Below are 120,103 nucleotides of genomic sequence, written 5' to 3' on the forward strand. Positions count from 1 at the left end.
CATCCTGCTGCCGAGGGCATTGTGTATCCCCCAGCCGTAGCCCCTGCGCTAGCATGCATGAGGTTGCCTCCCTCTGCTTAGGAGACAGAAAGTATCCTTGTGGATCAGGAGGACGTGCTTGGCACGGAACTCCGACGATAAGCAGTGGCCTTCAGGCAGGCACACTCACTCGGTCCATTCTGTGCCCTTGAGAGCTTGGGGAAGGGGAGGGGGTGGCAGAGGGGAGCTGCAGCTGTCTTCACATAGAACCAGGCTTCAGTCTCCAAGGCTTAACCTTGTTGAACTCCTAGGTTGTGGTCCCCTACCTCAGTGGTCCCCTACCTCAGTGGAGACCTCCATCTGTGCACTGGCCAGAGCGTAAGGCTCCTCTTCCAGTCTGTCCTGCACGCGAACATGCCTTTCTCACCAGCGTGTCTGGCAAACTAATATGACCCTCAACCCAGTATGGCTTGACGAGCCCCATACCCCAGCATAATGCACAGCCCAACATGACCTACACCTCAGGATGCCCCACAGCCCAACATGTCCCTTGCCCAAGTATGCCTCCCACTATAGCGTGCCCAACATTCCCTGTACCCTCTACATACAGCACACCCCAGCATGCCCTGCACCCCAGCATGCCTCTCCTCCCTCCTTGGGACTAACATCCTGGGAGACTAGGCTGGCTGCCAACTGTACCACCCAACAGTAGCTCAGCACAGCAGTGCTGCTCAGCCATCTCTTCTCATTGTCCCCAACCACCAGAATAAGTGCTGGAAATGACACAGCCTCCCTGGGAGTCTTATAAACTTGCTGTACCCACTGGCCTGGCAATTCTACCCAACATGTGTGGCCCAAGAACAGTTGAAGTCTCTGGTCTCCCAAGACCCGAGCAAAGAGGACCCCAAGCTGGACCCCACTCCCTAGACCACAGGAAGGATGGAAACCATGAAGAGAATAGACATGCATAGTGTGGGATGAGAAGCTGCCCAGGAAGCTATGTCCCAAAAGGTGTTGCTCACAGCCTCATGCATTTGTCACAACCACATGCATTTGTCAAATCCCGAGATAGGGGCACATGTGAAGCAAAGATCCTACCCCTGAGCCCCAGCCCTGGAAGGCTTGTGGGGTCACACCATCTGCAAACAGATCTCAAAATAAAATAGAAATATAGTGGAAGCTCCCGGGCAAAGTGGGGATGACGTCCCCTCTCTGAGACAGCTTAACAGCGGATCCTGTGAGGCCTTGCCAAATAAACACGGGACAGGTTAGGGAGAGGCCCCTGTGGGTAAAAGCACCTGCTGTGAAAAAGAGAAGACAAGAGGGCAACTCCTCAGGACCTATCGAAAGAAGCCAGGCCTGGGTGCATGCTCCCGAAATCCCAGCACTGGCAGAGATGAGCAGATCCTGTGACCTCTCTGACGAGCCAGCCTACCGGAAACATAGCTAACTTCAGGTTCTGTGAGAGATGATCTCAAGGGACCAAGGCACAGAGGGACAGAAGATGTCAATGTCTTCATTGCTACTCACGTGCGCCCACAGGTGCCCAGGCATGGGTGCACACACACAAGCATTGGGCACATTTGGGAGCCGTGGTCAGAGTTGAATCTCGGGAAACATGGACGAGTGTTTCCTTTTTCTTTTTCTTTTTCTTTCTTTCTTTTTTGATTATATAAATTGTCCCATTTATTTCAGGCTAGGGATGTGCCAAAAGGTAGCGCTTCTCCAGGCCTTTCCATTCCTTTGGTCTTCTAACTGTAGGCTTGATGACGACAGCAGAAGTGAGGCCGTTGGTCCAGGCCTCGCCATATCCTGTTTCCATGCAAGAACCACACTGCTGGGTGCCAATGGCTCACCTTCTCATCTTTATTTTGCCACAGAAAAAGCAAGCATACTTGTTGTGCTGGCTGATTTCAATCTACCATTTTCTGGAGGAAGACACCATAACTGATCCCCCAAAACAACAACACAAACCCCTTATTTATTTTCTGTGTATGAGCATCTCCCCTGCACTTATATATGTACATTCCTGGTGTTCATAGGGGTCAGACGAGGGTATCAGATCTTCTGGAACTGGAGTTACAGATGGTTGTGAACTATCATATGGGTGCTAGAAATCAACCCCGGGTCCTCTGCGAGAGCAGAAAGTGCTCTTAACTGAGCCCTTTTAGCCCCTGTATTTACTGATAATCTCAACCTTTTTGGTGCAGCCAGCCATGTTGTTACGGCCTGGGCCTGAGCCTGGAAAGCAATTTGGACAATCTCTTAGCATAAGTACTTCCCATTCCAGGATACCAAAACAAAACTTCATCGGCTCCTCTAACTTTGAATTCAGCTGGGTGTTCTGAATTTTCACCAGCTAAATTTAGTGGCCTTAATCCAATTTACAGAGAGAATGTGGTCTTGAGGCTGAGAGTCAGATTTGGGTCTCCACTCTCAGCTGGAAAAGGCAGGGGAACTGTGGGAAGCCCTCAGGACTGGTGGCCAGGGATGCCCCAGCTGCTCTTGGCCCTGGAGGTTGGGGGTGGGGGAGCACAGATGGCCCTGAGCATCGGGTGGAGCTGGCCCCTGCCCCAGGGCTGCATTTCAAGGCTGAGCCCTGTCCCTCCCTCCAGTGAAATAATCTCAGCTTCTTGATGTTTCTTTCCCTCTCCCCTGCCCACACTGACAAATCGGGAACGCTCCGGCTGTGGGAACTCCTGCTGGCCCTCCAAGGCCATCAGGCAAACAGTTCTCCAAGCTCCACCCTAAAGGAGCTGTCTTTGCCATGCCCAGAGTGCTCACCTGCCTGCCCACTGCCTGCCGGGGACCCTGGAACACCTGGCTGGAAGCCATAGCCTGCACCTGAGCTGGGAGTTATGGACACAGACACACCTGCATGCCACTCACAGGAACACACATCATACCTGCATACACATCATACATGCCACACACATCATACATGCACTCAGGAAAATAGAACACATACACACGAATATGCAAGCCCCTCACAGGTGCACATGTCACACATGGACACTCATGTATACATCTGCCAGCTTGCATGTTTGCTTGACTTCTTTTCTGTCCACATGGATCCCCACACCAATCTCAAAGCATATCCAGACCCAGGACTCCAGCTCCGAGTTGGTCACTTCCACTGATTCCTGGAGCCTGGGAGTCTCATGGAAACAAGCTAAGATCCCCCACAGTCAGGAGGGGTCACCGCTTTAGGCCCCACCAAACCCTGCCCTTGTCTCCTTGACCAGCTGGGCAGAGAGGAATTCTAAGCTGACTATTGCTCTTCTTTGGACTCTGGCTCACACCTGGTTCCCTCAGCATTGCCTGGGCCTGTGAACCCTAGTCCTGGCCCCTTCACCATTTGCTAGAAGGAAACTGAGTACCAGTGCCGCAATGCCCATGTCTCCTGGCTCCAGCTTCCAAAGGGTCAGGAGACCTTGACCAAGGGAAGAAGCCGCTTGGCTTCACCTAGCCGGCTTGAGGACTGTCATCTCTCCAGGGAGTCCTCGGGCCATGCCTCTAATGGGACGCCTACCCTGGGCCTCGGTATGGCTGGAAAGGCTGAGGGCCTCCTGAATCTGGAGCAGTCTAGGAAGGATCTGGTTCCTCCGTTGTTGGACTCAGGGACGCTGTCCTTGAACAAGGAATGGCAGGTTCTCTTTCCAAGTCAGATCCAGGTGAACTGCAGCCCTAGGGTCACATACTGTTCTGTGAGTCAGAGAGACCAGTGGACATGTAGTGAATGGGGACTCAGGCTTAAATTTGGGGCAGTGGCAGCGCACACCTTCAATCCCAGCGTTCAAGAAGCAGAGGCAGGCAGATCTCTGTGAGTTTGAGGCCAGCCTGGTCTACAGAGTGAGTTCCAGGACAGCTAAAGTCACAGACAGAGAATCCCTGTCACAAAACAAAACAAAACAAAAAAACAAAACAAAAAACAAAACAAAACAAAATGGGGTATGAGAAATGACAAGAAAACCAGACTTGAGCAGTGTCAGGATGGGTGGGCATGGAAAATGAAAGGTGTTCTAGGGTCTCACTGCCCTTCAGCCTTCCACAGTCTGGAAGGCTCGATGGAACAGTATAGAAAGGCCAAGCCCCATGATGCAGTAAACTTGGCTGAGGTGAGCAGTGGCTGGGACAGGTGCCCAAGGTTTTTGGGGAATCACCAGAACACTGGGGTGATGGTATATAAGAGAATCATTAGGTTTAAGGAGGAATTCAGGGAGTGTCTGGCCGTCTGTGGCAAGCTACAGCACACAAGGCAGGCACAGGAGGGACCTGCTGCCATCTGGCCTATGGCCCATTCTCATACATTGCTCTGGAATCCCAGGCTGGGCAAAGGTGGCTCATTGCTGCCCGGGCTGTACTCCGAGGCTGGTGTCTTGGGTGGCATCTGCAGAGTAAGGCAGCACTGTGGAGACCAGCCCCCACAGACCACCCTGCTCTCCGTACCCCACCTACCCTCCTTTCTAAGTGAAGTTGCTTGGTAGGGCGTTCAACAAACATCCCCTAGAAACAAGTGATGCACCTCATCATGGCATTCTCACTTCAGCTCCCACCTTCCACCTACTTGTCCCCATGTTTCAGGGTCAGGGTATGATGACACCGCAAGGCAACGACTGGCCAACTGACCATGGGAGGTCAACCTCCCCACATGGTCACATCCACAGCTCCTCCAGGGCTCTCTCTCTCTCTCTCTCTTTCTCTTTTTTTAAAAGATGTATTCATTTATTATGTATACAGTATTCTGCCTGCATGTACACCTGCACGCCAGAAGAGGGCACCAGATCTCACTATGGATGGTTGCTGGGAATTGTGCTCAGGACTTTTGGAAGAGCAGTCAGTGCTCTTAACCTCTGAGCCATCTCTCCAGCCCCCTCCAGGGCTCCTTTATAAATGTGTATGTCCCTTTTCAGTTTGTAAAATTGTAAACACACACGAAGAAGAATACCAGGGTGGTGCTCTCACAGGCCTGCGAGGAGATGTTATTTTCACTTTTCCTAAAACAAGTGCACTATGGAGAGTCTGATTGTACAGAAAAGAGATAATTACTTTCAACTGTGTTGCCTTTTTTGTCCAACTTGTGTTTAGGACACCTTTTCCCCACCCCATCCAACCCAACCATTGTGTGTGTGTGTGTGTGTGTGTGTGTGTGTGTGTGTGTATGTGTGTGTGTAGGCCAGCGGTAATGTTGGCTCTCTGCCTCCATTGTTTTCCACCTTATTTCAGCCCCTTTTCACTTACTTTCTCTACATGTGACCCCTCTGTCAGGGCCTGGTAGGTCCTGCTGGCAATTGCTTTGAGTTTACCGTGGAGAGATGTGAGCCAGACGTTTGAAATAGCAGCGTGGAGATGGGGGGGGGTGTGGTGCTACGGGAGCGGCCCCAGACATTTTGAGCATCAGAATTCCCCAGGGATAACTTTGGGTCATGGTCTCTTGCAGGACACACTCACAGGCATCTGTCACTTCAAACAAGCTGCCGGCAGGCTTTCCTTAGCTTCTGCCTCTGGTGACCTTCTGTTTATCAGGTCTGCTGGCACTATCTCCAGCTTGACCTAAAGCAGTTTAAATGATAATTTCAGGTTCTAAGTGATGTTTTTGGCTTAATGTGGTACCACATCCTGATCTAAGTGAATTTTAAAAGTATTTATTTTTGATTATGTATTTGAGGAGGGCAGAAGAGTGTGTCGGATCTCCTGGGGCTGGAGTTACAGGCAGTTATGGGTCACAGAAATCAAACTCTAGTCCTCTGCAAGCATGTAACTGCTCAGCCAGCCAGCTCCTCAAATGAGTTTTAAAGGAAATTTCATGGTAACAGGTTGTTTCAGCAATGGCTATCGGTTCACAGTTTACAACTTTTGTGCAGTTGTATTCTCTAAGATCTGTTTAAATTGTTGCAGAATAGCTAACCCATGCAGAACCACATGCTATACCTACTTCTGTCTGCTGAGGAAGCCCACTGTCTGCACCTGTTGACCACAACCCCAGCCAGCCCCACCCTTTTAAGGTTTCCCATCTTCTGTTAGAGCTCACTCCAAAGCTTCTTATTTCCTGGCCAAGCATCCCATCATCTTTCTTGCTCATTACTCTTCCTTCTCGGGGGGGGGGGAGGGGAGGAAGGGGAGAGCGTGGAGCAGGCCACACAAGTGCATGAGCACGCCAGGGTGTTGAGAGGGCTTTTCACGCTTGTCCAGGGTTGAGGACAGCACTGGTTTACTGACTTGCCCCAGTGGAAATGGCTTCTCTGTTATTACGAAGCACCAGAGGCACCTCATGAGCACGCCCAGCAGAGGCCGACTGCGTTGTCTGGATCTTTGTCCACGTGGGAGGGGCTCTACATCCCAGGTGCCCTCTTTGTGAGTGACTGATGTGAACCTCAACTTGAGCTTCTCAAATCCTTTCTAGATGGATGAGAAGGAGAGGAAACTAAAAGGGAAACGAGGAGAACTAGTCGCTCACTGTGCACACCAAACTTTATGGAAGGAAGGGCCCAGACTGGCCACTCAGGGTCATCCTAACAGTTGGCAGCAGATGGGTTAGCTACCTTCCGTCCATCAGTCTAAAGCAAACCCGGCTGGCCTCACCCTGGTAGACCTAGGCAGCCAGTGTTTCTCATTTGCAAAAGAGGAAACTGCTCAACGGCCCGAGGTCTCTGCAGACGGAGCCCAGACAAAGAAGTGTTTAACAGCTTCATTTACGTCCTTGAGTGTTAAGAGAGTTTTAGGGCAAACCTGGAACAGGCTCGGCCACTCCCCCAATATGCCAATCAAAGGGACCAGTAGTGGTGAAGGGCAGAGAAAAGAGGTCTTGTCAGAGTGGACATGCTGGGAAGAAGAGATAACGGGGTTCAGTGACCCAAGTCATCTTCAAGGAGCAAGGGGGAGCTTTAAGATGTTTTAGAAAAGGGAAAGGAAAGAGGCGCTAGGCATGCATAGCTGATGAAGCATGTGGCCCTGGTCAGCCCAGGGGTCTGATTCGTCAGAATCTCAGTTCTGTAGACGTCACTTCAGGGAAACAGTGCTCACTTCAGGGAAACAGTGCTCACTCCTGTTCTGGTTGCTTCTGCTGTCATGAAAACTGTTCTCTCTGGGGAGTGTGGTAAGTCCTGCACGTGTTCTGCAGGGCTTAGTTTTGTTCTGTTTCTAAGATGTTTAGTGCCAACACCCCTAGAATGCAATGTAGCTACAGGAGTAATGCAGGAAGGAAAAGCTAGAGAGAGGACAGCAAGGGACAGTGGAGTGAGTTAGTGACACAGTGTTGTGCTCTCTCTAAAGCTCCTACATGTCTCTAAGATAGACATGGTGGCCCATGACTATAATCTCAATACCTGAGTGGCCAAAGCAGGAACGCTGCCAGGAGTTTGAAGCCATCTGAATAGTATTGCTTCAAGTTTCAGGCCAGTCTGAGTTATGCAACAAGACCCTATCTCAAAAAAGAAAAACAACCCTGCTTGGTGGGCTGGAGAGATAGCTCTGAGGTTAAGAGCACTGACTGCTCTTCCAAAGGTCCTGAGTTCATTTCCCAGCAACCACATGATGGCTCACAACCATTTATGAGACCTGGTGCCCTCTTCTGCCCTGCAGATGTACATACAAACAGAACATTGTATACATAAAATGTTTTTTTAAAAAGCTTGGTGTTGTGGCCCATGCTTTTAATTCTAACACTCAGAGACAGAGTGGATGGATCTCTATGATTTCAACACCACGCTTATTTACATGAAATTGCATTTAAAGTGTGTATCACCACAACCAGAGTGAATCCTATGGGCACTTAATTTGTTCTGGTCTTTTTCATATCTCTTTTATTGTATAGCAGGAACAAGTACAGATTTTTCAAAAGCAAACAGAGCAAGGCCTGGAAGCCGTGGCCCCACTTAGAGCCTCTTCACACCCAGCTTTCCATGAGCTTAGCTCCTCCACCAAATGGGAAGTGACACTAGCTGTTTCTTTACACCTCACCAAAAAGTCTAAAATGGGTATTTAGTTTAGTTTCTCTAAACTGGGTGTTTCCATGAGCAGCCACTGAGAGCAGAGGTAAAACCAGGCCACAGCATGAGTCTTTACTTCCTCCAGCAACCACCTCTGCTTAGTTTCCAGGAGATCAGGTGTCTCTGCCCCAGGTGTGGGAGGTGTAGGCCTCAGCTGCCCTTTAAGAACTCCATCTGGGTCCAGAAGGACATTCCTAATGACCTTTTAAAGATCTCAAGGTCAGGCTGCGTGCCTTTAATCCAAGCACTTGGGAGGCAGAAGCAAGTAGATCTCTGTGAACTTGAAAGCAGCTTGGCCTATATAAGAGTTCCAGAACAGCCAGGGCTACACAGAGACCCTGCCTCAAAAAAATTTCAGGGTCAAGATGTCTTGACATGTCAGATCGCTAAGGGAAGAAACCCTGAGACCAAGGTAGAGAAAGTCAATTGGGTCATGAAAGCTGGAGGACGACCAGAGACTGACTCAGGAGCCTTCTTGGAATCAAGTTTTCTCTCCAAAGATACTGGTAAACCTGGGGGTGGGTGAGGTGGCAGGGATCTTCATTCTTCATTTGTCCTCACTTTTTTTTTTTTTTTTGAGACCGGGCCTATTATCTGGAACTCGCTCTGTAGATAAGTAGATGAGGCTGACCTTGAATTTACAGAAGTCCGCTTGCCTCTGCCTCCCAAGTGCTGGGAATGAAGGCGTGTGCCATCACTGCCAGATTTGACCTTGGTTAAGTCAACCGGAGACCTCCAGCTAGCCAGTAACCTGGGTTACTCCTGTACTTGCAGTCCCACAGGTATCCTCCAGGTGGCACCCTAAGCTCTCAGCTCACCATCCCTACCCTCCTGTCTCTCCTCTCCCTTCCTCTCCCTGCTTCTTTCTCCATCAGTTTACCAACATGTCCCTAACCAGGACAAGCACATGAGAACTGTCCCTGAGGCAAGCAGCCTGCTGTATTAGAGTGACTCCAGCCACCCACCTCCAGAATTGCAGTTTGTAATTCTTAATTTTGTCAGCTTCAATCTAGGATCACTTGGGAAGAGAGTCTCAGTTAAGGGCTGCCTAGAGCATGTCTTTGGGGATTATCTTGATTACATTAATTGTGGAGGGAAGATCTGTCCACTGTGGGTGGGACCATTCCCTGGGTTTGGGTCCTGGGCTGTATAAGGATGAAAGCAAGCTGAGGGTAAGCATGCATGCACACTTTTCTCGGTTTCTGATTAGTGGTGCAGCAGGACCAGCTCTCTTACGCTTCTGCTGTGACTTCTCCACTGTGATGGACTGGAACCTGGACTCTGTTGAAATCACCCCCTTTTCCCCTACATTGTTTTTGTCAGGGTATTTTGTCACAGTAACTGGAAATGAAACTAAGACACAGTCCCACGTGGAGACTCTAGACAAACAGATAGCATGGGCGGTGCTCCTGAGAGGACCCTGGCTGAGAGGAGGAGCTTACAATGTCATCATGGTCAGGGATGGAAAAAGAGGAACCCTGGGGCTGTGGGCACAGGGAACCACCAGGATTGAGTTCTCAGTTCTGGTGGTTGCTGGTCCAGGGCGAGGCCCTCTAAAGTAAGGAGAAGCAGGCAATTGCCAGCATATTCCAGAGGCCCCAGACACAGTGGCCCAGGGCTCAGCATCTTGTGGGGTTGGCAACACCAAGCCACTACTTTGGTCCTGCCTGACTCCTGCTCTTGCACGACTAAGTGGTTTCTTGCATGTCACCTCAGAGTGGGTATCCTAGTTCATCATGCCTGGGGAACTCCAGCTCAGGCCAGGCCCCTGCCCCACCTCTTCTATTCTGGGTGCTTCCGGGAGTGTGGCTTTGGGTGGGCAGGCCAGGGCTTGCCTGTGGAACACCTGAGGCACCAGTTACCTAAGCCCACTTGTCTATCTCTGTTTCTCCTTTGGTTCCAGTATTGAGTGGGTCCCGCCCTGGTGAGTGACATGATCACTCTGGAGTCTTGTTTCCTCTTTTTCCTAGTTACACTCTTTCTGCCCCAAAGCCCATCATCTGGCCCGGCCCAGCCCGTGAGGCCCGGGAGGCAGGAGCAGCAGCCAGTGCAGGCACACTGCTTGTCCTACCAGCACGGGAACCACCACAGCTTCTCAGGCCCCTGGACTGCATCTATCTTGAGACTACCACCGTGGCACCTCTACTGGCCATCACGCTGTGCAAACATAGTGTCACACATGCAGTCACGTACACAATCACACAGTGTCATGGTCACAAAGTGCCATACAGTCAAATACACAGGTTCACGCTGTCACATGCATTCAAAGTTTCACACGGTTATATATCTGATCACACATTGTCACACGGTGTGACCTGGAGTCACACACAGTATCACACTGTCACACATACAGTCACACACATTGTCCCGAAAGTATTCCCACGGAAGTCCACAACACTGGCCTCCCCTTCCTACCAGGCGTAATGCTGCCACGGGTAGTCTTCCTGCTCATTAGAGCAGCAGCGTCCACCCGTGTGCGGCAGGGTTTTCGTGTGACACACATCTGTTCGTGCAAACATGTGCATGCACCTGGCCCAGAGGAGCTGTCCTGAGCTATCACTGTGTGAGGGGACTGGAGGACTGGCCAAGGTTAGAGGCCGTCTGAGCCTGTGCTGACTGAGCATCTTGGCACTTCTCCGTCCTTCCTACCTCCCCGAGGTGCAAGCACGGGCTTTACATCCGGTGCCAGAGAAACCCCATGTGGGAGGTTCTATAGTGATTTAGTGCGCCTCTCGGACACTAGGAATCTATAGGCATCACATGCAACAGAGGCGTGCCCCTCGGCAGCACATCTTGGCTAATGGAAGACAATAGGGACCACTCTCATGGAGGTCCCCTGCCTCAGCCTGGAACAAGTCACCAAGCTTTCCCAGTCAGCTGACCAGAGGAGACCAGAGCTGACATAGCCAGTCACTCAGACACTGCCTTCCTGACTAATATTCTGAAAAGTGACTCAGAGTAGAATGGGTGGTAGGACCTTCAGGGAGTGACATACTTCTGACTCAGGAAGGAAATTGCCTGGATCTCGGGGGGGGTAACTATAAAACCATGACCTCAGTCTGAGGTTTCTACTACTTCCTGAGATCCACCAGTGGCCAGCCGTGGCCTAAAGGCACGGAGAAGGCAGGCTGCAAGGTGGGTGGCGGCTACAAAGCTGTAGAGGAGGCCCCAAGCCAAGCTCCACTGTGCATACAAGGGCAAGGTGGCTGTGCAGCAGCCAGGCAGACCACCCCTCTGGACTGTGGTTGGTGTCCAGAAGGGTGAGGATGTCCCAGAAACTAGAGATAGTAGCCAGCTCTTGAAACCAAAGAGCAGCACAGCTTGCCATGGCCATCTAGGCCCAGAGTTCAGATCCACTTGGCTTCCCAAACCTTCAGGACAAAGTAGGTAACCGGCCCACCTTAGAAGGGGTTGCTATCCTCTTTTAGAGCTTTTCCTCCCGCCATGTCCTGCAACCTTCCCCTTTGTGCCCCGCTGCAGTGGAAAAGCCCTGCAGACACCGGCCTGCAAAACTCTTCCAGGGGTTCCATCAGTGAAATCTCTAGAAAACCTCAGGGTAACTGTCATTGCTGCCACCTGGTTTACTGTCCCCACCCACCCTGGGAGGGGACCCTGAGACACTGCACATACCAAGACCTTTCGAGCTTACAAATGCACCAAACGATAATGATGACAAAACACTGGGGAACTGGGAGAACCAAATTCAAATCTGTCCAGACTTATCTCCAGCCCCAGGGTGCTCTAGCCTCTACATTTCTCCCTGCGTTGACATGTCTAGATCTGAGGCTGCATGGTCAGTGAGAGGCTCCAGTTGGGCTCAGGGTCAAGGCTTGAGAGACTCTGGATGAGGGCCCCTCCAGGTCTGATGCTCCTCCGGTCCAGATCTCATCAACTTCCAGATTCGTTGGTCCTTCAGCTGTACCAGATGCTCCAATTTGATCACCTTCATCTGCAAAATCTTCAGGAGACACACAAATCTGAAAGTATCCAAAGAAGTCCCCCTACCTGCCAGTTAGGCCGTGGGCAGCTCCATCCTCTAGGAATGAGTGCCCAACCCCAGGTCTCACGGTGGGGTCAGGGGTGGGGGGAGGGAGTGCACAGGACCAAAGGCCCTTTGTGGGGACACTGGGAAAGATAAAACACCAGGTTCCTTGGGGAAGATACTACAGTCAATGAGCCTGAGGAGCTCAGGGGGTAGGCAGGCCATGGAGGAGGGCTGGTTTTTCTTCTGCTCCCTGCTAGGATCTTCCTGGCCTCTCTGCCTGTTTCTCCTGTATCAGCCAGAAGGGCCTCATGTAGAACAGGGCAGGCAGGACAGGGACTGAGGCTTCTTGGTTGCACATTTGTCCAGCCAGCAGCTGACTGATAGGTGTGTGGCTGTTGTTCTGTCTGCTCACCATGTACTTCCAAAAGTTGATGGCTCAAGAATAAGTGAAGGGAGCTAGAGATAGGTTCAATGGTTCAGGTTAAGAGTGTATACTCTTAGCTGGGCTGTGGTGGCACACGCCTTTGATACCCAGCACTTGCGAGGCAGAGGCAGGCAGATCCTCTGAGTTTGAGGCCAGCCTGGTCTACAGAGTGAGGGTTTTTTTAGAAACCCTAAAAAAACCTTCAAAAACTGAGAGTGCATACTCTTGCTGGGTTTGGTGACGCATGCCTTTAATCTCAATATTAGGGGGGCAGAGGCAGGTGTATCTCTGGGTTTGAGGCCAGCCTGGTCTATATAGTGAGTTCAAGGACAGTTGGGGCTATGTAGAGAGACCCTGTCTAAAAAATAAATATTTTTTTTTAAATGGGGGAGGCAAGTATGTATATACTGGTAACCTCTTGGAGGGGTTCAGACTTTGGTACCTACCACCACATCAGGCAGCTCAGAAGCACCTGTAACTGCAGCTCCAGGAAGCCTCCGTCTTCCAGGGGTAGCTATCTCTACTTAAGTGCGCAAACCTTCATATACACAAAAATTTACATTTTGGAGGGCTGTGTCTCTCTATGTAGCCCTTGGCTGTCCTGGAGCTTTCTATGTAGATCAAGCTGGCCTTGAACTCACAAAGAATTAACTCACAAGTCATGTGTCACACCAGGCGGTAGTGGTGCACGCCTGTGATCCCAGTACTCTGGGAGGCAGAGGCAGGCAGATCTCTGTGACAGCCAAGGCTACACAGAGAAACCCTGTCTTGAAAAACAAAACAAAAAGAAGGAAAGGAAGGAAGGAAGGAAGGAAGGAAGGAAGGAAGGAAGGAAGGAAGGAAGGAAGGAAAGAAGGAAGGAAGGAAGGAAAGAAGGAAAGAAAGAAAGAAAGAAAGAAAGAAAGAAAGAAAGAAAGAAAAGCATGTGTCACCATGGCCAGCTACACATAACTTCATAACTTAAAAAAAAGTTAAATAAAAAAGAGTAAGTGAATGAAAATGTAGCTACAAAAGCTAGGGAAAAGCACACATCTATACTCCCAGTCCCAGAGAGGCAGACAGGGTAATCACTGAAAATTCAAGGCAGTACATAAAACCAGACACCTTCATTCAGCGACAAACTGAAAAGCCAGGGAGCTGTGGCTAGGACCAGCAATGGATTTCATCCCATGTGGCCTAGCCACAGGCTTGATACATCCTGTCTATCACCATACATTTCTCCTAGGACTACTTCTGGTGTCTCTTCAACTCCAAAGCTGTGTGTCTCACTTACTCAGTCCTTAAATGGCAAGGTGTCAACCCTTAAATGGTAAACTGAGAGCGTCAACCTTTAAATGGCAAGTTGGTCTGCTCCTCTCTGGCTTTCCAAGGAAGAATTACAGTTCACTTGGTCAGCATGTGAGCCAGGGAGACAGTGGGGAGAGCTGTGCTGTGAACCTGCAGGGCTGACAAAGACGACAGCTTCAGTTCTCCTTACTGCTTCCTTTCTACTTCTGTTTTGTAAGTCCAAAGCCACAGTAATATCACATCACTTTCCTGTTTTCACAAGAAGGCAACTCATCAAGATTTGGGTACACATCAGGAAGTGAGTTGGCATGCAATTGCCAATAGACCCTGTGACTCTGAAGTTCCTTGGCCCAAATTGTCCATTCTCCCCTACTGTCTTAGCTCATATGCTCCAAGGATACAGGGAGAGGTAAAGAATTGTAAGGGGCACTGGAAGGTCCTGGGAAAGAGCAGTATGGGGCTAGAGAGATGGCTCAGGGGTTAAGAACACTGGCTGTTCTTTCAAAGGTACCAGCAACCACATCCATCTATAGTGAGACTGGGTGCCCTCTTCTGGTATGCAGGCACTCATGCAGGCAGAACGCTATATAAATAATAAATAAATAAATTAAAAAAAAAAAAAAGAAAGAGAAAAGAAAGAGCAGATGTATCCCTGCAGAGTATGTCAGAGAGCAAGGCTTATACCACACAACTAGCTGTGTACACAGAAGCCAGGAGTACATCCACAGAACCAGGCATGCATCCACAGTACCTGGCATGAGCACACAAAACTAGGCACACACCACAAAAGCAAGTGTGCACTGCAGAATTATATATGCACTACAGAATGAGCTATGTGTCATAGAGCCAGATGTACATGGCATAGCTAATAGCGTGTCCACAGAACCAGATGTGCACCAAAGCTAGGTATGTACTGCACATCTAAATGCTCACAAGGATCCCCAGGTGGGTTGTTTCCAGGGCCCCGGCCTGGCCTTTGAAGATGGAGAAAAAACCCAAAGCCCAGTTCAGGCTACTGGGGGGGGGGGGGGGCAGGCAGGAGCCTCTCCAGCCAGCATCTTATTCCTGAACTGAAGCAGGTGTTCACCCAGCACCTGCTTCCAGAGATGGGCCTCGGTCCCTACTGCCATCCAGTACTCCTGTGCTGCACTTGGGTCTGGTGTGGGCAAACCATTGAAGCAGGTGGTAAGTACATAGGGGTCCACCGTATCTTTTCTGCCTCTGAAAGGACTGAAATATTCCACTGTTTTCCTTCCTTCCTTCCTTCCTTCCTTCCTTCCTTCCTTCCTTCCTTCTTTTTTTCTCTCTCCTCTCTCTCTCTTTCTCTCTTTCTCTCTCCCTCTCTCTCTCTCTCAATCTCTCTTTTGGTTTCTTGAGACAGGGTTTCCCTGGGCAGCTTTGGCTGTCCAGGGTGTACTCAAACTCACAGTGATCCACCTGCCTCTGCCTCCCTTAGTACTGGGATTAAAGGTGTGTACCACCACTGCCAGACCACCAACTGTTTTCTAAATAATCCAAAGAATGTTGATTCTCTCCGGTCAGGGCCCTGCACTTCCCATACACCCCTCACTGGGTCAGTGCCAGCTCTGCAGAAACTCAGCCGAGGAGTGTGAAACTGGGGAAATGTGTCCCTCCGCACCTTTGTCTTGCAGCTCGGAATGTCTAGGCAGCAAGGGAGGCCCAACAGTACCATACCTTGACTGTCTCCCGCAGAATGGCTATTGCTTGCTCCTTATCCTCCAGCTGCTGCTGGATGCTGGTCAGGTCATCCCAGAACCCTTCAACGGGGTCCCTGAAAAGTAAACACTGACCTTTAATCCAGGATAGTGATCATAAGGAGGTGGGCAGGGAGAATTTGAAAGATAAGGATCCACCCTCTGCAAGAACAGCAGCTCATTTTCTCCGAATCCTTTTGATTCTGAAGGGTCTTCATGCTGACGTAGGTTGGAGGACTCTGTAGGCCTGTATGACAAATAGATAGTGTCAGTTCAGGATCTTGCTTCTGGTAGGCACCCACTAGTGACAGTACATACGGATGAGGAGAGGGGGCATGGGCCATAGCAGGTAAAGCAATCTCAGAAGTTCCCATGGAAAGAGCTGGTCCTATCCTGTTGCATAGCCCTGGAAACCTTGGAAATGGCGCTTCTGTTTGAGTAATGGCTTCCCTGCATGGCTCACAGGCTTCCCCTTGGATGGTTGCTCGCTGGGAATTGATGAAGTCAGAACCCCTAAGTTTCATGCCTCAGAAGCCCACTAGCCCCTCTGGGCGCAGGAAGCACCGGGGCCTATATACCTGTCCTCTTTTGAAGGTTTGCAAGCTCCCGATCATCCCGCGCCCAGCTTTCAGGAATGTAGTGTTGTTCTCCACAGCTCTGGGACTCCGACAGGCTATCCACATTAGGATGCTGAGTTTTAGAGGTATGTGGGTAGGAGGTAAACCCTGCGGAAGGACGGGCAGCATCCACACCAAAGAGTCGTGGATCCTGCAAAGTTCAAATGTTGGGAAGGGAAGGGTAGCAAGGCCGAGCATGTCTGGTCTCCATTCTGGATGGGGCCAGTGGGTAAACTAGAGAGGGGAGGGTTTGGAGCAACAATTAAGTGTTTTCACCGCCCCAGGCTAGGTAGGTCAGGCTGGGAAGGAGATGAGGGGTTGGAAGGACTAGATAGGAGTCTAGGTGGGACTTCATTTTATCTGGACCACAGGGACATTCATTTCTCTGTTTTATTCTCACACAGACAAATTACCCGACTGTGTGCAAAGGGCAACAGACACAGCACACTTGCAGGCTGAACTGATGTGCAGGCACTTACAGCCGTAGCAGCTGAGCTTACATGAAGAGGGCTGGCCTCCACCTTCTCCCTCAGCGTACACAGGATAGATTCGATAACTCCAGGCCTATTGGACACCACCTTTTGGATATCAGCTTCTGAGATACACAAGTGCAGCTTTCGAAAGACTTTCCTGTGAAGAAAGTAGGGGTGTGCTCTGAAAGCAGTACGTCCAAGGGCTGGGCATAGCTCTCCCTGCAGTCCTGTCCTCCATGCCTTCCAGCCGCTGGACAACATCTAGCTTTCTTGGAGAGGATAACAAAGAGCTCCTTTCTGCTCAGCACCCCCGGGGCCCATGTCTATCACATTCCTGGCCTAGTAGGCCTGTCTCAGGAGATCCACACAGCATCCTGGCCGCCCACACACGCTCCCCACCTTGCTCTGCTCAATCACTTCTGCTCAGGGCCCTCAATGATTTGACTACACTGGATGTGTCTGCCCTACTCTCGCTGGTTGTTCTTGATATCACACCAAACATACAGGCAGGAGCTTGTCTGAGGACAGTTTAGAAGGTGGGGTAAACCGCGCTTCCACTGATCTGTAAGGGAACAGGCTGTGGCAGCGGCCCCCCAGGCTGACGTGATGGGCAACCCTGGTTGTGGTACAATTCTGTCGGCAAGGGCCCATAGTAAAGCAGTCAGAGACCCATAACTGGCGAGGGCATCCCTGGGGGCCAACCTTGGTGGGGCTGATCTCCCAGGCCTTGCCTGTTGAGAAGGCTCCAATTGCTTAGCTTCTGGTCTGTACTGCAGGCTGGGACGTAGCTGTGCAAGTCCACCAGCCGAGGGCGGAAGTGCTTCACAATCTCGGCCACCAGCACTGCGGGAATGCAATGTGAGCTTGGCTTGCCTGGTTAAGACCCTGGGTTGCAGCTGTAATCCCTGGCCACATGAGATGCATGGATTGGAGTAGGAAGGGCACGAGCTCGTCCCGGGGAGCCCATGATTGTCCCCGAGAGTGCTCGGCACCGACCTAGAGTCCAGGACAGACCATGTGGTAGGACGGTCTGGGGAGCTAACACAGCGTGAGAGCCCAGGAGAAATGCAGGAGGCTATGTCTGCCACTACCCTTTCTAAGCAGCTCGAGTCTGGACTCCAGAAACGCCCCGTTCTCCCACCCCAACCCATACTAGGGGGCTGGGCGCAAGGGCGGTCCTCAACTCTGAGCCCTCTTCATCATCTGCCCCATTGCCCCTCGCCCTCACTCGCACCACCATCACTGAAGTCTCGAGCCAGGTGGCGCTTGGGGCGGCTGAGTGGGAGCTTGTCCAGCCAGGCGCAGAGGTTATGAATTTCCCCAGGCGTTGGCAGGAACTCAGGAGAGCTCTGCTTAGAAGCACTGAGCATGATAGAGGAGTCAGTCTGCAGCAGCGAAACACAGCGGAAGTTGGTGGGTTTGGACCGTTGCTGGGAGGCTGGACACAGCCGGAAGGGGCGGGGCCCGCATCTCACCCGGCCCGCCCCCATCCCAGGGAGAACTGGTCGTCCTGTATGTCAGGAGACAGAACCGAATTAAGGCGGATGGCTAAAATTAAGGGAGAAGATTCGTGAAATAGTTTGATCCGGTGTGATAAAAAAACAAACTGACCTTTAGAATGTGGTCTAAAATCTACTGATAAAAAGAATCTTTATTAATGAATAGTGTTTATTCTGAGTTTCAACAACCATTCTGTCCCAACCCGGAAATGACCTGTCTCAACACCCGAAGAACGTGGGCTTTTCCTTCCTAAATCTCATACACGAATGGGCTGTAGGTACAGGAACTGTGCAGAGCTGCCCCGGCCTTTGGGAGGGCGGGGGGAATCACTGCGTGAGGGCGGGTGCAGAGGTTGCTGGGAGGGGACTCTTGGCTTCCTGCCAACACCGGAAGACAAGCATGCTCACTGCAGATGATGCTGTCCCACCATAGCAACTGTAGACATGGCCTAAGCTGGCCAAGGCCAGTCAGAGGACACGGGTTCAGGAGGGCAGCCGGACAGCAAGAGCCACAGAGAGATTATTCCTGAGGTAGAAACGGTGTGTGCAAGTCCAGCTTGAGCGGGAGCTGTTGCTGAAGAAACATGTCCGCAGGAGCGCTGGTATCTCCAAACTTCCACAAGCCTACGATGGCCCTGGGGTGCCGTAGCATTCACCTCTTCTGAATGGGGACCTTCAGAGGAACCTTTGGCGCACCAGCTCCCTGCCAAGAAGAAAAGGCAATTGATATTAAAGAACATCTGATCTGCTGTAAGAGGTACAACTGATTATTCCCGTATACAGGTCTTTAAATTTAGATCCTCACTTCCCCTAACAGCAGAATTTATGGCCCCATCTACACAAGATGACTGTGCTAACATTTCATTTACGGTGTAGACTTGCCATATAAGGACAATTGATAGGCCCTGAAAGCAGCAAGCACCAAAGCGTTCTGGCTGATTATAAAGCAGATATCAAGCCTGTTACTGAGGATTTTCCCCATTTTCTATTCAGATGTCAATAAACTTTAGCAGTTAACAAAACAAAAACACCCACTCATCCTCCAGAGCAGTGCTCACCTGAGTCACTCCAGTCCCAGGCTTGACTGGTGGTGTTGGGGGCGCAAAGGTTGGCTTGACCTGGAAGGAACCAGACACTGCTGATGAGGGGCATCTCCTAAGAGGCCAAACACTGTCCTCAGCTTTGTCCTCCTACGGCTGTTCTACTCAGCTCCAGACTAGTCGTGAAGGCTTCTGTCTTCACACAGCCCTGCAGGGAAGCCCTCCATGGCCGCACCACTCACACTCTAAAGCCTAAACCTGGCAGGATTCCTCTTGCTGCTTAGTTGTCCCGACCCCTCTTGCAGTCTTGCCAATAGCCCACATTACCCTGGGGCTCCTACATTAACATGGGTCTTTAGCAGCTCAGAAGGAAAAAAAAAATCACTACTAAAACACATTTCTTTGTATTTCCACCTTCCTAGAGAAGATGGTAATCTGGCACTGGTGAGCTTCAGCATATCTGGAAGAATTTGCCCAGCTTTCTTCCAGGGTGAGGCACATTTTGACCTTCCTCCTCATTCCAGCTTCTTTTAATCCTTGCCCAGAAATCTCTGTGCATTACCCTATTCTGCCAGTCAGGACTGCTCCTAGGATGTTTTGTTTTAAGATTTATTTATTTATTATTTATACAGCACACCAGAAAAGGGCACCAGATCTCACTATAGATGGTTGTGAGCCACCCTGTGGTTGCTGGGAGTTGGAACTCAGGACCTTTGGAAGAACAGCCAGTGTTCTTAACCTCTGAGCCATCTCTCCAGCCCAAGTTTTTCTTTTTTTCTTTTCTTCTTTCCTTGCTTTTCCTCCTCTGCCTTCTTTTTTGAGACAGGGTTTTTCTGTGTAGATCTGGCTATCCTGGATTCACTCTGTAGACAAGGCTGGCCTTGAATTTAGAGATAACTTTCTCTACCTCCTGAGTTCTGGGATTAAAGGAATTTTTCAGCTCTTTTTTATTTTCAGCTCTTTATATAAGCCTAAAATAAGTCCCTGGCCAGGCACAGTGGTATACATTTTTAATCCCAACACTCAGGAGGCTGAAGCAGGCAGATCTATGTGAGTCTGAGGCTAGCCTGATCTACATAGAGAGCTTCGGGCCAATCAAGGCTACATATTGAGACCCTAGCTCAAAAAAGAAAAAAGAAAGACAAATAAATAAATAAAATCACCCCTCCGACAAAAAGAAAAACAGAAAATCACAGGTGTCAGGGCTCACACCTTTAGTGCCAATACTCAGAAAGCTGACACAGGAAGACTACTATGAGTTTAAGGGACAGCCTGGGCTACATAGTGAGTTCCTTATCAACTTAGGCTATATGGTGAGACCTTATTTAAAAAAAAAAAAAAAAAAAAGACAAAACAAAACCCCAGGGGCCTGTATGATGGCTGAATGGGTTAAGACATTTGCTGTGCAAGCATGGTGATTTGAATTCAATCTCTGCAACATATATAAAAGTGGATGGAATGAACCAATGCCACAACGTTGTCCTCTGATATCCTCTTGTATGCTGTGGCATGCACGCACACACCACACACAAACACACGCACACACTCCACCTCCCACCCTAATAATAATAATAATAATAATAATAATAATAATAATAATAATAATCAGCAAGGGCCATTGAGATTGGTCATCCAGTAGAAGTGCTTACAGAACAAACCTGATGACCTGAGTTTGAGCCCCAGAACCCAAGTAAAAGTCAATTTTCCAAAGTGGTCCTCTGACCTCCACATGTGCACCATGGCACACATACCCACACACATCCTGCACATGATAATAATTTAAGTAAACCAAAAATGGAAGACAAATTAAATCATGATAGCAAAACGCAGTGACAATTGTTAGAGGTCAGGTGTCAAAGTTTCCAGAGATGTGGGATGTTAAGCGTTTCCAGATGACTTCGAGACATTCATTCATTTCTTTCCCTAGGCATCAATTCATTCAATACAAAGATAGCTCCCAGCAGAGAAATCATAGATATTCAGACCCCCATTTCATCTTGGTTACTTTCTATGATATTCTTTCTAAAAGTATCACCCACATCCACTTACATTCAAAAGAGAAGTAGACAAACTAACTGAGGGACACTCAGAAAATTGTGAACTAGCACTTTCGACATGAGAATTGTGGATTGAAAACTACAAGTGCCCAGAAGAGCAGATAAGATCCTCAATAAGGCCTAATACAGAACAAGGAACAAGAACTTACTCTTTAGGTCCCACACAAGCTACCCAAGTGGGATTTTCCTGGAGCCCACTACTTTGTGGCCTTCCCAGACTTCACTTGCTCACCAAAAACTCCCTTAGCCCTGCCTCAGAGGAGCACAGATGCCTGCCTGGGAGGATGGCCCGAGGCGGTCAGTGGGCAGCTGACCTGTGCAGTTAAAGCCTGTGTCAAAGCTCGGGGGCCATTTGGGGCTTGTTCTGCTGCTCCCTGGGACAGGCAAACCTATGCACACACACACAGGTTCTCCACCCATCCAGCCATGATTCGAGAGTAGCCACCTAGGGCTCAGGCTAGGGTAGTGTCCCATGCTGCTCTCACAGGTAGGAGCCCACTTTTAGGGCTAAGAAAAGGGGTTCCAGTTCACCTACAGATGAGGAGCCCTGCTGAGAAGGACTCTAACACTACGGGGACAAAAGGAATGGAATGACTCTCTGCCAAAGCTTTAGTCAGTGGCATTTTGGGACCTTCAAAACTCCAGTGGCCTCCTCCCAAAGGGATGTAGGATGGTTGGTCTCTGGAGCATAGGGCCATAGACTTGTTGGAGAGGATGGTCTCAGAGTTAAGGCTGTCCCCTTACCTGCTTGGGTTTCGGGAGGGGCTTAGTGGGTGGAACAGGTCCAAGCTGTTGGGAAAAAAAGAGAATCAGTAACCACAGACTAGACCAGTTCAGATTACGGCAGTACCTTCTCCCTCCCTGAAAATCAACCCTTAGGTTCAATTTAATATGCTGGCTAGGCAGGGCTAACTTATTTTCCCTGTGCAGAAGCTGTTTCCCTAGGGCTCCAGGGCCATAGAATCAGCCACCAGATACCACCTTCTAGGAGGTTTGTTTCCATGTCCCCGGAACACACATGGCTGTTTCCCAATATTTGGTACCTTTTGGGCGTAAACCGGAACTGGGAGTGCTGGACTGGACATGGCACCTGGAGGCTTCAGGAAACAGAGATGTGAGCATAGGCCCAAGAAGCAGTGCTAAGCCCCCAACCCATGCCCATCAGGTCCCCTGCTTTAGGACCCAAGGCTCTTACACTTCCCAGATGGTTACCCCCTGCCCTGCCCCACTTCCTGCTCACCCCAGGCTAGATGCATGGCCCACCACTTTCCCCAGCTACGTCATCACATTTAAGGAGCAGCAAGGGTGTTTTCTTCTCACAGCTCTGGGCTGAGAGCCCCAGAGCCCCCAAACCCATGAGTTCAAGTCCAAACTCCAAGTATAGATCCTTAGAAGACAGTTCTTGATTTAGTCCTTCCCCATCCCTTACGGTGATTATAATACTTCTCTGAGGCTCCAGGCTACTGCTCAAGATTTAATTTGTACAAAAAGGCTTCACTATCCCTAACTGACCCCTTCACTATCACTAATGGGTCCCCCCCTGGGGCGGAGGGATGGAGAGCCCCAGTTTTCCTCATTTCGGCCCCATGAACCTGACAGAAGACAGTACTTACTGCAGGGGGAGGCCTCTTTGGTGTCACTGTGGGTCTTGGGGGCTGGTTGGTAGAAGCCATCTCTGGAGGGCCTGGAGGCCTGCTCTTATCTGGCAGGCTGCTGTCCCCCGTGTAGAAAAGAGGGTTCGAGAGCCCTTTGGTAGGTTTGGGTGCCACACACCTGGGGAGAAAGAGACCAGCAATGGTGTAGTCACTTCTAGCCAGAGAATCCAGGACTTCTGGGCATGCCTTCCAACTCAGGCTGCCATCTGTGCCCTGGTACACCCCACATAGGATGCAAGCTATAGTCACAGGCACACGTGTGAGCATCGGAGGCCAGGGAGCAAGTCTCTTGACAGCTATGCTAGGAAAGTACTTGGAGGACCTGGGAAAAGCTGTCCTTTAACAGTCAGCTTGGGATTTAAGGTCTTGGTGTGGGGCAGAGTGGGAACATAGTGAGATATATGTGGCCATGGCTAGGTGTGGAGAGGCTATCTCAACTCTAGATTTATCATAACCCTATCTGTTGCCCACACTGTCCCCTTATAGCCTAGAAAGAGAAGAAGAAGAGGATAAGAAGAGGAGGGGAAGGGGCAGGAGGAGGAGGAGGAGGAAGAGGAAGAGGAACAAATTATGGGAATCTCCTGAGCTTCCCACCCAGGGCTGTCCAACCCCAAGTCCCCTTGAGTGCTTCTGCCTGGGCCTGCTGACAGCAGCAATGGTTTTTCTTTCTTAAATAGCAACAAAGCCATTTCCCGTATTGGAAGTATGTGTTTCACATGTAGATATATCACAACTGCCATGTCCTCACCTCCTCTGGACTTGTCTCGGGGTCTTTCGGTAGATGAGACTTGTCAGGATGACCACTGCAACCACGAGGATCACCACGACCACGATTACACTGACTATGAGGCTCCTAGATGCTGTGGGACGCATGGCCACATGATCATCCAGGACTGGGGAGGAGCTGAATCAAGAGCTGGGGAGGGCCCTTGGGAGATGCAGCCTTTCAGTCCCCCTTGACCACGTCCTGGGTCCCACACCCCACATATGGTCAAGTGCCTGAGGACTCCAGCAGAGGGCTCAGTACATTTCACCAGCTCTTCTGGCTCTCCAGCAATGGGTTAGAAGACGTGGCAGTGGTGAGTCCCAGCCCCACAGTGCCACCGTCGAGGCCTAGCCAGTTCCCCGAGGCTGTGTTGCTGTGGACAGCCGCAGGCTCAGTGGCCACTGGGAAGGAAGACACTGTGGGGGTTGTGGAGAGTGGCCCTAGATACCTGGGCCAAAGCTACCTAGGCTTGTTTTGAACAGGACACTGCCCCGTGTCACCTTTGAAGTGAGATATATGATCCCTCCTAACCACCTTCAAAGCCGGCACCCCACAAATACCAGCTCTTGTAGTCTTCAGGACCTTACCTGTTTGTTTTTCTGGTACCTCTGCCAGCCGCTCTGCACAGTAGGGTGGGGCCCAGCCCGCGTGGCAGTGGCACTCCCCCTTATGGTTGCATACCTGGCAGGGAGAAAGTTGGCCTCGAGGACAAGTACACCGTGTGGCAGCAGGGCAGGATACGGCATGCAGAGTCCCTTCCATCCACCCACGTATGTCAGCCTTGGGCTCCTAAAGAATTCTCCCCAGTGGCCACAAGCTCAGTGGAGGGCACTTGTCCCACCTCAGCCCCAGAGAGGCCTTGTGGTAACCTCCATCAGGAGGATATAGGCTTGTTCAAGCCCACATTACTGTACCCATAGCTCTTTCTGCCACAAGTTCTAACAGACAGGTAAATGGCGGCAACCACCCAGCTCAAGGGCACCAGACAGTGGGTATACCGGGACCTGAGTCCTGAGGCCGCACGTACCCCATGGTTGTTACACTTTGCAGAGCAGCTCTCAGATCTATATACACGGAGGCCCTGGCAGTGTCCGTTCATGCAAACCTGGAAGGTAGAAGGGGCTCTTGGGTAGCTGGCCTAGACCCAATCCCAACCCCATTATCCTCAAATCCAAAGGGAAGTTCAGGTCAGGTAGTATGATCACACTCCAGGATACCTATGCTGTCGCGCGCGCGCGTGTGTGTGTGTGTGTGCTTGTGTGGAGGGGGCTTCAGCCCTGAGGTGGTACAGCAATGGCTGATGCCTTGGTCACTGTGGGTATGGTGGTCTCTAGACAGGTGTCTGCACTCGCCAGGCTACCTTCCTTCTCATTCTGACCAGGGCATGACAGAGGCTCCATGCACATGCCTCCACCAGCTAACACTGTCTGTCTAGACATTAGCAGAGACTCATATGGGTGCATTTGTTTTTCAACAGCCCTGACTGGCTTTCAAGTGCTCCTCAGCTTACCTTCCCCTCCTCACACTTGGTGCCTGGGAGTACTGGCTCATAGATGCCAGTGTTGCTCTCTGTTTGGAGAGCATGGCAGGTTCCATACTGGGAGGAGAAAGTGCAGGAGGAACGTTCAAGTGGCTTCTGGCCTCCCTCACAGTACAGCACCCCACATCGGTTGATCCTGCAGACAGAGGGCAGCCTGTGGTTCCAGGTGTCCTGGGCATGTGCTCAGGTACCTGAGTGCTGCAAGAGACAGTCCTAGGACCTTTCCTTCCTCAAGGATGACAGGCTCAATCTGATGACTTGAAGCAGGGCAGGTTCAAGGAGAGCCACCTGCCTCCTTTTCGGGAAGTCTCTGTGGACCCACCTGGCCATTGAACACATGCTACATGCAGCTGCCAAACGTTTGGCCTTGACGCTTACCTGCCAGGGACTATTCTGCCATTGCAGCCCCGAGGGATGGTAAAGGTAAAGCAGGAGTCTGACGCAGCCCGGGCACCTGTGGGGCCAGGAGAAGTTAGCCTGGCTTAGGTCATAGACATTCTACAAGCTGGGCCTCATCCTCTGTACTCATGTTTGCCTCACCTGGCCCCCACAGATTCTGGCACTGCTGTGTCAATGTGGGGCAGCTCCCATCAAAGCAGTAGCCCCCCGGGCAGGGGGTGCCATTCTCTTGGAAAGCATCTTCAGGACATACTGGATTCTGGCCATCACAGAACTCCTCCAGGTCACAGTTGTCCTTCATGGGACGACACAGCTCGCCTGCTGGCTTCACCTGGTCCCACAGAGAAGTTTACTGTGGGGTAAGCCCACATGATGCCTTTACAGATGTCCCATTGCCTTAGGTTTAACTGGGGCAGATCCTGGGGGAAGTCCAACTTACCTTGCACTCATGACAGCAGGCACCATAGGCACACTCTGCCCCCTTGGCCAGCTGGCAAGTGGTGGCATTACAGCAGGGGTTCTTACATTCCTAGAAGGACAATGATTTGAGCAGCTATACCCAGACCTGGCTCCAGAGCAGACTGGTTTTGAGTGACCACTGGGCAAGAGACTGCAGCCAATTTATCTCCAACTCCCTTATAGGTTAGTAGGGGCTCAAAGGGAAATGTAATGACTTGTGATCCCAGGGGCCACATGTGGGGTGAGCACACAACACCAGGCCTGAGAGGCTAGCCTAATCAAATGAACCTTTGACTGAGGCCCCCACACTAAGGCAGAGGCTGACCAGCAAGGGGCAGGGTTGGGCTGAGACAGACCTGAGGTGTACCACAGTCACACTGCTCTCCGTGCTCCACAAATAGGTTTCCACACACAGGGCCGCCCACGAACCGGTTGACATCTGGGACATTGGTCAAGCAGCCTGTCTGGGGCTTTGCCACAAATGACTCTAGGTCAACCTGGCTACACCTGCTGAATATCCTGGGGAACTTGGAGCTAAGGGCAAGAGATCTCACCGTTAGGAAGAGCCACATGCCAGCCTGTCCCTTCCCACCCAACATGACCCACAGGGCCTTACCCAAAGCTTCCAGTCATGATGCAGCCACCACCGTCAAGTGGTACAGGACAGTAGCAGCCTGGAATGTTCTCATCATGGCTCATGCCCAGATTGTGGCCCAGCTCATGGGCCATGGTAGCTGCTACACCAACGGAGTGCGAGGTGTGGTCCTACAAGGATTTGTTCATTAGTATTATCTTGCTACCATCTACCCACATGCTCTCTGCCACCCCTAGGTGCCCATAGGCACGATACTGCTTCCTGCTAACAATCTAACATAAAACCAGGTTTCAAGTTCATCCCCAGAGTAGGTTGCTGCTTCATGGTGTCTTAGGGACCTAGGCTGACACTTTTGCCCCACAACTCAGGCTCTATGTTTGACTGTACTGCCACTAGACAGTTTGGCAAACTTGGGCGAGAGTTCCTTTTACCTGGTTCACAGCTCCTGAGTACCGGGAACACAGGGCAGACACCTTAGCCAGTCCAACAGTGGTCCCAATGAAATCAACCCCCCTAGAAACAGACATGACATGTATGTTCTTGACATGGTTCCTGGTCCTGCTTCATCCCTGCACAGCTTTGCTCGGGGGTTCTGCCTTGGAGGCCAGCCTGTACAGAGGCCAAATCTCTAGGGCTTGGCTCTGTCTCCCTGTGGCAGATGGGTGTGCCCACCCACTCACGTGATAAGTTGCACGTTGTCGTGTGGGTGCCCTCGCAAGTTCTGTTCCCTCCAGGACAAGAAGTTCTCCAGTGTAACATTGGCATAGCGGCTGATGTAGAACTTGTCCCTGTTCCATATCTCCAGGCCCACCAGGACCACACGGACATTGAGCACCTGATAAAGCTGCAGAATAGGAGAAGGCCCTTGGAGTCAATCCAGGAGTGTGGATGGACGGGGGCATTACATACATTTTGCCACTAGTAGGTCCTGAGCTCAGTAGAGAGCCCTGACCCAGCCCCCCTCTTGATTGGCTATCTTGCCCTTCCCACCCTAAACAGCTGCACCCTCTCTTCAAGTATCAGCACCACTAGAGCAACCCACCTTGTCCACATGGTTTACAACCTCTAGCACTCGCTGGCGCACAGCTTCTCTGCTCCCCAACATCTGGAACTAGAAATATAGGACTTTTAGGCTGGGGCTTGGCAACCTCATCCCACCTCATCCAGCCCACTCAGCCCCTGCATCCCATACCTCTTGGCTGTCCGTGACCACATACAACTCCACATAGCGGGTGTCTCTGGGTATTAGCCAGTTCTAGGGAAAGAAGCCAGTCAGAATTCTTGGCCTTGATCTCAACCTACCCCAGAGCCCAACTCTATGTTGGGAGGCAAAGTCTAGACATCTCCAATGCAGTGGGCTTTCTCTGTAGCTGCAGGGCTGAGTCAGACCCACCCACCGGGCATGGGGCCTGCTTCGGGCCTACAGAGAGCCATGCTTATATGTAAGCATGGGGTCTGTGACTGGACTGGTCAGCAGGGGATGCTGCTACTCACCCGGGGCTGAGACCTGTAGATTTCTAAGGCCCGGGGCCCCAGCTCATCCAGACTGGTTTCGCTGACTCCACAGGTCCCGGCCTTCTGTTGCAGATGATTTGCCTGGTACACTGCATGCTGCCCCTCTTCATCACCATCCAGAGGCTCAATTAAGTGGACAGTGGACCCAACTCGGAAGAAGCCCCTGAGGGAGAGAACCAGGTGAACACAGGTTATGGTCAGCTTGTTCCTACCTGCCCATCTATGAGGACAGGTGCTCCGTGCTTGCTGACTCAGAACAGCCACCTCCCACCCTTGTGGGAGACGACCAGGCTTGTGGGTACAGGAGGAGAGAAGGCACATGGTTTAGTACAGCCAGTAATTGCTAATGGAGCCTAAGCAAGAGCCCAAACCCTTCCAAACACAGAGCAGGAAAGACATTTTTTTTTCAAAGTCTCAGGCCGAGGCCCTTTTTTTCACTGCCTCAGTTTATCCTTATATAGAATGAGACTTCCTGCTTGGGTCTGCAGTACACACCTGAGGCCAGCACAGGTGCTAAGGCTGGCATCTGAGTCCTGGTACTCTTCCACATGGCCCTGGTAAAGGCAGTGGTCCTGAAAAAGAAGTGAGGGAGGGTCATAGGTCTTGCTGCCATGATCTCACTGGCCCTGGGAAGGTTGTGTTGGCTCCATACCTGTGTGTGCAGCTGCTCTGTCACCTCAGAGCCATTGGCAGCTGAGTAGGTCTCTGTGTAGCCTTTGCTCAGCAGGTCCCTGAAAGAGAATCACCGAAGTTCCCTGGTTCCACCTCGCACTGAGCAGCAACCAGAGGGCACCTGGGCCGGGATTCTGGCACACAGAAGCCTGTGTACTTCCCACTGGACTCAGGGACTACTCCAAGGGCCAGAATCTGCTTACCTATTCTTCCGAAGGTGCAGGGTGAAACTATGCTCTCTGGTCCCAAGAGCATAGCTCAGACTCTCTGGGTACAGGTCCTAGAAAGGGAACTCAGGGTGAGTGGCCTCAGCTTAAGGCCAGGGATTTGCAGAGCAGAGAGCCTTCCTAGGAGAGCTTGGGGATTCATTAGTTTCAGGCAGGGAAGCAGGTGGCTAGGACCAGGCTGAACTGTTTGGGAGGGACAGGGAAAGCAAGTCTCCCAGATGAAGCAGAAAACATAGAGTTCCATGGTCTCTTGAGCCATTTCCCCATCTGTTCACAAGGACAATGATGATGATGATGATGATGATGATGATGTTGATGATGTTGTTGATGATAACATTCCTTCCCAGAGAAAGCAGGGTAGGAGTGGCAACCATGGCAAGATTGCCACTAAATCCGGGGCAATATGGGGGTGGTCAAGTTGCACAGAGCTCCGTAGTTACCACTATTGTACAGCTGGCTATGATGTCCACCTCAAGATGCAGGGCAGGTGTGTGCTATCGACTCTATGACCCTTCACTCATACACCATTTGTACAACCAGCTAGCCCTAGGGACAGCATACAGCAGGAGAGACAAAAGCCCAGGAAGGGATGTTTCCTGAAGAGCCAAACAAGGACAGGGCTAGAAGTCTTCCTGGAGGTCTATAGGCGAGTCTCAATTCTCAGCCCCAGGAAGTCCCAGGCTGAAAGAACGTTCACATAGCTTTAGGGTGAGCAGCTGTTAGCTAATCTACTACAAACCGCTGCCAACTGAAACTGGGGAGTGGCCTGGGGCGGCACAGCTGCTGTACCTTTCCTGGATGAGAGGCCTCTCCAGGCTGGGCCAGTGGTCTCCAAAGGAGAAAGGCAGTAAGTGGGTTCTAGTGCCTACTTTTAAGGCTGTAGACTCTGGTTCACGGTGGTAGGGGGAGGAAGGAAGTTGTGAGCTCAAGAAGGAGGAACTATAGTCATGCCCAGAAGCACAGTCAGATTTAAGTTCCGGAGCTGTGCAGGGCAGCCCCTAAAGTCTACTGGTCCTTTTACAGAAATAGGTTATGTGGCCAGGCTAATAAGCAAACTTACCTCGTGGGAGGGCAGAGCTCTGCGGGAGCGGGATGCAGCTAGGCGCCGAGGCCATACCACCTCATACTGTTCCACATGGGGCAAAGGAGGTCCAGGGGCTACTACTACAGGAAGAAGAAATGGGGTCAGAGGCACAGCAGGGACTGCCCCCCTGAAGCAGTGTCTGGCCTATGTTTTCTCTCTTTCTGGGGGATCACTACATAGCTCAGTGCCAGCAATGGGATCTGGCCCCATGGTCCAGGGAAGAGCTTTGTGCCTAAAACACGACCGGATACACAGTACCCGGAAGGACTCCATCCACTCATCCCATCCTTCCCCAGTGGACCTACCCAGGGAGGACACAGAGGCCCTTTGGTCTGCCTGCCAGATATCTAGAGTTGACCTGATCTCATCTTTAGTTACATGGTCATATCTAATTGATGAAAAAAGCACCCCTTCCCTTATGCTTTTCTCTCCCAAACAAAAACTTCCTATTGAACAACAGATGAAGGACCCTCTGTTGGCAGGTCCAGTTTTAGAGACCACCTATCACAAAGAACTGTCCTTTTCAGCATAGACAAGACTGCAGCTGCTTTCTTCTTCTTTTGTTTTTCAAGACAGGGTTTCTCTGTGTAGCTGTCCTGAACTTGCTTTGTAGACCAGGCTGCCCTCAAATTCACAGAGATCCACAGGCTGCCTCTGCTTCCCTGAGTGCTGGGATTACGGGTGTGGGCCACTGAGCATGGCTACAGCCACAGCTTCTTAACCCCAGAGTTTCAGGACTGAGAGGTAAGAGAGACCCCTTCAGCCAGGGGCCTCCCAGAACAGAGGAAAACCAGTAGGTTCCAGTAGGTGGTAGGACCCCATGTCACTAAGGAGGTGGGACCACTGCACCTCTGGCTTTCTGCCCCTGCACAGCTAGGGGGCTCTGCATCCCCCAGGAGCCCACAGATGAACCTTGCTACCGGGGATCCTACAGCAGCCAGGAAAGCTGCCCTGTGGGTGCCACACCTAGTGCTGTCACTGTTCCCGTAACTACCTCAAGGGAAAAGTCCCAGGAGCCAACTTCTCTTACACTTCACTTTTGAAAAAAAAATCTCAACTCTGACCTTTTCTGTATCTACCTATTTTCTCCACACCGAGGGAACAACTCCAGGGAGGCAAGGTGACCTGACCATTGTAAGTGGCTACTAGGCAGACACCAAACCCTGAACTGGTTCCTTGAAGTCAAATAATCATCACTTACCTGGTGTCCATAGGACACTGAGTAGCCAGAGGCCAAGCATGATGGGATCTTGGGCACACTGATCCTAGAGGTTCCACAAAATACTGTCTTGAGCAGTACTGCTCTGGTACTTCTTTATGAGAGTCCTTCCTAGAAATCAGGACTGGCCAATCACTGGGCTTCGGGGTGGGGCTGGGCGGGGCTGGGCGGGGCCAGATGTGTACACCTCTGAACCAGCACTATGCTGGCAGCAACCTGACCCGAGGGCAGCCTGGAGTTACAGAGGCAAGTAGCCTCTGGGTAACTTTGTGTCTCCAGATGGTCTCCCATGATTTTAAACCAAATTAACAGGAATTAGAGATGATAAATGGACCAACTTGAGCAATTTTGCAATTCTATAAGCTCCCAGTCCTGGTGGGGAAACCATAGACTTTCCTCCCAGCCCTGCCAGAGTTTGGGAGTGCCAAGTGGGTGGAATCTAGGTGGAGGAAGATGACTTTTTGGAGGGGAAGTGACTTGTGAACCTGAAACTTCAGAAAGTGGGAACCCTTTATCTGCCTCTAACTGGAAGGTTTATTAGGCCAGTGCAAGAAGGGGCAGTGTGAGCCAGCCCGTGGAAGCTGATACTTCCAAAGCTCACGCCTAGTTCTACCAGGCTTCTGAGGCCTCACTGGGGAGGGAAAAAAGGGGAGAAATTAGAAAGTTGGGTGTCTAGGCCCAGGTGACCAAGTGACAATAAGCAGAAAGTCTATCTGACTGATCCCTGGAAGTTCTATCCTAACCTCCCGGAAGGGGTCCTGATGTACCAGGCTCCTTGTACAGGCCTGGATTCTGTCCTTCGTGTCCCAAGGGTAGGACTGTCCAAGAGCTAGGGCTTTCAGCACCCCTACCATAGCCTGGTTCTCCGCTTCTCTAGGTGGGTCTGTTACTATGGGAACCCAGGACTCTTGGGAATGTGGTCAAGCCTGTTTCTCATCTGTGCAATGTTCCCTACTAGAAGCCCTCCTTGTGGGCACAGGTGTGGTTAGACCTCACAGACCCACCCCACCAGGGGTAGTAACCTAAGGAGGGAGACACCTAGACTACCAGCTGGGTATGACCGCTCATCAGAAAGGGAAACTAGCAGGGCTGGGTTGGTGTCTTGGATCATATCTTGAGGACCGTACCTAAGGATTAAGCTGGGGCACAAATGACACTGTCACACCACTGCCCTTGTGAATGAGATAAGGTCATACATGCAGCAATAGCATAGGAATCTCACCAACAAACTGCTGCCTGAGGTATCAGCCTACAGTGCTTAGGGCTAGAGCAGACAGCAGGCTACAGAAGGCAGCAGGCAGAGCTCTTCGGTAAAGCTGATAGGATCTTAAATACTCCTACACTGCAACTTAGGTGACAGTGAAGGTTCACTGGGTTTTTGTTTGTTTTGTTTTTTGAGACAGGGTTTCTCTGTGTAACCCTGGCTGTCCTGGAGTCACTTTGTAGAGCAGGCTAGCAGCAAACTCACAGAGACCACCTCTGCCTCCAGAGTGCTGGGACTAAAGGTGTGTGCTATCACACCTGGCAAGCAATGTGTTCTTAATCAAGGGCTCAATCAAAAGCTTTTGCCAGTGAGACCGTTGTCTTCTAAATCCAATCATCCACAGTGAAAGTGAAAGAACAGGGTATAATCGAAGGCCGGGAACAAGTAGGGCCAATTCTGTCTTGCACTGGCAGAAATGCATTGGAAATGATGGGTACTCACTCCATCACACAACACAGACTCAACTTATTCCCAACTTCACCAAGCAGGCACTCTGGAGGGCTTGGAGCTGGGCCCCATGCAGACCTGGGAACTGCAGGTCAAAAGCCAGAGACATGGGTTTCTGGGCTCCTGGAGACAGGCCAGTAAGCTACTCTGCTCAATCTAGCATTCATTCTGACAACACTGGGTTGGCAGATGGATGCTTACTCAGGCAAGCCTGTACATGCTGCAGACCAGAAGAGAAAAAATAAAAAACAAACAACAAAACAAAACCGTGGTTGAAGAAGCAAGCACTCCAGGAGGGCTTGGCTTAGCTAGCCAGTCCTGACTGGGTCATCTGGGCTTATCTACATAGGGCTAATGGCCAAGAGAGCTGCCTCTAGGTTCATTCTTACACCTCTAAACACTTCCTCACTCCCGAGCCCACATGGAGCAGGTGTTCAAAACAAGACTCTGAAAAGGACACATCTATTTACAGGAAGGGTGGCTTAGCTAGAGCAGGACACCCTGGAGTAGGGGACTGTCATATGAAGGGATAGACATACTGTCCACTCCAGGACTGATGCAGAAAACCACTGAGACAAGGCAGCTATAATAGAACTTGTTAGCTACTCTGCTGAGTAATTTCAAATGGACAAAGGGCATCCAGACCCTGGTTCAAACAAGAGTAGCTTCCAGCTTGAAGCTTAGCCTGACCCCAAGGATACTCCTCAGAGGATACACCTTAAGAATTCTTGGAGGGGAGGCTGGAGAGATGGCAGAGCGGGTAAGAGCACTGTCTGCTCTTCCAAAGGTCATGAGCTCAATTCCCAGCAACCATATGGTGGCTCACAACTGTCTATAATATGAACTTATTCCCTCTTCTGGCAGGTGCAAATGCAGATAGAACATTCATATATATAAAATAAATAAATCTTAAAAAAAAAAAAAAAAAGAAAAAGAATTCTTGGAGGAAGGGCTGGGCATACACTGGCCAAGGGAGGGTAGCTTCAGTCTGGAATAATGCTGCCCCCTAGTGCCAGACACACAGGCAGCTCCAAAATGTGTAGAGAACAGTCCCAACCTCAGGCTACACGGCATCTTAATTATATTGCACCTTGCACACACAATATGCATAGTTTTGTCTGAGGCTAAAAGCACCACCCCTCACACGGAGCATGTGCACTCTGGTACAGGCAACTTCCATTTTTTATTCTTTTTCTGAGTACATGTACATGTGTGTGTGCATGTGCTTGTACATGTGGAGGCGAGAGGCTAACACCAGATTGTTTCTTCTATCACTCTCTACCTCATCTTAAATATTCATTTATTTATATATTCTGAGGTCTCTCACTGAACCTGGAGCTCACGAGTTATCTAGACTAGCCCAGTGAGCTCTGGGAATCCGCCACTTCCATCATAGAAACCACTGAAATCCAGCCTTTAGAGGGAAAGGGGAGTTAGGGAAACTGCAGGATATGCACTGGGAATACAGAAGTGTTCCATTATACTCAGCATTTTATGTAGGTGGTGTGCTGGCTAGATTTACATCAATTTCATACACAACAGTGTCATTTTAGAAAAGGGACCTCAAATGAGAAAATGCCCCATGAGATTACCCTGTGGTGCATTTCCCTGACTGAAGGTTGATGTGCCAGGGAGGAACCAGCTCACTGTGAACAGTGGTGCCTCTGAGCTCGTCCTGGTCCTGGGTATGATAAGAAAACAAGCTGAGTAAGCCATGGGAGAAAGCCAGTAAGCAGCACTTCTCCATGGCCTCTGTATCCCTTTCTGTGTCTAGGTTCCTACCGTAACGTTCCTGGATGATGGGCTGGACTACAAGCTGTAAGATGAAACACAAACCCTCTCCTCTCCCAGTTCTTGATTATGGTGTTTGTTTTGTCACAGCAATAGAAGCCCTAACTAAGACAGGTGGTAAGGATCTGGCTTCAGGTTCTCATACTTGCACAGAAAGCATTTTACTGACTGAGCATCTTTTCAGGCCCATGGAAAGCATCAAAAAGGAAATCTAGCACCTTGGAAAAGAAACTCATTGAGCCAAGATAGAAACTCAAATTATATTTAAACAGTAATAACACACAAAACCCACATTCCAGGAACACAGTATTTAAAACTGAGCTCATTGTGCAGGGATGGCCACCCTGGGTACTGGTGCTGGAGGGCCCCTTGGGACGGACACTTGGGGGGCAACCTTCTGACTCCTCTCTGCAGACAGACGCTCCAGGCGTTCCGCATAGAAACCATTGAAATCCAGCCTTTAGAGGAGGGAAAGGGGAGTTAGGGAAACTGCAGGATTGGGCAGAGCCCAGCCCAAGCTGAGGGAGGGGCATGCTGTATCTGCCAGTGGATGGGTACATGAGTAGGTCTCAACCCTGGTGGGCCTTATTGCATGCTATGGGCTCGGGTTCCCATCATCCAGAATTTCCTGCAAGTCTGAGGGTGCCCCAGGTTTGGGAAGCCTGGCCATGAGTTTTCAGTCTAGTGACCCCAGAAACTAGGGCATTGTAGGATGGCACAGGATACTAGATGGTCCCAATGTACAAACTTTTTAAAGGGCAATTTAGTGATGGTATCCAATTCCTGGATGAAGCCAGAGCCCCTTCCTTCTCCCAGCGGTAAGCAAACAACCCCTTACCAGAGTATTCACAGCTGACCTCCCTCTTCCATGGTCTTTGCCCAGATTGGGGAGCCTACTGCTGGGACTATGTGGAGCAGGGGTACAGTGGAAGCAGATGGCAGGGCTGGGCTTCAAATACAGGAAGTGTCACTTACCTGGAGATGACACTGGCCATGCCATGTTCACAGTCACTGGTGCTGTAGACACTTAGTCGGGCCAGCAAATCAAGAAGATGGGCAGAAAAGTTTTTGTCAAAGTTATTGATGGTGGCCTCGAAACCAGAGGCCAGCTGAGGTGTATCCACGTGCTCAGACAGGTGCTGAAAGTAAACCCCCAGGAACTCAGCATTGGTTACTACGGAGACACTTGGCCTCTCTGGAGCCATAGCATGCTCTTCCTTTGTAATTTTAGTTTTGAGACAGATCACTGCTGCCATTGTTGAGGCTAGCTTGTGATTCTCCAACCACAACTTCCTGAGTGCTGAGATCATATGCACAAACCACCACTTCTGGCTCTCTTTTGGAGACAGTCTCATGTTGTCTAGGCTGGCCTTGAACTCACTTTGAATGTCTGGTCCTCCTGCCTCTACCTTCCAAGTTCTGGGACTGCAGGTCCATGCCACCATACCCAGCCTCTAGTTTTTAATGGAAAAAACAAAAAACAAAAAAAAAAACCAAAACAAAACAAAAAAACAAAACAAAACAAAACAAAAAACCAAAAAAACAAAAAACAAAAACAAAACAAAACAAAACAAAAAAAACCTAGTTCTGCCACGTTTCCTTGTTATACAAGATGGGAAGTTGGGGCATCATAGCACAGTATAGATGTCTTCACAACACTCTGGAGGCCAGATGTCTGGAGACTCAGTTTTAAGAAGAAGGAAGACTCTAGTGGCTCTATTTGGAACCTAATATCAGACCTGTGTGTTCCCTGTCATAGGGAAGGAATGGGTGATAGAAGGTCTCTGTTTTATTTTGAGTCAGGGTTTCTCTGTGTAGCCTTGGCTCCCCTGGACTTGCTTTGTAAACCAGGCTGGCCTTGAACTCAAATCGATCCACCTGCCTCTGTCTCCCAGAGTGCTGGGATTAAAGGCGTTCAACATCATGCCTGGCTTGGTCTCAAACTTGTTATAGAGCTGAACCTGGTTCCGAACAACTGATCCTCCTGCCTCTACTTCCCAAGTACTAGGATTCCAGGTATAAGTCACCACAGCTGGCTTTATGTTTGTCTTATTTAAGGTTTTATTTTTCTTAAGTATGCAATGCTAATACTGACTAGCAAGAGGGTCTTTCTGGATAAGCCACATAGCCACATACCTTCCTGGTGGGTTCCTTCCGAAGGCGATCTTCAATCCGTTCAGTCTCTGTGGGTGGCCCCTGCATACTACCCTGCTCCAGTGTCAGCCGGCCTAGCTCACTGTCCAGTTTCATGCTCTGTGTAAATTTCTAAGGGTGATTCATGAGGAAAGGTATTGGTTAGTTCCAGACACAGTGCTCTGCAGAAGATGACAAGTACCACCAGGTACACAGTAGCCAGCCATACAGAGACACAGAGCTGTAGACAGGATGTTAGTTCGCAGCATTCCCAAGCGGAAGGGGAAGGGGAAGGGGAAAGAGAAAAGGGAAGGGGGAAGGGGAGAGGGAAAGGTAAGGGGAAGGCCAAAGGGAAGGGTAAGAAGGGAAGGGGAAGGGGAAGGAGAGAATAGTCATTTCTCAGTGACTATCAACTGATTTTCCTAAGAACATAGTTGTTTCATCTCTCCCTATGTGAGAATTAAAATGGCTCATAAACATCTTAGGAATGAGCTTCACAGTCCTGCCCCTTCGATTACCACATACACCTCCTACCTCTGACTGCTCCAAGGTGCTGCCTGAAGGGCACCTGGCTCCCAGCATCCTCTAGCCCAGAGACCCCAGGCTACCCTTCTGTCACCTGATATTTTCTGCAGTATTTTGGACAACTGCTTGTGATAAGTTTGACCAAACTTAATACCCAGTTTTGACAAATGAATGCAAAAACATTTAGAAGAAGCCTAAGACAGAGACCAGCACAAGAAGTACTGTGAAAAATAAGGCAAGGCCCCTAGAAAGCTTCACAGGAGAATGGGTGGCCACAAAGACCAGGAGCTCTGCATGGACAGAAAAGCATTTGGCAGCAGCCTAGACACTGTATATACCCACGCTGTCTCCTTGTCCTCACCTGCATACAATTGGTAAACATGACACACACAGACATGAGCTTGGAGAAAACCTTCAGCAGCTCAGGGTTCGTCAGCATACAGTCTTTCAGGCAGTTGTCAAGGAAACTTGTGTGGTGGCCAAGGACATCGTCAATATTGGAGGCCTGCAAACAAAGGCCTGAGCTGTCACTGAAGACACTGTGTATGTGGGCTGTCAGTTCTGGCTTGGCACTCTACTTTCTGCCTGTACATTTCCACTGTCTCAGTGGGCCTGTGTCTCTTAGAGACTACTTGTCTCCCTCCCTCCTTTCTCTGTCTCCTCCCTCATCTCTCTCATGAACATGGGCAGCAAGCAGGCAGATGTGAGGCTGTGCACATCTTTGTGGCCACTGTGACATGTGGCTAGTGCATGATGGTGCTCTGAAATACACTCTGGCTGGGGAAGAGCCTTCCAGATGCTATGATTTGTAGAGCAGAAACTCACAGATTTCAGGTTTTTCTCAAGGATGTGCCAGGTCGGTTCCATTACTTCAAACATCATGTAGTATTGAATATTCTGGACAAAGTTGAGCATTCGCTGCCGCAGGGTAAAAGCACCAGCAAACCTGAGTGCATAGAGAATGGTTACTGAGGTGAGGCAGAATCAGCCCAAAGCACGTGCAATACATGACTCCCACCTCCAACTCAACAGCAGAGTAGACTGTCATGACCCTAGCTCTCATGTGCTGACACAGGAACAAATGACATCAACAAGGAAGATGCCTCAGTGCTTAGGCCTGAGGACATTCACTCGGGCGTCATCAGGGTGTCAAGTAAATGTGTTACCCAGCACGACTATCATTCCTCCGCATCCTGAAAAGCCTTGCCATGGAGAGAAAGAGCAATATTTGTAGCTAACCCACCCACCCAGAGCAGGTATAAAGGTCTCAATGATGTGTCCTCAGTTGGTGGCTATCTGGGGAGGCTTAGGATACGCAGTCTTATTGTAAGAAAGGCGGGCTTTGAGGTTTCAAAAGACTAGAAGGAAATAAAAAAATCTAGCCGCATTTGAGACCTCTTACTGTCTCCTGTTTTCTCTTCAGGAAGCATGTGCTCTCAGCTGCTGTTCCAGCTGCTTGCTGCCATTCTCCTGGTGATGGCTGTGATGGACTCTTATACCCTCTGGAACTACAAGCCCAAAGTAAACTCTTTTTTATAACTTGTCTTGGTTATGGTGTTTGATCACAGCAGTAGAAAAGTAGCTAAGACATCAGGTAGGTAGGAATACCAACAACTACCACCCTGGCTGGCTCTATACACTTGTGTTTTACTGGGACAATTTTCCCCCCAGATCTACTTTCAATTATATATGTGTAAGTTCTGTGTGTGGTATCTCCACAGGAGCGCAAGTGTCCAAAGAGGCCAGAAGAGGATCCCTTGGAGCTGGAGTTAGAGGCACTAGTGAGCTGTTCAATGTGGGTGCTGGGAGCGGAACTCTGGTCCTTTCCAAGAGCATTACATGTTCTTAACCCTTGAGCTATCTCTCCAGTTCCTTGAAACAAATTTTTGAGAAATCTTACCCTCAACCTTTCCTTTAAACATCAGCCATCTCCATGCACTAGTGTACAAAAGGTCATCAGAACTCTTTCCAGCACTTATTGTTCTATGTACCCAGAAAAAGGGAATACAGAGAAAGGCTTGTGTGCTGCAGACAGAACCTGAAGTCAGTTCTGAGGATATAGTGAGTATACAGCTAGTGGGAAAGTCATGATAACAGGTAAGCTGAAAGTGACTTTCTAGCAATGTTTTCCAAGACCCAAAACACAGAGCTACTTTTCTTAGAATGACAGAAGGACTCACCACTTAGCAGAGTGCAGCGCATGCTGCTTGGCGGTCTTGTTGCTAATCCAGACACTGCAGAGCTGCCTCTCCACGTGCTTGCAGTAGAACATGTGCCGGAAGAGCATCTGGTAGCGTGTGAGTGCCTTCCTACAAAGAAGGGCATGTCAGGAACCTGGGCAAGGCAGCGGGAGCTTCCGGCTGTCTGCAGGGGTGGCACCAATAGACAGTAAGAACAACCTAGCATCCTCCAATGTGAGGCCGCCCAAGCAGGCATTTCTGACTCCCACCCAGCTCTGCACTGAGCTAGAAAAGCAACTAAGTTTCTTAAATACTAGTAGAGCCCCGGTGTGGTGGCCCATGCCTTTAATCCCAGCACTCGGGAGGCAGAAGCAGGTAGACCATTGTAAGTTCTAGGCCAGCCTGGTTTACAAAGTGAGTTCAAAACAGCCAAGGCCACACAGAGAAACCCTGTCTCAAAAACAAAACCAAACCAAAATAAATAAATAATGAAGGAAAGAAATAAAGAGAGAGAGAGAGAGAAAAAAGATACTGGTAGAGGTTAAACACCAACTGAAAAGCCTTAACTAAAGTTAGGTTAGGGTGTAGCTCAGTGGTGAGCACTTTCCTGACCATAAATGGCCTGGGTCACACAGGCCTCACCTGTTGATAATTAGTGACAGGGGCCACTTGACCATGTAGTCGAAGGAGAAGGCCTCCAAACCACTCAGTGTGAGCTCCGTTGGGTCTGCATGTGTCACTGCTTTCTCCTGCTTGGTCTCAATGGCCAGAACCCGCAAAAGCTGGGTGATGAGATCATGAGGCATCAGGTCAATCTTTGGAGGAAAAAAAAAATAAATGATGCATTCATAATTGTTTTAACCCTTACCTACCCCTGAATGGAGTTGGAAAGTAAGTAAATTTCTTAGATATTATTAGAGGTTAACTACTTACTAATAACCCTTACTTAAAAAGTTAGGTTGGAGCCAAATTAGGTTAATTCCAGTACTTGGGAGACAAAGGCAAGTAGAGCTATGTGAGTTCAAGGCCAGCCTGATCTACATAGGACAGCCAGGGCTATGTAAAGACCCTATCTCCAAAAGGAAAAGTTAGGTTGGGATGTATGTAATGCACTGGTGAGCACTTGGCCTGGCAGATGTGAGATCCTAGGTTCTATCCTCAGCATCACACAGGAAAAAATTAAATCAAAGCACCTTCCATTAAAATAAAGACAAAATATAGGAAGCTTACTTTTTTTTATAATTTTAATTTTATTGTATGTACATTAGTGTAAAGGTGTTAGGTCCCTTGGAATTGGCATTACAGGGAGTTGTGAGCTGCCATGTGGGTGCTGGGAATTGAACCTGGGTCATTTGGGAGAACAGACAGCGCTCTTAACCATCTCTCCAGCCCCTAGGAAAAAAAAATTTTTTTTTTGGAAGCTTACTTTTTAAAGACTTATTTTTATATTGTGTGTATCTGAGAGTATTTACATGTATGTGTGTAAACATGTGCACATCTGGTGGTACCTGTGGAAGTGAGAAGAGGGCATCAGACACATTGGAACTAAAGACACAGGCTACCCAATGTGGGACCTGGGAACCAAATTCCAGGTCCTCTGCAAAAGCAATGAACACTCCTGTGCTGGCTAGTTTTATGTCAAACTGGTACATGCTAGAGTCATTTGGAAAAAGGAAATCTTAAGAAAATGCCTCTAATTTGTCTATAGGCAGGACTATAGTCCATTCCTTAATTAGTGATTGATGCTGGGTTGCCCAGGCCACTGCAGGTAATACCACCTTTGGGCTGGTAGTCTTGGGTTTTCATAAGAAAGCAGGTTGAGCAAGCCATGAGGTGCAACACAGTAAGCAGCAGCCGTCTGTGGCCTGTTCACCAGGTCCTGCCCCATCTTCCCTCAGTGACACAGTGTGATGTAGAACCAGAAGTTGAAATAAACCCATTGACTCAAGCTGGTTTTGGTCATGGTGTTTATAGAAACTAAGATAACTGTGAACCACTGACCCATCTCTCCAGGCCTAAAATAACATTTTAAATGTTTCTGCTGTTGTTACTATAAACAAGAAACAGAGAAACTGAATAAATTTTAAGAGTGAAGACTTTTTATTTAATTTACCTGTGAAGATGAAGCATATACTTGGTGAGATATATGACAGTAATTATTATGGTCAAACAGTAATATTTATAACATTAATTATTAAAATACTTACAATCACATGTTAGTATGATAATGGTTCCTATAAGATATGAATGATACAAAATATGAAAGACAAGAAAAAACAAAGCATAAAGAATAAAGAAAGAAAAGCACAAACAACCCTTGAACAAATAAAATGCTCATCATCTCCTAACAGTCATGAAAATGTACACAATTCTAATCCTGCTTGTCAAAGTAATGTCCCAAATGGGACATTAGGTGATCAGACATGACTCTCATTTGTCCCACGGCTAACACCCAAGATGGCTCTTGTGTGGTCTACCTGGATGATCAGGCCACAGACTGCAACTAGGAATTCACCCCATTAAATTAGCCCTGCACCTAACCAGAGATCCAGACATATATGAAGCAAAGAAGAGCAGAACTGCAATGAAAAGTTAAGTTCTACAAGAACAATGGAGACTCAGCCTCACTCTCAGTAACAGGTGGAAGCTGTTTGGACAGCACTAAGAACCATCCAAGACTTGCTAAGCAGAGGAGGAATCCATGTGGACGCCCAGGACATAGTGATACTTCATAAAACTTGTATTACACAACTGAAGTTAAAACCAAGTAACAGTGATAGAAAAATGCTCTTCCTGGGGACCTAGGTTCAATTCCCAGCGCTCCCATAGTGGGCCCACTACTGCTTGTAACTGCAATTCCAAGGTATTGATGCCCTCTTCTGTCCTCTCAGGTACTGCATGCATGTGGTGCACAGATACATATGCAGGCAAAACACCCACACATACAAATTAAATAAAATTTAAGCTGCAAAAGATCCCAAGTAACAGGAAAATTTACAAATAAATAAAAATTAAACAAATCACTGAAAAAAAAATCATAGAATCTCTTGAAAGAAATGAAATGAAAGCATGCTAAAAATAGCCTAACTTCAAAATTCAAGAAATTAAGAACAGAAACTAAGTCCAAAGCTAACAGAAACAACAAGCTGATAGAAACAAAGAAAGGAAGGAGGAAGGGTAATAAAACCAAGATCGAGTTCTTACAGACATCAACGGAATCGACAAGCTTTCAGTTACATGTGGGAGAAGAGGACAAAACACTAGACTCAGAGATGAAAGTAGAGTTCTTACTGGCAGCATTAAAGACCATAATGGCACTCTGTAATGCATGATGGCAAACATATAACCTGTTGATGGTGACAGAAACATACAGGTGGCCAGGATGAACTCTGGAAGCAGAAGTTAAGGAAGACCTTGACCTACATGAGATGGAACCTTGATGCAGTATCTCCCAGAGAAAAGAGCCCAGTGACAGAACTAGAGTAACTCACACCACCCCTTAAACCTAACATAAAGAAGAATACATACCCGCGCGAGAGGTCAGCCTAATCTGACACAGCATGAACCAAACCCACAGGAAACGTACATACTTGTGTCCTCTGTGAGACCAGACACAAACCCCCCAACAAAATGCTTGCAAACCAGTGTCCCTGAAATAAGGAAGAACACATGGTAGGACGCCTTTGGCCCTCCCATGTCTCGGAAGCCACGTGCCACGATGGCAAACACTGCACTCACCTTGAGATCATCTTTGAAGGGGTCAGTGTTGGCAGTGCTCATTCGCAGGGCCAGCTCCAACAGAGCCTCCAGGCGCGTAGGTGTGATGTCCTCTACTGGCTTCCTGAGCTCCTCTTCAGTGAGGTCCATGAAGTGCACGAAGAAGTCCCCCTGGTCCATCAGGAAGTAGCGCTTGATGGACCTGTGCCAGGAAGGGTTGCTGAACACAGAGCCTGACCCCTTCCTTCAACATATAAGGCAAGAGGCTTGGCAGCTCTCAGCGGGACACGGAACTACTCTGCTCAGGCATGGCAGGGGAGTGGCTGACAGCAAGGAGCTGAGAGACATGTTGGCCCTGCCACCTCACACTGGGGCTGCAGAGAGCTTGTGCAGAGACAAAAAAAAAAACAAAAAACAAAACCAAAAACAAAAAAATCTTGCTAAGAGGAACAATCTACTCTCAGCCCCACAGAAGTGAAATAATATCCAACCTCAGGTGGGCTACCAGCTCCTTCTCTTCCATGAGGAAGTCCAGCAGCACCTTGCTGGCATAGTTGAATGCTTTCTCAATCTGTTCCACATATGGCCGCTCTTTGAGGGTATAGATGATCTCTTTAGCTACGGGACAGGTGACATCATGACCACATTCTCTGACCACATTCAGGTATTTTCCTTAAAAAAAAAAAAAGGAAGGTGGATTTAGTATCTTTTTAATCTTTTTACATGTTGAATCTCAGGCCTGAACCTTTATGAAACCAATCAAACATAGGTAGTGGGTCAGACACAAGGTACGAGTTCTTTCCTGTCCCTGAAAAGATTGAGCACGAGTGACCTACAATGGCTCTTCAGGTCTGTATTTTATAGGAAAGATTTTGAAAGAGCCTTGAAGCTAGCTCTCTAAATAAACTCCTAGCCCTTTCTAATTCTGTTTAGCTTTCAGAGCACAGCACACACGTCACCCCAAGGATTTGTCTAGTATCTACATTAGGCCCTAACCTGTGCAATGAAACTAAAAGATGCAGCTGGTCTAGGAGGTGTGGCTTCCTTATGGCTTTTCTTCTTATATGATGACGTTTTAGATGTTAAAACCTAAGATCGAAAGCTCTATCTAAGGCAGACAGCTTCCTGATCAGGGGGCAGAATAAAGCCGTGGAGAGCTAGAAACTACCAGTGGATAGCAGCTAAGGTAGCAGGCCATTCCAAGTTAAGTCATATCCAGGAGCAGAGTGGCTGGAAGGCTGTGATGACCCACAGGTCCCAGGATGCAGCATGAAGAGGCTATTGACCTCCGTGGAGAGCAGTCCAAGCAGTAGTCACCTGTGCTGAGGATCTTGCCTGCCACCTTCTGCAGGAAGGATGGGATCTGCTGTGGCAGCACAGTATAGCGCTGGTCCCAGTACTTGTCATTGTAATCCTCCTGTATCTTCTCCTTCCGCAGCTCGTGCTCCTCCACCATGAACTCACTGGAAGTCACAAAGCATTTCAGGCCACTACGAGGCAAGCCTGGCCAACTTTGGGGTAGCCCATACCTCCAGAAACATCCTTCTCAACTGTTCAACTGTGAGTTGAGTAACTCTAGCCTTACTTGGGAGCAGGTGTCTAACTTGAGGCAGAGCTGGGTGGTTTCTTCCCTACTCTTTCTTTAGGCACAAGATGGCCACAGAACGACTTGTCCTGGGTACGTGGGTCTATCAACAGAATCAGACCCTTCCACAGAGATCAAGAACCATTTACTTGTGGCCAGATGGAAACTGCATTTCTTTCTAGGCTCACCACACCAGAGTCCTTTGCTTGGCCCCTCCATAAAGAAACACAAGGCCCATTCTGGTAGAGTGCACGCAAGGTCTGAGTTTCATCCCCAGTACAACACAACAGAGTTCTCTGTGAACTAGCCATTGCTTTACATATTCAAAGGCATCATGCTGAAGTGGCACACTCAACCAAAAGAAGGTAGTAAGGACATGGGCTGCAGATTTAGATACAAAGTTCCTTACTCAACAGGATGAAGCCACGCAAGGCAGTGAGTGAGTGACACACAATACTCCTCAGCTCAGAGCTGACTGTTGTGTTGAGGACTTGTATCTGGCATGTCCTGTCTCAGAGGCTAATGTACCGTGGACAGTCTAGGTGAAAGGTACCTGGCACCCATAGGCCCTACCTGTATGGGTCATGGATGATGCCCCTATAGATCCACTTCTCCAGGATCTCAAAGTAGGGTGCACTGGCAGCCTTGGTCAGATAGAGGCACAGCTCCTGGGCCTGGCTGTCCCCTGTGTAGTTGAAGCTCCTATCATGGAGAAGGCTCAGCGTCGACCCGCCCACACACTCGCCTTTATCCACTGAGGTAGCTGTGGGGAGAAATGAGTGGCTCACTACCCAGACATCTATACATTCCTGGCAGGCAGTACCCCTGCCAAGACATGTGCCATGCTCAGATGCTAAAGCCATAGTTGCTAATAAGGCCTATCAAGAAAAGCTTCCAGGCCTACCATGGTGGCACACACCCAAATCTCAGCACTTGGGAGGCTGAAGCAAGATGACTAAGTTAGAGGCCAGTGGGGACTACACAGTTGAGTTTGGTACTAGCCTAGAATACACAAGACCCTGACTAAAAAAAAAAGAAAAAAAAGAAAAAAGAAAGAAATGCTCTAGAGCCTTCCTTTTATAGTTCACTAAAACAAGATGCAACAGAAATTTTGCCTCACCACCCTGCTACCAAAGAGTAAAATATGAATGGCCAGCCATGGCCAGAATGGCCCTCAATGCTGTCTTAGGGAGCCCTCCACCTGCAACCCCTCCATCAGCAGTCCGCACCGAGGGAGGCAAGGATATCCACAGTACGCATGGCTGGCTGGATGTAGAACCAGAGCTTCTGCAGTGACAGGAGGCCCTGCCTATGCAGCTGTTCCAGTTGTGTGACCAGGATCAGGTATTCCTTTACCAGGGTCCTCATGGCAGCAGCCAAGGCATGGTTCACCTGCCCATATTCAAATGAAGACTTCTCCTCAATGAACCTACAGCAAAGATACGTGGGATGTCCTGGGGAAAAGCTAAATTTCCAAACAAGAGTTGAGCTATTCCAAGTCCCCTTCTCACCCAAGAAGCAAATTATTCACTCCAGTTCTTATAGCCAAAGGGAACCTGTGGGGTTAAGAGCTGAGTCAGGATGGGGATTAATGACTCTCAGGCCCTTCAAACGTTAGGACGAAAGGAGACTCACAAGCCAGGGAAGGACCCATTCCATCAGGGAGGTGGCTGGTCATCTAAGGACTCACCTGGTCACAGTAGAATAGCTGGCAGCCACAGGGAGGATTCTAGTCACCAGCTCACGGATGGACAGGTCCAGGTTAGGGTCCACAAGGAAGGTACGATTCTGCCTCCCAGCCAAGGGCTGAGCAGTGATGTACCTGCCGTCCACGCCCACAAGCACATAGAGCAGATCTTCCACCACTGCTGATTCCTGGGAGGCCAAGGGCAGTGTTCCTGCAAGGCACAGGCAACACTAGACCCTGAGGTTCCCCAGGCCACCAGCTCCATAACCTTACCAACCTTCACTGTAACCTCTTCTACACAGATGGATGGAAAGTGGAAGTGACTCCCTGGTATAGTTGGAATATGACATTGTATTGAATATTTGATCCTCAGTTGGTGCATTATTGGGTAGGTACTAGAAACCTCACGACATAGGACATGATTATAGGAAGTAAGACGCTGGGGTTGTATCTTTGAAGGTTATACCTGATCCCCGGCACTCTCCTTGACTGTTTTCTGTCCACAGGAACAACCTTTCCACCACACATCCTGATGCACTGATGTTCTGTCTCATCGTGAAGGCCCAGAATCAATGGAGCAAGGGATAGTAGCTAAGATCTCTGAAAAAAATGTGTCGTCCCCCCCCCCCCCCAAACAAAAAACTTTCCCAATTTAAGTTGTCCTCCGAGTTATTTAGGTCACAGCTATGCAAAAGTAACAAATATAGAAAGTTGGTACCAACAAGTTACGATGTTACCGTGGCTAAACCTGAGGAAGTGGTTCTTAGGAAAAGGTTTGTGGGGAAAAAAGTAGAAATGCTTAAAAAGCAGGTGGAGGAAACCTAGAATTTAAACAAACTCCGTGGGCAATTCTTACGAGCTCGGATGATCAGAATACCATAGAACTCATTGAGAGTGAAAGGCAGGCTTATCAGGTTTCAGACAGGAACAAAGACTTAGGGTCATTTGTACCACATTTTAGCAAAGAATTGTGTTCATACTATTTATGCCCTGAAAATTTGTGTGAGTCTGAGTCTAAACATAATAGACCACTTAAATTTGGTAAGGTAATTTTAAGGCAGTCATTCATTCAGGCTATGACATGATTATTCGAGGCTCCTTTTTGATGGGTTTTATACAGTGAGTATAAGAAACCAAAAAATAAAAAAATTTAAAAATTGCAGTTTAATGAGAAAAACCCATGAATAACTGGGTCTAAAGTAGTATGGTTTCTGAAGAGATCAGTACCATTAAAAAGAAGCCAATTAAACACTGTCTCCAAGACTGTGGCAGCATGCACAAGACCTGCATAGTTCAAACAAGACAGTGTCCCAGCACTGAGACCAAAGTGGGCACAAAGTTCCACCCCTAATCAAGAAGCAATTTGCAACTGATATTTGCTGGGAGAAGGAAAATTGGTTTTCTCCAATGGAGTGTCACTGGTAATATGAATCACAGGGCACGCCCCACACATAGAAGTAGCTGGCCAACACAAAACCAATTTCATGATTTTTCCGCCCTTTGGTGGGCTTGGAGAGGAGAGGATCTGGAAGGGGTTTGGAAGGAGGAAAACATGATCAAATATATTGTATAAATACTTTTTTTTATTAAAAATAAGAAAGCTGGGCACAGTGGTGAATGCCTGTAATGTAGTACTCAGGGAGGCAGATGTAGGCATATCTCTGTGAGTTTGAGGCTAGCCTGGTCTACAAAGCAAGTCCAGGACAGCCAAAGCTACAGAGAGAAACCTTGTCTCGAAAAAACAAACAAATACCAAAAAAAAAAAAAAAAAAAAAATTAAAAAGAAAACAAAAAGAAGCAACAGCCAGTTGTCACTGGGAGAGTGTTTGCCTGGTACCTATAAGATCCTGGGCTCAATCCTTAGTATTGAAAGAATAAAGCCAACCACTTTGTATCTGAACCACAGGAAAGATTCCTTGTGGCTATTTTTTTAAAAGTGTCATTTACTATTTATATAGTGTTCTCCCTGATGTGTGTCTGCATGCCAGAAGAGGGCACCAAATCTCATTATAGATGGTTGTGAGCCACTGTGGTTGCTGGGAATTGAACTCAGCTTTGGAAGAACAGCCAGTGCTCTTAACCTCTGAGCCATCTCTTTAGCTCCCTTGTGGGCATCTTAAGAACTGACCAGACCCTAAGACTACAGGCTCCTTCCTAGCTATTCTCTTAAGAGTCCCTTTTGAAATGGGAATGCTTATTCTGTGTCATTGTATCTTGGAATTATGTAATTTAAGGTTCAGAAAAATGGTGACAATGTTAGGACTGGGTACTTTGGAGACTGACTAGATGTGTTTTATATCATGAGATGGCCATGAACCTCTGGACTTCAATACGAAATGTTTTCACACCTAGTGGCACTGTTTTAGGACATCCTGAAACTTTAAGAGATAGGATATAGTAAGAGGAAGTGGGTAGTAGGGAGTGTGCCTTTGAAGGTTATACCTGGTCCTCACTCTTGCTCTCTGCTTTCTGTCCACCATAAGGCAAACAGACTCCTTCTACATGTTCTTGTAAAGGAATTTTAATCCAGCAACATGTCTACTCTGGCTGGAATATAGACACGCCTTTAATTCCAGGAGAGAGAGGGAAGAGGATCTCTGAGTTCAAGGCCAGCCTGGTATAAAACATATTTCCAGGTAAAGAAAAGTTTGGATCCAGGTGTGGTAGTACACACCTTTAATCCCAGTACTTAGGAGACAGAGGGATGCATGTCTGTTCCGTTAGTTCAGTTGAGTCAGTGAGTTGAGAGGCAATACAGTAGAGTTGAGTTCATTCGTGTCAGCTCAGTTGGTGGGATTCAGAAGCAGTTTTAATGGGAGAGTTTTACAGAGAGAGGTTAAAGAGAGATCAAGCTAAACACAGGTGAAGACAAAAATGAACCAGAGAATGAGAAGGAGCCAGAAGATTCCAACATATTGGCAAAGTTAATATGAGGCCAAGAAGACCAATCAGTCAGAGGCCAAGAGAGAGAAGCCAGAACAGCTGAGTTGAACTAGCCAGCCAGAGTTCAGAAAGAATAAGAAAGGGAGAGCTCAATATTAAGTCTCCAGCTGAAAACATTCTAGGCCTAGATTAGATTATACAGAGGCGAGAAGCTTCTAGGATTAGGCCTAGGCTAGCAGACAGAGGCAAAAAGCCTCTGAGATGACAATTACATCAGGAGAATACAAGTTACTTTAACATGTTCTATCTGTCATGATTCTCTGTCTTACCAGAACCAACAGAGCCAATGACTATAGACAGACACCTCTGAAACCATGAGCCCAAATAAATATTCCCTCTCTTAAGTCATATATGTCAGGTATTTGGTATAGTGGTAAGAAAGCTAATGTACTGTCCTTGGCTACAACAGTCTAGTCTGCTGGAGACCTAGGCTCCAAATGCCAGGGGCAAGGTAACATCTAGACAATGGAAAGGCCTTACACACATGGATCTTTTCAAGCCAGGTCAAAACAAAACAAAACAAAACAAAACAACAACAACAAAAAAAAAAAAACAAAAAACACCTTCAAGTCAGAAGTTCAAAAATACTCAGAACAGGCTAAGTATGTAACACTCAATATCATAACTGAATAAGTCTATGTTGTTCTCCAATGAGGAAGTTTTTTTGTTTGTGTGTTTGAAGACATCACTGGCCAGGCATGGTGGTATACAACTTCAATCCCAGTACTCAGAAGAAAGAGGCAGGATTTGGGGGCAGTCTGGTTTACACAGCAAGTTCCAGGCCAGCCAAGGCTATATAACAAGACCCTATCTGAAACAAACAAACAAACAAACCTCAAAACAAATGAAAAGGATACCACACGTCAAAAGTCAAGAAAATGCCTTCTTCTACATCAACAGGACAAGACGGCGGTCACAGTCCACCTACTGAGGTGGCCCTGTCCCAGCCATCCTGTCTCAGCATGGCTTTCTCTCCTGTCTCCACATTCCTGGCATGTGCTGGTGTCATTCAGGAAACAACCTGGGCCTGACAGCATGGAAAAGTGTCACAACATACTTTGCATTTTATAAAACCTCTTTGTTGGCCTTGCACACTTACCACTAGAGACTATATAACTGTCACATGCAAGGCTCTGTGTGTAGTGCCTTCCAGCCCCAAGACAAGACAGCTAGCTTATATCTAGGCCTTTGAATTCCAAGTTCCATTTCTTACTTTCACTCCACTGGCTTTCTCTTGACCAGTAAAACAATTTTAATCTCCATGGTTCGTAACAGTTTAGCTGTGTGTTTCCTGAATGGTAGGATCTTCTAAGAACATCTTTGACCTTCTGTATAGGTTATTTCTCGTCCTACCACTCTTGGTTTACCGGCAGCAAGAAGTCCTCAGTGGTGAGGGTAGGTAGCAGGTGGTGAGACAGAGGCTCTCTCCCACACCTCTGTACTTATGTCTTAAAGAAATCTTGTGAGTCACCATGCTTATTCAAATGACTACTAGTAGCTCCTCAATGCCAAGCACAAGTCTGGCAGATACGCTCTCGCTTCTAATCAACACATGTGCATAGCTGATGCCAGCTTTGCTCTCCTACCAACATGCCTATATAAGAAAAAAATACCAAACAAAACTGAATCAGCATCATACACTGTATTAGGTGTGACAAGGAAGGACAAAAAACAATGGGCAAGTATTGCCAAGTTTGTCAGCTGAGCCCTGTAGGACCTGGGTAATACAATGTGCAAATGCCCTGAGGTAGCAGACCCATCCGACTGGTATATGGAGCCTGAATAGAAAACAGAGCTCCAGAACCAGAAGGAGCCAGCCCAGCCAAACTGTCAGGGTTTCGGGGGCACAGGGTGGGGAGGGATTGTAGGGTATCACTGGGCAGGCTTGCCCAAGACTTAAGTCATGTGGGCTCTAGCTATACCTACAGGAAGTACAGGAGCTATAGGAAAAGTGGGAAGATGAGGCTGCCAGATCCATGCCCCTGCCAGAAGCGATGGTCACTGTGATCAAGGTAACAAAACAGAAAACTGGTTGCTTGGCTACACTCATTGCCTTTCAATGTTCAACAGTTACGGGTGTGAGTGAGCCACTGGGAAGGTGACAGGTGCAGCAGCAGAATGGCCTTAGGCGACACAAAGTTTACTTGGACACTTGGAAGGGGAGATGGAAGAGGTTGATCTGAGATGAAACCCCAGGAGCAGAGGCAATGAGAGAAGACAGGGAGCTTCCTGGAAAGAGTGAATGTAAGGGCACAGAGTTGAGACAACTGGAGAAACAATGACTCATGATGCTAAGTGATGCTGAAGATGGTGAAACCCAACGGAAATGCGCCCTGAGGGATACATACTATGCAGAGCAGCAGCTACACCTACAGGTTGTAGAAAGGTGAGGTATAAGGTTGAGGTTCTGACAAGAACAATGAGTCTGCTGACTACAGAGGTCTATGTGTAGGCAGAGAGCAGACAGGGAAGAAGATAATTTTTACCAGGTGATGGGATCAGTGACAACTAGGTAAATGCCAACACTGCAAACAAGAAGTCCATGACATAAAGCCACCTGTTTTTACCTTCCTACAAACCTGCAGCAGAATCATGTCTGCTTGGGGAAAGAAAACACTCAATTTGCCTAACAGCTCTATAAGGTATTCCTAAAGGTGACAGCAGACCTCTGTACCAACACCACATAGGACTCGAGAGATGTGGCAAGGCATACCACTTCACATTTCTCTTGAACTGGGGATGCCATCAAATGGGCAGGAAACCACATGTATGCTATGCCAGGGCACAGAATTTTGTATTTCAATCTGAAAAGGCTCTATGGGGTGGCATGCTGCCCATGGTACATCAGCACACCACATCTCTGATTCCTGAGAACCTTCTCTGAAACAGCAGTGCTGTTACATAGACACAACTTGTCTTTGTGAGCACAGTACTAATACTTGGTGTAATCTGTGGTAATCACAAGTCACTTTTCAGGAGAACGTGTCCTCCTGGTCCTGTGTCTGTACATCTGTGCACAGCCTGGGAGGCCAGCTTCGGACTGCCCTAAGGCTCTGGCAGGAGGAATGCAAGAATAACTACTCCAAGTCCTCTAAGCTTCAGTGTGTCACCCATGGTTTCCCAGCCTGCTAAGGTACATGCAAGCAAACAGAGAGAAATTCCTAAGTGTCAGAAAGAAATTCATCACATACCTATAGGCAAAGCTGTGTCTGAGCTCAAGCCCGAACCAGTCAGGAAATCTCCAGCCAGTGTTGGCCTCTCATATACCCATGCTGGGAAGACCGGGAGGGGCTGGCCTGAATTTTTTTTGTTCTGTTTGTCTCGAAGCATCTTTCTTGTAAGTTCCAGAGACTAGTAAGGGTATTTTAAAAAACAAAGACAAAAATATACTATAGTGTTATTATAACTAAGTACCTATGGAAATTAATACATCTTTGGCAGAGGAAAAGTCCACTGTTTTAGCACATAGGACATCCGAGCTTACTTTAAAAGGATATATTTTTATCTGCCCATCATAACATCTGGGGTTAGGGACAAGACAGCCTGGCCTTCTCAAGGTCTCTGTCCAACAAGGATCCCACAGGTATAAGGTACCAGCTATGGGGCCAGGGGAGAGTGTCTGCATCTTACCTCAGCACTGTTTCAGATCAGGACAACAAGCCGAAAGAGCCTGAACTGAAGGCAGGTATAAGGGCAATGTGACAACTTGCATGGGAATACAACCAAAAAAAAAAAAACTTCGCTGTGTCCTCTGTGTTCAGTACACAAAGGTGAGGCCAAGACACTTCACGGACTGGGGCTGTGAAAAGAGGTCTGAGGGTCTCAGACTATCAGATAAAACTTAAAACTCACAGAAAGACTAGTGTGAGGCACAATAAATCCAAGCAGCAGGAAGTGCAGTGGAAGAAGATAACCTAGAGGAAATAAACTGGTAACTTAAAAAGCATTATCTTGTTGGAAAGTGTCACAAATTCCAGCAGGAAATCATGACTTGTGCTGCTCTGATTCACTGCTGGTGGATTTGGCCAGACCCTCACTGCACAGTTTATTCTTATGGGTCAGAAATATGACTACAGAGCACAATCCAGACTTAGCCTCGCTTATGTCACATTACTTTTTACTAAGAGTAGACATATCTGCTGAGTTAGCACCAGTGTTGCTATTTTGTCTTTTTTTTTTTTCCAGAGCTGAGGACCAAACCCAGGGCCTTGTGCTGGCTAGGCAAGCACTCTGCCACTGAGCTGAATACCCAACCCCACACACCCAGTGTTGTTGCAAACAGTGTCTGTGGACCATGGTAGATCTGGTACCTGCTGCAGTGCAGAGCCTGTGGCCATACTGCCAAGCTGCTTCTTCAGTTCCTCAAGTTCCTGTGTGGACATCTTAGAGGCTGCAACGGGAATGCTAAAGCTGGTGGTGCTGCTGCCTGCAGCATTAGCTACAAGCTCAGCTCTCTCCTTTGCATTTTGTTGCAAATACTGTAGTGTCTGAAAACATAAAGCCACACATTCACCCTGGGCCACAAAAGCTCACTGTGTTTTACAACCTGTCATGTCACCAGAACACCCGAGGAAGGAAAGTCTACAGCTTTCTTTGATAATCAATACCTAATTTCACACCTGTTGGACAAAGGTTTCTCTACATTCATTCCACCTACAGCACCGCAGCTGCAGTACCACTTCCCTTTTCTGTCCTAGAGCCTGGCATACACCTCTTTGTTGATAGAGGGTAGGGCTCAATACATTACTCACTGGCTCCACAGAACAAGCACAGCGTCAGAGAAAGGCAGATGTGCCCACCTCACGCTACTACATCCATGTTTCTTGTCACTGCCCATCCTGGGTCACAGCTTACAATGATTCACTGCTATGATTTGGATATAAAATGTCTTCCAAAAGATTCATATGCTAGAGGCTCAATCCCCAGGTGATAATGCTATTGAGAGGGGACTGGATCATGAAGACTCTGTCCTTATTGATGAATTAAGTCATCAATAACAAAACTGAACTCTTGATGCCTGTTAGTCCATCTCTCTCTGATTTCCAGTTGCCATGAGGTCAGCAGCTCTGTCACCTCTCTACTAGAACTCCTTGATGTTCTATCTAAACATGGGCCCAAAAGCAATGGGGACTGAAACCATAAACCCACAAAACTTAAAACCCTTTAAGTTTTCCAGTATTCTTTTAGTATGGAAAGGCTAATATTCACCAAACTCATGTCTTTAAAATGTTATCCTCGTGAGGCACAGCTGCCAATCAGCGGAAATAGGACAGGATATGCAGAAGTAAGTGCAGGAAAGGCATTTCCTGCACCCCAGGCTCTTGAGGAAGACAAGCCAGCACTCTGTGGAGGGTGCTTTCAATGTCCCCAAAGCAGGCGTGGTGATGCAGATGAGGCAGGAAGCTTACCTCTTTGTCTTCTGTGAGCTTTGATAACAGGTACACAAGTGGGTCAAGGTTCCTTGTATTTTTGGATTTCAGTTCATCATATTTCTTTAAAAAGTCCTCAGGAGTACGAGAAAATTCTGCAATTTTGACCTAAATCACAAGCATAAGTAATTTAATAGTAGTGACTGTTAAGTTGTACAGGTAATTCAACTGGCCTATCCTCCAGGGCCTTTAGGGTCCTAACAACGTCCTGTGTCATTACCTGCATCCTATGTCATCACCTGGGCCAGGTGCTTCAGATATAACCCATCTGCCACTCCCACCCACTCTCTGTGCCTGTTTCTTTCCCCTTCACTCCTCTCTCTCTGTTTGTGGGGGAGGGCATCATGCTCCTCTTTCTCCTCTCCTCTAACTTCTTTCCCCTTTTCCTCACCCAAATAAATCTCTTCATATCCAGATCTGTTGAGGGTGTGGCATTTTTAAGTCGAGCCTAACATTGGTGCTGAAACCCACAGGGAGGGATCTCCTGGTAGTGCCTACTCTGGTCATACTGGGACCCCTTACACCCAAGTCATGCTGGCTGCCAGCAACAAATTTGTCTTTTGTTCCACCTATCACTAACTGCTACTCAAGCACACATGCCTGGAACCTGTACTTTCAAACTACAGCCTCTATAATCTGCTCAGTAGCTCTTGCCAGACTTCACTGTTAAGTAAGCAATCTTATGCCCCCCGGGTTCGTGGCCCTGAAGCATGCATGGATGGTTTTAAAATTGCCCTGCTTCAGGCCCCTCGAATGTGGTTTTTAAATTGCCCACTGCACACCCACCATTTGTGCTAAATCACAAGCAAAGGAGGGTAATTAAATTGTGCAGATGCCAGCTCAGCCATGCCACGCATGAACAGCTGTGCCACACAACACATGGTGAACCACCACGTTGATTTTGGGATGAAGAGGGTGGAGCCATGGCTTCACTGCCATCTCCCCTAAGGGGAATCACATGGTTTCACTGCCATCTTAACTAAGGGCAATCAAGGGCAGTCACATGATCGGCAGCTATCTTGGTTAGAAAAAAGCTATGGTTTCACCACTGCCACCTGCTTTTACCGCCTCATTTCTGTCCTACTGTTTTCGGAGCTGCAAAACTGCAGTCTGTTATAGGCCCTGAAAGGTCACTGCACCTCTTCCTACTCCACTCTAAAGCTGCCTATTTGCTTCTATCCTTTCCTGCAGATGAGGTTCCCTCTACAAAAACTCGGCCTTACTACTGCTAAACCTGGTACCAGGCCCCGAGTTTGTTAGGCTTAGCCAGGCTAAGCCCCTGACCTGTCATGCTATTTGGTTGACGAACCACTAGCCGCACGGTTCATTCCATTTCTCTTTACCATCTGCAGGAATGGTTTCTTCATATTCTCTCCCCTTTGGGAAACTTCTGGCTTCTACACCTATATTCGCCCTTCTAGTCAAATGTCTAATACTATCCAGTAACACTAAGAGTGGTCGGTGAAATGATTCCCTATTTCTCTTTTTTTTTTTTCTTTTATTTTTTTTTATCAGTTACATTTTATTAACTCTGTATCCCAGCCGTGTCCCGATCCCTCATTCCCTCCCAGTCCCTCCCTCCCGATTCCCTATTTCTCTTTTCTCAAAGTCTTGTCTGTTTCTCTCTGCCTGTTATCCCACTAAATAACACTCTGATTTCTTTTTCTGCTCTTAAAAAACAAAACAAAACAAAAAAAACCACAAATCTTAAGATTAAATTGTAAACCTTAAGGTTACCACAGGGTATGAAACAATTTAAAAACTTTTTAATCATAATTAACTCTGTTTATTTTATCTCCTTTTAGGCTAAGGAAGCAATAAATCTCATTTTAAATTGGTATGAATTTTCATATATATTCAAAGTTCTATTTTTACAACATGCTGCATATATGATTCAACCCTGGTTCAAAATAATTTTATATGATGCTAAAATTTCAAGATAATCAACGCCTATTCAAATTAACAAGTTAAGTTAAAATGTATGCCTAACTGCTTATGTCTTTACCAGTTCCTGAATGAATGAATAAATGCTCTTTCTTCCATCACCAGCTGCCTGTGCTCTGGATTCACCACTCTGCTTTCTGGCCAATGGATTTGGTATAACAGATTCAAATGTAATTTTAAAGTTGTTTCATACTGTTCTACTATATTGCTGATTCTAAAACTCATAACTCTGGGGTTACTAAGTAAGTTTTTGCCTACATATACTTAAACTATGAGGTATGATTCCAAAGATACTCTAAATTGGGATATATTAATTTTAGAGACAATGTTAAAACTTAGTCATTATGTTCTATCTTTACTCTCAAAAAAGGTTGAAAACCACTGCCTTAAAAACATGTTTAGCCTTGTTTTCTCCATGTGGTAATGTTGCTTATCTGTAATATAGGTCTAGATTTTTATAAGCTATTAACTTCTTATAAATTAAATCATGCCGGAAACTGTTATGCTCTCTCTTTATGGGACTATATTTTTTAAGGCTCCAACTTAACAGGGATAGAACCTAAAGTCTTAGTCTTTAATTGATGATTAACAAATACAAGTTAATAGTCATCTTGTAGATGATCAAGTTCTTTTTTTTCCCCTTTTTTTTAAATTTTTCATCAATTACACTTTATTCATTCTGCATCCCCCCCATAAGCCCCTCCCTCCTCCCCTCCCAATCCCACCCTCCCTCCTCCCTCTGCTTGCATGCCACTCCCCAAGTCCACTAATAGGGGAGGTTCTCCTCTCCTTTCTGATCTTAGTCCATCAGTTCACATCAAAAGTGGCTGCATTGTCCTCTACTATGGCCTGGTAAGGCTGCTTCCCCCCAGAGGGAGGTGATCAAAGAGCAGGCCAATCAGATTATGTCAGAGGCAGTCCCTCTTCACATTACTATGTAACCCAATTGGACTCTGAACTGCCCTGGGCTACATCTGTGCAGGGGTTCTGGGTTATCTCCGTGAATAGTCCTTGGTTGGAGTATGAGTCTCTGGGAAGTTCCCTATGTTCAAATTTTCTTGTTCTGTTGCTCTCCTTGTGGAGACAACAATAGCTGTCCTCTCCAGCTCTTACTATTTCCCAGTTCTTACCTAAAATTCCATTCACTCTGCCCAACAGTTGCCCATCAGGCTCAGCATCTGCTTTGATAGTCTGAAGGGCAGAGGCTTTCAGAGGCCTTCTGTGGTAGGCAAGTTCTTTAACTGTCCAAAAATATATTTAGAGTCCTATGAATGCAGGTATGGTTTCACTGTCACCAGTGCACTAAATGGCTGAGGACGGCCCCTGAACCCCCATCCAGGAGTTGGTAAGAATGATTTTTAAAGTTTTTAAAGCCCGGGAGGAGCCTTCCTGACAGGCTGAAAACTATGCTTCAGGCCTTGGCTGCTTCCTTGGAGGCTATAGGCATTCCTGCAGAGAAAACAAGAGGTCTATCCCACAGGGGTCCAGCCTAAGTCAACTCTAGGGACCCGTTTCAAATGCATTCAGGAAGGACACTGGTCCCACAGCTGCCTCAACAAGCCATGCCCTGTCTGCCTCCCTGCCTGGCCTCTGGAAGTCAAAATGCTCCCATGCAGGCTTGTCCTCTGTGCCCAGCCATGGAGGCTCAACCAGTAAAAGAGCCACAGATACTTCCAGCCTTCAAGCTTCTTGGCTGGCAGAGGACAGATTGCTCCTAGATTCAGTGACCTCCACTACCCTCGCCCAGTCCAGGGGTAACTCCACAGGTTGTCTTAACCTCACACTTGGATCCCACAGTCACATTGTCAAACCTCTGTTGTGGGAGGCTTCAGATGCCTTCACAGTCCTTTTCATATGTAGGAGAGCAGGCCTTAAGCCTCACTCCTAGAGCTGATACTGGTCTAGACACAGTCTACTTTGTTACCAGACTCAAAAACAGATCTCATGAAGGTTGAAAGATCTAAGGTGATCTAAGGTATCCTAAATAGACAAAAATTATTCATATTTCTTCCTGTTGTTATGCTACTGTTGTATTAACTGTCCAGAGCTTTGACGTTTATCTCTAGAGCTCTGATTTATTACTCTAACTCTCATAAAAACATTCCACTCTACAATCTACTATCATGGTTCCAAGCTCAAGATTAAATCTCCTTTGGTTTGTCTTTTAATTATAGACTTAAAAGTTGTTTCTCATTCTGCTAGACTTAGATACGTCTAGTCTTATGGAGAGAGAAGAGCCTCTCTTCTTCCAGGATGTGTAATCATACTAAAAGTCGAGACCAAATGAGCTTTTGTCCCTTCTACTTCATGGAAGACTTCTGCCTTTCCCTGAACTCACCTCAAAGAATGTTCATGCTTTTAACCCAAGATTACTTCCCAAGCCCCTGCTATGCTATATCACAAAAAAAACATGTATCTACTGTCTTTTTCTACAATATGTATTTCACTGCAGAGTACAAACAATGGTGATGCTATCATGTCTAAAGTTTATCTTCTTTGTAAACTTAAAAAGAGATTCTTGTAAACTGTAGGAAATCCACCTTAATTCATCTCTCAGGTCAAATGGAATCCAGATAAGTACTACCAATTAACAGCTTAAGTTTCCCACCTATTGCCCATCTCAGAGGTTGGGAGTCCTCCCTCCTTCCCTGGTTTTGGGACTCCCCTTTCCTGGTTACCCAATCACTATATGCCTGCACCCAACACCAGGTGATTGGTGAGTCTTCCCTTCTGATTTGCACCAACCCTTTCTGCTGCTCTTGACAACCTACATCCAAAACCTTCATCTAGGACCATTTTTTCTTTGGGTAAGATCTCTATCAGCATGGTTTCTCTCTCTCTCAATCTCTCTCTCTCTCTCTGCTCTTGTCTACAAAATCCCAGCACTAGGTAACCGTGCCTGATCGGGCAACTGTGACCCTGGTCTCTGGCCAATGCTGACGAGCTGTTGCAACAGACTGCACCAATTGACTCAGTCAAACCTTGCCTTTGAGATGCCTCTCGCAGGTCACTGACTCCTGCCCAGTGGGAATGAATAGTCCATTCACCCATCCCTCCAGATTCTACTCTGGGATGCCTTCTAAAGAATTTCAGATTTCTACACCTAGTGCCCACTTTAAGGGCTTCTAAGCTTATACACCTCTGCAACCAAATTTGGCCTCAATATCCCTTAGATGACAGATCCAAAATGAAACCTTTTTAATTACTGGCAGAGATCAGGTAAATGGAGGCTCCCATGTTCAAGTTTCTCTTCTTTGCTCCAAAGCCTTCCCTCTCTGCTTGCTCTCCCAAAAAATTTCAAATGTACACCTAAAAGGAATTGTCTCCTTAGCCTACTTAATTTTGTCTTTTGCCCATATAGATGTTCCAGTATCCTGTCAAGTCCAGGTGCTTCCTACATGCACGGCAGCACCAAAGCAGCTACCCACAGGTGTTCCATTCTAATCTCGCAGACTACGTCAAGCTAAACCTGCACTTTCCCTCTCAGCCACAGATGTTCTCACATCCTGGACAGCAACAAAACAGCCTGCTCTTTCTGGACTTGGCCAACATTTGAGTCTTTTGACCTCCCTATTGCCACTTCAGTGTCAGCAGGAAGTAGCCAGAAAAGATTCTTCGCCCATCATGCATTTATTATGAACAAAAGGCTGGAATAGTGTGTTTCAGACCTTGGACAAACAGCTCCACGTTCTCCCAGCATTCTTCAGTCCCTATCTGCTGCTGGACAGGTCTAGCAAACCCCACTCTCTACCCTAAACTACCCAGGGCAGGGACTTCCCCTCGTTTTCACCGTATAATCCAGACATTTTATTGCTGTTTTTTTTTTCTTTCTCTTATCCCCTTGCATTGTAACCAAGAGCTGCTTCCAATGAACCTACATTTATATACTTTAACTTGCCTTGCATGAGAAGCAGTTCAGCCTCCTTACTCCCACCTTGCCATCCCTCCCTAGCTCATGAATGTTATGTTTTACAGGCAATTCAACTGCCCTGCCCTCAGGGGCCTTTAGGGTCCCAACAACATCCTATGTCACTATCTGCATCCTATATCATCACCTGGGCCAGGTGCTTCAGATATAACCCATCTGCTACTCCCATCTGCTCCTCTTCCCTTCTTTTTGACTTTTTTTTCCCCTCTCTCTCTGGGGCCCCACCATGCCCCTCTTTCTCCTCTCCTCTAACTTCTCTCCCCCCAAATAAATCTCTTTATATCCAGATCTGTTGAGTGCATGGTATTTTAAAATATATCCTAATAGTAACAATCAAATACTTAAAAAATCAAGAAAATAAAATATACACACACACTCCAGAGTTGAATTAGGTAAGCTAAAGAATCACATCTCTGAAATAAACAGGAAATTAATGTCAATGGTCCACCAAACCCAGCCACCCTTTACCTATGATTTCTCAATTCTATGCCTCACAGGCCGAGAAGTACTCACAACTTTCCTACAAGTTCACTCTTTCTTTCTTTCTTTCTTTCTTTCTTTCTTTCTTTCTTTTCTTTCTTTCTTTCTTTGTTTTTCGAGACAGGGTCTCTCTGTGTAGCCTTGGCTGTCCTAGACTCACTTTGTAGACCAAGCTGGCCTCAAACTCAGAGACCAGCCTGCCTCTGCCTCCTTGAGTGCTGGGATTACAGGCGTGTGCCACCACACAGCCCGACTCTTGTATTCTTTCATACCTTGAACTCACTGTCAATCGAACTTACTGCCTGTACCAGTTCAAGGATGTTTCATTCAGCAACTTTTAATGATCGGACAACAAACTGAGTGTGTGCCTCCAGACCATTATCTGACTGTATTGGTGCCATCATTATGCTGTTTAAATAAGTGAAGCTTCACAATGTGTGCTTTATTTTCTTTTAATTTTTAGAAGATATATTTTATGTGTCTGAGCATTTGCTTACACATGTGTCTGTGCACCATATGCACACAGTGCGCACAGACAACAAAAAGGGGCATCGGATTCCCTGGAGCTGAAATTACAGTTATGAGCTACCACAGAGGGAGCTGGAAACTGAATCAAGTCTTTTGCAAGAGCTACTAAGTGTTCTTAGCCACGGAGCCATCTCTCTAGCATCTATGTTTTTAGGTCTAAAAGCACCTATGTTTTTGAAGTAGATTTCAAATTCAAAGCCTTTTTTTTTTTGAGGGGGTTTGTTTTTTTGAGAAAGGGTTTCTCTGTGTGTAGCTTTGGCTGTCTAGGAATTGAACTATGTAGACCAGGGTGGCCTTAAACTCAGAGATATGCCTACTTCTGCTGGGATTAAGGTGTGCACCACCACTGCCCACCTCAAAGACATCTTTTATTAAATAAGTATAATTTTGAATTATGAAGCCTTTACTAAAGAAATAATACTTGAGCCAGGTGTGGTATGGTATACACTTTTAATCCCAGCACTCAGGGGATATGAGTTCAAGGCTATCCTGGTCTACATATTGACATAATGAGTTTCAGGCTGGCCAAGGCTATACAGTAAGAAAAAAAAAGGAAGGGAGAGAGAGAGAGAGAGAGAGAGAGAGAGAGAAATAAAAAAAGATTTAAAAAAAATCACTGAAAGAAATTTCAATGTGATTAATACCTGTAGCTACCCCTTTCCCACCCAACAATTTTTGCATATATTGTCTCCTCCTCAGGGAACAGAGAGGACTGTGGAGTCAGAGTTCAGGTTACTACTCACACACATACATTCTCTCTCTCTGGAGACCCACTGATTCATCTATATAATGGGGTAAATAACAGGAGCTATTGCCAAGAACCAGCAGAGCACAGTGAATGCTCAGGTTCAAAGGAGATAGCACTGGTGCTGTTGGCCCCAGCACTAGTCTTGCTGTGGCTATCAGGGACCGGCTCCAATCTTCACAGCCCTAGGATAAGTGCCCACACCCATGGCCCTACACCTAAAGGTCCCTATGATCCTATATTAGGAATAGGTGCTTACCTTGGCACTGTGTGCAGAGACTGTGGTTGTAACATATGGTGTCCGGTTCTTCTGCAGCAGGTCAATGTAGACCTCAGCCCCATCCCCGCCATGGATTCGTAGCAGGCTGAGCAGCTCATTGACATCATGGTGAATCCGAAATTCACTCATAATTTAGCTCTGTGAAACCAACATAGCAATGTTCTCCTAAAGGCAGAAAGAAAGCTGTTTATCAAATTAAAACCTAAAATGTCATTTGACTGATTCGAGCCTTTGACATAAAAATCATTGTCAAGATTACATCAACCACCAGCCTCTCTGCCTCCTCTATCAAAACGCTGCTGAGATCTTGCCAGTCATGGCCCTGTCAACATAGCTTCCAGTTCTTTTCCAGCTCACACCAGCACATAGGGAGCCAGCTGTAGCAGGTAAATCACTAAAATTGGTCCCATAGGCTTGGTTCTTACTTCCTGGCCCCAACCCATCCTATGACCACAGGCCAGCAAGGGGTAGATTTGTCTCAGCTTTTCTGGCCCTGGCTACGCAGACACAATGATCCTGCCCTATGAGGGAGCTTCCACAGACCTAGGTTACTGTGTCTGTCCCAACATATTAAAATCTCTCACTCACGAGGCCATACCCAGTTCTTAAACCCTAAGCTGTTAGGTAGTTTCTCTGTCCACATACCTGTCTGGCATTCTTTTTGCACTCTAAAGCCTTCAGTGTTTCCTTTTCTGGTCCTGGCCTGGCTATGTACAAAGATCTTTTAGGTAGCTAAGATTCTCACACATTCCACCTTTACTGATGCCCTGTACCAGGGTCTAGACACTGGCCACAAATACAAAGATTAAAACAACTTCTGATAGAAGGGGAGGATGACCTCCCTATCAGTGGGCTGGGGGAGGAACATGGGAGAAGAGGGAGGGAGGTTGAGATTGGGAGAAGAGGGAGGGGGCTACAGCCGGGATACAAAGTGAATAAACTGTAATTAGTTAAAAAAAATTAAAAATAAACAAACAACTTCTGACCCTGGAACCCCAAAACAGAGGCAGGAAGATCACAGTTAAGACCAGCCTCGGACACACAACAAGAACCTGTCTCAAAATAGAACAGAATTGTAGTTTGCATTGTCGAGCATCAGCAAAAGAGAGCACGAGAATTTCTAAACCAATGTTCCACTGGTTAGGAAAGGCTTGGTCACTTCTATCCCATCATCTCAGAGAAAATTGGCTAAGCATGTGGAAACTGTGTATAATGTCCTCGTGGGTAACAGGTGTAGCAACGTTCTGTTATTAACAGCTGACAACATGGGGTCTTCTATTCTTCCACTGTTGACTGAGCTAGTCAGTATCAGAAGTGCTATTAAACAGCTTTAAGGAAAAAGCTATAGTTTCAAAATTAAGCCAAACAAACTATCTAGTTGTTATAGGTACATGGTAATAAACCTGTATTAGGATTTTTTTTTTTTTAAGTTTTTCGAGACAAGGTTTCTCTGTGTAGCTTTGACTATCCTATAATCAATTTGTAGACCAGGCTGGCTTCAAACTTACAGAGATCTGTCTGTCTCTGCCTCCATGCACGTGTGTAATCTTTTAATAACTTATTTATTTAAAAATCTTATGTACATTGGTGTTCTGCCTGCATGTATGTCTGTGAGGGTGTCAGATCCCTGGAACTGGAATTACACACAGTTGTGAGCTGCCATGTGGATGCTGGGAATTGAACTAAGGTCCTCTGGAAGAACAGCCAGTGCTCTTAACCACTGAACTATCTCTCCAGCCCCTATAATTAGAATTCTTAATTTGGGATTCACAAACATTAGTGAAGTTATGCCTGAAGATAAGACTTTACTAGTCATATCTGAGCATTCTTATAAATTCTCAAAGGCTTTGTAATTTAGCAGTTAAGAACTGTCTTGCTAACATCTCCCATTGAGACAAGCCCTTGAGTTAAATAGTGCCAAGGGCAGGAGACTCAGCACACACTCCCACATTTGTACATTGTATACTAATGTACAAAGTAGTACCATCTTAGAACTCTACCTGGAGAGTTCAATACTGTAAACCATGTAATGGAAAGCAGTTTCTTTCAGTTTATTAGTCTCCTCCAATAGTCCAAACAGGTGCCTCCAAGAACTAAAACCAAATGGAAAGCTTAAGCTGATGTCAAATCCCCAGCACACAAACTTTCAAATCAAAAAGTGTTTGGTACAACCACAATAAAGAGCACAAAACAATGGAGTATGGGCTGTGGAGTCTCACACTGTAGGAACATGATTCTGTTACCTGTGAGCTGTGGACACCAGGCACAATGTCAGCTACCCCTTTGCATGCTTCTCATGAAAAGTGGGAGTAGCAGAGCTACCCAGAGTTGGTATGGAGATTAAATAAAAATGCTTGCTGTTTTCTGGGAAGTGGCTATGCTCACTAAGTAATGTGAAAACCGTTTAATTTTAGAATTAAGACACTGACAGTATCTTAAATGGGAGTCACCTTGGGGATGGAGTCATGGCTCGGCAGTTAAAGAGCAGCTGGCTGCTCTTGCAGAGGACCTGGATTCAGTTCCTAGCTCCCACATGGTGGCTCAAAAACACCCGTCCAATCCCAAGGCACCTGACACCCTTTTCTAGCCTCCAGGGGAACCAACTGCATGAACATGGTGTGCAGACAAAACACCCGTACATACAAAAATAATAAATAAAATATTCAAGAAATATTTAAAATATATATATTGGTAGGTCCCCAAAGAGACACCTTAAGCTACCTGGCAAACAAAATACAAAACCCCAAACTTCTCCCAAATATGGTCTCTTTAAATGCGGCAGTAACTATGAGGCTTACAAAGGCCCGAAGGCTGCCCTGCAACATGCCAGATGGCAAAAAAGGTGTGGACTGCCAATACCAAACCCTGTCCTCCAAACACAGAGAGCAGCTGTACTCCCAGGGAAAGACCGTCTACAGGGACACTGTAAATCCTCAGATATCACTGAGAAAAAAAAAAAAAAAAAAGGCTTTTCTCATCTTTAAATAGTAGCTGCCTTTAAGCCTTTAGGTTATGTCCCAGTAGACATGTCTAAACTTTTGGTTGTCACAACAACCAAAAAGACACTCTTGGCTGGGGCTGGAGAGATGGCTCAGTGGTTAAGAGCACTGTCTGCTCTACTAGGGGTCCTGAGTTCAATTCCCAGAAATCCCATGGTGGCTTACAACCATCTATTCTAGGATCTGATGCCCTCTTCTGGAATGCAGGTGTACATGCAGATAGAGTACTCATAAAATAAACCTTTTTAAAAAGACACTCTTGGCAATTACTGGGCAAAGGACACTGACAGTAACGTCAACAAATTGTTCTATGTACAGGAAGACACACTTAACAGTTGAAAGACCGACTGTAAAAAAGTCTGAACAATTCTCAACAGCCTGCTTGACCTTCTGATACCCCTTGGCTCCTATCTCTATCAGTCCCCAGTCACCACATATGTAATAATAGACTAAACACAACTTATTTGGCAAGTCTGGCACAACCAATCACGAGCAAGCCAGGTGCATGTTTTCAGTGCACAGTACTTAAAACAAAAGTTGGGGTAGAACGCGTGTGAAAAGGGAAGATTCTGGAGCATCAGTTCTCAGCCTGATGAAGACCCCACAACCCTTTCAAAGGCATCACGTATCAGAAATCCTGCAGGTAAGGTATTTATATTATGAATCATAATAGTAGCAAAAATTAGTTATGAAGTAGCAACGAAATAATTTTACGGTTGAGGGTCACCTCAATAGGAGGAACTAGCAGGGCGGTTGTGGTCCGGTACAGCTAAGATTACACACAGACAATTCCTGTCTCGAAAAAAAAAAAACAAAAACAAAAAACAACATGAGGAACTGAATTAAAGAATTACAGCATTAGGAAGGTTGAGAACCATTATAGGACTCCTGGATGATAGTACAAACCAGCCAATGCTGGGGTTTTTTTTTGTTTGTTTGTTGTTTTTTTTTAACTTGACATATGGAAGAGTCCCGATCAGAGAAAGAGAAACAGACTGGACAAGGCCAGGGCTATCTGAGAGAGAAGGGAGAATAGCCCCCAAAGGTTTTATTTGTATCTGTTAAACAGTAATACCTCTTCTTCCTTGACAATACAGTCATAAAGGGAAGCCCTGTCCTGTTGTGACCTATGGCCTATTCTGCACATCTCAGACGCCTATTTATTTATTTATTTATTTAATCTGTCTCTACTGCTGCGGGTCCTTGCACCCGTAAACTCTGAGCACCTGCAGAAGACCGGCAGGCCAGCTCCGCAGTCATTGCGAGGCTGTCAGGAGAGAAGGGTCATACTAACCACGATTTTCCCAAGACCTCCAGCTGGACGCCTGGAGAGAACAGAGACAGCCAGAGGCTGTCGCCCGGTGGAGCAAGCCGGGGCTGGCAGTCGGAACCGCCGGCGCCAGAGGCCCAAGAGAATCAGACTTCACTGCCGCGGGCCAGCCTGGCTCCCGTACCCGACGCGCGCCCGGCTCCAGCCCCGCCTTTTCCCGACCGCTTCCCGCCACAACCCAGCCCCAGCCCTGACTCACCTCCGCGCGTCGCGTTCCGCCCCGCAGGGTCGCCACAGGAAGTTGACAGACGTCACGTCCGTCCCCGCCCCGCCGACGGTGGCCGAAGGGCTCCGGCGGCTGTGGGGATGTTGCTCCCTCCTGCACTATATTCCCGTCTGGCCGGGGAGCCCGGGGCGGCCGAACCGCTGCCGGTGGAGCGGAATCCTGCGGCTGGGGCGGCGCCCTTCCGATTCGCTCCGCGCCCCGTGCGCTTCCCGCGGGATCACGAGTTCTTCGAGGTGCGTGAAAACCTGGCGGAAGGTCTCCTGAGCCCTCCACGGGGCGGGGCCTAAGGGGCGGGACTGTCGCTGTGGGAGGGGCTTGCGTGTGTGGACAGGACCAAGGGTTGGACACGCCTCTTGGGCTAGGGCGTGGCTCAAAGCTGTAGGGCGGGGTTTCGAGGCCCGCCTCCACCCATGGCTCTTGGCGCGTTTCTTCTGTAGGATGGGGATGTGCAGCGGCACCTGTACTTGCGGGACGTGCTCACGCAAGTGTCCGAGACGCCGGAGAAATCCATGTGAGCAGCTTGGCTTTGAGGCCTTTCTTTGCTTGCTAGCGCTACCCTGGCCCCTCCTCTCCCGCCCGCACACAGCGTAGAACTCGGATCCCTCCCAGATGACACCGGGAGTAGTATGTGCTTAGCACCACCCTGCCCGCGCTCATGCGTGGCTTGGCTGGGTCTTCCCTCCCCTGATGTAATGGTAAGGTTCGGGGTGGGACGGGAAGCGCCGGGCTTATGTCAGGCTCACCAACAGGAATCTGGGTAGGAAGTTCCGCTGGAATTCCTGCCTTGGGATGGGTGGGCGGGGCGGGGGAGGGAAGCATCCTTCCAAGAGACGCGCCTCCTTTATCCTAGGGTGCCTGAGTTCACCTGTCAGGTGGCTGGCTGTAGCCAAGTGTTCGCCGCCCTAGAGGACTACCAGCACCACTACCACATGCTACACGTAAACACCTGCTCCCTCTGCAACCGTGCCTTCCCTTCTGGGCATTTGCTGGATGCCCACATCCTGGAATGGCATGACTCTATGTTTCAGATCCTGGCCCAGAGGCAAGACATGGTGGGTGTTGGCTACACTGGGCCCATCTGCAGTGGTGACTGGGGTCAGGGCTTAGGGCAGGGTGAGGGTGGAGATGACCCTTTATCCTTTGTAGTACCAGTGCTTGGTTGAAGGCTGCCTGGAGAAGTTCAAGACCAGCCAAGCCCGAAAGGATCACATGGTGAGGCTACACCTGTACCCTGCGGATTTCCGATTTGATAAGCCCAAGACAAACAGAGGGTATGTGAGGACAGCTGTGACTGTCCCCAGTGTTAAGCTTGGGAACAGGCACTGTAGTCGAACCTGACTTAAGTTTTACACACAGATAGCTGGAATTCTTAGGACAGTGAGTTAGTATGCTTGGTTTATACTTTTGTGGAGTCAGGAGGGCGCTGGGAGCAGAGGGAGGGGGTGATGGTAAGTGCTTATGCTGATCTGTGCACTGCATGCCCTTCTGAAGCTACCAGCAGGGACACTGGGGACTGCCCCAGTGGGGGGGGCTCTTCACGCTTCTCCCATGGGACCCCCTAGTTTTTCTTTTTTTCCGTCTCTGCTTACTTTTTTACTTGTGAACAAAGCTTTCTCTTAACATGACATGTTTAGACTTCCCTGGGGAAAATAACTTCTAGAATAACTCTTAAGAGTCATGCTTCTTTGCTTCATTAAAAAAAAAAAAAGATTCCGTTCAGTGAACTCTCGTAACCATTAGACATTGCATTGTTTGGAGTTGGGGAAACAGCTCATTCTGTGAAGTTCTTGAGGTTTGGTCCCTAGCACCTACCTAAAAGGGCCAAGTGCGGTGGTGTGCACATAAAATGCTGGCACCAGGAAAGTGGTCTCTGTGGTTAGGCCTAGCTTAGCTTAATCTGTGAGCTACAGGTCCCAGTGATACACCCTGTCTCAAAAAACAAGGCAGAAGGCCCCTGGGGAATGACACCTGAGGTAGGCCTCTGTCTTACACACATTCGTGGTCATGCACACCCAAGCACGCACACAATATGAATAAATAAAAAGTTCGTGAACTAGAGTCTGTTTTCTTCAAACAGTGCACCTTTCTATGTAAAATAATAGGAGAGCCCATTGCATTGTGGAATGCTCCATGAAGATTTGAGTCTTCCATACTTGTTGACTTCTACAATGCTAGATTAGCTCGTTGGAAGTAGTGATAGCAATCTATGTTATCTAGTTAATTTTAGTAAATCTCGTCCTCATGGAAAGACATTTGGGGGCTGGGGATATAACTCAGCAGTAGAATGTGGTTCCCAATATCCACCTCAGATAGCTCAGATAGCAGAAATTACTGCTTGTAATTTCAGCTCCAAGCAATCCAGTACCTTTCTCTGGCCTCTAGGCATCCATCCACATATATGTGGCACCGAGAAACACATACACATATACTCAAATACAGAAATTAAAAAATCTTAAAAATACGGACGGAGGCTGAGGGGTGGTGTTACACACCTTTAATCCCAGTACTTGGAAAGCAGAGGCACGCAAATCTCGGAGTTGGAGGCCAGTCTGGTCTACACGCCAAGTTCCTCAGCAGCTGTTTTTTGTGGGGCAGGTACGGGAGGTCTCTCGCTGTATAGCTGACTCACCTGGAACTCACTTCGTAGACTGGGCCGTCCTCTAGAACTCACAGAGATCAGCTGCCTCTCCTCCCTAGTGCTGGGATTAAAGGATACACCACTGCACCTGGCCCCCACTGTGTTTTAAAAAGAGGAGGGATGAAGAATCATTTACTTAAATTTATAAATTACCAGACTTAGCTCTCTTAAGGCACGACTGTGCCATAAAGTGTTCTTCTGTTTGCAATAGCCTGGAATTTTTGTTGTAATATTAGATTGTGTCAAGATAGTAAAAAAACAAAAAACATGTTTGCAGGAAAAAAGTGTCTTCCTTGAAAGTTTAATACTGGGGAACAGGTAGAAGTGTTGTTCACTGCTTTGTCCTCTACAGCCATGCCATGTCAGCTGCAGCAGACCCGTCAGCCAGAGCCCTGAAAGATGACAGTGACGCCATGGAAATCTGCTCTGACCCTGCTGCCCCATCCCCCTGCAGGCGGACCTTCAGTCACAAGTCAGTGTGCACATCTTCTTGTTTGTGCTGTGACCCTAGGCTTGAAAGTGGGTGACACTGGGCAAGAAGATGTCACCTTCATTGCAGGTGACACCCTGAATGTTCTAGTTTCCCTCCTTTCCTATGCCTCGGACCCTGGAGCCTAACACTCACATGTGCGCCCACACACACATGCATGCATACACACATGATCACACACACAGACACACAGGCACACATATGTCACTGTCATCTCTGCTGGGTGGGAAGATTCTACTCCTACACTTGCTTGGCAGACTGTCTTTTTCAGATTAAGCTAACACTACCTTCCACTATTATTATGGGGGTGGCAGGGTGGCCCAAGAATCCAAACTGGCAAAAAGATGGACATGTATGTCCCTCAGTTGCCTTCCAGGAGCCATCCTCCTACAATATTTTGGACCTTGGCCTGTGAGTACCCTGCCTGCCTGTGGTGCTTAGGTTTCAGCAATGTGGATAACAGGAAACCAATGCCACAGGAGCCTCAGCAGGCGCTGGCCTTGCGGGCTGAGTTCTTCTGAGCAAATGTACACTGGTACCAGGAAAATATCCCACAGGAAGCAGGTCTGAGACCAGGAGCTGATCCTAGGGCCCAAGAGGGTAAACTCCATTTCCTGAGTGTTCCACAGAGCAAAAGAAGAACATTCCAGAATACAAATGTGAAGAAAGTACAGACAAACTGCTGTTGTGATTTGAGCTGCATGTTGTCAAGAATAACGCCATTGTTTGATATGACCACTTTTCTGTTCCAGAATACCTTCTACTGTCTGTTTTGGCCAGGGTGCAGCCAGAGGGTTTAAAAGCACTAAGAAAAAAAACAAACACCACTGATGGATCCTTGCTAGGAAAGCCAGACGGACTTGCAGGGAGTGACATGCCAGAGCTTTCTCTTGCTTCTGGATAGCTGCCCTGAGCTGGACCCTTGCCACCTCCTTATTTCCATCTCTGGTCACATGAAGCAGCCAGTGTATAGAAATTCAGAAGCTGAAGATTCCAGAAATAACCAGGACACACTGAAGGAGAGAGATGGAGAGACCGCCTACATGCTTCACAGTGGCTACTCTAAGAATATCACTATTAAATGTATGAAATAAATTTTTTCACTAATGGCCTCTGTTCTCCGTCCTGTGTTTTTGTGTCAGATAGAAAAAGGGAATGATTGTGAACTATGAGTGTTTTGTTTTTAACACCACACTTTAGGGACATCTGTATCCCATAGAAGCCACGAGGGAGGGGCCCAGCACAGCCACAGGTGAGCTAGGATCCTCATGCTGTAAGAGACAGCCTTGTCCCTGTGCCCTACCCAGGCCGTTAAACCCCACTGAGACACGGTTTCTAGATAGGGTCAGGATAGTGGGCATATACTGCAGGGAGGATGGGGTTCCTGTGGAGCAGATGTCGAGAGAGCTGACAGAGGTACAGGTGCTACTATAAGCCTAACCATCCAGGTCTGTTCCCAGAAAACCCTGGGAAAAGACCTGAAGTCCTGAAAACTTGGGAAAGTCAAACAGCAGAGCCATCTTCACCAAAACATGATCCGTCTACCCGGAGACACACCAGTAACAAGCCCCAGAGTTGTTCTAATAACAGTTCGTTGTTACTAATGTCAAATTTAAACAATAACAATGAGAGGTCTGGAAAGAAACAATGCACAGCCTACCTCCTGGGAGTGAAGGCAGCAGGAACTGCCTATATGAGGTGGCAGGAATGCCAGGACTACCAGGGAAGACTCCCATTGCCATCACACATGTTCACAAATTTAAGGAAGGCAGGAACACAGTATCTCACAGAGACCTTCAATAGAGATGCTTTTTGTTTCTTTGTTGTTGTTTGTTTGTTTGTTTTCTTGTTTTGAGATTTAGTTTCATTATGTGTAGGCCCACATGAGGGCAGGTGCGTGCAGAGGCTCTGGCCTGAAGCTAGAGTTACAGACATCTGATGTGGTTGATGGGAACCCAAGTCGGATCATCTAGAGGAGTAGTGTGTGCTCTTAACTACTGAGTCATTTCTCCAGCTCTAGAGAGATCGCTTTTGAAAGGGCAAAATGGGAATTCTGCAGTTGGTAGTACCTGGAACTTTAAAAAGGACTCCCAGGGAGAGCTGAGTTAGCAGAGGAAAGAATAACTGAATAAGTGACTGGATAACGCAAGTCAAAGATCTGAAAGTGAAAATGCTAGGTTATATGGCTCCCATCTGTAATCCCAACACTGGGAAGGCTGAGAGTTCAAGGCCAGCCTGGGCTACAGAGTGTTGTTTTAAAAAATGAAAATTCCCAACTGTTCTATTTTACCAATAAAGACTCAGGCAGGAGTCAGATGCTGGGGTGAAAACCTGCTAGCTCAGAGAGGCAGAGAATTTACCCAGATGAACTTCCTTCTCAGCTCAGGTCCAGATGGAAAAAACCCAAAAGGCTCACTAGCTCAATTGACAGCCCAGGAGGAAAAGGCCAAAGAACCCAAGGCCTAAGCTAAGGCCCAAAGAGCCAGCTCAAAAAGCCCAAGCTCAAAAGACCCTTTCTTCTCCAGGCTGCCTTAAATAACCCTCAACTCAAAGTCCCTCTGTAATCCCTGTCAGCTGGTTTCTTACTCTGCCTCTTGACCTAGGGTTAAATTTATTAAATCCTGCATACAGAAAGCTCTTGGATTAAAGGTGTTTGCTAGGGCTGGATGAATCACACTTACTTACAATAAACAGAAAGTTCTGGGATTAAAGGTGTGTGATAGGGCTCAGCCACACCAAACAAGAAATGGTGTTTTACACCTCACCACTTTGGGGTTCACAATGGGATCAAATATCCTGCAACAACACAGTAAATTCCAGATTGGGAGAGGGACGAGGAATAGAGAGAATAAATTTTTTCACAGAAATAGGAAAGGTAATCTTAAATTTTATATGGATGCACAAAAGATTGATGCTGGGGATATCATCGTACAATTTAGAATACACAACTATAATAAAAACAACCTGGTAGCTACTCAGAGAAACCTTGTCTTGAAAAGCCAAAGAAAGAAGAAAAAAGAAAGAAAGAAAGAAAGAAAGAAAGAAAGAAAGAAAGAAAAGGAAGGAAGGAAGGAAGGAAGGAAGGAAGGAAGGAAGGAAGGAAGGAAGGAAGGGAAAGAAAACCAGCATGGTAAAGGCACAAAAACAGATAAGTAGACTAATGAGGATAAACTAACCAAAAATAAGCTCATGTAGGTACAGTCACATCATCTGAAAAAGGTGTCAAATACATGAAAGAAAAGATAGACTCTCACATATGGTGTTGGAAAAGAGTGGGTTCCACATACAGAATAATGAAACCAGGTTCTTGGCTTGTATCTGCACAAAACTCAACCTGGATCAAAGGTTTTAATGGAATTCTGAAACTGTTAGGAAAGAACAGAAAACATGTCAAGGTATAGGCAAGGGCTTTCTGTTAAGACCCTAGGAATCTCAGGAAATCCAAGAACTGACAAATGAGATTCACAAGAAATAGAGGCTGTACCATGAAGAAAACAGACAGCCTGCAGAATGCGACAGCCTAGCTCCTTGCTAGGTGTTTGATAAGATATGACTCTTTAGAGCACTGGTTCTCAACCCGTGGGTCATGACCCCCTCAGGGAGTCACATGTCAGATATTTACATTATGATTCCAAACAGCAAAGTTACAGTTATGAAGTAGCCATGAAAATTTTATGGTTGGGGTCACTACAAGATGAGGAACTGTATTAAGGGGTAACAGTATTGGGAAGATTGAGAACCACCGATTTAGAGTAAAGAATGAACTCAAGACATTAAACACCAACAGAATAAATAATACTATCAATAAGGATACAACTGACTCAAAGTTATTAGAAGTGGTCAATAAATATATGAAAAACAGTTCAGCGTTGAGAGATTCCATTTGATCTGTCAAAATTATAATCAATAAAATGAGGACAGAGGCTGAGGGGATGGCTTGTTGCTAGACAGCATGCACTGTACTCGGAGAGGACCAGAATTTGGTTCCCATCACCAATACCAGGCACCTCACAACTCCCTGTAACTCTAGCTCCAGAATGTCCAGTACTTTCTTTTGGTCTCCATAGGCACTTACACTCGTGTGCATATAACCCCATGTGGACACACACTTGTAATTTAAAAAAATAGTATTTTGAAACAAGGTCTCACTATGGCTGGAACTTGCTATAGGTGCCAAGCTGGCAATGAGCTTACAGAAATCTGCCTCCTCTGCCTCTACCTCCCGAGTTGTGGGATTAAAGGTGTGTACTATCATATCATAAAATAAATTAAAAGTTAATAATAAATGAGTGGCTAGAGAGAGGTTAAGAGCACTGGCTGCTCTTCCAGAAGGCCTGGGTTCAGTTCCCAGCATCCACATGGTGGCTTAAAAGCATCCCAGGGGATCCCTTACCCTCATCTGACCAAGTACACTCATGCAGTCAGACACATGCAGGTAAACTACCCATACATGTAAAATAAAAACCAAGTCTCAAAATTTTTTTAAACAAAATCCAGCTTTGGAGAAGATGGGAAAAAGGAACTTTTAACTCTAATGCTATAGTATAAATTATACTACAGACATCAAAATGGAGGTGACTCAGAAACTAAGGCACATCTCACTCCTCACGACACACGCACACACATGGGCGGACAGATGATTGTGGAAGCAATGTTGCAGCACCTTAGACAAAGTCACTATCTGACCTAGGGACTCCACTCTTAGGTATATATCCCAAGAGAAATGAAGACACATTCCCATAAGAAAACGTGTACATGAGTGTTCACAGCAGCGTAATTCACAACAGGCAAAAGATAAAAGCAACTCAAATAATCACCAAATGTCAAAGAGATAGAAAGGAGGCTCTCTACATAGATGACCCACTTAGCATCGTATCGAAGTCTATTCTTATCAGAAGCTTGGCAGCTCCCCTTTTGGTGAGACCACGTCAAAGACCTTATAAGGTTCTTGATGCGCACTGAGCTTTCCTGAGATTCTGGCATCATCTCCACGATCATCTGGCAGCCTGCCTTTCTCTTCAAGGTGGCCACGTACTGGGCTGGCAGCATCCCTCGTGCCATTGTGCACATACTAGTGCTCACCACTGTGCCCACTTGTGCCACTACGTCCGTGTCCAAGGACAGGCTGCCCTGCTCCTGGCAAGCCCCAGCCGGTATGAGCCCGGGCTACAACCACATGCCTCACACGTTTGGTGTTTCTGTTCTGTTTCCCCAAAGCAGGGTTTCTCTGTGTGACAGCCCCCTGGCTATCCTGGAACTCACAGAGATCTGCCTGCTTCTCTCTCCCGGCTGCTGGGATTAGAGGCGTGCACCACCACCACCACTCAGCTTCTTCTAATTTTTTAAAATTTTGTTTTGTTAATGTGTACGGGTGTTTTGCCTGCATGGGTACCTGTGAGCCACATGCATGCCTGGTGCCCGAGGAGGCCGGAAGAGGGTGCTGGATCCTCTGGGACTGAGTTGCAGATGTTAGTGAGCCACCACATGGGTGCTAGGAATTAAACCTAGAGACTGTGGAAGAGGGGCCAGTGCTCCCAATCACAGAGCCGTATCTCTAGCCCTCTTTTAATTTTAAAACATCATTGCTTTATTATGGGTAGGGTTGGTTGCTTGGATGTATATCTGTGTATCACCAGTGTGCCTGGTGCCAGAGGAAGCCAGAAGAGGTGTCAGATCCCCTGAGTCTGGAGTTACAGACAGTTGTAAGCCAAATGGGAATTAACCCTGGTCCTCTAGAAGAGCAGACAGTGCTCTTAATCACTACATCCTCCTCTCCAGCCCCAAGTCCTGCTTTAAAGGAAAAAAAAAAAAAAGATTTGTTTTTAATTATATCTAGATGGGTGTCTGCATTTGGGTACGTGCACATGAGTGCAAGTACCTGTAGAAGCCAAAGGCATTGGATCCCCAGGAGCTAGAGTTACAGACAGCTGTGAGCTGCTTGATGTGGGTGCTGAGAACCAAACTCAAGTCCTCTGGAACAGCAGCAAGTACTCTTAGTCTCGGAGCCATCTTTTTGAAAAGCCCTGCTTTTCAAAAGCTGTCTTTCAATAACTCATTCTGAAGCGCTTGTGCAGGAAGTCATATGACCTCTAGAGTGTGAGAGTAACCTGATGGAGGGGCCTTCTGGGATTTGAGGGCTGCGGTGGTTTGAATAGGTATGGTATTGTGCTAATTTTAAAAGTACATGCTAATAATGTTTATGATTTGCCCACAATTATTACAGTGGTATTATCTAACCCACTATCACAATCAATAAAGACACAAGACACCTGTTGGATTTTGTATTTGCCTTATTTTACCTTGGGCTAGGCAGATAATTCCACCTAAGCTATCTCATTATCTTTCAGCCCCCATCCCACATCACCTACTTTAATCATATCTATCTGGACTACTTTCCACCCATAATCCCGTATTTTCATCTGGGCCATTTCTTTCCATGTCATTCTTGGAGTCCTTCTTACCAGCCTATGTGGTTTTCTTTCTGTCTCATGGCAGCTTTGCTTTCTCTTCTCTCCTCTACCGTCTTCTCTTCCCATGATCCTTTTCTGTCCCCAAGCTTGTAAGCCTAGGCCATACCTACCCCATCCTCCTTGCCCAGGTGTGTCGGCATTTTATTGGTCAAACAGGGAGGGAAGTTTGCAACCTCATTTGGGGAAAAGCAATTAATATTAGAATCGATAGCACCAGACCAACCCCCAACAATGGAGCCCCCATAGACTTGTGTGTTTGAATGCTTGGCCCATAGGGAGTGGCATTATTAGGAGGTGTGGCCTTGTTGGAGGAAGTGTGTCACTGGGGGCGGGCTTTGAGGTCTCATATGATCAACTAGGCCCAATGTGGCACACAGTCTCCTTTTGCTTCCTGTGGATCAAGACGTGTAACAGGAAGCTCCTTCTCCAGTGCCGTGTCTGCCTATAAGTTGCTGTGTTTCCTGCAATGATGATAATAGACTAAAGCTCTGAAACTGTAAGCTAGCCCCAATGAAATGTTTTTGTTTTTAAGAGTTGCCACGGTCATGGTCTCTCTTCATAGCAATAAAGCCCTAAGACAAGGGCCTTGCATTGGTAATTGCTGAGCCTGGGAAGTGGGGTTGTGGAAGTTCATAACCCATCCTACCTCTCTTTCTCCTTCTCTCCCTACCCAATCACATATCAAATGTGTGTGGATGCATGCATGCCCGTGAGATTATCTTTGTATGAGAATCGCATTTTCCACAGTAGAAGAAAAGGCTGTTTGGATGCCAATGTCGTGGCTAGGACCAGCAATGGAAGCAAGACTCCTCTGGGATGAGCGAAGACATGCTCTCAGGCTTTCTTTGAGCACAGGAATGGGTGGTCAGATAGGAATCTCATGTTCAACCAAACTTTGACCCCAAGCCACACAAAAAGGGCAAGTGACACACACCACTCTGTCTTCACAGTACTTCCTGTGACTCAAGCCCACAACCCCCAACAGGGAGCCATCACTGTCCCTCTCCTTGAAGTGGCCCAGGAGACCTAATGTTACCAGATCTTTTCTGTAGCAGCAAGAAACAGACCAGTGCTTACTAAACTCTAAGCAGACCTGAGAACCCACTTCACTATGGTACTTCCTGCAAACTTGGAGCTTACCAACAAGCTTGTGGGACTCTGTGAGGCAAGTCATTTCAGAACTCCACCTGCTGCACAGCCTCTGAACAGCTCCTGATTGGTCCTCCTCTTCTACCAACAGACGTTATGCTTGCTCCCACCAATTGCTGCTGACCTTTATTGCCACCATGTTTTGTTGTGTCCAAACTTAAAACTGTTGTTCATCTTTCTGAAGTTAGCTTTATTCTAGAAATTCACAATTGATTCAACAAAGGAAAGCCTGGTTTAGTTTTGGTTTGTTTTGAGACAAACACTATGCAGCTGACCTGGAACTCTCTTTGTAGACCAGGCTAGCCTTGGATTCACAGAGATCCACTCGCCTCTGCCTCTGGAGTGCTGAGATTAAAAGCATGCACAATCATGTTCAACAAATGAGCATCTTACGATTTTTTTTTAACTCCACAGGTTAAAGGAGGAAGTCATTTGAGTATCTTCATATATGTAGAAAAAAAAGCATATGACAAACCACAATATTCATTCATAAAACTTCATAGTAACCATCTCCAGAAAGGACCCCTAATAATCTGGACAAAGTGGCTGAAAACTTACTGCCAATACCTCTTAGGTTGGAAGCATCCTCTTCAAAAGCCAAAAATGGGCCAATGACACCTTGGTATTCATACATAAGGCTCCAGCAGCCCAGCAAGCAAGGGACTGGGGTACACTGATGCACACTTCCAGCCTTGACCCTCTGTCCCCAAAAGCTGCCAATAAAGTAAGCAAGAGATTAGACCTAGAGTCACCTGCTATGGCGGGTGTCCTTAGCACTATACAAACACAGGCATGTTCAGAATAGAGATGAGCCCCTGGCTCCTCTTGTAAAGTTGCAAAGATAACCCCCCCCGAATGTTTAGGGGAATGGTGCGGTTGTGTGGTTTAGCTTTCTAAAAGCACACACATTGTAAATGTGAAGACATTTCTTTCCCTCATTTGACCATCTCTGAAACTTAGCTTCTCTGTTATCAACCACCTCTGTTTAATGCGTGGCTTTTTTTTTTCCTTAATAACACAATCAAATACAACGTAGAATACAATGTGACAGCAAAACTTGTATATACTTAGACAGTACTTCTTCAAAGTAAAAATGAGATTATTAGACTCTAGGATCAACTGCACAGCATTATTTACAATGTTTCAGGAAAACAGTGGCGCACTTAGTCAAAGACTTCCCAAGAATACCACCAGAATGAGAGCTGGAGGAGACTGGGAGCACAAATAGGGCAGGAGGCAGTTGCTCTTCCCCGGCTCCTGGCCTAAGTCCCTCAGCTGAAATATGCTCACCATTCCTCCAGTAAGGAAGAGATGGCATTGTCCTTTAGTGCCTGCCCCATGACCTTTATTATGTTTCAACTGTGCAGAAATCCCTAGGAGAGGCTGCCCTTCAGATCTCTTACATCATCCAGGATCTTAGTCTGACCTGAAGAGTCCCTTCTAGAAACACTAACAGGACTGACCAGGCTTCACCCTCTGAACGGCCCACAGCACAGTACCCATGCCCTCGGGTCACTGTGTTAGAGATCTTAGATCAGCCTCTAGACCCAGACCCAGAAGGGGCAAAGCTGGTAGGAGTGGCCAGCCCCTGTTCTGTTTGGAAGCCAGTAGGTACATGAGCCCTGGCTCTCTCCGGAGGTGATCATGACCTTGAGGACCTCAGGACTGTTTCCCAGAGCTCAGGCAGTACTCTGGTCACCCATACCCACCCAACATATCCATTGTATCTTTCTAGTGGGACAGATGAGACACTTACACTCGATGGGTAAGCCACAGTCCAGTCCTCTGTATTTAGGCTCTGCCAGGGGTCGCCTGCAGTCCATGCCATTTCACTGCTTGCCTATTTTTGTCCTGCCTGTTTCATACCCAGAAAAGCATGGTCCACCCTGAATAGCTTTTAAGCCTCTTAGTCTAGTGACCTCCCTGATACAAGTTCCCAAGGGTGAAGGAGGGTCTCCAAGTCTACCCTCAGTGGTCCAGAACTGGCAGCTGATAGGGTTTAGACTGGAAGCCAGGACACTGGAATTCAGAAGTTCATCCATAAGATGCCAAATGGATGCAGGCCCAAGGATACACCTTCACAATAAGGGAATCCTTTCACAACTGGCTCTGGGCTGCTACTGGCCTTTGAAGACTCCCAACTCAAAGACATACTATCTGAATTCAGAATGTGATCGGTGGGTATGCACAGCTTCAAGTCCTGGCTGGGACCAGCAGGGATCTGAGTCCTGTAATCCTGTAATAAGGCTGGTAGGCAGCTCTCTCCAGGAAGGTGTCAGTCTTGACAGGTGTGCCTCAGCCTTGTCCCCAGAGCAAACACTGCTGAGTAACAGGAAGCACACCTTCTGGCATGAGGTGAAGGTGTGGATACATCCCACCTGCTAGACCACCAGGGCCATGTCCACCCTGAAGGGAGAACTCTGGGAACCAGTTGCATAATTGGGCTGGCTCAGTGGAAAGATCTGAAGAGACTATTCCTGGCTGGGTGTTTTGAGTCAGAGGGACACACTAGCCAGCCGGGCGCTCAGCTGACCAGCAGTTTCTGCTCACCTTTGGTGGCCGCTGCCGATACATGCTCTTGGCCAGCAGATGCAGAACTGCCACTCAGCTATAGCTCCACTCTGAGGGGGGAGGCTGGCACACACCCTGCTTCCCTGAAATGTACATTCGGTTTTCATTTTCCTGTGGTTTCAGGATTGCCAAGGCACTAGCCATGGTTGTACCTGCCTATGGTTTGCCCAGAGCCACTCAGATACCTCAGATTTGAGAGCAACGCCGAAGCAATGGTGAGACTTGAGAGGCAGCAGCTTGGCTGGGTGTAGTGGCTCATGCCTGTAGGTCCAGGACTCAGCAGGGTAAGGTAGGAGAGTTGTTTTGTGTCTGAAGCTAACCTGGGCAACACAAGTAGTTCCAGGTTAGCCAGGGCCTGCAAGAAGCAGACTTGGTGGGGGAGAGCTCAGGACCACCAGATCCTCTGCACATCAGTATTTCCACACCGAGAGAGGGTCTGACCTCTTGAGTGTGGCAGTAGGGACTGGGTTTAAGTTTAAACAGCCTAGGCTGAGGGATTCTGTACAAGTTCCTGTGAGAGACAGGCACTATCCCTGACAGTTATGCTTCACTGTATGCATCTGATACCCCCAAAATGAACCATTTAACTTAAAAAAAAAAAACTCACATAGCTGGGCATGGTGATGTATGCCTTTAATCCCAGCACTTAGGAGGCAGGGGCAAGTGGACCTTTGTGAACCTAAGGCCCTCCCTTGGAGAATAGCAAGCCCTAGGCCAGTTAGGGCTGCATAGTGAAGATTTTGTCTCAAAGCAAAATAAAACCTATCTGGTTTCCACTTTCCAAGAGGCACAGGGCAGAGGATGTCAATGGATGTCAATAGGCACTTCCGTGCAACGTTATCTCTTCTATTTTACTTGGAGTAGATGCAGCAGTGAGGGCCACAGGACAGCAGTTTTCCTGGAGCAGTTAGTTGTCTTGGCTTGGATTGCTGGGCATAGCTCAGTCTCCCCTTCCTCCCAACCAGAACAGCCTAACCCAGGGCTGTCACTGTGAAAGTCCTCGTCCTCATACACTCACAACCAGCACCTCCGTAGCTTTTTCTCTTGGCTCTTTCTCTCCAGCTCCAAGGAAGCAGCAGGAAAGAGGGGCTTGTCTGCAACGGCGAGCTGTGACTCCAGGGGACCTCCGTGAGCCCTCAGTATAACTCCAGCCTTAAGCAAAAAAAGCTTACTGTGGAAAAAAGCCACAGGTTTTAGCAGTGCCATCGACAGCGACAGGGTTGAGAACCCTGCAGGGGCAACTGGACAGAACAGCTCGGATGGTCTGCTCCCACTCCCCACCCCCCTTAAATAAAGATAGTTGTCTGGATTTCTAAAGTCCACCATTTTTTTAAGGCGCATCAGGGGCCTCTGGCACCACAGGAAAGTCCTTTGGGACCTTTGCAGGCCTCACTCAGCCATCAGTTTCTTCTCTTTATTGGTTGGGCAAGAGGCTGCTGGCAAGAGGCTAGGGATTAGTCCCTGTGGCCGCTGCCTTCAGCTTGACAGCGACAGTCTCCCTCAGCAGGCTCATTTCGAAGCTCAGCAGGCACTTCCCAGCCACCACCCTTACTTTAGCTCTTGGTGCCAGCTGCACATCACCTCCCCCGCTCTTCCACCCGTGCAGCATTTTGCCTTCAGCTCCTTGAACATTGTATACTCTAAAATTAATAATGGAGTAAAACATAAAATGAGTGTAAAGTTTCCATTTGATCACAATGTACCACATTCACATTAGAGTGACAATAATTTCTAAGTTTCTTCCTAGCAGTCCTATTACCTCATTTTAATTTCTTATTATGGAATTTTCTTTATGCCAGTCCAAAAGAGCCTCTCAAAAGTCCTCGGTGTCAGGGCAGAGTGAGATATAAGGAGCACATCCAGAAGTACTTTGTCGGCTGCTTTGTAAGAAGCAGAAGATCTGTTTTTGTCCATTTCAAGAACTGAATGAAGCTGTGTTTTCTTTCAGAAAACAGAATGTTGTGAACATGGCTTTAGGAAGGTTTAAAATGTTTGTAAGATACCTACAAGCTCCAGTCATCAAATATAATATCGTATGAACAGGAAAAAAAAAAAAAGCGAAAAACTAAAATGAAAGAGATACCTAAAAGACCAGAAGTTACCAGGGGCATCCGCGGCGGGAGGAACTGTGGTGCAGGCCTGAGCCCAAGAGGTTCCATGGTCTACGACAGGTAGTACATGCCATAAGCTGCCACTGGCCCGGCGAGGATCCCAGGAACAGCGCTGCCACCGAAAGTGCCCGCGGAGCCGTGCAGCTGGGTGCCCAGCGGGAAGGGCAGGGCAAACGCGGGCAGTAGAGGTTTGGATGCCAGCTTCAGCTTCTCCAGCTCGGCCTCCTGCAGCCGCTTGGCCTTCGCCCTGCGGTTCTGAAACCAGATCTTGACCTGAGTCTCAGTGAGGCTCAAGCTGCTGGAGAACTCGGCGCGCTCGGCAATGGACAGGTACTGCTTCTGGTGAAACTTGCGCTCAAGCGCCAGCAGCTGCGCGGTGGTGAAGGGCGTCCGTGGCTTGCGGTTGGTTTTGTGTTTTCGGAGGGTGCAGGGTGGAGGGCTGGGGGCACCTGAAAGGAAAGAGAAGCACAGGGCGAGCACTCAAGCGCTGGCTGCACACCCCTAGCCCGACACCGCCCCACCCCTACAAAGGAAGACTGGAACTCCTCGCCTCCGTGGCGCCTGCTCGGCTCAGAGGAAGGAGGTTCCCCAAGCCACGTGGATAAGCCAAGCAAGGAGGCAGAGAAGCGGCTCCAGACTCAGGCCTGTTCTCCCAAACCGTGACCTCGCACCCCAAGGAAACTGGGGTCCGGCCAGTTGGAAAAAGAGCGAAGCCGGGGAGGGAGGCGGCTGCAGTAACTGAGGATGGGTAGAGGTCAGGGCTCCAAGGAGTCTAGTTAGTTGTCACGGAAAGTGGGCAGGGAGTGCAGGAGAGTGCGCGAACCGGGGCGGAAAAGCATTAGGGGGCGTCTGTTCTGGGCTGCGAAGCTCCCCCAGGAAGAGACGTGGATGCGGCCGTCGGGCGTGTGCACAATGCCCGGCTCCCAGCGCCGGTTATCTTTACACTGAGCGGGTTAGTAAGTAATTTAAGTTCGGAGCCGCAGCGCGCAGCGCGCATCCCGCCCCCCTGGACTTCCCAGCCTTGACAGCGCGCGCGCTTTTCGGGGCCTGGGACCTGGAGATTGAGCACTTACGTGGGGGGCACGTGTGCGCGACCGGTGGGGGCCAGGCTCCGGGCTTCGAGGTGCCCGGAGGCCTCTCCTCCCCGAGTTCCCCAGGCTCGGAACCCCGTACGCGCTCTGCCTCCAGCAGCGACTCGACGCTGAAGGGGAGTGGTCCGTTGCCTAGGTGGCCCCCGCCGCGCGCTCCGTGCCCCGCCGCGTTCATATCCAGTGTCGCCCGGGCCATGCATGGGATGGCGAGCGTTGGGGGCTAGCAGCCCGGCTGGGACGCGTGGGACGCGGCGACGGCTTGTTTCTGTCGGGGGCCCTGGGCACGGTGGCTCTGGGGCCCCTCCGCACCCTATAAAAAGGTGGCACCGCTTTCATGCGCCGCTGCCCAATGGTCGTTTCTGCCGACGTGCGGGCCTCAGTGCGGGTTGGATTCACTGCTTTCGGGGGCGGGACCGACAGAGAGGGGCGGAGCTGCTGCCTGGGAACAGAGTGCCCCGAAACCTGGGGTAGCTTTGTCGCGCCCACGTCAGGCTTTCGGGACGACTGCCGTCTGTGGGAGCTCTTACCGTGCTCCTCCCGCAGGAAAAGGCTGAGGGAGTGTCCACGCACGGGCGAAAAGATGGCCTCAGCCACCTGGCGCGGAGGACTAGACTGCGCGCGGGCGCGAGCGGTGTGGCTACGTCCAGGCTTCAGTTCTCGATCTTGTTCGGACAGTGAGCCTCGGCGCTTGGGGAAAGCGCAGCTACGGGCTCCTCCTACCGTGATGTTTAATGAGGCTGTTCTTGCTGTGTCCCAGGCTTGCGCCTGTTTTAGCGTTCTCTCTGCACCCTGGAGTTCGAAGGGGACCCACCCGACTCTGCTTCTGATCCCTTGAGGCCGAGCTGTGGTGCCTGCAGTCTCAGGGACCTCCAAATTTGTTTCTGGGCCGTTAGAAACTTCGAGGACTGAGCTTGCTTCCCAGTTTGGGCCAGGAACCCGCTAGACAGATGCGTCCTGGATCCGGAGGGCAGAGGCCAAGGCAAGGTGGTGGAGGCAGACCTCTTAGTAGCCTTAGAGGAAGCTAAGATACTAGCCTAGGCTGCAGGCACCGCAGGCTGCTCAAAGCCGGGAGGCAACTGGATGCGGGGTGCATTGTCTTCTGGTGCACTGCATTCGCTCGGCTGATGCAGATTCGCGAAAGGCCCCCAGAGAGGGGTCTCCAGGGACGCAGTCTTTCCCTGACCTGGGCAAGCAGGGTGGGAACCTCCTGATCGCTCTTGAAGGTGCCTGAAAACCCCAGCTGAGGATTCTCTCGGTTGCGGAAGGGTGGGGCCAAAGCCAGTTAGAGTTCCTCGCTCCTGGTTATGCTTTTTCCCCAAACTTCATGGCTTTTTTTTTGTTGTTTGTTTTTTGTTTTGTTTTGTTGAAAAAACGCTCTCCTACGCTGCAAAGCAAGCTGTGGCGCTGCAGCCTCTTTCCATAGAGAGAAACCCGGGCTCGGATTTTAAAAATACAGCGGAGATTGAATTAGGAAATCAAGTCCGATTAATATGCTAGAGCACAAAATTAACAATCTAAATCTCTCTATTTGTTTTAGACAGACAAAACTACTTAAATGGAGTAACGCTTTGGGGCTCAGTCTAATGGTTGAGCTCAGGCAGAGAAATTAATTAGAAAGTTTTTTTTGTTGTTGTTGTTTGTTTTTTTCATGTGAATTTTGAAGCTGCTCCAAGAGGCTAGCAGAAGGTTCCTGGCTGGCTAGGCCTAATCAGTTTTTCCTATATTTCCAGACTGGCCAGACTGCTGCTCTCTTAGAAGGCAGCTAGCTGTGCGCACCGCTATGCTACCAACACTTGCCTGCTGCTCTCTAATTTAACAAAGATGTTCTGAGTTGATTGATGATAATTGCATCCTTAAAACACTGGCAAGAATGTTCAAAGAAGATAAACAAACAAACAAAAGGAATGAAGGGCAACTTGCCTGGGCCTGCCTGGCTGGAGAAAGCAGAAGTCTGTGCTTTGGTCTGGCCCAGGAAGAGGGACAGGATTATGGGCCAGAAACAGGTCCACTGGTCCTTCCTGCCAGCCAGTATACAGTCTGACCTCAAGTTCTCAGCACCCACCCCCCCACACTTCCTGAAGGGATTCAGTTCTGAGCAGCTCTGCCCAGCACAAGCCAGGCTGGCTCCTGACTGGTAAAAGCACCAGTGAAGAGGAAAAGGAGAGGGAAAGAAGCTGGAAGAAAAAAAGAATCAGAAGAGAGGCAGGAAGGATGGAAAGTGTGTGTGTGTGTGTGTGTGTGTGTGTGTGTGCGCGCGCGCGCGCGCGCGCGCGCGTGCGAATGCGGGTGATCTCTTCCAATAGACATGAAGACGTAGGCCTCAGCACAGCACAAACATGTCCCCTGCAGGATATCTGCAGTTCCCTCTTTCCCAGTCCATATACAAAGAGCTAGCAAAGAGCCTGGGTTACAGGGTAGCAGTGGTGCGGTGTGAAGGGCCCCTTTCTGCCACGCGGGCACTGAAATCCCATATGCACAGGCGGCATCACTGTCTTTGGCCAGTTGAAGGGATAGAGATGCCTGTAGGTACCAGACCTCAAGTTTTACTAGGGGTCATGTTTTCTTGCTCCTGTACACTTGCGATTTTGTTTTTGCTTGTTTTATTTTGAGAGAGGGTTCCTTTACATATCTCTGGCTGTTCTGAAACTCACAATGCAGACGAAACTGGCCTGGAACTCACAGAGATTTCCCTGCTTCTGCCTCCCGAGTGATGGAATTAAAGGCCTTGGCCACAATGTCTGGCACTTGTGATTTTTTGTTGTTGTTCAATGTTATATGATGAGTGTATCACATTATTGGGTACTGGACATTTTTGTGTATCGATAAGTGGTTGCTTTCATTCAGCATGCTTGTTAAGGCTTGTGTTCTTTTAGAGATCAGAAATCCATTATTGTCCTGACTCCATATAAGGAGTAGCAGCTCGGGGAGTCACACATGCTAAATAAAAGTCTAAGAAGTACATCTAAAGCGTTAACTCAGAGGATATTTTGAAATAAATAGTTCTGGAGGTTATTAGCCATGACTGGCTGCCCTGGGACTTACTTTGTAGACCAGGCTGGCTTTGAACTCACAGAAATCCACCTGCCTCTGCCTCTTATAGTGCTGGCATTACAGGTGTGCACCACCGTGCCTAGATACAAGGTATCTATCTACTCTTTGAGATGCTCTATGGTGGCTACATTTGAAAGACATCAGACATGAACATTACTTTCATGCAAAACTCCAAGTCGAGGACAGCAGCAAGTTCCTCACTCCACAAAACATGCTAGCAAATTCATTTCCTGTTTATATTTATTTGTTACTTATTTATTGTCTTAATTTTTCATACAATACATTTGGTCATATTCTTTCCCCCTCTGCCAATTCCTCCAAGATGGCAACCTCCTTAGCCACCCAACTTCTTGTTCTCTCTCTCTCTCAAAAAAAAGAAAGAAAAAGAAGGAAAAACAACAACAAAACAAAACTCAAATAAGAAAATCAGTACTAGAAAAAAAATGCTGAAACAAAACAAAACAAAAATGTGTAGTCCGTTTTGTGTTGGCCAAATACTCTTGGCCTGCCCTGGGATAGATGTATCCAGTTACACTCCACTGGAGAAAGCCCATATTCTTATTCCCAACAGGTATGGATTGCAAATAGTTTCTTGGTTAGTTAGGCATGGGGCTTTGTGTCCACTTTCCCTTTTCAGTGCTGGAATTTCTCGTCTGGTTTGAGCTTGTACAAGTCTTGTGGGCACTGTCAGAGTTTCTGTGAGTTCATATGTGCAGCAGCCTGGTTGTGTCTGGAAGACACTTTCCTGGAGTCATCCACTACTTCTGGCTCTTACAGTCTTTCTGACTCATGGTCTAATTGTGGATCTCCCTGCTAATTAACATCTACTGGAAGAAGAAGCTTCTCTGATGAGGGCTGAGTGATGTTCTGTTACATGGGTATAACATTATATCATTAGGAGTCGTTTCACTGCTATTTTCTTTAGCAGAAGAATAATAGTAGTTTTTTGTTTTGTTTTTGTTTTGTATTTTTTTTTTCTTTTTGCTTTTTTTGTAGGCACATGCCCTTTCCAGTCTCAGGTTCTTGGCCATTTTAACAATGTCATGTATGGGTTTCGTCTTGTGTAGCAGGCCTTAAATCCAATCAAAAAGTGTTTGATTGCTCCCATAACAATTATGCCACTAATGCACATTTGTTTTTGTGAGACAAGTTCTCTCTGTAGACTGTGCTGGCCTTAAGCTTACAGCACTCCACCTGCCTTTGCATCTTGAGTTCTTGGATTCAAGGCATGAACCACCATGTCCAGTTCCTCATTTACATCCAGTTCCACACTTACTACTTTAAAATTTTAATTTTCTAGCCAGGCACGGTGACGCAGGCCTGTAATCCAAGCACTCCGGGAGGCAGAGGCAGGCAGATCTCTGTGAGTTTGAGGCCAGCCTGGTCTACAAAGTAAGCCTGGGACAGCCAGGGCTACACAGAGAAACCCTGTCTTGGAAAAACGAAATTAGTTTCCTACCCTTGTGTGTATGGTTAGGGACTTGCATTTGCCGTGACATAGGGGTTGAGGTCAGACATGACTCTGTGGAGTCACTTCTTTCCTACCTCCTCGATAGGTATTCCAGGCATCAGACTTTGCCTGGGAGGCTTTCAAGGCAAGTGCCTCTACCCACTTATCCATCTTGTCAGCCTCCACTACTCCTTTTCTTTTTTTTTTTTTTAATTTTGTTTTACAATTTATTTTGTAATTTTTTCTTTTTGCTTTTTTTGTGGTTTAAACATATTAACTATCTATATTAAACCACTGGGGGAAAAGTAGATGCACATGGCAAGTTTCACAGTTGGCAGCATCAGCCTTCACATTGCCCTCTCAGGTCTTGTCTGTATTTGTTTGTTTGCTACACAAATCTGTGTAGCCTTGGCTCGTGTCTTAGTTACCTTTTTGTTGCTGTGAAGAGACAATATGATCAAGGGAACCCTGTAAAGGAAAGCTTTTGTTTTTGTTTTTTGTTTTTCAAGACAGGGTATTTCTGTGTAGCCCTGGCTGTCCTGGAACTCACTCTGTTACCAGGCCAGCCTGAAACTCACAGAGATCCACCTGCCTCTGCCTCCCAAGTGCTGGGACTAAAGGTGGGCCCCACTACCACCCGGCTTAAAGGAAAGCATTTATTTGGGGGTTTACTTACAGTTTTATGGGCTAAGTCCATGATCATCATGGTGAGGAACATTTGCAGCAGGCAGTCATGGTGCTAGAAAAATGGCTATGGGCTACGTCCCTGAACTGTAGATAGAGAGAGAGAAGGAGAAAGAGAGATTGAGCTTATCATGGGCTTTTGAAACCTCAAAGCCCACCCCCAGTGACACACTTCCTCCAACAAGGCCACACCTCTTGATCCTTCCCAAATAGAGTCATATCCTCATGGCTAAGCATTCAAACTTTTGAGCCTAGGGGGTGGGGTGGCTTTCTTGTTGAAATTACTTCAGCTGTCCTGGATCTCGCTATGTAGATGAGGCCGGCCTTGAACTGCCAGAGATTCCCCCACTTCTACCTGTGCTGGGATCAAATGCATGCGCCACCACAGCCACCTCAGTATTTTTGAGTTCTGTTCTGGGGCAGTCACACCATTTGGAAGCACGTTAGTCCTTTCAGGTCTTTATCTTAAGATTTCTCAAACAGGGCTGCAACAGCGCTTGACCAGAGCCCACTGTCCTTTGACTCAGACCAGGCCCTCCACTCCAGCTAGACTTGGGAAGCATTGAGGGAAGACCTCTTTTCCACATTCTTACTCACCTTTCTGTCACTAGACAAAACACCTAAGTGAGGGCTTCCAAAGTTTCAGTCCATAGTCAGTTGACCCTGTTGTTTCTGACAGAACATTATGGTGGGCAGCTTGTGGTGGGGAAGAGCTGCTCACTCTGTGAGCAAAGAATGAGAGGGGTGAAGTGGTCAGAGTCAAGACGCCTTCTTCAAGGGCACACCGACACCTAGGCCCATCTTCCACAAGGAGTGTACAGCCTCCCACTAGGGCCATGGGTTTGGTAAATGAGCCTTTAAGTGTTATGGGACTTTCAGGGTCTGGAAGCCCCAGCGAACCGGACTTGACCACTCATCTCCAATATGCCAAGAGACAAGTCATAATGAAAAGCCGAGAGAAGGGATTCGTCTGGCGTGGCTACATTCCTCACGGTCGTGTTAACAGTAGTAATTGTTGGGGAGAGGGAACTCTTCAAGGGTTAGCGCTGCCTGCAAGTTGCAGGAAGCTCCAGAAATGCAGCTTTTGTGAGTCCTCACCTATACTGGGGTGGACTTTTTGGCAACTCATCTCCCTTTGAATCACCCATGCTTCTGTAAGTAACCCTCTACCCGTGCTCCTGTAAGGAACTCCAGATAGGAACAGTTCCTTTGGTCTGTCTGTGTGTCCACCCCCATCCCCCTTTGGGTATAAATAGACATTTGTTCCCATCTCCCTGGTGCTAGGGTGGGGGTGGGGGGTGGATCACACAATTCCCGCTCAGCAGGTATGATGAGTCCCCAAAGACTTGGGGATGAGAGGGCTGATCTCCTCAGATACCTGGTGCCTGGAGCTGGCTAATGGCAGCCTCTTGGGTCGTCTTTTTTGGGGACCTCTGACTCTACCTTCTGTGCAGCCAGGTCTGTGAGTCCACCCGCCCTGCTTTCCCTCCATTTCACCATGGGCTGGTTGGGCTCCAGCATCTATTCCAGGTATCTTCAGATTGCTCTTGGGTTTGTAAGCTAAAAGAGGTGTTTTTTTTTTTTTTTTTGGCTTTTCTTTCTTTGTCTGTTTTTTTGTTTTTGTTTTTGTTTTTTTTGTTTTGTTTTGTTTTGTTTTTGCTTTTGTTTTTTGAGGCATTGCAAAAGAAACAGTGATCAGGGCTTGAAAATGGAAGCAAGAATACCTTTGTGGTCATAGGAAGCCCTTGGGCAGGGGCTAGGGTTAACAGGCTAGGACATCCCTGGAGAATGGTGCCAAAAGGAGATCCCACACCTGGAGAGAAGCAGTGTTGCCTTTCAAAGTGATGGGAAGGAGGAGCATGCATCCTCTTGTGTGACAGACAGCACACAGATCCTCCTGTTTCCGAACCCCCAAAGTTCCCATAGCCAATAGTCCCCAGGCTGGTCTTAACTCTACCCTACCCCTGACTCCTCAAATCTCAGGAACAGGATTGTGGGGACCACAAAGGGCTACCTCAAACCTTCCACCCGAGCATCCAGGTATGCTGGGCATCAAAACCTGGAGCCAAATGCAGACCAAGGCAGGTGCATCTGTAGCATCCTGGAAGAGGTTGGTTGGCCCTGTGGATTAAGGTTAAGGTGGTTGTGGTCAGCCAGTATCCTAAGAAGAGAGAGTGAAAGCAGGCCTCTTGAGTTGTCATATTCCAGAGTGCCGATTTTCTAGGTGTTGGGGGAGGGGGGCTTTCCCTTGCTTCGCCAACTTGTGAGTGAGGAGTGCCCTTAGGTCAGCTCAGAACAGGGTGAGGAGGGGTCAAAGAATGCCCTTTCATTCAGCCTTCTGTCAAGAAAGATCCCTAGCCTATCCGGTCCTCAAGAGCCTGCTCCCCACCCCCTCCCTGTCCTACTAAGTGATGGTAAGGGCGGGGGAGGGGGGCAGTGCTTGTCACTCCCACATACAGCTCCACCAGCCAGCACGTCCTCGGCTCCACTTCCAGCATTATAGAGAGAGTCTCCGTGGCCATTGCACCCTGCCACCTCTGGCGTCCGTAACCGAATTTTTGTCCCAATGTGCTGGCGGCCGCGCCCCCAGCGGCGGCCAGATGTTGTGAGCGTCCGACTTCTTTAATCATTTGCTCGGCGGCTGCGGGCGCTTTGTTCCGGGTTCGTCAGGATTCTCCCAGGCGGCCCCGCCGAGCAGGGCACTGTTCAAAGGGCCTGGATAAACAGGCGGTACACTGCGTGGACAAAGCACGGCCGTCTCCGGCGGGGCGGGACCTGGGGAATCCGCGCCGTCGGCCGCCAGGCGCTTTGTGCGCCGCTTAATGAGCTGGAAAATACAATTGGCTTCCCTGGCTGTGAAAATCGTTTCAAGGACCGCGGCGTCACTTGGCTGCCGGGAGACCCCGGAATTGATCTCTTTTGTCCCCAGGGCCCCAGCATATCCTTGCAGGGGCGGCGACCAGGCTTTGCCTCTTGCAGAAAGACCCCAAGCGGACTCTTAAGTGGGAGGGGACCCAGGATTCCAAGCTTGAAACTCAAATCAGAAGCGCGTTCTCTGGCCTGCCCTATTCGGTGCCGGCCTTACTTTAGCTCCTGGGTGTGGACACCCAGAAGCGGCATCTACTTGGTCAGCCCTGCCCCAAAGCCCCGGAGGACACTGGCCACCCTAACTCACCTTGGACCAATATAACATGGCCCCTATACCTTTTAGACCCAGAAACAGGTGGGTTTTCCCTGCTACAAGTGTTTCTAAACCACAGCCAGCTGAGAGAATCCAGTAGGCTAACAGATTAACCCGTTGAAGAAAAAGTGTTTTAACACTTGTGTATTCATTTTTCTCCCATTTTTTCAGGCTGACGCATTTGCCTGAGGTCAGAACCGTGAGCACCAAGCCCCGGTCATTGAGAAAGTGAACAGAGGGCAATGTGGGCAGGAGGCATCTGCCTCTTAACCCCACCCCCTCACCTCCACCCACCCCATCCCTGCCCAGGTTGGAAGCTTGGTGACCTGTGCCAGCAGCTCCTGGGGCTTTGGCACAGAAGAGCTACCAAAAGTGCTGGTATATCTTCATGTGAAACAGAGTGTCTGGGTTGTTCTCTCCCAGGACTTGGAGTTCAGAGTTAAAACACTAGAATCTCATTCTTGGAGTTTAGGAAATCAGTTTAGGGAGAGGCTTGTAAACCCAGGGAAGGGCCTCAGGACAGAGATGTTGAGTGGTCCTGGCCTCAGGAAAACTGGACCAAGTGTGGTGGGTGTGCCAAGCCTTTCCTCTGGTCCATGTTTGTGGATCCCATGGGTCTCACAGCACCCCCAGGACCAGAGCAGGAGGATCTCTTCAAAGGTGGGAAGAAAAAGGCATCACCCAAGTGCAGATGTATTCCTTTGAGTGTGTTCTCACACCGGCACACTGATGCCAAGAAAATGGAAGTCAGTTGGGGTTGCCCAGGAGCTCTACACAGAATGGCCTGTCCACCTAAGCTTAGGCCTTGAGCAGGAGACAGTCCCCCTCCCTCAGGGCAGCCACAGGGTTCAGCCCAGACTATGTTTGTAACTGGAGCTGGAAAAAGTGTCTATGTTTGGACCCCTGCCACCCTGGGCCCCTCTGTGCCCCAAGGCCTGCAATGGCTTGGTCACAAGGCGAGCCCAGGCCGAGGTCCAAACTAAATGTCAGTTATAGCAGGATTTGAGAAGGAGGATGAGCGTCATGGGTGGTACATGGTCTTCCCCTGTGGAAGTGCTGGACTATGCAATGGAGAGAAACACATCTTGGTATATTTGTTTGCTGTTTTGGGAGATTCTTGTTGTGTAGCCCTGGCTGGTCTGATTATTGCTATGTAGCCCACACTGGCCTTGACCTTGCCTCAGCCTCCCAAGCGCTAGCATTTCAGGTAGACACCACCATGCTTACCTGTGGAACACACTTTATATGTAGAAAGCTCACAAAGAAGGCTGAATGTGATCCTTGCCAATGATCCCAGCACTCAGGAGGATGATGAGCTATATGGCCAATCTAAGCTACATATTGTGAGATAAGTAACAAACAGTTCCATATGATGTGGCCCTTAAGGCCCTGTCCACCTCTCTCTTTCTTGTACCTGGGTGGGGAGTTATGGTGTGCAGAGAAGCAAGGGCCACAGTGGCTTTCTTCCTACTCTCCAGATCTTAGCAGCCTGGGTCAGCCAAAACAGAGAGGCGTCAGCCCACTGGGGATGTGTGTAATCCGGCTTAATCCTATCAGCAGCCCAACCCATCTCTGCAGGCACTGGGAGGCCACACACAGTGGATTTAGCTGATCAGAACCTTACTTTTGATCCCTGCAGACACTGGGCCCCATGGGACTCTGGGGCTCCAGGCACATAGATTTGATGCAGAGTGTGCCTGGGACAGGCAGATGTATGACCTTGCCTACTTCATCAGGTGTAAGGTTGAAAAAAGCATCACTAGCTTGGCAGAGGCTGTGCCCAAATAACAAAGCAGAGGCTTCTTTAGCTATCCTTAGTTGAGCAGTTAGCATCAACAGGATGACTAAATTGAACACAAGTCTTGACTCGAAGACAAGGCCATCAATGGGCATGGTGACATACCCTTTAATCCTAGCATTTGGGAAGCAGAGGCAGGCAGATGTCTTAAGTTCCAGGACAGCCAGGGTACACAGAGTAACTCTATCTTGAACAGCCAAAATGAAGAAGGAGGAGAAGAATGGGAACAAGAAGATGACCAAAAAGACACAGAACATGGTTGTTAGGGTCATAGCCTGTACTTTTAGGAATAGCCAAGTTGAAGTGATTTGGATTAAGAGCTGAATGAAAGTCAGACACTTTCCTGGTACCATCGTGGCCAGCCCATGAAGCCAGGCCAAAAGGAAAGGGGATTTGTGGCAGAGTTAGGCCCAACTACTCTCTACCGAGGCCTCAGGGCAAGTTGCTTGCCTCAAGGACAGTACAAAGTGAGGACAGTCACTTTAGGAAGAAACAGCAGGGAGGAAGACCTCCCTCAAAAGCTGTTTGGCAGCAATAATAAAAAGGGGCAAGATGTTTGGAGTGGTCAAGGATTACCCAGGGGAGGAGAGATTCCAGCCAGCTCACGTGCTACAAGTGCCTGGGCATAGATGAGGCCAGTGAGGGGGCTAGTGGGGAGCAATGGACAGCAGTGGAGGCAGGAACCTGTCCTGGGTGAAAGCAAAGTTTCACTTTGTCCCGAAGGAGATGATGGTGGAATGAGGCTTTGGATGGCCTAGTGGTGTCTATAGTAGCTATATGGCCCCTGTCCTGGCCCAAAAGACTATTCCAAACCTTTACAGGTGAAAACATTGGTCCTTTAGATCTCACCAGCTTAGAAGGCCAGACCCAGGGCTGCTCAACAAGATGGATCAGGTCCTTCCCGGCTTTCCTACCAGGGTGTGGAGGCCGAGGGTGAAGGGGAGGGAGCGTCTGGGATACAGGACGCCTGCAGTAGAGCCCTGCGGGCTCGCGATTGCCTGGCTCTCGCGCCGGCGCTTTTGTCATGCACATGAGGTCTCAGCGGCTGAGAAAGGGTCCCCTTCACTGCTGAGACACACGAAGGGCACTTTTCTTCCCTAGTCTTCGGCTTGGCACATGCCTGCTGCTTCCAAGTGGCCTCTCATTCAAAGGGCCCGGCCCCCATTCTTTGTCCCCCTAGGTGCCCGGCCCGCGGCCCCTGGCAGCTGCTGCGCGTTCAGAGGCTCTATAGAGCCGGCTCTGCAGGTGAGCTGCCGGTCAAAGGAGCTTTCAGGCGTCACCAGGGAGCGGACTTCGAGCGTGTCGCCACTTGCAGCGCTGGCACAATGGCAGCGCCACTCAATGGCCACCGCCCCGCCCCTCACGCGCGTGCTTGAGGGCCGAACCGCAAATCGGGAGGAACGCGCCAGCCGGCTGGATCTCCCCGCCTCTCCTACTCATTTCCCAACCCCATCTCCCGTCCCTTCTCCTCCTCTTTACCCCTTCATTTCCCTTGATGGCCTTCCATTCATCCTCCCTCCTCCGCCCCTTCTCTTTTCTCCCCCCCCCTCCTTTACCCCCTAATTGCCCTTTGGAGGCGGCACCTTTCGCGCCCCGCCCCTCTCAGCGCCGCAGTTGTTTCACCTGCTTTTTTTTTTTTTTTTCTCCCCCTGATTCTTTCAACTTGGTTAAGTTCAACCCTTTGAGTTCAGCCGGGTTAGTACTATGCTGGATGAGGCAGACGGCTGGGGGTGGGGGAGCGGAGGGGGCTCAAGGCTAGGGAGAGACTCCCTGCACAGGTCTCCTCTAGCTTAGCAGTGACCTCAGAGTACGCTGCCCTCCTCTTCTGATGGTCTTTAGGATGTTACATTAGTAAGAAGAGCAAGGTCCTAATGTGGCCTAAGACATTGGGGGCTGTGCTGGGAGTTCTGTGAGTAGGAACCCGTAGGTCCTGCCCTAAGAGCGGAAGTGGTGGCTCAGGAAGGGCCCCTTGGTGTCAGGACCACTTCCCTAGCTGGTCCGGGGGCAGCCAGGCTAGAGGATAACCCACTTTCTTTTTTATCATCTGCTCCACCCGAGTGTCTCTCAGGAGGGTAGGAATGGAATTTATGTACACCATATACCAAGAGGGTGTAGGTGCGGAACAGGATGGCAGGTAGACAGCGTTCAGCAAATGTTTGTCTAAGTTGCTGTGGACAGTGCAGGCTCGGTGGGTGCTAGCCTCAGCTACCTGCTTCCTGATCAGGTTTCTGGGGAAAAGGAGGGGGCAGAAAGGCACAACACTAATCATTACTAGTGTCCGGATGCCTATGTACCTGGGGCTGGGCTGAACGGTGCAGGCATGGGGTGTCTGTCCTGTGTATATGGCCCACCAAGGATGAAGCCCCTGGGATGTCAAATGGAGCCACTTAGGGAGGTGTATTGTGGTTCGCAGAACTCTTGAGGCTAGCTGCTGTGCTTGCACTCTTGTGGATCAGCCTCAGGGCTGGAAGAACTCTTAGGAGTGGTGGGGTTGCTAACCCCGCCGTCATCTTCAACAACCCCCTTCACCCTGTTCTAGGCTCTGCTATCCCTGACAGTTCCCATGTTATCCCAGGTTCCTTCAGGACACCCCCAAGTCCTGACCACTGGACTTGTCCCTGGGTCCTCGAGGTTCAGTTCCTCTGTAACCCTTCCTCCTGTCGTGTCCCCTCTCCAGCTCCACCTACAGGCAACAATGGGTAGGTACTTTGTGAGTAGACCCTTCTCTTGCAGTAGTGTCCTGGCATCCTACTCTCTGAAGTTCCCTAGTCTGACAGGACAGCAAGTCCACCACCACTCTTTATCATGAATTGAGTAGTAACCCCAAGGCCTGGGAATGGGAGCTGTAAGCCTGCATAGGAAGGCCCTTCCAATAAGCTCTTCATTATTAGCTAAGTCCTCTTGGTGATCAGACAGTGCCTATCTGAACCAAGGTATGGGAGTGGTCAAGAGCTGTCATGGCATGGGGTGTGGAGTCCCATATGTTGGCACCCTGCTTTTAGCATGACTGGCAGGCTCCCAGGAGAGAGGGTGGGCTAAGGCTGTCTGCAGTTACCAGGCCGATATGGATGAGTAGCCACTGGTGTTCAGCAACCTGTCTATTCTGTTTAAGCCTGTGTTCCTGTCGTGACATGACTCCTGGACTCTGCCATATGCTCTATCCTTGTGCATTGCAACCCCTGTACATTGAGAGTCTGCACAGAGCTGATTACAGCATCCAGTTTTTGAAAAAAAAAAAAAAAAGAAAAAGAAAAAAAGAAAAAAAAAACTGGGGTGTGGGAGAGGCCTAAATTTGTTTTCAGCTGAGTGCTTCCACAGGGTCAGACAGGTAAGGAAGGTATCCTCACACAGGAGTGAGACTGTTCTTTCCAGTGTTGTCATTCACTGCAAGTGAGACCTTAGTTGAGTGTCATCATTTCCTGGAAGTCTGGCTGCAGTGCCGCCTCCTGGAGTTGGGTAAAATTGCCCTTCCTCAGAGGGGTGCTTCTGCCTGTGCTGTCTGTGGGGTGTGCCTGAATACCCTTGCTTGTTTTGCCTTGTGTGTGTATGTGCATGTGTGAACCCAGAGCCTCATACAAGGGGCTACCACTGAGCTACACTCCCAGCTTGAATTATGTGTTTTGAGGTGTGGACATCATAGAACTCATCTGTCCAAGCCAAGCTTAAGTTTCTGGTACCTGCAGGGAAGGTGTGGGACAAGATGAGGAAGGAGGAGTGTAAGTACTAGTTTTCTAAACTCTACTTTATTGGGGGGGGGGGTTCCTTAAAGTCTCTGCCTCCCTTCCAGTAGTCCAGGTAACCAGCAAACCAGAAAATGCAGAAAACAGCCCTCAGTCCGTCCATCTCCTCCAAGCCACCATACCTTCTTCCTCTGGGCTCTTGTATTTATATCTCTTAGAGTCCTCAAAATTCAACTAATTCCATCTGGCAAAGACCACTCCACTGCATGAGGCAATTATCAGCTGTGGACAAATTAAAGATCAAACTAAAATCCCACACTTGAGATTAAAAGAAAAACATGTTTACATAACATAACTGAGTTTATAAAGAAACCAAAACTTCCATTACAGAGGAGATTTGCTTACACCTCTAGCTCCTGCTGGGGTCTTTAGAGAAGATGCACTTGACTCTGGCTCCCAACCTCCACCAAGGCAGGACTCACTCTTTTTTACCTATTTAGTTTTTGTGTATGGATATTTTGCCTGCATCTATCCCTGTGAAGCCTGTGTATGCTCGATGCCCACAGATGAGGCCTGAGGCCAGCTGAGGATATGAGACCCCATGGGACTGGAGCCACAGATGGTTGTGAACTGCCATTTGGTTGCAGGGAATGGAGCTCTGTTCCTCAGGAAGAGCAGCAGGAGCTCTTAATCACTGAACTCTCTTTTCAGCCCCTTCAAGGAAGAAACTTTGATGTTAGTGGGAGACCTGGAGGCCTCTTTCCTGGGCCTCCATTTTGCACATCTTTGAGAGCAGTTGAAGAGTGATTTTCAAAGATAAACAAATGCTGTTGTCTTATGAGACTGAGCATGGATGCCAAAGCCTCGCGCATGCTAAGCAAGCCCTCCACCACTGGGATAGACCCTTAGCCTAGAAGCCAGCTAAATTTGAAGTCCAGCACTGGACAGATGTTCTCAGCACACATCAGATGACAGGGGAATGTTGTGATCCTGCTGGTAAAGAGGTTCAATGCCATCAGCTTTGGGGCTAAGACGACATGGGGAGGACCTTCCTTAAGAGGGCAGAATCAGACAAAGGTGTGAGGAGCAGAAGGAGAAAGGAGCCTTCACATTTGGGCAAAAGCTGTGGCCTGTCATGTCCTTGTGGGTAATAAGCTGAGCTCCTGTAACTTAAGGGCTGGAGTTGCCCCAGATCAGCAAGGTCAGATGATGATGGGCACCGATGCTCCCCTTGGCCATGCTGAACCTTTCCTGGGACTCCAGTCCTTGGTCTGAGAGCTGTCCAAAGCATGTCCTCAATCTAAACACACATGTAGAGGGACCTCCAAGGAGCTATGAGATAGCTAAAAACATCTCAGACCTCTAGGGCACACTAGACTCCATTGGGCTCTACCTGGTCTTCAGACCTGCCTCTCTCTTTAGCAGTCGGATCTTGTGGCAACATCAGAGAGGCCACACACTTGAGTGTTGGCTCCTCCAGGGAGCTGGCTTTCCATCTACACCAGTGGCAGGTCTACAGACAGCAGAATGGGCACCCAGGACATTAAGGAGTAGATCCTATATTATGTGGGCAGCACCTGGCCTGGCCACAGTTCCACTCCAGAGTCCAGGTAGGCCAGAGTACAGGAGTTCCACGGCCTTCTGGAGCTCTGATTCCAGGCTCAGCTCCAGGATACGTGGGGCCTGAGGAAAGAGGCTTGGCTGCCCCTGTGTTCCATACACAAGCACTGGCACACTCTAAAATATGTACACACCTAGGGAGGTGCATACGTGCATGCACATACATACATGTACACATATGCAAGCATGCCTCTGTGTCCCCCGTGGGCAGTCAGGGACTACAATGACATTCCTGTCCCTGCAGCCAAAGCCTTGTAGCCAGGAGACAGGGCAGACAGACAAAAAGGACACAACAAAGATCCGTCACTTCAAAGGACCAAGATTTTTTTTTTTTTAAGTCATGAACTGACACATTTGTACACACAATAAAGGGGAAACATGTAAAACAAGCCATTTTACGCTGCCATTGATCTTTCATTTGGGCTGTGAGAAGCTCCAGGGGGCACCGCCTCTTTCTGTTGGTGACACGGACAGTAATGTCCTCTGTCTCTGTAACCAGAAGTTTTGCCTGGCTCTTCCTGTACTCCAACTAGCACCCTTTCCCAGGGCTGTGTGCTGAAGGTCTACATCTCCCAAACCTTGGATTCATGAACCCACTGAAGAGCCCTGAATTTTGGGCACACCATACTGGAGCATGTGGGAAGGATGTGCAGGAGGGGGCTTGGGCTTCTCAGACCCATCCCTAGCCCTAGGAGCCCCATCGTACTGAGTCTCTAGAAAGTATCTTTTGCTGCTAGACCTGTGGACTTGGGGGTGCTGGGACAGATGAAAATACATCACCAGGCTGCTGGCCCCCAGGTTCTCTCGCATGGTCAAGGCCAGCTAACCAGTCACGATATTCCATCCCACTGTTCCGGTAAGGTGGGTGCCAAGGCCTCCTCAGTGGCTCCTCCCTTATCCAGTGAGTGGGGTTTTCTTGAGATACAGAGGAAGGTTCTCTAGGCCCAGGTGACTGAGTCATGACAACACTCTCACTAATAGACTACAGGCCTGATTCTGGTAGAGTGATCTGAGCCCAATAGACAGGATCCAGGGCTTTATTGGATGTCCCAGCACTCCTCAGCCACAGGACCTCCAAGTTCCTGGATCCTATAGAAGAGCAGCCGTGGCTCTTAACCGATGAGTCATCTTTCCAGCCCATAGCTTTCGCTTTTTATGTGTCTGTGAAGCTACAGCACCATGGGATCGCAGGAGTAGTTTATAGGGTGGGGGTCATTCCAGAATCATGGGTGTTGGGAGCATCAAGGTCCCATAGATGACCAGGAAAAACAGGAATGTTAAGCAGGTAGGATTGTTTCGTCAATGGAAAAAAAAAAAAGGTAAAACCTGAGGGAAAAGAGGGAAGGAGGGTGGGACTGGGAGGAGAGAAGAGGAGCGAAGGGGCTATGTTTGGGATGTGAAGTTCTTCTATCCAGAAAGCTGGGAACTGGAGGCTATTGATAGCCTGGTGATCTGTGTCATCTGTTGAGCCAGGGCATATGAAGCTCCCCGAACCAGAACCAGAGGTGGCTAGTAATCCAAATGACCCTTATATTTCTTGTGTAGCCAGAGGCTCCCTCAGGCTCCCCGAAGCAGGATCAGAGGTGCCTAATAGTCCAAATGAGCTCTTCATTGTCTGTGTGACCAGACAACCCAGATCCTTCCTTACGCCCTTAAGCTAGCATGGGTAGACTGTCTCTAGAACGTGAGTTCTTGGAAGAAATGACATGGACTCTGAGCTGAATTTTGACGTAATTTACACTTCTTTGTGCACCAGGGATTGTATTACACCTGGGAAACCCTCCCCCCCCAATTATACTGTGTTTAAAGTGTTGGTGATAAAATGCCTGGCATCAGACTCCCTGAGGTTTGATCCAGGTTGACAAAGTCAATCTAAACTGAGTTTCATTCTCAGCTCTTCGCAGGCAGACCACTGTTTGCCTTGGCACCTGCAGGACCCCCACCCTCACCTCCAAACGAGGAATCCCAGTCAAGTGCCACAAGTCAGTTGAGTGTCCACAGCATAGCTGCTAAAATCAATGAGGCCTTGTGACCTGGGAGGGTCACCCCCATGTCACATTCTTTCTCAAATATCCTATCTGGAGGAAGCTGCCATGCTTCCACTAAAATAGAGAGTATGAGAGTACTACGTTTCCAGGTGCTACAGATGTGTGAGACCCCAAATTGTATGTGGTAGAGGCCAACGTGGGGGTCCCTGAGCCTGACTCTCATGAAGGGGTGGCCAGCCGCAGGGGTTGCTTACAGGTTGAGGCTCTGCCTGCCCTGGATGTTTTGCTTACCTAGGTGGTGTCTGTGCCGAGGTTCGGCATGAGGGCTTATGGCAGGGGCTGCCAAAAAGGAGTTCCCCTCTGAGGAGCAGGGCAATTCTGTTGCGTGGAGAGGATCCAGAACCAGGTAGATGACAGCTAGATACAGCAGAGTGTAGACCTGGGGTAGTCAGGGATCACCCCAACAACTCTGAGGGGCTTATTCCATTGTGGCCACTGACCCCAGGCCTGGCTGAAGCGGGGAGGGGTAGGACCTATCCCTTTGCTTTAGAAGCAGGTGTCCTCAGGTATCCTCCTAGGCTCACAGGTAACGAAATTGTTCACAAAAGAGAAACCAAGGCCCGGGCAGACTGACTCTTTACTTAAAGAAAAGCAACAGAGCCAGAGGCTCACCAGGAGTAGGGGGCTTCAGCGGGACACTTTGGGGCAGGAGCACAATCACTGGGTGGAGAAGCATCAGGCGGTGTGTAGGTCAAAGCAGCTGGCGGGGGGTGCTGTGAAGACAGAAGGGTCAAGGTGAGAGGGGTAGGTAGAAGACTGGTGTGCTGGGCGAGAAGACAAACCCTGGCACAGACCCGGAGGTAGCCTTGAGTGAGGGTAGGTTTCTGGGCCTGGCGGAAAAGTCAGGGAGGTGGGAAAGGGGCGCGGGTGGGGGGGGGGGAGTCGTGGATGCTGGTAAGGGCGGGAGGAAAAGGGCAGGAGGGTCCTGAGCAAGCCTGTGACCCTGTTTAGGCGGAACACACTTACCCACTTACCCTAGTCACTGGCAGAGCGAGGGGTGGGGCACGACAGTCACTGGGGTGCCTGGGATGGCACGCCCTCCGCCTTCTGCGGATCTTCTTTCTCCCTCATGGCCAAAGGCTTCCCTGACGGCTCTGTGCCCGCTGCAGCTGCAGTGGACACAGCCACCGCCGCTGGAGTTGGGCTCTTGTGCTCCTCCTTGGAGGCCCGGTTGCCGTTCCCCCAAGCGGCGGGCATCTCGGTGCCATGCTTGCGGCTCAGCGGGTAGGCGCCGATGGCTGCCAGGATGCTGCGGTGGCGCTCGGGGTCCATCTCGGTGTAATACATCTCCAGGGTCAGCGGAGTGCATATCTTATGCTGCAGCGGAGGTATATTCCGGACCAGCAGGGGCACCAGGGATCCGAGTGAAAGAAGAAGGGAGGAAAGGTCCCAATTAAAAGCCCACAAAGGCGGCTTTGGCTTCGGGTCAGAGGGTCAGCGCCCGAGGCTCCTTGGAGAAGGGAGCGGGGACTGCTAGTGAGGAGTTTGTTAGAGCCATGCTGTGTGGGAAAGGCAGAAAACACACAGACTGGCCTAGTGGAGCAAGTTTCTAATTCCAGCAGTGGGAAGGCTGAGGCCGGAGGATGAATGTGAGTTGGAGGCTAGTATGGGCTATATAGTGAATTCCAGAATAGCCGAAGCTGAAAATTTCTCCTCTCCCGCCCAAAAGAGGGAGGGGGGCGGGGACACCTAGACTTCAGTGACTGTGAACTCCATTCCAGAGACCAGACAATTAAGAGGAAAAGAGGAGGCCTTCCTTCTAAAATATAAAGCACTTTAAAAAAGTATTTAAAAAAATTGTAACCGTAGCCTGGTGTGGTGACGCACACCTTTGATCCCAGAACTTGGAAGGCAGAGGCGGGCAGATCTCTGTGAGTTCCAGGCCAGCCTGGTCTACAAAATGAGTTCCAGGAGAGCCAGGGCTACACAGAGAAACCCTGTCTCAAAAAACAAAAACAAACAAACAAACAAAAAGCCTCTCACGTGGGCCAGTAGGTGATACATGCCTTTAATCCCAGCACGTGGGAGGCAGAGGAACTATCTCTGTGAGTTCCAGGCCAGCTGGGGCTACACAGTGAGACCCTGTCTCAGGAAAAAGAAGGAAGGAAGGAAGGAAGGAAGGAAGGAAGGAAGGAAGGAAGGAAGGAAGGAAGGAAGGAAGGAAGGAAGGAAGGAAAGAAAGAAAGGAAGGAAGGAAAAGAAAAGAAGATAAAAAGAAACAAACCTCTCAAAGTCTAAGGAAAATACAAGAAGTTTCCATAAAGACACCTGCCAAATGCAGGTAGGGCCCCTTTCAGGAAGCTGGAGGACACAGAGGGTCCCTGAGTTGTACCTCCTACCTTGTGTTTGGATAAAAAACCTTCTCTGTCTTTTCTGCTTTTTAAATTTTACTTTGTGTGTCTGTAACTGCTTCAGTTGGCCACAAGAGGTCTTCTTGAGACAGGGTCTCCCAGTTGACCTGGAGCAAATCTCAGCAACTGTCCTGTCTCTGTCCCCCCTCAATGCTGGGGTTACAGGCAGTCACATGTGGCATTTTTTTGTTGCTGTTCTTGTTTTTGTTTTTCAGGACAGTGTTTCTCTGTGTAGCCTTGGCTGTCCTTGTCTGTAGACCAGGCTGGCCTTGAACTCACAGAAATCTGCCTGCCTCTGTCTCCCTAGTGCTGGGCCACCACTGCCCAGCTACATCTGGCTTTTTACACAGGTTCTGGGAACTTGAACTCAGGTCCTTATGTATACACAGCATGTGCTTTCCTCTACTGAGCCATTTCTCCAGCCCTAAAATAATATTTTCTCAGAAGTTTTCAAAAGATACAATCTCGCTCTGTTCTGGGATGTAAGGAGATCAATCACACAGGAACAGCCTTGCCATTTAGAAGGAAACCCAGAGATGGGAAATGGGAAGCATCCTTCCTTGTTGCTGCCACAGAGAGTCCTGCATGACCTGGCATTGCCTGGAGATCATAGGAGGACTATGGTGGTCTCTACTGTCCCTGCCCAGCTCCTTGGTCCCTCAGGCTTACCCGAAGCAGGAAGCCATCTGGGCAGCTGAACTGGTCATACCAAATGGCCTTGTACATGATCAGCACACAGCCCAGGAGTGCCATGACAAAGGCGAGCATCCTTGCAGTAGGCACCTGGCAGAGGAAAAGGAGCAAAACAACACAGATGAGCGAGGTTGGGGCCAGCCTCTCTGAGGAGAATGGCCTTCTCAGGACTGGGGCTGGGCATATTACCACTGCCCCTATATCTTGTCTTCTTCTTCAGGTCAGTTCTGGGACCAGAGGTCTAAGAAACATTCTTTGCAGGCCCAGCTTTGCTGGAATTCTGGAAACATCCATGACCAGGTAAGTTGCATTTAGCCAGTTAAGTTGTGTGCAGCCCATTGACCCAGACGGTTCTATAGGAACTGGTTTGCCTTGCCCTTTTCCCCCCAAAGAAGTTGGTGGTCATCATGGCAGGAGTACTGGATGCAGGGAGCATTGTGCCTGTGTGTGTGTGTGTGTGTGTGTGTGTGTGTGTGTCTTCTAATGAGGCAGGTGCATTAGTACTGCCCTGGGTGGACCCAAACAAAGAGCACCAAGGCCCCAGCACCCTTAAGGGGCACGCCCACTGAAGAAACTGTGGGAAAGGGGCAGGCGTTGCTTCTGAAAATGGAAAAAGCATTAGAAATAGTCAACTAAAAATGATTATTAAAACCATCACTGACATGGTTCAAAGGAAACAAAGAGGAGATATTTGCCAGATAAAAGATAAGGCTCATATCTATTCCACAGAAAGCCTGTAAAGAGGTACACAGTGATGGGCTGGGAAACAGGGGCTTCCCTGGGAAGTGTCTCTCAGGAGCTCAGGCTGTTCAGAAGACTGGGTAAGGATGGATGGTAAGGGGCCTGCCAGCACTAGAGGTGACATCTGAATAAAACTGGCCCTTCTCATCCCTAGGAGGCCTAAGTGGGACCCAGTCAGGCCTGAACTGCTCATCTATACCTCCCACCTCCCAAAACTTACCATGGTGAGGGGTGACATACTTACTTTGCGTCCATCCTCTGGGTGGCCGAAGGCCAGCTTCTGACCCTCCAAATCTCCAAACTTCTTTGGCTGGTCTCCAGAGGTAAGTTGATATTCTGTCTGTGTTTTGATGACCACCTAAAGGAAGAGATGGCCTTGGCATTGCTGGACCGCTGGCAGGGACTGGGACAACCCAGAACTTAGGGGGTTGGGAGCCAGTACTGACCATCAGTCTGTACTGTTTGGTGGCCAGTAGAGCTGTAGGTATCTCAAATCTGGAGCCAAAGGAAGGTAGACACTGAAAGTCTGATGAGGACCACAGATGTTCAAGGCCTAGTCAGGCCACAGGTACAGTTCCTTACTCTGTCAGCAGCCATTCATTCATGGTGCTGGTTCTTACATGAACTTTTCCTTCTACTGCTCCCTAATCTGGCTCTTCTCCTCCAGGAGCTCTGTCCTGACTTCTCTGACAGCTTACAGAGTCTTGAGCCCCCAACTACACGGGGCTCAGACATGGGCAAAGGATAGCTCTGCCCACAGATGTTACAGGAAATGCAGCTGAAGCTCACCTGGATTACTGGAGAGCTGCCTTGGGCTCCTCAAGGACCAGGCTAGGCCAGCCTTGAGCTTCTCTTCTCTCTTCACTGACTTCTGCTGAAGGCCCAATCTCCCCCAGTCACCTGGCTAAGAAGTCCTATTTTGTGCCCTAACCTAAGCCCTGTCTTCAGAAAAGAAAGAGTGGTTGTACTATAACTGTGATGAAACACCATGATCGAGAGCAAGACGGGAAGGAAATTTTATTTGGTTTACCCTTGAAAACTGCATTGTAGTCTATCGTTGAAAAATATATTCAGGACAGGAACTCAAGCAGGGCTGGAACCCGGAGGCAGAAGCTGACGCAGAAGCCATGGGGGAGTGCTGCTTACTGGCTTTGCTCTTCATGGCTTGCTCATCCTGCTTTCTTATAGAACCCAGGACCACCAGCCAAGGAGTGGCACCACCCACAATGGGCTTGGTCTGCCCCCACTAGCCACTAATTATGAAAATGCTCTTGCAAGCAAGGTGGCACACACCTGTAATCCCAGGACTCAGGGAGGCAGAGGCAAGCAGCTCTCCGTGAGTTCGAGGCCAGCCTGGTCTACAAAGTGAGTCTAGGACAGAGAAACCTGTCTAAAAAAAAAGAAAAAAAAGAAAAAGAAAGAAAGAAAACAAGGTGTTCTGTAGGTTGCCTACAGCCTGATCTTGTGGAAGCACTTTCTCAATTGAGTTTCTCTCCTCTCAGATGACTAAAACTGTCATCAAGTTGACATAAAAGTAGTCATTAGAAGTGGTAACTACAACTTTCTAGCCCTGTTAGATTACATCACAGTCTGAGTGCTTAAATTCTGAGGACTCCAGTGGTCAATTTACTCTGTTTCAGATGGGGGAGGGGCTCTTTCAGATGTGAGAGAGCTAACTGGGAGGTCACGCTTGCTGGTGGTTAGTTTGGATTTCTGCACAGCACAGTCTCTGCTCAGTGCACTCTGGAGGAGACAGCGCCTACATAAACCGCACTCATATCTTGGTCCCTAGGCAAGCCTGAGAAAGCCTCCTACACTAGCTCAGGCTACTCACCTGATCAGAGAATGATGGCTGAAGCTGGCTGACATCCAGGGGGCTGATCAGAGGGACACTGTCCATGGCTCCTCCATCTTGGCCTCCTGACTCCTTGCCTGACTTTCCCAAGAAGCTACAGCTTAGCTTCACCATGGTGGATGGTGGGCTGTGTCCCAGCCTAGAATAAAAGATAAGTCATCCTGAGTATAGCCGCAGAGCTGGTTCTGGAGTAAAGACCCAGAATGGCCCACGACTCATGTAAGATTTAGGGATGACGCCAGCTGGCTGTGGTGACAAATGCCTGTAATCCTGGCAGAGGCAGGCGTGTCTCTTTGAGTTGAAGGCCAGCCTGGTCTACAGATCAGGTTCCAAAATAGCCATGGTTACACAGAGAAACCCTTTCTCAGAAAAAAAAAAAAAAATTAGGGATGGACTGTGGGAGGTCATCTCAAGGCCTCTCATTTCTCCTTGATCTCTCAGCTGTGCAAGGATGGTGCCTCTGGCCAGAGAATATTTCAAAATAGAACTGAGACCAATTCCTCTGGCCAGCCTGCTCAGGCATGTGCTTTATGGGCACATATTCCAATGGGAGAAAAAGATCCAGGGAGCAGTTGGGAGAACTGGACTACCAGACTCAGCTACCAAAAACTCAGAAAGCCTAGACCAAGCTGAATTTGTTAGCTGTCGATTCTTTAAAAAGCAAAGCAAACAACAAACAAACAAATCAAAAAACCAAAATAAAACAAGGCCAAAAACTAGAAAATGTGTATCATGTGCAATATAGGACATGTCCACATTAACTGCCATTGATTAGCTATGTGAAATGAACGTGACGGAAGTACACAGTCCTGGTGGAGCAGGAAGACCAAGCCTTTTGGAGAGCTGAGACCCCAGCCTGCCAGTAAGGTGGTCATTGCAGCCTGGAGGAGGTGCGGGTCCCACTAACTGGGGCAAGTCAAGAGCGAGCACATGCAAGGCTGGGGAGATGGCTCAGCAGTTAAGAGTGCTCACTCGCTGCTCTTATAGGGCCCTGAGGTTGGGCTTCCAGGGTCTACAAATGATGGCCTCCTAACCTCCTATAACTGTAGTTCCAGGGCATCTGCTGCCTCTTCTGGCCTCCACGGGCTTCTGCGTGCATTTCGTGCACATACACACAGAGATTTACAAGCATGAACATAACAAATATTTTTTTAAGGAGTGTACACTCTCATCTTGAGGCTGATCTTAGCGAGGGAAGGACCTCTACGCTGACAGCTGGAAGACAAAACATTCCTTCTTTAAAAACCCTCTCGAAGCTGTGCATGGTGGCACTTGCTTTTTTTTTTTTTTTTTTTTTTAAATCTTAGCACACGGGAAGCAGTGATAAGCAGATCTCCGAGTTCAAGGCAAGCCTGCTCTATATAGTGAGCATATAATAATAGCCCAGCTAGTATTGCACAGTGAGACCCTGTCTCAAAAGTATGATAAAACATCACAAAACAAAACAACCCCCCTCACGTAGTACTGCAGCCCAGTATTATATCATGCCAATATAATCATTTTTTAAAAAGAAACACTGCCAATGTGTTATGAAACTTCCAGAGAAAAGACAGAGGAGCCCTCATCAGCTGCTGAGCCACCCTCCCCCCTGCCAGCTCCCAAGCACATTGGGAGGGAGGACTTACAGGTCAGTCCCTCCCAGAGACAGGAGAGACCCTAAGTGAAACTTGAACAAGCTGAGTTCAGCAAAATAGGAGAAGATTATGGAGGTCTGTGTATATTCTGGGTGCGAAATTTGGAAAGCGTTTCCATGGGGCTGGGGAGATGGCTCAGTTGGTAAAGGGCTTGCTATGCAAACATGAGGACCTGGCACTGAGCCCTGGCACCCACATAGAAGCTGGTCCAGTGGCTTGCATCTATAACATCAGTGCTGGAAGGAAGTGGGCAGACACACGTGGAAATTTGGTGGCTCAACAGACAGCTAGCCAGCATAGCTGAGAATGGAGAGCTTGAAGTTCAGTGAGAGACCCTGTCTCAAAAAGTAAGGTGGAGAGTCAGTCATAGAGGAAAACACCAAGTGATCTTTGCACACACAGGTGAGTGTACCTTAACACATAGGCAGGCACACATTACACACACACAGAGGGGGGAGGACTGATGGTTCAGCAGTTAAGAGCATGTGTTGCTCTTGTAGAGGATCTGGGTTCCGTTTCCAGCACCAATGGTGGCTCAAAATGGTCTATACAGCCAATTCTAGGGATCTGACACTGACTTCTGACCTCTGCGGCACTGCAGAGGTGTATGTATGTACACAAACGGTGTACATACATACATGCAGGCAAAACATTCATTCTGACACCATAAAATAAAGTGAATCTAAATTTAACAAAATGAGAAGGGATGGGAGAGATGGCTCAGCAGTTAAAAGCACTTGCTGATTTTACAGAGGACTGGGGTTCAGTTTCTAGCATCCAGATGGTGACTCACACGGATCCATAATTCCACTTTAAGGCCAGCTTGTTCTACAAAGTGAATTCCAGGGCAGCCAGGGCTACACAGAGAAACCCTGTCTTGGAAAAACCTAACTAAATAAATAAATATAAAAATTTAAAAAGCCATCTCCTTTTCACCTTAACAGCAGCAAGAAGAAAAACATCTGGGCAATTTCAGCAGATAAAACTGCTAAATTTGATAAGACTTGAAGTTCCCTCACAGTTTAAGAAAACCTGCTTGCATACTGAGGGCAGAAGAGGGAGGACTGTTCCTAAACTCCTTGAAGGTTAGATTAAAAAGGCAACAGAGTTACTAAATGGAAGTCTTGCTGTTTTGTTAGTTTTTTTGTTTAGTTTTGTCTTTTGAGACAGGGTCTCATGTAACCCAGGCTGGCCTTGAACTCCTGATCCTCCTGCCTCAGACCCCTGAGTTGGGGATTACAGGTGTCCATCATCACAACAAACTTGAATCCTAGTTTTTTGTTTTTGAGATTGTGGAGATGTAGGTGGCCTTGGCCAGTCTGGTGGTTCGCATAAGAATCGCCTCCATAAGCTTGCATATTTGAGTGGTCAGTCACCTGGGAGTGTCACTGCTTAAAAACGATTAGAAGAATTAGGGGTGTGGCCTTACCGGAAAGGAGAAGTGAGAGTGGGCTTTGAGGGTTTCTCAAATATGTTTCAAAGATATATATTTTATGTGTCTGTGGCGCTTTTTTTTTTGAGAAAAGAATTAAAATTTTGAATTTTGTTATTTTAGTTATATGTCTATGTATGTAATTTATGTTATTATGCTTTGCCTGCATGTATGTCAGTGTCTACTTGCAGAGGTCAGAAGAAGGCACTGTTTTATGTGTGTCGTTGTGTGCAGTTGCCCCCAGAAGCCAGGGGTGCCGGATCCACCTGAAGCTGGGAGCTGCCTGATGTGAGTGCGTGGAATACAACTTAGATCCTTTCTGCTCTCGAACACTGAGCTATCCGTCCATCCCCAGGTTTTTGTTTTTGTTTTCTTTTGTATTTTTTTTTTTTAAATAAAGTTGGGTCTCACTATATAGCCCTGTACAGTTCAAGGCTGGCCTTGAACTCAAGCTCATCCTGCCTCAGCCTCCTAAGGTATAAACCAGCTAAGATTCTATTTAAATAATGTCAAACAGGACAGAAATGACTCGCAGGTGTTCTATACGGAAGGCCATGAAATATTAAGTGGGGAGCAAGGGACATCTGAATTCTCCACCAGGCAGGGAAGCTGCAGTGCAGATTTTGGGGGTCTTTATGCTTACATACCTCTTCCTGTATTTGTAGAATCCACAGCTTCCAATCAAAATTCCTACAAATTTGTTTATGGATTTGAAACATCAAAATTTTATGTAGAAAGGTGGAAAGATGAGAATACAGATGACGTCTTGACAAAGGAAGTTCATGTGCTGGGTGTCTGCCCTGGTCACTGGTGTACACTGGGGGGTGCTGGTGCCTTACAGAGAGAAACCCATCTGACAGATTCTACACATTCTGACCTCTGTTAACAGCTGTCCGCGTCTTAGTAATTAAAGTCTGCTTGGAACACTGAAGCTGATCCTGTCACTACATACATATTTGAACGCACATAATGAGCACACGTGTGTGCAGACATAATGCACAAATGAACATAGAAATTTGTTCTAGGTGCATGAACATGGAAAACCAAGACAACCAAGCCCTCCAGGGACCATGCAGGGGAATATTTCCAGTCTCGGGAAGAAAGAGTTCACCAATCCTCTTAGAAGGAAATCTTAATAAAATTACCTTCCATGTTAACATTAAAAATCCTTGCCTATCAAGACCTTCGAAGAGGAGAAACAGAAACCAAAACTGAAAGGTATTTGAAACACCAAGTGACAAGAGGGTGGTTGTGTGAATGATGTCCCCCCAAGTTTTTGACTCTTAGTGTCAGTGAAAGAGATTTTATTTGAAACAGTCCTTAGAGCTGTAATGAGTTAAGATGAGGTCATACTAGAACAGGGAGAGGGATTATTCCTCTGTGGACATCAAAAGGATTTAGCCATAAGAGGAATGCCTTCTGCAGACGGTGGCAGGCCGGAGTGATGCAGCAGTTAGCCAAAGGCTGCTCAGGACAGCAGAGACTGGAAGGAGCAAACCGAAATCTTCTCCTTGCAGTTTTAAAGGAAGCGCAGCTCTGCCGGAATCTGGTTTTGGACTTCTTGCTTCCAGGATGGTAAAAGTTGTGCTTATTTCGGTCAGCCATCCTCAGAAGGCCGGTTGGCCCTCCAGACCTGTTAGTGACCACTGCTTTTTCCTCACTACTGGCCAGCCACATAGATGTGGCAGGCCCTGAGGAACACAGAGGAGATGGTTTTTCAAAGCCATCCACTGTCAGGGACAGCTGGGTGCAGAACTCCCCAAGCAGAGAAGGAAGGCTGGGGAGGGGATAGAAAGGGATGGCTACTAAAAAGAGGGAAGGAAGCGGCGTCCACATACATCCCCTGCCCCATCTCAGGCAGGCCCTCCGGGTCCCGGGTTCTTTTGACACATGTTATGCAGGTGACCTTGTGCCTGGCCCAGGCTTGACAGAGATCAAGCAGTGTCCACAAAGAGCTTCTTTATAAGGTGGACCCCGTCTTAGGGGAAGGAGCTGGCTCTAGGTTGATTGACCCTGAGCACTTGGGCAATCTGATGGTCTGCGGGCAACCGTGCTGGGCATTGTGATAAAGATGGTCCGGAAATTGTAAAGAATATAAACGGCCGGCCAGGTAATACATGGAGGCAAAAGAGCCAGGGAAGAAAGCAAAACCGACAGAAGATGGCGTCCTCCCCAAGCATTCACGCCTCTACCCAGGAGCTCCTCCTCCGGTTGCCTCGGTGACGCAGCTGGGAGGGCTAGTTTGCGTCACCTCGGGTTTCCATGGCAACAGAGGCAGGCCTCTAGCTCCCTGTCAAGTTTCAAGTCCTCCCGTTGCCAGGCAGAACATCGCAAACCACTCGGTGTGGAGAACTCTCCCCTCCTTTCAGCATACCAGAAGATTCCATCCTGGGTTTTGGGTCTCCGTTGGGAAAATGACAAGGGTCATAAAGCTTTAGAATTGGGAAACACCCACGGGTCCTTCACTCTATCCCACTCTGTCATTTCGTGTCCTGAGGGTTTGTTCCTCATTCTCAGTGCTCTCGGGGTGAGAGGTGAGGAAGGGCAGGGGGTCAAAGCGGGGCATCTCTGGTCACGATCTGAGGCTTGTGCACCGACAAGATGTTGACGGACAGATGACAGTGGGTGCAGACTCTTATTTGAAAGTCCGTAAAAGCTGGGCTAGCGGTCTCAGGCTGGCTTTCACACGCACCCTTTCGTGCTGCGTCACACACAAGTGCATATTGGTGCGGACTCGTGATCTCCTGCCGCAGCGCCCACCCTGGTCTGCTTGTGCCCAAGCCCTTTAGGGATTGGTTTGCCTCCAGTTTTAAGGGCTGTTGATCTGTGGGGCCCAGGCAAAGGGGGACGGAGGGGGGGGGGCACGGCTGTTCGTGGCTCCCTACTCTTACCAGCCACCTGTGGCCCAGCATCCGGAACCGAGCTGCGGCAGGTGGTTTGAGACAAGTGGCTGTCCAGCCTCCCACCCTTCTCGAACCTTCACACCGTGACCCCGATCATGCCCTCAAGTGCACAGACAGCTAAACAATGCTCTGGTCAATACCCCTGCTGCTGACCCCCACCTCCCCATCCAGCTGTTTTCTCTTTTCTTCCACCCCACCCCCACAGCAGACAGACCTGAACAGGAGCTAGAATTTTTTTTGTCCCTGGGCCACCCCTGGGGTGCACAGCTCCCACTGGCTCTCCAAGACCTGCAAAGGTGGAGCCAGCCCACAGGGAGGGGGTCTGCGGTCGCCACGGACTGAGGGGACTGAGGTCCAGCTGTCCTACTGCCCCTGCTACCCTACTATGCCCGGGTCAGGGAATTCCATATGGGGTTTGTGGAGGCTGAGCAGCCATAGTTCTTCCCAATGCACAGGCTGCCACTGGTCTGTTTCTCCACATACCTCCAGGTCTAGGGACCACGCCACCTCAAGTAGAGCTGCCCCCAACTGTCCCGAGAGGCCTAATGACCACCCTCCTCCTAAGCCAGCAGGGCCAGCCTGACTTCTAGTGGGAGGCCACGGGAAGGAGATGGCTGTGCTCCATCGCTCTGGCAGCCATCAGATCAGCCAAATTACTCCCACGTAGATTCTCAACCCCTACACCCATATCCTCGCACATACATCCCACACGCACGCACTCACACACTCTCGCACCCGCCCCCCCTTCCTCGCACCTCTCACATCCCTGCACCCTTGCACACCCACGCACACATTCTGGCCCCCTTGTCCCCGTTCCAAAAGGAGAAACGTGTAAATGGCTCACAGGCAGTTGCTGCAGACGCAGTCGCGGGAGGACAGGGATGCGGTGTGGTTGCGGAGGATGCAGCTCCAGACGCTTCACCACCAGGCACCAGGCGGGGCGGGCGAGGGGCTGGAGCCTGAGAGCGAGGCTGTGGTTGCCATGGAGATGCAGGCTGGAGGAGGGACCACTGTGGCTCAGGTGGCCTCACACCCCCTCCCACGCAGATCTCTGCACTGCTCTAATCACAGCACACGTCTGATGCGCACACACTTCACACGCCCCGGGCACGCATTTCGCATACCTGATACACACTTCACCCCCCCCCACATACTTCACGCACATTTCACACCCCTGACACACACAGCATGCAAAGTCATACACCACACCAGCTCTCAGCTTCACATATCCCTTCACTGCAGGGGAGCAGGCACACCGGCGGCAGAGCTCTGGCTGCTCCTCCTGCCTGATCCTTCCTCTGACATCTCTCGGTAGAAGCTGGGGTCAGGACAGCTGAGATTGGCCACTCACCTAGAGAGGGTGGTCGCCCAGATGTCAGTGTCTGAATTTCTGGGCCGGAAGCTTTCGTAGGGCCAGCTTTGTGTTTTTTGGCCACTGTTGTCTGTGTAATGGCAATACGCAGAAGGTACTGGACAGATGTTTGGTTGAGAGTATGCAGGCTTCACACAGGGTGTCTCTGGTAGATGCCCACGTTTCTCCGGCTCTTACACTCACGAATGGTGGCGAACGGTGGCAGCTGTACCCACAGCTTCATCTTGCTGTTGGCTGGAATCTTACTGCAGTCAGGAATCACGGTTTGTCCACAGACAGGTGTCTGGGTTGTTCTCCATTGTGTCCGTGGCTTGAAAATGTAACAACCTTCCTGACGAACTCTTTGTTAGAAGAAGGCTGTAACCTCTCTTGGGTAGATGCTGGAGAGTGAAACTGTGGTGAACCTCCGATGTGGGTGCTGGCAACTGAACTCTGACCCTCTCCAAGAGCATCAAATGCTCTTAATATTTGTGCCGTCTCTCCAGGCCCAACGCTTAACTTTTAGAGAAAATGCTAAAGCCGTTTTACCCAAAGTGAACACACTATCTTACATTCCATCAGCTGCATAGAGGGGCCCTAGTTTTCCATATCCATCAACGTTTGCTACTATTTTATTATATAGGGTTGGCATCAGCCTGCCAGACTGACATAACAAATTACCACAGACAGTCTTACTATTCTGGCGACCAAAGCTCTGAGATCAAGGTGCTGGTGCAGGCCCTGCTGGTATTCTGCTTCTTCACTTCTGCAGACAGTGTCTGTCAGTGTCCTAACTTATTCTTGTTTTTTAGAAGATATTTGTTATTTATACCCCTACAGTATTTTGCCTGCAGGCCAGAAGAGGGGACCAGATCTCATTATAGATGGTTATAAGCCACCATGTGGTTGCTGGGAATTGAGCTCAGGACCTTTGGAAGAATAGCCAGTGTTCTTAACCTCTGAGTCATCTTTCTAGCCCACAGCCAACTTATTCTTAAAAGACACTGATCATACTGGATTAGGGCCTCCAATGACCCCATCTTAACTACTTCCTCTTCCTCCTTCACTTCCTCCCCTTCATCCTCCTCCTGCTTCTCCTCTTTCTCCTCTTCTTCATCTCTGTTGCTCTTCCCTTTCTCCTCCTCCTTCTTGAGACAGCACTTGGCCTTGAATTTTCTGTGTAGCCTAGAATGAGAATGAATTCCCGGTCCTCTTGACTCTACCTCCTGAGTGCGGGGATTATAGGCATGTATGACCGTACCCACGTGTGTGGTTCTCAGAATGGGGCTCAAGGCTCTGTATATGTTTGGCACACATTCTACCAGTTGAGCTACATCCTTGTATTAGTCAGGGTTCTCTAAAGGAACAGAACTGATAGAATGATTATATGTACATATATGGGATTTATTAAACTGTCTTAAAGGATGTGATCTGAGTAGTCCAACAATGAGCGTCTCATATTGGAGGTTGTCTCATATTGGAGAATCCAGTAATTTTTCAATCCATGAGGTTGGGTGTCTCAGCAAACCCAAGCTGGTTCCAGAGGCCTGAAAAATTCCTGGAGAGCTGCTGATATCCAGTCTATGTTGGAATCCAGAAGAAATTGGTTCTGATGCCAAAGCAACAGGATAAATGAATTTGCCAGTGAGAGAGAGGGCAAACAAGCAAAAAGCAGTTTTTTTCTTCCATGTTCTTTTATCTGGACTGCCACCAAAATTTAGGGTTTTCTTCTTCTATTCAGCAACTTGGGTTTTAATTGATCCTACACACTGTCAAGTTCACAGCCAAGATTTGTCATCATAATCCTTATTACCCTTAACAGCTTTTTAAAAAAAGATCCTATCTACAAATACAAATTATAAATTATTAGAACCAACTGCAGACTTTAGGGGAGACAATTCAGCCAGTAGCAATATCCCAATAGACATGCCTGGCAAACTTTGCAGTTTGCATCCTCATTACTCTAGTGACCAAAGCCTGGCATCTTTTCACAGTCCTTTGCCTTATTTATTTATTTATTTATTTATTTATTTATTTATTTTGAGACAGGGTTTCTCTGTCTATCAAGTCCTGGCTGTCCTGGGCTTTGTAGACCAGGCTGGCCTTAACCTCACAGAGATCTGTCTGCCTTTGCCTCCCCAGTGTTGGCATTAAAGGCATGCACCACCACACCTGGCTCTTTTCTTTACTTTAAAAGAACTGGTTGAAAGAGTTGAAGATGTGGCTCAGCGGTAGAAAGCTTCTCTAGAAACTCTCCAGCACTATGATAAGCAATTAACTGATGAACACTGTATATTTTCAGAGTATATAACATTACGTTTCATATATGCACACACTGTGTAACGACTCCTACAGTCATGCTAACTAACGCACGCATGACTAGCCACATTGTTCAGTGACTTCTCCCACTGTAAATTATTCGTCTTTCCACTTGTAGTTAGTGCCCTGTGACAACACTCTCTACTTTCTCCCGAGTTCAACATTCTCCATTCTGAATTAAATTGAGCTCACGCCGTATGTGTTTTCCTGAGTCTCTGTTATTTGATTTGGCACAACGTTCTTGAGGTTCATCACTGAAGCTCCAGCACGCACAGAATGAAGAGAAGGCAGGTGCTCTCATCTCGCTTCCAGTCTGGAAAGACACCCATCAGGTTTTCACCGCTAAGTTTGATGTTTTCAGCACACGAATATACATACCTGTAATCCTAGTACTCAGCAAGTTGGTCAAAGAAGATGAGGAGTTTAAGGCCTGTCTGGGTTACATAACAAGAAACTGTCAAAGCAAAACAAAACAAAGCAAAAACAAATAAATGAGAAAGATGGTTAGTGTAATGTTTCCTGAGGAAGTATTTTGATCAGGTTTATAATGTTCTATTCCTAATCCCTTCACCTTCAGTGCTAAAGATTGAACCTATAGATTATCCCTAATTAAATGTTTCTTTCTTTTCTGTTTTTTTAAAAATATTTTTAAAAATTTATTAGTTATGCATACAGTCTTCTGCCTGCATATGTGCCTGCATGCCAGAAGGGGGAACCAGATCTCACTGTAGATGGTTGTGAGCCACCATGTGGTTGCTGGGAATTGAACTTACGACCTCTGGAAGAGCAGCCAGTGCTCTTAACGGCTGAGCCATCTCTCCAGCCCCTTAAAGTTCCTTTTTTTTTTTTTTTTTTTTACATTTTAATTTATTTATTTTGTATACACTGTTCTGTCTGCATGCCAGAAGAGGGCACCAGATCTCATTATAGATGGTTGTGAGCCACCACGTGATTGCCGGGAATTGAACTCAAGACCTCTGGAAGAGTAACCACTGCTCTTAACCTCTGAGCCTTCTCTCCAGCCCCTCTTTCTTTTCTTTAAAAATATATTTTACTTTTAAATTTATGTTTATATACACAGACACATGTGTGTGCATGTATGTACTCACACACACATGTAGGTGGCCATGGAGGCCAAAAGAGTGTGTTAGATCCCCTAAAGCTACAGTTCCTGGGAGTTATAGGTTGGTGTTTGCTGCCCAGGATGGCTGTAGGGAACTGAATTCTGGTCCTCTGCAATAACTGTATACCCTCTTTTTTTTTTTTTAACTTTTATTAGTTACACTTTATTTACTTTGTATCCCCCCATAAACCCCTCCCTCCTCCCCTCCTAATCCCACCTTCCCTCTCCCTTCTTCACGCATGCCCCTCCCCAAGTCCACTGATAGGGGAGGTCCTGCTCTCCTTCCTTCTGATCTTAGTCTATCAGATCTCATCAGGAGTGGCTGCATTGTCTTCCTCTGTGGCCTGGTAAGGTTGCTCCCCCTTTACAGGGAGGTGATCAAAGAGCAGGCCAATCAGTTCATGTCAGAGGCAGTTCCTCTTCCCATTACTATGGAACCCATTTGGACACTGAACTGCCATGGGCTACATCTGTGCAGGGGTTCTAGGTTATCTCCATGCATGGTACTTGGTTGGAGTATGAGTCTCTGGAAAGACCCCTGTGTTCAAATTTTCTGGTTCTGTTGCTCCCCTTGTAGAGTTCCTGTCCTCTCCAGATCTTACTATTTCCCTCTTCTTTCATAAGATTCCATGCACTCTACCCAACAGTTGGCCATAAGTCTCAGCATCTGCTTTGATAGTCTGCAGGGCAGAGCCTTTCAGAGGCCCTCTGTGGCAGGTTCCTAACTTGTTTCCTATTTTCTTCTTCTTCTAATGTCCATCCTCTTCGCTTTTTGGAATGGGGATTGAGCATTTTAGTCAGAGTCCTCCCTCTTGATTAGTTTCTTTAGGTGTACAGATAGTAGGTTTATCCTATATTATATGTCTATATGAGTGAGTATATACCGTGTGTGTCTTTCTGCTTCTGGGATAGCTCACTCAGGATGATCCTTTCCAGTTCCCACCATTTACCAATTTCATGATTTTCTTGTTTTTCATCGCTGAGTAATATTCCATTGCTGTATACTCTCTTTTTTTTTTTAAAGATTTATTTATTTTATGTATATATGAGTGTTCTATCTGCATTTACACCTGCCAGAAGAGGGAATCAGTTCACATTATAGATGGTTGTGAGCCACCATGTGGTTGCTGGGAATTGAACTCATGACCTTTGGAAGAGCAGACAGTGCTCTTAACCACTGAGCCATCTCTCCAGCCCCCTGTATACTCTCTTAACTGCCAAGCCATACCTCCTCCTGAACTCCCGTTTTAACCATAAATGGATACTGGATTTTATTAAATGCTTTTTTTTGGCCTATTAAAATAAGCATGTACTCTTTGCCCTCATCTATAGTGTAGAACACTAGTTTTCATTCTTAAATAGTAGACTAACTTTGCATTCTCAGGATCGATTCATGTGCAGTTTACTTGCTTATATGTTATTTGTGGAGGGTTCTTGGTCTGCAGTTTTCATTTTTATAAAGTCTATGACTTCAGTGTCAAAGTGTCTTCTTCACTTTTCTAATGCTGTGACAAAACACCATGACCAAGGCACCTTACAAAAGAGAATGTCATATTTGGGACTTACGGTTCCAGAGGTTAGAGCACATGGCCATCATGGTAGGGAGCACAGCAGCAGGGGGGTATGGTGCTGGGGCAGTTGCTGAGAGCCTACATTTTGATCCACAAGCATGAAGCACACACACACACACACACACACACACACACACAGAGAGAGAGAGAGAGAGAGAGAGAGAGAGAGAGAGAGAGAGAGAGAGAGAGAGGAGAGTACACAAGGCAATCCTGGACTCACAGAGCGCTGGACCATGGTGGGACAGCATACCTTCTTTCAAGGCTGCTGCCTGTCCCCATCACTCTGAGGAGGATTGTTATAATTTTTTGGTGCTGTCTATAATTGTTATACTATTTTGGTACTGTCTGTTTGAGTAGCCTCTCAATATTGTCTCTTTGCGTTTCAACAGTTTGGGGGCATACCCAAGTCAGGTGGCTTCCTTATTCTTGGGTTTTCCTGAAGCTCTGGCTATCTGCAATCACTGCCTATGCCCACCAGGGGGACATCCATTCCTGAGCCTTGACCACAGTTGCCTCTCTGAGGGGGATGTGCCCACTTATCTGAGGTTAGGTGGGAGCAGCTCAATCAAGGTGCAGCAGAGTGACAACTGCTCTTTCCTGGAGTCCCAAAAGAAGGGGGTGGGGCCAAGATCCGTTGCAGAGCCTTGTGTTTTATGGTCTTCTCTCTATCCTAGAGAATCTGATCCTGGGTCAGCTCTGGTGACACTCAGATGTGGGGACATTGTGGCTCGCAGTCTGAGGC

General features: G+C 48.2%; 6 protein-coding genes across 17 annotated transcripts; 1 reads left to right on the forward strand and 5 right to left on the reverse strand.

Annotated features, from left to right (window-relative positions):
• Positions 1–11,533: 11,533 nt before the first annotated feature.
• LOC110549031 (sperm flagellar protein 1-like) lies at positions 11,534–18,046 on the reverse strand. The gene is made up of 7 exons (XM_060382008.1): positions 17,703–18,046; positions 17,200–17,311; positions 16,475–16,625; positions 15,957–16,146; positions 15,538–15,625; positions 15,359–15,455; positions 11,534–11,925 (listed from the first exon to the last, which is right to left on the reverse strand). Exons 1-7 carry the CDS (start codon positions 17,956–17,958, stop codon positions 11,791–11,793), a joined length of 1,029 nt encoding a protein of 342 aa, XP_060237991.1. The 5' UTR covers positions 17,959–18,046; the 3' UTR covers positions 11,534–11,790.
• Positions 18,047–18,094: 48 nt separating this feature from the next.
• Positions 18,095–31,300, reverse strand: Adam8 (ADAM metallopeptidase domain 8). Of its 4 annotated transcripts, none has more exons than XM_021637832.2 (24): positions 31,178–31,300; positions 29,953–30,056; positions 28,869–28,945; positions 28,646–28,724; positions 28,489–28,565; positions 27,973–28,156; positions 27,671–27,733; positions 27,521–27,589; positions 27,159–27,322; positions 26,910–26,991; positions 26,500–26,648; positions 26,240–26,417; positions 25,864–25,953; positions 25,566–25,755; positions 25,404–25,479; positions 24,996–25,161; positions 24,513–24,590; positions 24,073–24,166; positions 23,468–23,579; positions 22,678–22,837; positions 22,108–22,161; positions 21,809–21,853; positions 19,026–19,085; positions 18,095–18,670 (listed from the first exon to the last, which is right to left on the reverse strand). In XM_021637832.2, exons 1-24 carry the CDS (start codon positions 31,215–31,217, stop codon positions 18,620–18,622), a joined length of 2,442 nt encoding a protein of 813 aa, XP_021493507.1. In that variant the 5' UTR covers positions 31,218–31,300; the 3' UTR covers positions 18,095–18,619. The 4 variants fall into 4 exon arrangements, 3 of the variants coding, with proteins under 3 accessions (XP_021493507.1, XP_060237904.1, XP_021493509.1); XM_060381921.1 differs by having other exon boundaries at positions 29,953–30,053; positions 31,178–31,281; XR_009591412.1 differs by lacking the exons at positions 18,095–18,670; positions 23,468–23,579 and having other exon boundaries at positions 19,045–19,085; positions 31,178–31,270.
• A 3,643-nt stretch (positions 31,301–34,943) lies between these two features.
• Positions 34,944–67,465, reverse strand: Tubgcp2 (tubulin gamma complex component 2). 5 transcript variants are annotated; one of them, XM_021637809.2, is made up of 18 exons: positions 67,330–67,465; positions 62,781–62,966; positions 54,876–55,004; positions 53,778–53,954; positions 52,659–52,818; positions 46,528–46,735; positions 46,067–46,266; positions 45,411–45,600; positions 44,570–44,715; positions 43,744–43,924; positions 43,274–43,454; positions 40,178–40,350; positions 39,536–39,664; positions 38,181–38,301; positions 37,717–37,860; positions 36,834–36,962; positions 35,673–35,836; positions 34,944–35,155 (listed from the first exon to the last, which is right to left on the reverse strand). In XM_021637809.2, exons 2-18 carry the CDS (start codon positions 62,928–62,930, stop codon positions 35,020–35,022), a joined length of 2,718 nt encoding a protein of 905 aa, XP_021493484.1. In that variant the 5' UTR covers positions 62,931–62,966; positions 67,330–67,465; the 3' UTR covers positions 34,944–35,019. The 5 variants fall into 5 exon arrangements, with proteins under 5 accessions (XP_021493484.1, XP_021493486.1, XP_021493483.1 ...); XM_021637811.2 differs by having other exon boundaries at positions 62,781–62,939; positions 67,330–67,447; XM_021637808.1 differs by having other exon boundaries at positions 67,095–67,333.
• Znf511 (zinc finger protein 511) lies at positions 67,437–71,595 on the forward strand. 2 transcript variants are annotated; one of them, XM_060381960.1, is made up of 6 exons: positions 67,437–67,589; positions 67,794–67,867; positions 68,207–68,408; positions 68,503–68,627; positions 70,347–70,553; positions 71,237–71,595. In XM_060381960.1, the coding sequence occupies exons 1-5, from the start codon at positions 67,437–67,439 to the stop codon at positions 70,519–70,521; spliced, it is 729 nt and encodes a 242-aa protein (XP_060237943.1). In that variant the 3' UTR covers positions 70,522–70,553; positions 71,237–71,595. The 2 variants fall into 2 exon arrangements, with proteins under 2 accessions (XP_060237943.1, XP_021493488.1); XM_021637813.2 differs by having other exon boundaries at positions 70,347–70,466.
• A 7,778-nt stretch (positions 71,596–79,373) lies between these two features.
• Positions 79,374–84,169, reverse strand: Ventx (VENT homeobox). 2 transcript variants are annotated; one of them, XM_021637807.2, is made up of 2 exons: positions 83,859–84,169; positions 79,374–83,234 (listed from the first exon to the last, which is right to left on the reverse strand). In XM_021637807.2, exons 1-2 carry the CDS (start codon positions 84,070–84,072, stop codon positions 82,837–82,839), a joined length of 612 nt encoding a protein of 203 aa, XP_021493482.1. In that variant the 5' UTR covers positions 84,073–84,169; the 3' UTR covers positions 79,374–82,836. The 2 variants fall into 2 exon arrangements, with proteins under 2 accessions (XP_021493482.1, XP_021493481.1); XM_021637806.2 differs by having other exon boundaries at positions 83,076–83,234; positions 83,788–84,169.
• Positions 84,170–101,948: 17,779 nt separating this feature from the next.
• Positions 101,949–114,508, reverse strand: Caly (calcyon neuron specific vesicular protein). Of its 3 annotated transcripts, none has more exons than XM_060381983.1 (6): positions 114,349–114,508; positions 107,008–107,167; positions 105,418–105,531; positions 104,409–104,522; positions 102,363–102,705; positions 101,949–102,101 (listed from the first exon to the last, which is right to left on the reverse strand). In XM_060381983.1, exons 2-5 carry the CDS (start codon positions 107,140–107,142, stop codon positions 102,400–102,402), a joined length of 669 nt encoding a protein of 222 aa, XP_060237966.1. In that variant the 5' UTR covers positions 107,143–107,167; positions 114,349–114,508; the 3' UTR covers positions 101,949–102,101; positions 102,363–102,399. The 3 variants fall into 3 exon arrangements, with proteins under 3 accessions (XP_060237966.1, XP_021493502.1, XP_021493501.1); XM_021637827.2 differs by lacking the exon at positions 114,349–114,508 and adding an exon at positions 113,842–114,206 and having other exon boundaries at positions 102,355–102,705; XM_021637826.2 differs by lacking the exon at positions 114,349–114,508 and adding an exon at positions 113,842–114,195.
• Between the last annotated feature and the right edge of the window lie 5,595 nt (positions 114,509–120,103).

Source organism: Meriones unguiculatus, chromosome 1 (assembly GCF_030254825.1).
Source record: "Meriones unguiculatus strain TT.TT164.6M chromosome 1, Bangor_MerUng_6.1, whole genome shotgun sequence".
NCBI classification, from domain to species: domain Eukaryota; kingdom Metazoa; phylum Chordata; class Mammalia; order Rodentia; family Muridae; genus Meriones; species Meriones unguiculatus.

What these genes read in the sequence shown, in the direction of transcription:
- LOC110549031 (XM_060382008.1), bottom strand. Translation starts at nt 17,958, where the DNA reads ATGGGGGCGGGCCGGGTGAGATGCGGGCCCCGCCCCTTCCGGCTGTGT. An exon ending in AAACCTTCAAAAGAGGACAG is followed by an intron (nt 15,626 to 15,956) that starts GTATATAGGCCC and finishes TTTGTCATACAG; the next exon opens with GCCTACAGAGTCCTCCAACC. An exon ending in AGCTGCTGTTCTTGCAGAGG is followed by an intron (nt 15,456 to 15,537) that starts GTGGATCCTTAT and finishes TTTACTTTTCAG; the next exon opens with GGACCCCGTTGAAGGGTTCT.
- Adam8 (XM_021637832.2), bottom strand. Translation starts at nt 31,217, where the DNA reads ATGCTTGGCCTCTGGCTACTCAGTGTCCTATGGACACCAG. An exon ending in GAGCTCTGCCCTCCCACGAG is followed by an intron (nt 28,946 to 29,952) that starts GTAAGTTTGCTT and finishes TTCCCTTTCTAG; the next exon opens with GACCTGTACCCAGAGAGTCT. An exon ending in CAGAGCAGCTGCACACACAG is followed by an intron (nt 28,566 to 28,645) that starts GTATGGAGCCAA and finishes CTTCTTTTTCAG; the next exon opens with GACCACTGCCTTTACCAGGG.
- Tubgcp2 (XM_021637809.2), bottom strand. Translation starts at nt 62,930, where the DNA reads ATGAGTGAATTTCGGATTCACCATGATGTCAATGAGCTGCTCAGCCTG. An exon ending in TCTCTGCACACAGTGCCAAG is followed by an intron (nt 55,005 to 62,780) that starts GTAAGCACCTAT and finishes CTTGTGATTTAG; the next exon opens with GTCAAAATTGCAGAATTTTC. An exon ending in CTGTCACTAATTATCAACAG is followed by an intron (nt 39,665 to 40,177) that starts GTGAGGCCTGTG and finishes CCTTCTTTGTAG; the next exon opens with GAAGGCACTCACACGCTACC.
- Znf511 (XM_021637813.2), top strand. Translation starts at nt 67,437, where the DNA reads ATGTTGCTCCCTCCTGCACTATATTCCCGTCTGGCCGGGGAGCCCGGG. An exon ending in TGGCCCAGAGGCAAGACATG is followed by an intron (nt 68,409 to 68,502) that starts GTGGGTGTTGGC and finishes TATCCTTTGTAG; the next exon opens with TACCAGTGCTTGGTTGAAGG. An exon ending in AAGCCCAAGACAAACAGAGG is followed by an intron (nt 68,628 to 70,346) that starts GTATGTGAGGAC and finishes TGTCCTCTACAG; the next exon opens with CCATGCCATGTCAGCTGCAG.
- Ventx (XM_021637807.2), bottom strand. Translation starts at nt 84,072, where the DNA reads ATGGCCCGGGCGACACTGGATATGAACGCGGCGGGGCACGGAGCGCGC. An exon ending in CGCGCACACGTGCCCCCCAC is followed by an intron (nt 83,235 to 83,858) that starts GTAAGTGCTCAA and finishes CTTTCCTTTCAG; the next exon opens with GTGCCCCCAGCCCTCCACCC.
- Caly (XM_060381983.1), bottom strand. Translation starts at nt 107,142, where the DNA reads ATGGTGAAGCTAAGCTGTAGCTTCTTGGGAAAGTCAGGCAAGGAGTCA. An exon ending in AGCCATCATTCTCTGATCAG is followed by an intron (nt 105,532 to 107,007) that starts GTGAGTAGCCTG and finishes CTCTTCCTTTAG; the next exon opens with GTGGTCATCAAAACACAGAC. An exon ending in ACCCAGAGGATGGACGCAAA is followed by an intron (nt 104,523 to 105,417) that starts GTAAGTATGTCA and finishes TTCCTCTGCCAG; the next exon opens with GTGCCTACTGCAAGGATGCT.